The 116,888-nt window shown below is 51.3% G+C and overlaps 4 protein-coding genes across 19 annotated transcripts; 2 read left to right on the top strand and 2 right to left on the bottom strand.

Moving 5' to 3' along the window:
* The first annotated feature begins 4,732 nt into the window (after positions 1-4,732).
* TMEM161A (transmembrane protein 161A) lies at positions 4,733-17,447 on the top strand. Of its 2 annotated transcripts, XR_010942407.1 has the most exons (13): positions 4,733-4,900; positions 7,751-7,854; positions 8,287-8,367; positions 8,755-8,852; positions 8,965-9,121; positions 9,969-10,120; positions 12,248-12,308; positions 12,405-12,548; positions 12,652-12,765; positions 12,907-13,081; positions 13,200-13,296; positions 13,675-16,513; positions 16,655-17,447. XR_010942407.1 is itself a non-coding variant. In XM_067733340.1 (12 exons), the coding sequence occupies exons 1-12, from the start codon at positions 4,733-4,735 to the stop codon at positions 13,926-13,928; spliced, it is 1,605 nt and encodes a 534-aa protein (XP_067589441.1). In that variant the 3' UTR covers positions 13,929-17,447. The 2 variants fall into 2 exon arrangements, 1 of the variants encoding a protein (XP_067589441.1); XM_067733340.1 differs by having other exon boundaries at positions 13,675-17,447.
* SLC25A42 (solute carrier family 25 member 42) lies at positions 17,412-40,970 on the bottom strand. Of its 2 annotated transcripts, none has more exons than XM_067733341.1 (8): positions 40,755-40,927; positions 29,622-29,736; positions 25,241-25,346; positions 23,572-23,597; positions 22,710-22,876; positions 22,195-22,311; positions 21,559-21,710; positions 17,412-19,751 (listed from the first exon to the last, which is right to left on the bottom strand). In XM_067733341.1, the coding sequence occupies exons 2-8, from the start codon at positions 29,700-29,702 to the stop codon at positions 19,444-19,446; spliced, it is 957 nt and encodes a 318-aa protein (XP_067589442.1). In that variant the 5' UTR covers positions 29,703-29,736; positions 40,755-40,927; the 3' UTR covers positions 17,412-19,443. The 2 variants fall into 2 exon arrangements, with proteins under 2 accessions (XP_067589442.1, XP_067589444.1); XM_067733343.1 differs by having other exon boundaries at positions 19,612-20,467; positions 40,755-40,970.
* A 5,108-nt stretch (positions 40,971-46,078) lies between these two features.
* On the bottom strand, positions 46,079-60,607 carry ARMC6 (armadillo repeat containing 6). 6 transcript variants are annotated; one of them, XM_067733335.1, is made up of 9 exons: positions 60,469-60,606; positions 56,348-56,390; positions 56,057-56,226; positions 54,817-54,899; positions 51,233-51,806; positions 49,363-49,508; positions 48,553-48,684; positions 48,041-48,178; positions 46,079-46,854 (listed from the first exon to the last, which is right to left on the bottom strand). In XM_067733335.1, the coding sequence occupies exons 3-9, from the start codon at positions 56,181-56,183 to the stop codon at positions 46,642-46,644; spliced, it is 1,413 nt and encodes a 470-aa protein (XP_067589436.1). In that variant the 5' UTR covers positions 56,184-56,226; positions 56,348-56,390; positions 60,469-60,606; the 3' UTR covers positions 46,079-46,641. The 6 variants fall into 6 exon arrangements, with proteins under 6 accessions (XP_067589436.1, XP_067589435.1, XP_067589440.1 ...); XM_067733334.1 differs by lacking the exon at positions 56,348-56,390 and having other exon boundaries at positions 60,469-60,607; XM_067733339.1 differs by lacking the exon at positions 56,348-56,390 and having other exon boundaries at positions 51,233-51,614; positions 60,469-60,607.
* SUGP2 (SURP and G-patch domain containing 2) lies at positions 60,391-91,855 on the top strand. Of its 9 annotated transcripts, XR_010942406.1 has the most exons (12): positions 60,737-60,913; positions 62,373-62,504; positions 66,497-68,104; positions 71,080-71,200; positions 77,066-77,553; positions 78,597-78,708; positions 82,790-83,307; positions 85,150-85,211; positions 88,164-88,300; positions 88,938-89,058; positions 89,579-89,672; positions 91,597-91,855. XR_010942406.1 is itself a non-coding variant. In XM_067733332.1 (11 exons), the coding sequence occupies exons 2-10, from the start codon at positions 62,384-62,386 to the stop codon at positions 89,056-89,058; spliced, it is 3,288 nt and encodes a 1,095-aa protein (XP_067589433.1). In that variant the 5' UTR covers positions 60,391-60,496; positions 62,373-62,383; the 3' UTR covers positions 91,597-91,855. The 9 variants fall into 9 exon arrangements, 8 of the variants coding, with proteins under 8 accessions (XP_067589433.1, XP_067589431.1, XP_067589426.1 ...); XM_067733332.1 differs by lacking the exons at positions 60,737-60,913; positions 89,579-89,672 and adding an exon at positions 60,391-60,496; XM_067733330.1 differs by lacking the exons at positions 60,737-60,913; positions 89,579-89,672 and adding an exon at positions 60,510-60,642.
* Positions 91,856-116,888: the final 25,033 nt, after the last annotated feature.

Raw genomic sequence — 116,888 nt, 5'->3', positions numbered from 1 at the left:
TCCCTTCAATAAGTGGTGCTGGGAAAACTGGACAGCTACATGTAAAAGAATGAAATTAGAACACTCCCTAACACCATACACAAAAAAAAACTCAAAATGGATTAAAGACCTGAATGTAAGACCAGACACCATAAAACTCTTAGAGGAAAACATAGGAAGAACACTCTTCTTTTTTTTTTTTTTTTTTTTTTTTGCGGTACGCGGGCCTCTCACTGTTGTGGCCACTCCCGTTGCAGAGCACAGGCTCCAGACACGCAGGCTCAGCGGTCATGGCTCATGGGCCCAGCCGCTCCACGGCATGTGGGATCTTCCCGGACTGGGACACGAACCCGTATCCCCTGCATCGGCAGGCGGACTCTCAACCACTGCGTCACCAGGGAAACCTGGAAGAACACTTTTTTTTTTTTTTTTATAAATACAGTTGTTTTTTTTAATAGTTTTTTTTTTTTAGATGTTGGGGGTAGGAGTTTATTAATTAATTAATTTATTTTTGCTGTGTTGGGTCTTCATTTCTGCGCGAAGGCTTTCTCCAGTTGTGGCAGGCGGGGGCCACTCCTCATCGCGGTGCGCGGGCCTCTCACTACAGCGGCCTCTCTTGTTGAGGAGCACAGGCTCCAGACACGCAGGCTCAGTAGTTGTGGCTCACGGGCCCAGTCGCTCCGCGGCATATGGGATCCTCCCAGACCAGGGCTCGAACCCGCGTCCCCTGCATTAGCAGGCAGACTCTCAACCACTGCGCCACCAGGGAAGCCCCCGGAAGAACACTCTTTGACATAAATCACAGCAAGATCTTTTTTGACCCACCTCCTAGAGTAATGGAAATAAAAACAAAAATAAATGGGACCTAATTAAACTTAAAAACTTTTGCACAGCAAAGGAAACTATAAACAAGATGAAAAGACAACCCTCAGAATAGGAGAAAATATTTGCAAATGAATCAACAGACAAAGGATTAATCTCCAAAATATATAAACAGTTCATGCAGCTCAATATTAAAAAAACAAACAACCCAAAAAATGGGCAAAAGACCTAAATAGACATTTCTCCAAAGAAGACATACAGATGGCCAAGAGGCACATGAAAAGCTGCTCAGCATCACAGATTATTAGAGAAATGAAAATCAAAACTACAATGAGAAAAAAAAAAAAACTACAGTGAGGTATCACCTCACACCAGTTAGAATGGGCATCATCAGAAAATCTACAAACAACAAATGCTGGAGAGGGTGTGGAGAAAAGGGAACCCTCTTGCACTGTTGGTGGAAATGTAAATTGTTACAGCCACTGTGGAGAACAGCATGGAGGTTCCTTAAAAAACTAAAAATAGAATTACCATATGACCCAGCAATCCCACTACTGGGCATATACCCAGATAAAACCATAATGCAAAAGGACACATGCACCCCAATGGTTCATTGCAGCACTATTTCCAATAGCTAGGTTATGGAAGCAACCTAAATGCCCATCAACAGATGAATGGATAAAGAAGATGTGGTACATATATACAGTGGAATATTACTCAGCCATAAAAAGGAACGAAATTGGGTCACTTGTAGAGATATGGATGGACCTAGAGACTGTCATACAGAGTGAAGTAAGTCAGAAAGAGAAAAACAAATATCGTATATTAACGCATATATGTGGAATCTAGAAAAATGGTACAGATGAACCAGTTTGCAAGGCAGAAATAGAGACACAGATGTAGAGAGCAAACGTATGGACACCAAGGGGGGAAAGCGGGGGGATGGGACGGTGGTGGTGGTGGGATGAATTGGGAGATTGGGATTGACATATATACACTAATATGTATAAGATAGATAACTAATAAGAATCTGCTGGGCTTCCCTGGTGGCGCAGTGGTTGAGAGTCCGCCTGCCGATGTAGGGCACGCGGGTTCATGCCCCAGTCCGGGAAGATCCCACATGCCGCGGAGCGGCTGGGCCCGTGAGCCATGGCCGCTGAGCCTGCGCGTCCGGAGCCTGTGCTCCGCAACGGGAGAGGCCACAACAGTGAGATGCCTGCGTACCGCAAAAAAAAAAAAAAAGAATCTGCTGTATAAAAAATATTAAAATAAAATTTTTTTAAAAGTGGAAAATTACCATTAAGCAAACACACAGGAATAATTGTTGCAATCAAGAATCATCAATGGGGGCTTCCCTGGTGGCGCAGTGGTTGAGAGTCCGCCTTCCAATGCAGGGGACACGGGTTCATGCCCGGGTCTGGGAAGATCCCACATGCCGCGGAGCGGCTAGGCCCGTGAGCCATGGCCGCTGAGCCTGCACGTCCGGAGCCTGCGCTCCGCAACGGGAGAGGCCACAACAGTGAGAGGCCTGCGTACTGCAAAAAAAAAAAAATAATAATAATCAATGGGCTTCCCTGGTGGTGCAGTGGTTAAGAATCCGCCTACCATTGCAGAGGACATGGGTTCGAGCCCTGGTCCGGGAAGATCCCACATGCTGCGAAGCAACTAAGCCTGTGTGCCACAACTACTGAGCCTGCGCTCTAGACCCCGCAAGCCACACTAGAGAAAATCTGCGTGCAGTAACGAAGACCCAACACAGCCAAAAATAAATAAAAATTAAAAAAAAATCATCAATAGATGCTAAAATTAGAGGTTTATGGTATGATGAGAAACAAGATATTTGGTCAAGAAGTACCTGTCCACAAGATACCTATTCATTACAAAGGGAAAACTAGTAAATTTACCATGGGGATGTCTGTCAGATAAATGATCAAAGATGACAGCAGTAATGAGACATAGTCCCCAAAATACAATTTATTCACTGTGAAGTCCCCTGCTTTCATTTTCCTTGTTGTACTTGAAAGTTGCTAAGACAGTAGTATTAAATGTTCTCACCACACACAAAGAAAAGATAATTAGGTGATGGAGGTGGTAACCAATCCTATGGTGGTAATCATTTTGTAATATGTGTGTAGCACACCATCACTTTTAAACTTACACAATGCTATATGCCAACTGTATCTCAATAACGCTGGAGAAAAATATACACAATCTAGGCTTTTGTTTAAATAAACTGTTTAATTTAGAACAATTTTAGATTTACAGAAAAACTGTGAACATAGTACAGAGAGTTCCCATATACCCCACACCCAGTTTCCCATATTATTAACACCTTGCATTAATATGGTACACTTGTGACAATTAATGAACCAATATTAAAAATTGTTATTCCTTAAAAAAAGACACAACTGGGCTTCCCCGGTGGCGCAGTGGTTAAGCGTCCGCCTGCCGATGCAGGGGACACGGGTTCGTGCCCTGGTCCGGGAAGACCCCACATGCCGCAGAGCGGCTGGGCCTGTGAGCCATGGCCGCTGAGCCTGCACGTCCGGAGCCTGTGCTCTGCAACGGGAGAGGCCACAACAGTGAGAGGCCCGCGTACCGAAAAATAAAACAAAACAAAACAAAAAACAACTAAACATGATCCACTCACAGGCCTCATAAAGACCCTCAGACAGTCACACCCACGTAATACGTCCACACTCAGGCAAACACACTTATCCACAGAAACAGAGCTGAAAAACTTGGGCTCGAAGCCCTTTCCTCTAAGCCTTGAAACAGAAAACATCAGATTCCTGAGGCTGACATTTAGTCCTTGATCTAGCCACGCCTGAAGCTGACAATGCTTTTGGAGTTTTCTGTTACGTTAGCTAAATTTTTCCCTTTTTTGCTGGAGCCCATTTAAGTTGGACTTTTTTTTTTTTTTGGCTTGCAACCAGGGTTCTGGCTGATAGAGATAAATAAGGCTTTTGCCAGGTGAAAAAAAAGGGGGGAGCGGGGGAGGAAGGAGGCACCCCAAGATGGAAGATGGCATTTACAGAGGCCTGGAGATATAAGAAAGCGTGGCCTGTGGCTAGCTGTATTATAGCGCGTACAATAGTGTTGGTGGCAGATTGAAGTCAGGCAGAGGGGTCTGAATTCTGTCTGAGCAACTGGAATCTAGTCATTGAGGGCCACCGAATGTTCTTTTTTAATTTATTTTTTATTTATTTATTTTTGGCTGCCTTGGGTCTTCCTTGCTGCGCATGGGCTTTCTCTAGTTGTAGCGAGCGGGAACTACTCTTTGTTGCAGTGCGCGGGCTTCTCATTGTGGTGTCTTCTCTCGTGGACCACGGGCTCTAGGCCCGCGGGCTTCAGTAGTTGTGGCTCGGGGACTCTAGAGCGTAGGCTCAATAGCTGTGGCACTCGGGCTCAGTTGCTCTGCCGCTTGCGGGATCTTCCTGGACCAGGCCTCGAACCCATGTATGCAGGCAGATTCTTAACCAGTGCGTCACGAGGGAAGCCCCCACAAAATATTCTTCTTTTTTTGTGTGTGTGTGATACGCGGGCCTCTCACTGTTGTGGCCTCTCCCGTTGTGGAGCACAGGCTCCGGACGCACAGGCTCAGCGGCCATGGCCCACGGGCCCAGCCGCTCTGCGGCATGTGGGATCCTCCCGGACCGGGGCACGAACCTGTGTTCCCCGCATCGGCAGGCGGACTCTCAACCACTGCACCACCAGGGAAGCCACCACCAAATATTCTTGATCAAGGGAGTTCCACGCTCAGAAATCCCCAGCGGCAGACAGTGATTGGTTGAATAAGTGTATTCCACTCAAACGTGAGAAATACGTGCAGGTGAGGAGACTGAGTCTCAGAGACCCCGGTCACCCTGGGGTCCCAGAGACCCCGGTAGGAGCTCATTGAGCAACTTTGAACTACAACTTCCGGCATGCAATGCGAGAGACTCCTTGTCCTCCTGATTTGCCCCCCGGCTCCAAGCCTGACGATTGGTTAGGTGGGCTGCTTGTCAGACCAAAGTCTGGTTTTGATTGGTCGAGTTCCGAGCGGGGCTCCGAGCTCCAGGCCCATGGGTCCCGGCACAGCGCTCCAGCAGGCAACATGGTAAGCCGGCGACTCTTAGCATGGGGGGCCCTGAGGGGCTAGGGGTTCCGCCGAGGGGGGTCCAGGGAGACACCGAGGAGACCGGGATCCCTTTGTGGGCACTGAGGTCTCTGAGGGATTTGGGATCGCGCTGAGGGCCGTGTTTCCCTGTTTGGGGTCAGGGTCTCACTGCGGGACCTATGAGGGGGTCGGAGGCTGTACAAGGGAACTGGAAGGCCTTGAGTGTTCTGGGCTTCTGACAAGTCTCTGGGGGGCCCTCTAGGGGCCTGGGGTCCTGCTGAGGGTGTCGTCCCGTGGAGGGTACTGGGGATCTGAACAACTTCGGAGCCCCGTGAGGGAGATCTGGGGTCCCCCGGGGCCCACTCTGGGGATGGTGTCCTGCGGGAGCGTGGGGGCCACGCCGACAGGGTCCATCGGGGCTCCCTACGGGTGTGGGGTGTGCCGAAGGACCAGGGAGAATCCTGAGAGGAGGGGGCCATGCGGAGGGGATCTGGGTGGGCTCAGGGCGGGGGAGGGTCCCAGAATTGGAGACAGCACAGTTGGAACCCTCAGGTCTCACGTAGTTCTGGGTCCAACCCATTGAGTTTATTCTTCAAGCTTAGCCTGGCCCCTGTGGGTCAGGCTGGTGCTGGGCGAGGGCGGAGATCCCCCAGCCCCTAGGACTGGACAGAGGGAGAGACAGTATGGAGGGGCCAGGAAGGCGGCCTGAACTTGCCTGGGGTGGGGGGTGACCCCGAGGAGGGGCGCTGGAGGTGGGTCTGAAGTAAGAGCATTGATGGAAGGGGCTGATAAAGTGGATGTCGTTCCAGGGTGCGGGATGTTGTGGGAGGTGAGGGGAGGGGCTCTCGGAAACGGGATGGAGGAAAGTCGCATTGATGTTACTTAGCAGGATTCTGGGATCACAGATCCAGGGAAGAGCTTTGAGCAGAGGAGGGACATGGGCTGATGGGATGCTTCAGAGATCTTTGGAGATCTGCAGAGCGTGGACCCTAAGACTGGAGGCTTCTGGGGGTGGGCGGTGAGAAACATCCCTGGACAGACCTCGGGAGCCTTAGGTGGAGGGATGCATGTCTTCCCTCCTTCCCTTCTCTTCCTTCTTCATCCTTCCTCCCTCTTCTTCTCCCTTCCTCTCTCTCCCTCTCCTTCCTTTCTAACGTCCTTCCTCTCCAAGTGCTGGGGTCGCAGTTTGAACCATGGGTCTCCTCCCTGGGAGGTGTCCAAGGGTAATGGGGTCAGCGATGGAGAGCCCGGGGGTCTGGGAGGGTCTCTGAGACCCGAATGGTTGGGCGCAGAGGACGCCGGGGGAGAGAGCCAGGCAGTGAGGCGGGTTGGTCCTGAGCTGGGTCTGCCTGGCCTTGTGGGCTGAGGAGCAGAGTTGGACGTTTACTATGAGACTGGGAAGGGCCTGGGCTGCCTGGAGGAGCCGAGAGCAGTGTCCATGGGAGTGATGGGTGGGTGCTGGGGCCTCCAGGGAAGGGCCTGGAGGAGGCATGGTCTGGAGCTCGGCAGAGAGGTTCTGCCAGGGGATGATGGGTCACAAGGGAGAGGTGTCTGGAGAGCCAGGGAGACTGGGGAGCAGCTGCTGGGAGGTGCTGGGTTTCCAGGGAGGAGTGGAGGAGGGGTCCTGGGAGGAAGGGTGGGGCCGCTTTGAGGGGCCCAACTGTGCTCTGGGTCATTAATGCCTGCTAGCCAGTCTGCACTTGGGTGGGGGGAGGGTGAGCAGTGAGACCAGAAAGATGACGCCCCACCTCATTACTGAAAAAACGTTCCTGGCCTCAGTTTACAAGTCACAGCATAAAGAAAATATCTTATTAGTCTTTTATTTTAATGATGGATTTCTCAGCAGTCATTCTGAATTACAGTGCTAGCCATCACATTAGAGCTTTCCCTATTAAATTTAGCTTATTTTTGCCTGATTAAAGGATAATTTTAACAATTAGTTTTAATATTAATGTAATCTTTATTTCATTTTAGTTGTTAATACCATAATACTAGCAGACAGCCCTCCTGAGCACTTAATTTTACATAATTACGAAAGCAAATTGGTATTTACTGCATTGAAGCAGGAAAACCCAGCTTCAGACTGATTACCAAAAACATTTTTTCTAAAATGTTTTAAAATAAGTATATGAAAATGTGTTATGAATTGTTGTTTAAAAGTTTGTTAGTAGAACTTGGTAAGAAAATTCCTAATTAAAAAAAGTCATCCCACTCAAACGTGTAAGTCTTTATCCTGAAACAGGTAGTGGGCCAGAAATAGATCGCTTTCCTCCTTGGCTGATTACAAAGGGAGGGAGAGGGAGAGAGGGTGACTTCAATTATCAGGGATAATTTAAGATGGGAAAGACTTGGGGGACAGAGCCACCTGGGTGAACGTTGAAACTACAAGCTCACCTGAGACGCAGTTACAAAAACTGCATCCGTGGGACCGTGGGAGAAGAGCGCTTCCACTGGGTGTGCCCGGCTCGTTGTAGGTCCAGAAGGTGGTCGTGAGAGTACACGAAACAAAATAGGAAGCACCCCATTTCCAGATGAGGAAAACTGAGGCTTGGGGAGATTTAAATCCTTAAATCCTTAGCACAAGGAGGAAAGCGGGCCCCAGTGTCGGCTCCAGCACGTGCTCTCCGCCGCCCCACACCCCAGCCAGGTGGTGGGGAGGGACGTGCGTTTTGCTGGGGCTCCCAGGGTTGGGTCTGAGCCCACCCCAGGACCTTTCCCCAAGAAGCAGCTTGAGCCAGGGTGGCCCTGCCTCCACAACCTGGCCCCAGAGTCTCTATAAATAGCCGGGCTTCCGAAGCGTGAGCTTGTGATCCTCTGGCTGGCACTGCCCTTCATGTTTCCTCCCCGCAGGCTGTCCTTGGAGTGCAGCTGGTGGTGACGTTGCTCACCGCCACCCTCATGCATAGGCTTGCGCCTCACTGCTCCTTCGCGCGCTGGCTGCTCTGCAATGGCAGGTGAGCCACACCCCCTCCCCGGGCGGTGGGCGGAGCCCCTAAGGCCCCGCCCTCCCTGGTTTTTCTCCTAGCCCCGCCTCAAACCCTGAAAGGTGAGGGTTTTTTTGTTTTGTTTTGTTTTGTTTAAAACAAACCAACAACTTTGTTGAGATGTAATTGACGTACGATAATCTGCAAATATTTGAAGTACACAGTTGGATCAATTTTGACAGATTGTACACATCGCTGAGACCATCTAAATACTCAGACGAGCAGCTGCTTCCCCCACTCCTGCTCTCCTTCATCCCTACTCTAGCTGTAGATCTGTTTCCTGAAACTCTTTTTGTCCCGGTTTGGGTTTCGGACCCTTTCTGAGAATCTGGTGGAAATTGTGAACTCTCTAGGGCAATTCACATGGCAGTTCCTTTCCTGACTGCCTGTCTCTGCCCTTAGTCTCTTCCGATACAAGCACCCTTCCGAGGAAGAGCTTCGGGCCCTGGCGGGGAAGCAGAGGCCCAGAGGCAGGAAGGAGCGGTGAGTGAACCCCCAGTCTTAGGTAAGTGGCTCCCTTCCAGGGGAGGCCATGAGGGCACAGGGCCTTACCTGCCCACTTCCAGGCACTGCTCTGGGCACAGGAGAATTGGGGACACCCCAGGCTGAGGAGATGGTCACTGTCATTCACTGGTTGCCTCCAGTTGGCGTCTAATGCTTATTGGAAGTTTGCTCTGGGCCAGCCCTCTGGGTGGGTGGTGGCCACCACCCTGGCATTCAGAGGACATCCAGGCTGGGGGAGAAGGTACCTCCTAGGCCTCCTGTGCTCTGAGGGTGACATGGTAGAGCCTCCCAGGCTGGGGTGGGGTGGACTGCCAGGGGAGGGGAGGATGGAGGATGCTGTTCTGACACATTCCCCCCTCCTCCCAGGTGGGCCAATGGCTATAGTGAGGAGAAGCCGTTATCCGTGCCCCGTGACACCCCTTTCCAGCTAGAGACCTGTCCCCTCACAGCCGTTGATGCCCTCGGTAACAGCTGGGTCCCCAGCTCCCCTGGCCCTTGGCTCACACCCTGGTGGGGTTGGTGGGGGGAGCATCTTGGGCGGGCTAAGCTGGGGACTCAGTTGCATCCTCCCCGCAGTCCTGCGCTTCTTCCTGGAGTACCAGTGGTTTGTGGACTTCGCGGTGTACTCGGGTGGCGTGTACCTCTTCACAGAGGCCTACTACTATGTGCTGGGCCCGGCCAAGGAGACCAACATCGCTGTGTTCTGGTGCCTGCTCACCATCGCCTTCTCTATGTATCCTTCCTCTTAGCTCCCCAGGTGGGGAAGGTGGAGGCCTGTGGAAGCTGGACCCCAGGCTCCTTGTTGCCCCAGAAACTCAGTGGTGTAAAGCAGTCACTATTTTATGTTTGCCTGGGCCGGGGCTCAGCTGGGTTGCCTCATATCCGCTCCAAGTGGGCTTGCCTTTCAGCGGTCTAGAGCAAGCTTCCTCACCACAGCGGCCAGGAAGGAAAAGGGGGCCCTGCAGGCCTCCTGAGGCTTTGCCTGAAGTCGGTCCACCCAACCCCTGTCCATTCTCTGGGTCAAAGCAACTCAGCAGTCCAGAACAGATGCAGGGGCTGGCAAAGAGACGTCCCTTCCGTCATTTTTTTAGGAAGCTGCATAGAGAGCAGAGGCAAAACTGTGACTTTGAGGACCCAAGTCGGAGACAATGTCCTTGTGGAATAGGCTTGCAAAGCAGGGCAGATTGGAGATAGAGACTGGTGTCTCTATTAGCCTGTCAGAGGAACGGGAAACTCAGGAGCTGTGAATTCAGCCAGGCGGCTGAGTGAGTCAGGGAGACTTGACCTCCTGACAGACAGACAGACAGAGACAGAGTTGGCCATTTCTAAGTGACCACAGGCAGTGTGATGAGGCCAAGCTGGAGGCCTGGCTCAGGACCTCCTGCTCGCTGATGACACAGGCCTGAACAGCAGTAAGCCTTGTGTCCTGGGCTTGCCCGGCAGCTCACTCCTCTGCTCCCCAGGACTCTAAGCCTGAACTTCCATGTTAGTGCTCTGGAGTTGGGGGGTCACTGGTTGGGGGTGGTGGATGGGGGAGGGGTCACTACAGGCACTGGAGGCCTCCTTAGCCCTGCCCCCAGCAAGGTGTTCCTGACCGTGACCCGGCTGTACTTCAGTGCAGAGGAGGGGGGCGAGCGCTCAGTCTGCCTCACCTTCGCGTTCCTCTTCCTCCTCCTGGCCATGTTGGTGCAGGTGGTGCCGGAGGAGACCCTTGAGCTGGGCCTGGAGCCAGGTATGTGCAGTCTGGGGCCTGGGGTTTTTGCTGCAGTTTGGGGCCTGGGGTTTAAGCCTCTGGGTTATTGCTGTTAGTGTTTTCTTTACGTATTTTGAGGCTAATTGACGAGGTGTTTACAAGTTTAAAATTGCTACGTCTTCCTGGCAAATCAGCCATTTTTTTCATGATGTATGGACCCATTTTGATTCTAATAATACTTCCATCTTAGTCTAGTTTGTCTGGTATTAATACAGCCTTTCCAGCTTTCTTCCTTCCTTTCTTCCTCCCTCCCTTCCTTATTTCCTTCTTCCTTCTTTTCTTTTCTTTTTTTTTTTTTTTGCGGTACTTGGTCCTCTCACTGTTGTGGCCTCTCCCGTTGTGGAGCACAGGCTCTGGACGCGCAGGCTCAGCGGCCATGGCTCACGGGCCTAGCCGCTCCGCGGCATGTGGGATCTTCCCGGACCGCGGCATGAACCCGTGTCCCCTGCATCAGCAGGCGGACTCTCAACCACTGCGCCACCAGGGAAGCCCTTCTTTTCTTTTTAAATTGATATATACTTGACATATTATATTAGTTTCAGGTGTACAACATAACGATTCAATATTTGTGTATACTGCAAAATGAGCACCACAATAAGTCTAGTTAACATCCATCACTGCACAGTTACAATTTTCTTTTCTTGTGATGAGAACTTTTAAGATCTACTTGCTTAGCAACTTTCAAATATACAATACTACCTTTCTTTTGATTAGTATTTGTTATATCTTTTTGACATCCCTTTACTTTCAACCTTCCAGTGACCTCATGTTGAGGTATGTCTACTTTGAAAAATAATAATAATAAATATATAGATATAGATATTTTCTTTCTTTATTTTCTTTCTTTATTTTTTAATTTGGCCGTGCTGCATGGCTTGTGGGATCTTGGCTCCGTGACCAGGGATTGAACCTGTGCCCTCAGCAGTGAAAGCTCAGAGTCCTAACCACTGGACTGCCAGGGAATTCCCTTATCTGGATATTTTCCATCAAGTCTGATAGTCTGTATCATTTAACTTCAAAATTTAATCCACTTACATTTATTGTGTTTTCTGACATATTTGGCCTTGTCTCTACCATCTTACATTTTCACTTTCTATTTGTTCCTTTTCTTTTGTGCTGTTGACAGTGGCTGCCAGCTTAATTGTCCTTCCTTTTAGGTGATCTGTCATAACTTCTGACTGCTTTGTGAGCTCTTTGTTTTTGGTGTTCTGCAGTTTTGCCACAGTGTGTCTAGGTATGGATTTCTTTGTATTTATCTGGTTTTATATACTTTGTATGTATCATCCATTCTGCAGACTTCTCAATAATTACCTTTCAATATCTCTTCTCCTTCATTCTCTCTCTTCTCTCCCTTTGGGGTTCAGACTTGACTTATATTGAACTTCCTATTCTGTCCTCATCTCTTAATCTTCCATCACATTTCCCACCTTCCTGTCTTTCTTAGTCGGAATCTGAGTGATTTCTTCAGATCCAATTCGTCATTTCCTCCTTTGGCTCCTTCTAAGATGCTGTTTAACAACTTATCGCTTCAATAATTATATTTTCCTTTTGGAAGAGCTTAACTGATTCCTTTGCAAATCTACCTGGTCCTCTGAGGTAGTCTCATGTCACCTGTTCTGCAATTCCAACTTTTATTTTCCTCAGGCATTTCACACAGAAGCCTTGGGGTCTAAATTTGTCCTTTGTTTTTTTTCTCCTGACTCACCTTTATGGTAATTTATTGTCTTGTGTGTTTGGTGATTTTGGTTGTGAGCTCACATTATTTGCTTTTACTCCGTGGAAAATGTGGGGGCCTGAACTGAGAAATCTTTCCAGGACTTTGATTTCCTCCTGTGGAGCCCTTCATGACCCTCCAGCCTCGGGGAAGCTCAGACTCAGTGCCCTCCGCCCCCATGTCCCTCGGTCCAGTCAAGGGTGTCTGTCTAGCACATTCTCCTGAGCTTCACATAACTGGAGAACAAAATTGTCCTCATGCTTGTCACAGGGCCTGGCTGCCACTAGTGTGTTCCTACCTGGAAAACAAAAGGATGTCTGGGAGGGGGGCAGAGTAGGCTCTGAGGCCCCAGGGGTCTATTTTGGACACCACCCTCTCTTTGTCTTCCCCAGGCCTGGCCAGTATGACCCAGAACTTGGAGCCACTTCTGAAGACACAGGGCTGGGACTGGGCGTGAGTCCTGGGAAGGGAGGGGGAACAGCGGCATGCTGCGACCTGCAGGCAGGGTGCTGACCTGCCGCGGGGCCCTGACCCTTCTCTTTTTCCCAGTCTTCCTTTGGTCAAGCTGGCCATCCGCGTGGGGCTGGCAGCAGTGGGCTCCATGCTGGGTGCCTTCCTCACCTTCCCAGGCCTGCGGCTGGCCCAGACCCACCATGATGCACTGACCATGTCGGAAGACCGGCCCATGCTGCAGTTACGTGGGGGACCGGGTGGATGGAGCGTTAGGGCGCCTAGGGAAGGGGCCGGTGGGGATGGTGGGTGCCCAAGCCTACCCGCTCTGCGCCCTTGCCCCCAGGTTCCTTCTGCACACCAGCTTCCTGTCCCCCCTGTTTGTCCTGTGGCTCTGGACCAAGCCCATGGCGCGGGACTTCCTGCACCAGGCTCCCTTTGGGAGCACGTCCTCTTCTCTGTGCGTATGGAAGTGGGAGGCAGGGCAGCTGGGGCCCCCTCTGGCTACTCCAGACTCTGAGACTAAGGGAGGAGTGCGTCCTGGGGGAGGATCCTGGGGCAGAGGGCAGCCTCACTAGCCCCCTCGCCCCTCTCGGCGTAGGCTGTCCGACTCGGCCTTCGACTCGCTGCGTCTCTGGATGCTGGTGGCACTGTGCCTGCTGCGGCTGGCGGTGACTCGGCCCCACCTGCAGGCCTACCTGTGCCTGGCCAAGGCTCGAGTGGAGCAGCTGCGGCGGGAGGCCGGCCGCATCGAGGCCCGAGAGATCCAACGGCGGGTACCGGCGCGGGCGGGGAGGGAACCTGGGCCTCAGGGCGGGGTTCCCTGTCCCTCAGGCGTGGGGTTACCCGGAGCCCGAAGGTCCCCTGCTGCAGCCACTGCTACCTGTCCACTAGGTGGTGCGGGTGTACTGCTACGTGACAGTTGTGAGCCTGCAGTACCTGACTCCTCTCATCCTCACACTCAACTGCACGCTGCTGCTCAAGACGCTGGGTGAGAACCCGCCTGGGCGACGGCGGGGGCGGGGTCTGGAGTTGGAGCGGGGCGGGGCTGAGCCTGGAGCGAGGGGCTGGAGTTGTAGTTGCGTGGGGGAGGGGAGGGGAGGGCCGGCGATTGAGCGAGGCGGGGGCGGGGCCTGGCTATAGAGGGGGCGGGGCGGAGGCTGGAGGGCCCTGAGATGGGGCGAGGTCAGAGGCGGAGCCTGGGGTGGGGCCCGAAGATGAGGTGCAGGCAGAGCCTGGGGTAGCCGAGGTGGTGGAAGGAGGCAGAGCCTGGGGCGGGGCGGGTGAGTGTCAGCATGGGTGGGGGTCCTGGAGGCCAACTCCGCCTGCGTCTCCACCCATCCCTCCCTCCACCCTGTTTCTCTCGCAGGCGGCTACTCCTGGGGCCTGGGTCCCGTCCCCCCGCTGTCCCCCACCCCGTCCTCAGCCCTCGATGGCCCGGTCGGCCCCGAGGAGGACGAGGCCCGGCAGACCGTGGCCCTGATCGCCGGGGTCCTGGGCAGCCTGCTCACGCCACTCTTCCTCCGCGGCGTCCTCGCCTTCCTCATCTGGTGGATCGCCACCTGCCAACTGCTCTCCAGCCTCTTCGGCCTGTACTTCCACCAGCATCTGGCGGGCTCCTAGCCCGCCTGCAGACACTCCTGCAGCCCCAAGGTCTGGTCCTGGGCCAGCGGGGCGCGGGCCACCCCCTCAGTGTCCCCAGGTGCAATGTGGTCCTGGGAGTCCCAGATGCGTCCGCTGTGCCAGTCCCCTTCACTGCATGCCTGAGCCGTGGCCACGCCTTGGACCCTCAGCTTCTGCCTAGAAACTGATTCCCCAGGCCCAGCGGCAGAGGGTCCCACGGCCAGCCATTGTTCCCAGATTGCATGTGCCCAGTTTGACTGCAGTGGAGGTGGGCGTGGGGGTGGGAGGGGGCACTCTTCTGAACAAATAAAGGAGCAAGCCAATTTTTTAAAAAATTAATTTATTTATTTTGGGCTGCTTTCGTTCTTTGTTACTGCGCACGGGCTTTCTCCAGTTGTGGCGAGAGGGGGCTACTCTTGGTTGTGGTGTGTGGGCTTCTCATTGTGGTGGTTTCTCTTGTTGCAGAGCATGGGCTCTAGGCACGCGGGCTTCAGTAGTTGTGGCTCACGGGCTCTAGAGTGCAGGCTCAATAGTTGTGTCACACGGACTTAGTTGCTCTGCGGCATGTGGGATCTTCTGGGACCAGGGCTCGAACCGGTGTCCCCTGTATTGGCAGGCGGATTCTTCATCACTGCGCCACCAGGAAAGCCCGAGCAAGCTGCTTTTTACAAAAAGGATCCAGACGGTTTGGGAAGGGGCTTTCTGCATGCTGTCAGGTTAAGTGGTGCAGGCTGGGTGGGGAGTCTGGGGCTTCAGTGCTGAAAGAAGGGAATGATGGAGGGACAGCATAGCAAAGGCCTGGGAGGAAGAAACAAAGAGAGAATGAAAGGGGGTGAGAAGAAATGGACCAAGTGTGAGAAATGGGGGGAGAGGGAGGTGGGTGAGCCCATGGTACTGGGCAGGGGGCCATGGGGGATACCGCCCTCCTCCACAAGTACAGGGGGACTGCCTTCTTATCAAGGTCACACACAGCAAATGGGCACATTGTTGAGGCCGTGGTGACCCAGGAGAAGGAGGACGAGGGTCCATCACCAACTGGCATTTTCCTGTAGCTGTGGCCATGCAGTGGGAAACCCATGTGCGTGCACGTGTGTATTCTAATGTACGTGTTGTTAAAATCCAACAGTACATTTTAAAGATCTTATTGGCTTTATATAACAATTCATGAATCGGGCTGCATCCAATCCAGCAGATAGAAAGGAGTTCCGAGGAGCTGTATAAAAGACTTTTGTAAGGCAGAAGGGAGTGGGAACAAGGAAGTTATATTAGCGAAAAGTGGACTTGTGGCAAGGTCCCTTTCCTTTAGGGGATGGCAGCTGTCTATCAGGTAGATCACCTCACTCGTGCTGATCAGGCAATTTCTGATTGACTGGTTTCAGAGTCCATTTCTGGACGAGCTGAAACTGTAAGTCTCGGTTTGGTGACATAAGCCTTAGCGTAAGTGACTCCATTTTGAGCCCGTCTTGTTTTTTTCACGATGTAAGCTATGTAATCTTTTAGCACATGTAAAATGTACATTAAGAATAAAAATGACAAGGTGGGACTAACCTGGTGGTCCAGTGGTAAAGAATCTGCCTACCAATGCAGGGGACGTGAGTTCAATCCCCGGTCGGGGGAACTAAGACCCCGCATGCTGCGGGGCAACTAAATCTGCACGCCACAGCTACTGAGCTCACGCGCCTCAACTAGAGAGCGGGCGTGCTGCAAACAACAGAGCCCACGTGCCCTGGAGCCTGCAGGCCACAACTAGAGAGAAGCCCACGCACCGCAACGAAGAGCCCACGTGCTGCAGTGAAAGATCCTGCATGCCTCAACAAGATACAGAGTGCTGCAACTAGGACCCGATGCAGCCAAACAAATAAATTAATAAATAAATATTAAAAAAAAAAAAGACTAAAGAAGACAAAGCAAAGCCATTTCCCTCACCAGGGTGGAAGCCAAGGGCCTAAGTGATGGTGTGGGACCCAGCATAGCTGCCCAGCCAACGTGGCGAGCGTGACCCACCTCGGGGCCTTGCACTTTGCTGCAGGCTCCCTCACCTGTGTGTGTCACCTGAGGGGAGAAGCGCCCTCACCAACCTCTCCTCCCAAGCCCAGCTGCCCCACTGATTTGCTACACATCTCGTACAAGAACAAGCAACAGGGAGCATGATTTCACTTAGGGAAGTGAGGTTATAACCAGACACCCGAAGAAAGTGCTGACATGTGGGGCGGGGGGAGCTGGGAATGCTGTTGTCCTGGCCCCTAGACGGGTGTTTGACTTTTGAAACTCTGTGCTTCTGTTGCATGGATAAAAATGAAAAGTGTGTTAAACACAAGGCTTAAAGCGAACTAAATGCATCCTCTCATGTTGATCCTTCTCAAAACGCTAGTAAAAGTATAGAGGCTACAGAACATTCCGAAGGTGGGAATTAAGAGAGGAGCCACAATTGACTGCCTGGTCCATGGAAGGCAAACACAAAGCCCAGCCAGATTTACCTGTAGAACCTTCCATAGGCACTGAGTGCACCAGGTCCCACTGGGCTGGGCTGAAGATGGCAGTGGATTATGGAGGCCTCTGGTGTGGAAGCTGTTTGGGAAGTTCAGGTACTTGTGTCCCTCCCACAGTACCACTGGGCAGCCAGAAGGAGGGAAGCCAGGCTTGGTAGGGGGTGTGGTGGCAAATGGGGTTAAGTGAGTACACATAAAGCTAAATGGAGAGAGCCACTATCCTTACCCTGTGTGCAGATTACAGAATCTTCCAGGCATGAGACTGAAGACTCCTGGGGAATCCAAATGGCCAAAGAAGAAAGAGCTAAAGACACTGGCACATGGAGTTCTCATCAGCCGCCAGTTGAGCTGTGTCCCCCAACCCAGTGCTTCCTGAGTACCACATGGTCCATCCCGACTGACGTCCCCAAAGGGACAAGTGTGTCCCTTTGTGCACAGGATCTCTCTGGAAGGAGACACAAGAAGCTGGTAATGGGAGACATCCCGCAAAGGGAACTGGGAGGTAGACCTACTTTTCATGGTAAACTCTGTGCAGTTTGCACTTTCTAGCCAATCATTTAACAGTCCAAACAGCAATTACATTAAAAAAAAAGTTTATTCAAAAATCTGTCGATGGGGCTTCCCTGGTAGTGCAGTGGTTAAGAATCCGCCTGCCAACACAGGGGACACGGGTTTGAGCCCTGGTCCGGGAAGATCCCACATGCCACGGAGCAACTAAGCCTGTGTGCCACAACTACTGAGCCTGCGTGCTGCAACTACTGAAGCCCACGTGCCGCAACTACTGAAGCCCACGTGCCTAGAGCCCGCGCACCGCAACGAAGAGTAGCCCCCACTTGCTGCAACTAGGGAAAGCCCACGCGAAGCAACGAAGACCCAACACAGCCAAAAATAAATAAATTAAATAAATTAATTTAAAAAAAAATCTGTCGAAATAACTTCAACCCTGTTTTTGGTTCATGGGGGGTGAGGGCCAGAGCCGAAGAAGAGACATGGGCAGGAGAAAAAGTCATTTTAATTTTTATTAAATATACTCTCTTGTCACAAATCTTTAAAATATATAAACATTATATATAAACAAAGTGTCTTCATGGCGTCAAAATGTAACTCCAAATCAGGCCAGGCAATCAGTGAGAGGGGTGACTGCCGAGGGTGCAGGTCCGACTGTGTGCAGGGCTGGGGGGGTCGGGGGCGATGCTGCCGAGGCTCGCTTGGCTGGGAGCCACCTTGGGGAGGCAAACTGGGGCCAGCAACCCTGGGGCACCCTCCCCTCTCCTGCCCAGCCTGCAGCTCAGAGGAGGGCGCTGCCTAACCATCTATTTGGTCTCACCCACCTGGGGTGGACCGCCAGTCCCTGCTGTTCTCGCCTGGGGGCCCTCACATTCCCATCCTGTCTCCCTGTGAGGGACGCCCCTGCCTCTCCTGAGCACTGGGCAAGGCTGGGGGAGAAGGTGGGTCGGATGCTTACCCAACAGGACAGCCATCACAGGCTGCTTGGGCCCCCGGGAATGAGAGTCTGGGGACAAGACTGGGGCTGGCTGGTGGAAACATGCAGGAAGGACAGAAAGAGGGGTCTTCACACCCACGGGACTAAGGCAAGAAAAACAGAAACAGGACAGAACAAAGGGAGGAAATGAAAATCACAACTGGAAATGCATGTGTGGCAACAAAGATACCCTCTCAGACCCTTTCACACATCATGGCTACTGAGCCCACTGTGAAAACCGACCCTCTGGTGGTCCTGGTCCTGGAACCAGATTGGACTGGTCAGGGTTTACTGTGTCTAGACCCAGGGCCAGCCAAATTGCAAAACCAAACCAAAAAAAACCAAACTCCAAATGTCATTAGGAAACAGGTGTTTCCAAGTCCCTGTGATTCCCAGTGGGCCCTGGGGGGCCTCCTCTGTGAGACCAGATCTCTGCGGTACCCTGACTCTTCCAAGCTTCCTGCCCCCAGGCCAGATGCTGTCTCGGGCTCTCACTTTGGGAGAATCAAGGCGGCCAGCTGCCTCCATGTGCTCCGTTCACGGGAAATCAGACAACCCCACGGGCCTTAAATTGCCCCATGTCCCAGCCAAATAACTGCTCAGGTGGGGAGCCAGGGATGTGCCAGATGCCATGGGTCCCCCCCACGAGCCCCCATGCCTATGGGCAGAGGGTCAGGGCCTGAGGCCCAGCCTCCATTAGTGCAGCCAGTGGGGCGGGGATGAGAGCTTCCTGGCAACCCAGGCAGATGCTTCAGGCTGGGGCTCAGACCCAAAATCCATGGCAATTCCTCAAACCCTGTTGTCCGGAGGAGGCGTGACCCTCCGGAGAACATTACAAACTGGGGCGTGGGGGCGCGCAACAGAGGGGAAGACCCAATCCCAGGGGCCCGGGATAGAGTCTGGGATCGGGGTAACACTCTTAGGAGAAGGCTGTGCCCAAGCTGTAGACTGGGACAGACAAGGAGTTGTGTTACGGGGGAAGTGGTGAAGGCAGGAAAGGCGGGTCAGGCAGGGCGGGGCGAGAGGCTGCATTTGTAGCCACAGCTGAGCAGGAGGCTGGTCTCATGGGGACAGGGCAGGAGGCCAGGCCTCAGCCCCACACTCTCTGGGGCTGCCCCCACTACGGACATAGACTCGGAACAACAAGGGGCAGGCAGGGTCTGGCTCTGAGCCCAGGGGGGACCAGGTCACTAGAACCAGGGGCCTGTCCAAGGACACAGAGCGCACCAGGAAGCAGTGCTGGCCCCTCATCACTCAGGGCGTTCACGGTAATACCTCCCGGGGCAGCCCCGGCCCTGCTGAGGCGGGAAGAGGAGAGCACGGGAGCTCCGGCCCCCCGGTCCCAACAATGCACTTCGAGGGCCACTGGCTTTCCCCTCAGACCTGTGCGCACTGAGCCCAGGCCCCCCAGCTTGTTCCACAAGGCGCATCCGCGCACCTCCTGGGTGGAACCCAGCGCACCCTTGCTCGCTGGGCTCAGAAACAGAAGGGGTCAGCGGTCCACTGCGAACTGAAGCTCGAGAGCAGCCGACCCCACTGGCCCCTAGCTCTGCAGGTGCCGCAGCAGGATCTGCATGAGGTCAAAGGTGGTGAAGCTGATGCCCACAGCGATGGGACCCTTGAGCCAGTTCATGCTCAGGCCTTTGTAGAGGCCGCGCACCACGCCCTCCTCCCGCATGATGGTGTGCATCGTGCGCGCGATGGAGGTGCGCTGGTGGCCCGTGACGCCGGCCGTCTGCATGCGCCGCCGCACCACGTCCAGCGGGTAGGAGGCCGACTGCCCGATGAGGCCCGCGCAGGCCCCGAAGATCATGCGCTCAAAGGGGTAGGGCTGCAGGCGGCCACTGTACTCTGCAGGGGAGGGGGGGAGGGGCTGTGAGGGCGATGGGAGGGGGCGCACACCCGTGCACCCCTGCGCCCCGCGCTCACATGCGCCGGCAGTGTCACAGCTGCATTTCAGGACCTGACCGGCTCTCCTGGGCCTTCCCACCCAGGCCATAGCTTCCCTACTTCCTCACCTACTGGTCCCTCGTTTTCAATCAAATTTGAGAGATAAAAGATTTTTACAAGACAGAAAAGCACAAAGAATCATATAACCAAGTCCTAAGACCAGGAACGAGCTCACACCCAGTCACTCTTGTTTCTCATCTAGTAAAGAAAAAACATCACTCAGTGGGAAGCAGCCGCATAGCACAGGGAGATCAGCTCAGTGCTGTGTGTCCACCTAGAGGGGTGGGATAGGGAGGGTGGGAGGGAGACGCGAGAGGGAGGGGATATGGGGATGTGTGTATACTTATCGCTGATTCACTTTGTTATACAGCAGAAACTAACACACCATTGTAAAGCAATTATACTCCAATAAAGATGTTAAAAAAAAAAAAGGCTTCCCTGGTGGTGCAGTGGTCGAGCGTCCGCCTGCCGATGCAGGGGACGCGGGTTCGTGCCCCGGTCCAGGAAGATCCCACATGCCTTGGAGCGGCTGGGCCCCTGAGCCATGGCCGCTGAGCCTGTGCGTCCGGAGCCTGTGCTCCGCAACAGGAGAAGCACAACAGTGAGAGGCCCGCGTACTGCAAAAAAAAAAAAAAAAAACTGGAAAAAAAGAAAACATCACTCATGTCTGGAACCCTCTCCACAGCCCAGCCTGCCTGACAGGCACCCTCCCCTGGGTGCTGTGAGGGCAGGTGGGCTGGAGGGAGGAAGGGGCAGCAAGGGATCACAGGGGTTCTTTAAAAATGTGTTGTAAATTGGAAACTAGGAATTAAAAACAGGGAGATGTCCTACTCACTCAGCAGATTGGCAAAACATTAAAGAACCTGCCAGCACCACCAGGGGTGAGAAGGGGGCAGGGCGCCAGGGCAAGAGCAGTTACTGGAAGAGCAGAGGATGGAGAGTAAAACCAAAAAAACGGGGTCTCACACCCACACAAGGAGAGGAGCTGTTGATGTCAGCTGATCACAGAAAACCCACAAATGGCCTCACGGTGCCCCAATGGGGGACTTCCCCCCTCCACTGCTAAAAGGATGGGTCAGAGCTGCACTACCCAGAAGTGTATGAGGTGACTGCTCACTTGCTTCCCATAACCAGGAAACAGCACAAGGCTTGTTCCCGCTACACAGAAGCGCAGGTAGAAGGGTTTCCAACAGAGTTGAGGGGTGGAGCCCCACCCCTAATAAGGAGGCTCAGGGGAGTGGGGCTGGGGGTTCTGGACAAGGGATCTCAGCTTTACCTGGACCGTTTTCCTTCTTTAACAAAAAACATCCTGGAGCAAATAAGGCAGTTTGTTAATGACGGATCGGACCAGGAGGGGGGAAGTTATGGGTGTGGTTACAATGTTCTTTGTACTTTTCTAGTTTCTCAAAATTACCAAAACACACGAGGGCACTTCCCCTCCGTCTAGGTTTCACCCGTAGGCTTGTGTGCGCACCAGGGGCCTCCAGCCCTCTGGGTGACACTCTGGACTTCACAAGGTTGCTCTCAAAATGAGGCATTAAAGGTCAGGAGTCCAGCTTCCCCGGGGCTGGCCTGATATGTGTCTTCTCATCCAGACCCTGGACCCCCGGCCTGCCCCTCCCAGGGGACTCTTAGTGCCCCTCTGCCTCCACCCGCCTCCAGCTCTGTGTGACCCGCGGAGGTGCTGCCCGGGCTCCACACTCCTGACCTCTGTGCAGGCTCTTGAGTGTCTCGTAGGTGAAGAAGCTCAGGCCGGCGTAGGGAATGACCCCCAGCACGGTGGGAATGAATCCGTGGTAGAGGGTCTTCAGCCCCTCTTCTCGGGAGATACGGATGAAGACGTGAAAGATGTTGCTATACCTGCAGGACAGAGCGGGGGGCGGGGGGAGGCCTCAATTCGCTAATTCTCGCCTCTTCCCACGTCAGCGGGGACAGGCCTGGATGCTGACCGACAGAACCTCACAGAAGTTCTGGCATTCGAGGGGGCCATGCACGCCCAAGGCCATAGCCACCTTCACCACTGGGATCACGCCGCCGTGCTCAGCGCTTGGCTGGGTCTGCCTCCACATGAACACTGCGGGTTGGATGGGAGCAGAAACTGATCCCCAAGCTAAGAGACCCAATTACGGCCTTTCTGGAACAGCTGTGGAGCCGCACACCTGGCCCGCCCTGCGGTACCGGGGGAGGGGGAGGTAGCAGAGCCTCAGCCCAGCTCTGTCTGCAGCTGGATGTGGAGGCCCAGACCCAAACCCCAGGGGCCCAAGGGAGGGAGCCCACCCGGGGACCCCACTAGACACAGAGCCCCCGCTGCTGGTGAAAACGTCGCTGTGCGTGTAGGACTCACATTTCCTTTGGGGTCACGGCCATCCGTGCCCTGACCAGGTCCAGGGGGTAGGTCAGCGAAGCGGCTGTCGTTCCAGCCAGTGCACCAGCGAGGAGGCGGGGCCAAGGGGGCAGGGCTCTGAAAGAGGGTCGGGGAGAAGGTCAGAGGCCAACGCCCCGGGTGCCTACAGGTCTGGGGGCGGGGAGGGATGGAGGAACGGCACTGGCTGCAAGGAAGCCAGCCGAGTTGAAGCGGGCGGCGCGGGGGAGAGTCTCTGGGTGGATGCCATTTTGAAGTTGCCCTGGCTGCCTCGCCTTTCCCCCTCCTCGTACGAATGAATGAACAACGAGCACCTTCCCTACCCGCTCTGGGGCACAGGTAGGATCAGTGGCCGTCCTGGGACTTAGGTTCTGAGGGGAGACCGGATAAACAAGAGAAGTTCTGAAACGCTGAGCAGGTGGAAGACAGGATAACAGGGTGATGTAATCGCGCTGAGAGGGTTTTTTTTTGGGGGGGGGGCGGGAGGGAGGGCTCACTCTCCGCGGAAGCCGTAGTAGCTGCCCAATAGGCGCTTGTACTCCTCGTGCGCGCTGAACTGGATGGCGGCGTAGGGCACCACGCGCACCATGGTGGCCGAGTTTCCGCGCCACAGGCTGAGGAAGCCTTCGTTGAGGTAGGTGAAGTAGAGGACCCGGAAGGCCTCCTGGGGGGAGGGCAGGGGAAAGGGGAAATGTCAGTGCCCTCCGGCTCTGCCTGAGCAGTGCCTTTGCTGGTAGAGCGCTGGACCTCCCTGCCCACCTTACGTGGCCCAGCCCTGCGCCTGGGGGGAGCCATCGTCCCCCTCCCCCGCATTCTCTGGGCTCTGCGCTAGGACCCCCGCACGCCCAGCCCCAGTCCTCCGGCCCTGGGAACTGGAAAGCGAGCCAGAGGGACCCAGGCTTGCAGAGCAGGCTCAGAGCCCCACAGAGGGTGTTTGTTGGCGTCTGGTAGTCTAGCTTTTTAAAATATTCTTCTTTTCCTTTATTAAGAAGGTAGCACCTGCTCCGTGTTTAAAAATAAATCAAATATGACAACTGTGACTTTAGACTGTCAAGTCCTCTCACCACTACCCCAAGGATGCCGGGGGGGGGGGTCTCCCGTCAATTCCCAGGGTGGGCTGTGTCCAGGCAGAGCTCAGGGTGCAGATGGGTGGCCTTGGCCCTGGTGCCTGGCAAGGGAGGCCTTGGTCACCCGGCGGCCCTGGAGCTGGCCTGGGGCGGGGGTGGGGGAGAACCAATGGGAAAAAGCACCTTGAAAAACGCTTCCCCAACCTCTACCGCCCTCCTCCTCTGCCGCTGCCAGCCCAGCAGGGTGGAGCTGAAGGGCCTAGAGCAGGGGCTCCTTGACCTAGTGGCTCACCTTGGCAGAAAATCTTTTCGAGGACACTGGAAAAAAACAAAACAAAACACAACAGAGAGTGTGAGATATGAAGGATGGGACCCTCCCCCCAGTCTGCATGACCCCCTCCGCAGGGGTCTGGTCTGAGCATGGGGAGTGAGAGCCTCCCCTGGGAATGCCTCCCCCCCAACCCCTACAAGGGCTGAGGTGGGGGCCTCCACAGCAGAGTCAGCCTCCTCCCAGGAGCCTCGTCACTGCCCCTGGCCCACGTCCAGGTCCCTCTGCACACCGGCTTCTCCCCAGGAAGGGGAGCCCAGCTGCCACCTGACCCCCAGGACAGTGAGGATCTCTGTAGGGGCCTGTGGGAGGACGCACCCCTCCGGGGTTGACACCCAGCAGTCCCTACCCCTGCTGGACCCCACTTCTGCCAGACCCCTTTGGGGGAGGCATCCCAGCCACCAGCCATGTGGGGGTCAGCCAAGGAGCTCTGGCTCCTGCAGGACAAGGCCACGGGGGTGTCTGACATCTGCGGCCTGCCCTCTCTTCTCCACAGCCTGGCCCAGGCAGCCCTAGTGCCCACTCTCCTGCTCTCCAGGGCTGCCTGGCTCACGCCCCCCCCCCATCCTCCGCTTCCCAAGCGTCGGCTGTGTTCCCAGGGTAGCCTTGCGCTCCCGTCTGTGTGGACGTATGCACACCACCTGCCTTCGGAGTTACACCCAAGCTCCCTGTAGGGCGCTACGCTGAGCATCTGTTCCAGGAACAACACAGCTGCCTGGGTATGCGCGCGCGCGCGCGCGTGTGTGTGTGTGTGTGTGTGTGTGTGTGTGTGTGTGTGTGTGTGTGTGTGTGTATGTGTGTGTGTGTGGTGGGGAAGGGACGTGTGCTCAGCTGCATGCCCGTCCTTTCCCACGTCAGCTCACTCCTCCACCCCCTCCTCCTCAGGGAGGAGGTTGATATCAATGCTCCTGTTATATGGATGAGGAAACTGAGGCCCAGCAGTCCTCTCCTCCCAAACAGCTGAGGGGTGGGGGTCCCAGGTTGTGACCGTCCTCCTTCCCAGCACCCCTCAGGCACTGGCCACCATTTGCAGGACAGAAAGGCCTCATCTTCAGGGGACCCTGTGCCTGCTCAACCCTAAGAAGGGAGGGAGATGGATTCTTGAACTGTGTCCTCCCCAGCGATATAGCCATGTCCTCACCCCCCGCACCTGTGAACACGACCTTAACTGGAAACAGTCTTTGCAGATATAATTAAACTGAGGTCACACTAGAGGAGGGTGGGCCCTAATCCAGTGACATGGGTCCTTATAAGAGGAGAGGACCCAGGCACAGAGGGGAAGGCAGAGACTGGGGGGAAGCGGCCACAAGCCAAGGATGCCTGGAGCCACCAGAAGCTGGAAGAGGCAAGGAAAGGTCCACCCTCAGGGCCCCAGCAGGAACCAATCCTAGAGACACCTTGAATTTGGACTTTTGGCCTCCAGAAAGTGGGAGAATAAATTCCTGTTCTTCTAAGCTGCCTGGTTTGTGGTACTTTGTGACGTCAGTCCTAAACACTAACAGACTTTCTAAGTGGATTCTACAGAGGCGTTTTAAAAACCGCTTTGCAGAGCGGTCTGGGGGGCCGTGGAGGGGGAGGAGGGTTGCTTGGCAGCTTCTCTATCGCAGGGGATAGATGGACAGGCAGCGTTTACCTTGGAAGATTATTTTGGTTCGGTCCAGGGGAGCTACCGCCGTTTTGGCAAGAGCGCCAGCCAGGGCCCCTGACAGGAGGGAGCTAAGAACTTGCCTGTGATCACTCTGCAAGAAAACACACGAACACGCAGTCTGTCATCAGAGAGGGAGAGGAGGCGTCTGTTCTGCTCGGGAAAGTTTCCTGAGCGTCTACCTTCTCCCCCTGGTCCAGGGCTGACAGACACACAGTGGCCAGAGTGACACAGCCCTGCTAGGCCCTAAGCATGCTGGGCACGGGCTGAGCCATGGTGGGTCCAGCAGCCACAAAGCCTGGTGGGACACAGTGAAAACCTCCTGGGCCACAGGGACCAACCACATGAGAGGTCATGCACTGGCTGGGCTGTCCCGTGAGGTTCCAAGTTCTCGGAGATGGCCTACGACGGGACGAACTCCAAACATAAGCGTCACCCCTGACCTGTCCTACCTTCAAGCCTTGGTTCCACCCACCACCTGTGTGTGAGGGATTCTCCCACTGCAGTGTTTCAGGGGAAAGGTTCCTGGTGGTCTGGGGAGTGGGTGGGGCATATTAGGCAAGCAGACCCTGACTGTTCAGCGTGTCTCCTTTCCACAACTTTCTATCAGGACTTCAGGGGCTGGCTGGCATCTGTGGCTCTTCATCCAGCCAAGGCAAGGGCGATGGTGACAGATGTGGCTGACCAGCACTGTGCACTCCTGTGGCCAGCCTCAGAGCCAGTGCTTTCCCAAGTCTTCCTGTGGCTCCCCGAGCCCCGGCTCCAACAGCCCTCCTTCCCTAGAGGCCCAGGGAGACCTGAGTTGTCACACAGGAAGCCACCTGCTCATCGGGTTGGAGTCTCCATCCCCGCTGCTGACTCAGCCACAGAACTTTCTGGAAGTGCTCTTCTGGACACGCCCCACATGTCCTCACTCTGCAGCGCGCAAGGCTGGTGAGGAGCAGGTAGCTCAGTGATCCCGGGAATCTGTGAAGTCCGCTCGGACCAGGCGCCCTCAGGGGACTAGAGACACGTGGAGCGGGGCTGGGGCATGTACAAGCCTTCCCCACTCCCCTCACGGGGCTGCCAGTCCACGGGGGGAGCCAGACATGAACTAACTCTTCAGACAAATGTGTGAACAATCACCAATCTGGGAGGGGCTATGAGGAGGGGGCTCGGGGCTCCAGGAGAATGCGGGGTGAGGGGTAAGGAACCGAGGTGGAAGGATGAGGTACACCTAACTGCAGGGCTTGTGTGTATGTGTGTGTGCGCATGTGTGTGTGACACTCTTAGAGGGGGAGGAACGCAACACTCAGAGGCCCCAGTGAGAAGGAGTGCGGGGCCCTGGGGGACCACAAGGAGGGTAGGGTGGCTGACACAGGGAAAGGGACGGGCACAGGGAAGAGAGAAGAGACGAAAGGTGGGTGGGGCTGGACCCCACAGAGTGTGGAGGCCTGACAAGGAGGCTGGTCTTTGCCTAAAGAGAAATGGAGAAGTGTGGAAGGTGAACAGGCTATTTTAACTGGAACCAGAGAAGAGGCAGCTCCTGTGAAACCCAGGATGGAGATGGCAGAGGATGGGACCAGGGGAGGCTGCGAGAGGGGCGGATGAAGGGGCATTTGGGGGTACAACTGGTAGCCTGGGTCCGAGTGGGCATGGTGGAGTCCAGGGCTACGCCCCAAGTTTGCTCAGCTCAGCGGGTGGCTCAGGGGGAAGGGCTGGGTCTGTCCACACTCCTGGCCTGAGTCTGGGCTCGGTGCTCCCTTCACCAGCCCAGCTGACCTCTCCCTAAAAGAACAGAGTCCCGCAGCAGTGTTTTCCCCTCTCAGTTTCTGAGGCCAAGCTTCACCAGGGGGTTCCATCTTCTTGCTTCACAGAGGCCTGTCACGGGGGACCCCTGCCTTTTCTGGGTCACACAGCAAGGTTCTCGTCCTTTGGTCCTATTGGCTTTGAGGGTTGTGGACATCTGATGCCAGAAGGCTCAGCGGTGTTCCTGGCACCAGCTCCGAGGCCCTGTGCCTCAGTTTCCTCTCTGTGAATCAATGTGGTGACAGCTGACCTCGAGCCACCGTGAGCAAAGGGAATGCCCTAAGGGGAGTCTACGTGCTTTGTGGGCACCAGAAGTGGAGCCGATGTGTACCTTCCATCTCCTTCACCAGGTTACTTCCTGCGCAACCTGTGGTGCTTACAATCACAAAGCGAGCTCTGCACATGGGGAACACACATCCTTAAACCCTAGCTCTCAGTGTGGCGCTCCAGGGACATGCTGTGAGCCCACTTCACATGCTTAGTGGAGGAGGCTGCTGCTGCCTTTGGCAGACGCTCCCACTGACTTCTTTTTTTTTTTAAAGAGGCATCGGGGCAGCACATAGCTTATTTATTTATTTATTTATGGCTGCGTTGGGTCTTCACTGCTGTGCGCGGGCATTCTCTAGTTGATGACAGTGGGGGCTACTTGTCATTGTGGTGTGCGTGCTTCTCACTGTGGTGGCTTCTCTTGTTGCGGAGCACGGGCCCCAGAGCGCGCAGGCTTCAGTAGCTGTGGCACGTGGGCTCAGTAGTTGTGGAGCACGGGCTTAGTTGCTCTGCAACATGTGGGATCTTCCCGGATCAGGGCTCGAACCCGTGTCCCCTGCATTGGCAGGTGGATCCTTAACCACTGCGCCACCGGGGAAGTTCCCACTGACCTTTTTTTTTAAAAAAAAAATTTTATTTTTTTGGCTATGTTGGGTCTTTGTTGCTGCACATGGGCTTTCTCTCATTGCAGCGAGTGGGGGCTACTCTTCATTGCAGTGCACGGGCTTCTCACTGCGGTGGCTTCTCTTGTTGCAGAGCACGGGCTCTAGGTATGTGGGCTCAGCAGTTGTGGCACACAGGCTTAGTTGATCTGCGGCATGTGAGATCTTCCTGGCCCAGGGCTCGAACCCGTGTCGCCTGCGCTGGCAGGCGGATTCTTAACCACTGCGCCACCAGGGAAGCCCCCCCAACTGATTCTTAAATGACCACAGCTGGCTTATTCTTTAAAGAGCTTGGCCGGCATAGGCATCACTGAATGGTCAAAGTCTCCATACCCGTCATATGGAGAGATCCTGCAAATGAAAAAGGAGGCAGGCAGCCCGACGGAGAGGAAACAGGTGATCCACAGATGGGATCCACACCAGTGGTGAACATCACAAGAAGATGCCTGGCTCCTTAACTAAAGAAATGGGACTTTGCAGAGGGAGCTCCCTGCACTGGGCTGGCCAAGCAGGCCAAGACTGACGTGGGTTGTGCCAGCCAGCGCAGAGGAAAACCGGCGCTGTGCGTGTCCCAGTGCACGTCAGGCACGGGGGCCTTTGCTGGGCGTGTCCGCTTGGCGGGATCCATCGGGCCAGTGGAGGGAAAGCCACATCTCCCTCACACTCTGACGCGAAGTTCACTCAACTGTGAGGGATGGGTGCCTGCTCTGGGGCTTGCCCCCGCCCCCGCCCCCAGCATGGTGACGGTGGCCCCGAGAACCAGTCCTCCTGCCCACCTGGCGTTCCACAGGGAGACCTGGAATTTGGGGAAAGGTCAGGAGGGCCAGAGGATGATGCTGCTTCAGGCTTTGAGCCCATGGACTTTGAGAACTGCCTGCGGGTGCCTGAGCCAGCCTGGCAGTGAAGGTGGGTTGCTTAGTCCATGTTCTAGGTTCAGCTGGGAGAACTTCTACTGGCTTCTATGGTGAACAAGCACAGGGCTGATCCAATTTCTTCTCTTTTTTCTTTTTCTTAAATATTTACTTATTTATTTATTTGGTCACGCCGGGTCTTAGTTGCAGCGGGTAGGCTCCTGCAGGTGCAGCTTACGGGCTACTTAGTTGCAGCACATGGGCTCCTTAGTTGTGGCATGTGAACTCTTAGTTGCAGCATGCATGTGGGACCTAGTCCCCTGAACAGAGATCGAACCTGGGTCCCCTGCATTGGGAGCGCACGGAGTCTTCACCACCATGCCACCAGGGAAGTCCCTGATCCAATTTCTTTATGAGGGAATAAGGCTTTTGTCTTCAGTTGAAGGGCGTAATCGGAGATGAATTTCAGAGCTGAGGGTAAACTCCTCCCTGGAGCGAGGAGTTCCCCTGCAGCCCACCCCACCTTTGGCTAATTCTTCTGCGTTGGCAAATCTGAGTGAGAAAAGGGGCTCAAGGACACCTTCGACATCCTAGCCAAATTTGAGCGAGGTTTTGGCTTCTTGCCAAGTGGTAGGGCAGCTGGATCCACAGCACAAATGGGGCTATAAAAATGGAATAGGAGGCGGCCTGCATCACTCCCCGGCCTCGCCCTCAGCGTGTTCAGGGGTGACTTGTAATGGGGTGCGAGTACAGGAGAGGGACTGGGTGAGAATGCCCAATGGGGGGGGCCAGGGTACTTGCCTTTGAAGACACATGAGCGGGCAGGATGGGCTCAGCATCCTCACGCAAACGCACCACGCCTTCCTTCACACCATTACCCATTCCAGGCCTGCTCAGGACGGCGGGAGACTCAGTCCTGGGGAGCAAGAAGGGACGAGGTGAGAATCTGGCCTCCTCCACCAGCCTGGGGCCTCTGATTCATCCTCAAGTGGCCCGATGCCAGCATTGCCCCAGTGGCACGCTTCTCCTAACCTGGCTTCTGTCTCTCTGCAGGATAAAGACACCCGAACCTACATCTGGATGTCAGTCCCCTGACCTGACTGCTTAATCATTTACAAAAGCTCTTCTCATCAGCTCTTTTATTTCATCCTCACAAATGGGCCTCTGAGTCCTCTGTTTTTTTTACCCTAGTACCAACTGCCCAGATTGGCTCAGAGAGGTTAAGCTGGCAGCAAGGTCACACAGCAGGAGGCAGGGGCGTGGCAGGGTGTAGGGTGTGGAGGCTGGAGGGCTCCACCTGCCCTGGAGCCCAATGCCCTCTGGGCTTATGCCAGCTTGGACCTGAGACTCCGTCCACAGAAATACTTTTAGAAAATTAATCTTTGTCCTACTGTGTGGCTGCCTGCCCTTTGCGGGCAAGTTATAGTAAAGTGTCCTAATACTTGAGGATTCCTCCCTGGAAACCTGTAAGCAGATAAGTTAGGGGGTCCCCGGAGAAAGAGAACCAGGAATGGCTCTCTTGACATAAGAGAAGCCATTTTGGCCCAAGCCATTTTGTGAGCTAAGCCTGGCAGCAATGCTTGCCTTTGAACAGGTCTCGGTAATTAATGATCTAAAGCGAACAAAGGAATGCAGGAACAGAGAAAAGGCAGTTAGACAGTAGTGCAGAGTCCTAGTTCCTCCTCAAGGGATAGACATAATAATAAACATATCTTTGAGTTCTCTGGGAACTAAGGCCCCCACCCAGGTGGAGGGTGGAATGATGTTGACCCTCTTGACTTCAATCAACTAAAGCTTGGACTCTGTGGACCTTTGCCCCAATTCTATGCTGAATTCTCCTCTGTTCAAGCCCCTTCATGAATATGCATGTACCCTGAGCTTAAAACTTCCCCAATTTTGCTGTTCGGGGAGACACTGCTTTGGGAAAGGTCCCCGGTGTTCCCCTTACTTGATGAAAGTCATAATAAATCCTTCCTTTTCCCCTCCCCATCTTTGGCTTGGTTGTCTCTATTGGCTTGACACCACCAAGAGATGAACCCAGTTTTCAGGTAACACAGGCTCGTGTCCAAATTTCCTCTTATGAAAGAATGTCTTTTCCTCTTGTAAGGACACCAGTCCTATTGGATCGGGGTCCACCCTAACAACCTCAAGTAATACATCCTTCCTTCTCCCCATCTTTGACTTAGTTGTGTCTATTTGCTTGACACCCACCACGACGTGAACCCAGTTTTCGGATAACAAACCTACCTTTAACCTCCTAGTGCAGGCACACTCAAAGCTCAGCCAACCACACGGAGGGGACCAGGAGGAAAAAAGGATGAAGGACTGGTGTCACGGAGATGCCACTGGGCACCGGTATGCTTAGAGGTATCCCTTGCTTTAAAATCACCCAATGAATCAACATGCTTTCCTGTAAAATGATGCAAACGAGGCAGATGCCCCCCTGAGCCAGCTCTGGAAGCCCCTCCTGCCCTCCAGGTCCTCCCAGGCACCCGCTGGTACGAAACATCCTAGGAAGCACAAGCAGGATTCTGTTCCAGGTGGCCTCTGCCGCTGTTTCCTACCTAAAATGGTCCCTGGCTCGGGGATGAACAGCTGCTTCTAAGACGGGGCCAGAAACTCAACGATGAGCCTGGACCACCCTGAGGTGTCAGGCAGGAACCAAAGTCAATGGGACTGTGAAAATGGGACACAAAGGCAAATCAAAGAGCTCCTCGTGGCCAAAGCAGGAATGCTGAGCAACAAAATCAATAAAGCAGTGTTGGGTTTTTTTTGTTTGTTTTTTTGTTTTTGGCTGCACCAAGGCATGAGGGATCTCAGTTCCCCAACCAGGGATCGAACCCGTGCCCCCTGCAGTGGAAGCACGTAGTCTTAACCACTGGACCACCAGGGAAGTCCCAGAAGTGTTGGATTATAACCCAAAGTGTAAGATAAATAGCCGAGAGTCCACATGGATATAAATAAATGATTGAATAAATAAATAAATGAGGGAGAAGAGACAAATCTCCCAGGCAGAAGAATCCCAAATAAATTACGCAGATGCTCAGTGCTGGAGGAAGGGAAGCGTAAGCACGACCCCTTAGGTGTGGGCCACGTGGCACCTTCCTTCCAAAGGGCACAGCACAGAAAGGGGGGAAGGGAGTAACCTTACAGTGAGGACACCTGACAGACACCACCTCAGCCACGTGATCAAGGTCAACACCACAGTGATAAGTCACACTGATGGCACGTGCCCAGGACAACACCACAGTGATAAGTCACACTGATGGCGCGTGCCCAGGACACGTGTGTGTGTGTGTGTGTGTGTGTGTGTGTGTGTGTGTGTGTGTGACGAGAAAGGCACTTCCCCTCTGTGGTCCTCTGCTCCAAAGCCCAGTCCAACCATGAGAAAAACACCAGACAAATCCCAACCAAGGGCCAAGGGCCATAGAACACCTGACCAGTTCTCATCAAAACCGTCAAGGTCGTCGAAACCAAGAAAGTCTGAGAAACTATCTTAGCCCAAAGAAGCCTAAAGAGATGTGACGACTAAAGGTAATGTGAGGATCCTGGGACAGAAAAAGCACATTAGGGAAACACTAAGGAAATGTGAATAAACAATGGACTTCAGTTAATAATAATGGATCAGTATTTGTACATCAGTTGTGACAAATGTACCATACCAAAGGAAGATGTTATTAATACGGGAAACTGGGTGTGTGCGGTGGAGGGGAACTCTGTATTACTTTTGCAATTTTTCTATAAACCTAAAACTGCTCACAGACAAACAAACAAACAAAGAGAAACTAGGCCTTAGGGATCTTTTCCAGCCAGTGGCTGGGGTGTCAGTCTGTGGAGGACACCGTGACTCTATCACCCTCCATGCGTCCGGCTGCTGCTCAGTGGCACCCCCCAACACTCTGGACCCCGGGGGACTGTCCTCACACCTGGGCACCCGGATGCAGATGGTGCAGTCTTTGTTTCTTCTGGCTGCGCTTCGCAACATGTGGGATCTTAGTTCCCCGACCAGGGACCGAACCCGTGCCCCCTGCAGTGGAAGTGCAGAGTCCTAACCACTGGACCGCTGGGGAATTCCCAGTGCGGCCTTTCTTAGGGCTGGGTCAGGCGTGGTGAATGTGGACCCGTTCTGCAAAACTGCCCTCCTGAGAAAGGATTCAGCCCTTTAGTCCCGGCCTCATACAGTCTAGAGTCTGAGCACTTGCCTCCCTCCCTCCCCTGGCCCTGGCCCAGGGCCTGCCCTGGGAGCTCTGTAGAGGGCTCAGACAGCCTCGGTGTGGTGGATGCAAACAGAAACAAAGGCACCATACAAACCAGTGCAGACCTACAAAAGCGTGTCACTGCAGGTGACAGAGCGCCAAGGCTGAGTCCCGGGAAGGCACCTGCAGGGGGCTGAATGGTGGCCCCCCCCACCCCCGCCCCAAGACATGTCTCCCTGGAATCTGTGAATGTGGCATTATTTGAAAAAAGCCTTCACAGATGTAATTAAGGTAAAGATCTAGAGATCCTTACCCTGGATGAGGGTAGGTCCTAACAACATGACAAGTGATCTGATAAGAGACAGGAGAACAGATACAGGCAGGGAGGCCGTGTTTAGACAGTGGCAGAAATTGGAATGATACACACAAGCCACAAGCCAAGGAACACACAAAGCATAAAAGCTGGAAGAGACAAGGAGGAATCTTCCCCTAGAGCCCTAGAAGTGGCTCTACAGGAGGATTAATTTGGGATTTCTGACCTCCACAACTGTGAGAGAATAAACTTCTGTTGTCTCAAGACAGTTGGTGGCGAAAGGAATCTAAGATCCTTTCTGGAGGAGAAGCTGGGGTGCCTCAGGCCCCCCAACCCCAAGCAGAAGGGGCAGCCAGAGTCTGCAAGCTGCTTCCCTTGGGGCCCGGTGCCTCCAGGAAGCTCTCCAGGATTGCAGGGCGGAGAGAAGGAGATTCCTGTCCTGGGGCAGTGGTGGGGTTGGGGGTGGGGGAGGTCTCAAGTTTTTGCCTCTTAGGCCAAAGGCTATTTTCCTAGGAAGTAAAGAGCTCTTTGCCCTTTCATAAACAAAAACAAAAAAACTCAAGACAAAGGCAAAGAAACAGCCGGGTCACTGGGAAGGAAAAAAAATAACTTAAAAACATGACAGGTACCAGACTGCACTCATAATGAGAAAAGTGCGTTTAACCTTTGGTGGGGGGCTGTTGGCATGTGTGGGGACAGTAATGCAACTGGTAGATGAGACTGAGGCAGATTGCGGGGAGCATCTCTCTGCAGGTGATTTAGCAGACGCCTTGGAACGTGTGCTGTGCCCCCAGACAGGTGAGCATGAAGCCTCATGGGCCAGTAAGGCCACAGCCAGGTGCTGGTCCCAGTGAAGGTATGAAGGTCTGGATGGGAAGCTATGGGGGAGCGAGGAGAGGGGGACAGGGAGAGTGTGTGACCTAAGCCCTCACAGGAGGATGCCACCCAGCCTGTCACTAATGAGTGAACCTACCTGAACCCAGGTGGGAGGCTGTCCCGATGCAAAGACTGGAAGCAGACCAGGTGTTTATAGAGTGCTGTCAACAGTGATGGGGGGCTTCCCTGGTGGCTCAGTGGATAAGAATCTGCCTGCCAGTGCAGGGGACACGGGTTCGAGCCCTGGTCCGGGAAGATCCCACATGCCGCAGAGCAACTAAGCCCGTGCGCCACAACTACTGAGCCTGCACTCTAGAGCCCATGAGCCACAACTACTGAGCCCGTGAGCCACAACTAATGAGCCCGTGAGCTGCAACTACTGAAGCCCGTGTGCCTAGAGCCCGTGATCCGCAACAAAGAGAAACCACCGCAATGAGAAGCCCGCGCACCGCAACGAAGAGTAGCCCTCGCTCGCCGCAACTAGAGAAAGCCCGCAAGCAGCAATGAAGACCCAACGCAGCCCAAAAATAAATAAATAAATAAATTTATTAAAAAAAACCCCAAAAAACAGTGATGGGGACTCTCCATACAGGGGAGGAGATAAGGGCACGGAGGGAGCCTGACTGTGGATGTACGTACTTTCCAGCAGTTGGCATTTTGCCTCCCGCCACTCACCTCTTCAAGAATAACAGAGGACACAACGCACGTGTGGCTGACCCAACCCCCGCTGTGCCCTTCCCAGGTCAGAGCCCCTCCCCCTGCACTCAGGCACCCCTGCCATGCCCCCTACTGGCTTCCTTCCCCCAAACTGCCACAAGGTTCTGAATTTACCCCCCAACCTGCCCCGAGGCCTCCCTCACTGAAATGGGGTTCCCACTGCCCACACAGCAGTGGACACAACTGTCCATACTCAGGACAGTTGCCAGGCTCCCTCTGCCACCAGCGTGGGGTCACTGTGCCTGGGACTTCTCCGCGCCCAGCCCCCCAGGTCGGGCCCCCTTATCTGTGCCCAAGAACATGGGCTCTTTTGAGTGTTGTCTGGAGTCCATCATTGGTCAGATGGTGACCAACAGCCCACGTGGCTGAGGGTGAGGCCCAGAGTATATGGAGGGTGGCCTCAGCTGGCGCTTGAAACTCTGAGGCCGGAGCCCCCTCCCTCCCGACTTCCTCCAGCCCCTGCGGCCCCTGCTGCCTCCCTCTCTCCAGGGCAAGAGGCCTGGGCTCTGCACCAAGGCAGGCAACTGGGCCAGATGGTTTCTCCACATTCTTTTGTTTCTATTGTACCTTGTCCCTTCTGTTGTTGCCAGTAATACCGAAATTTTTTTTTAATTATATTTATTTATTTATTTATTATTATTATTTTTTGGCTGCGTTGGGTCTTCGTTGCGGCGTGGGCTTTCTCTAGTTGAGGTGAGCGGGGGCTGCTTTTCGCTGCAGTGCGCAGGCTTCTCATTGCGGTGACTTCTCTTGTTGCAAAGCACAGGCTCTAGGCGTGTGGGCTTCAGTAGTTGTGGCACGAGGGCTCAGTAGTTGTGGCTCGCGGGCTGTAGCGCACAGGCTCAGTAGTTGTGGTGCACGGGCTTGGTTGCTCCGCGGCATGTGGGATCTTTCTGGACCGGAGCTCGAACCTGTGTCCCCTGCATTGGCAGGCGGATTCTTAACCACTGCGCCACTGGGGAAGTCCCTCTTGTTCTGTTTTTGTTTTTTTACCCGGCTCTGCCCCGACCCTGCTGGCCTTGTCTTGTCTGAAATAGCAGAGGCTGCTGGATAAGCACCTTCTTCAATAACGCCCTGCCAAGAATTCTGGCTTCACAGCTGTAGGGGTTACGTGAGGTCTTCCGAAGTCCATGTCCACCCAGGACCTCAGGAAGTGACTTTATTTGGAATAGGGTCTTTCAGGTATTATTAGTTAAGGATATCAAGATGAGATCACCTTGGGGACTTCCCTAGTGGTCCAGTGGCTAAGACTCCATGCTCCCAATGCAGGAGGCCTGCGTTCGATCCCTGGTCAGGGAATTAGATCCCACAACTAATCCCACAATTAGCCACAACTAAAAGACCCTGCATGCTTCAACAAAGATCCCATGTGCTGCAACTAAGACCCTGTGCAGCCAAAATAAACAAACAAACAAACAAACAAATTAATTAATTAAAAAGATGAGATCAGGGCTTCCCTAGTGGCGCAGTGGCCGATGCAGGGGACGTGGGTTCATGCCCTGGTCCAGGAAGATCCCACATGCCACGGAGCAGCTAGGCCTGTAAGCCATGGCCGCTGAGCCTGCGCGTCCGGAGCCTGTGCTCTGCAACGGGAGAGGCCACAACAGTGAGAGGCCCGTGTACCGCAAAATAAATAAATAAATAAAAAAAGATGAGATCATCTTGGATTTGGTGGACCCTAAATCCAATGATGGGTGTCCTTATAAGAGGTCTCACACACACACACACACAGGGAAGAAGTCCATGTGAAGATGGAGGTGGAGATGAGGGTGATGTGGCCAACAAGCCAAGGAACTCAAGGACTGCCTCTGTCAGCCACCAGAGATGGGGAAAGATTCCCAGTAGGAACCAACCCTGCTGTCTTAGTCAGTTCTGGCTGCTGTGACAAAACACCACAGGCTGGGTGGCTTATAAACAACAGAAATGTATTTCTCACGGTTCCAGAGGCTGGGAAGTCTAAGGTCAAGGTGCCAGCAGCTTTGGTGTCTGTTCAGAATGCTCTTCCTGATTCACAGATGGTGGCCTCTCTGTGTCCTCACATAGCACAAGGAGCAAGGGGGTTCTCTTGGGCCTCCTTTATAAAGCCATTAATCCCATTCATGAGGGCTACACCCTCATAACCGAATCATCTCCCAAAACCCCACCTCCTAATACCATCACACTGGGGATTAAGTTTCAACATATGAATTTTAGGGGAGACGCAAGCATTGAGTCTATAGCACCGGCCGACACCTTGATTTTGGACTTCTGAACTCCACAACAGGGACAGAATAAACTTCTGCTGTTTTAAGCCACCAGCCTGAGGTTATTTGTTATGGAAGCCCCAGGAAACTAATACAGCAAGAGTCTGAGACCAAGGCCCCCCAAGTGTGTACTGTCCCTCGGCTAGTGACCTGCCCATGACCCCGAGGTCACTGCACCTCTCTATGGACCTCACAGGTTGCCCAGCTGGCAGAACTTCAACAGAAAACCTGGCTTCTCCTGATCTTTGTTGAGACCCTGGAACCCAAGCACTCAGCTGCAGCAAAAGGTATTCAGTGAAGAAAACAAATGTTGACAAGCATATTTTAAAAATAGCACAGGGACCAGGGAGGGGCCCCTGGGGGAACATTCTACTTCTTAAACTGGGTGGTGGTTTCATTATTCTTTCTACCGTCTTTCTTTTCATGAACACATTACATACTTGTATTATTAAGAAGTATTTCACACTTAAAATAAAAAATACAATGCATTTTTAAAAGAGCTGGCTTGCAAAACCCAAACAAGCTAATAGCTCTGATCATCTCAATATTCCTCTAATGTCTAATTGTCAAAATAGAAGAACCAAAAAACGGGATGACACATGGGAAAAGGCCTGCCCTCAGTCTGATGACGCCCTCCACCTGGCACCAATAGTGGGAAATCACTGACAACTCAAGAAAATCTCAAGACAACTTCTCAAATAGATTTAACATCTGACTTGTCTCAATCTCATCTGACACCTTCCTTCTTTTGCCGGATCCCGGTGCTTTAAAAAAAAACAAAAAACAGAGCAACAGCCAACTTCTCAGACCTCCCCTACTGGGACTCCAGGTGACACCTGCATCTCCTTCTCTAGAAGGACCGCCTTCCCTCCACCCCAACCCCCAAGGTTTCCTTCAGAGCTCTGCAGAGGAGGGACTCAAATATTTCTTGGACTGAGCTTTAGACTCTGGAAGAGAAACAGAAATCTAATGTTTAATCACCACTCCCATGGGCCAGAACACCTCAGAGACAAGATAAGAAGACTGGAGAGAGCAGAACACTTGATAATAACCGTCCTGGCTGCTGGGGGAGGAAACAGGCATTCCAACTTCACAGCTGAGAGAATACTGATGACAGCACAGCCTCCACAGAGGAACATTAACCATTTAAATGGACATGCGCTTTGGCCTGGCCACTCCTAGGAAGTTGCTGCAGTTGGATGTCAAACTCCATGAAGACAGAGAGGTTTCCACGCGTCTGTGCACTGCTGGAGCCCCACACACGTTTACTACATATTTGCTCATGCAAAATTCTATCTATCCACTGCAGCTCGGTTTGTAAAAGCGAAACACCAGCAACAACTTAAACAGCCATCAGTAAGGGACTTGTTTTAAAATCACTTACCCTTTTGGTAAAATTTGATAGAAATTTACCAGTGGTTTAAAAGGGGTGGTGAGGGGGAATATGCACATCTTCCCCACAACCATAGACTATCTCTGGAAGGGAACATTATCATACAGGAGAAACTATTAACAATGAGGGCCTCCAGAGGGGGATGGGGAACCAGCATGGGGAGACCTGCCTGTTTTTTACTGTTATGCCCTTTTGTACTGTTTGATTTTATTTATTTTTTTACCATGTACATCAATGACCTTGTCAAGGTTTATTCATATATTCGCACGTGTGTGTGTATATATATAATATATGCACGTACATACGTATATATAAAATGTGTGCATGTGTATATATGTACATATATATATGCATATACCTACACATACACACACATTTTAAACGACTCCTTTTGAATTTGGACAGAAAACCCCAATGGCTTCAGTTTCCACTGAAGCCGAAGGTGACAAGACCCTCCAGAACATTCCAGCACCATCTTTGCAGGGAGAGACAGGAGAGGGATAAGAAGTACTATGCAAGCGTTACAGGAAACGGCATGTTATTGCTTTTTTAACAGTAAAGCCACCAGCCTCTTTCCATACTGCACACTTGCAAATCACCCTCCAGGGAACTTGAAAAGTTCCAGAAAAATCTTTATCCCCAGCACCATGCCAGGCTCCAGTTTTGCAGTTTGTGTCTAAGCAGCTGAAACATTAGCTCTCTCACTCTGAAGAGTGTTGCCTTACTCTCTCGGTTTATCAGCTTTAAGTCCCCAGGAGCTCTCCCGGGTCAGTGAGGGGCCTCAGTCTGTAAGAGCTGGGCCAGAGGGTGGAAGCCCAGCAAACCCCACCACCCCAGGCGACCCTACCAGCTGGGCCTGCGGCACCCTAGGTGTTGAAGCCCAGCTGCCACAGGGCCCCCGTCTCCACCAGCCCCAGGGCTCTGAGACACGTGTTCAGAAAGCGACCAGGGGCCGCCCCTTCCAGCTCAGCCTTTCCCGACCCAGTCAAAGACAGGACTTCTGAGGAACAGCTGCAGGGAGGGGTCCCCTCCCCTCCCCTCCTCTCCCCTGCCAACCCCTCAGAGATAAACACAACAGATGGGCAAAAGTGGAGGAGGTCCGCAGAGAAGGGTCAGCAGCAATGCTCAGGAAGGGGTGGGCAATGCCACCCCAATTCAAATCGCTTTAGGTTTATTGCTGGTAAAATGGAGATAATTCCGGTTTTGTCTGGCCCATGGGATTATTCTAAGCCCGGAAATCACTTTAGAGACTGTGATAAGTGAAAAGATAACATCTGGGTGCGCTTTTCCTTGGGGGTGGGGGTGGAGGTTGTAATGATTCTGAGATAGCAAGGCTTGGGTGAATGTTGGAAAACCTGGATTACGGAGGGGGCACAAACACAGGTGAATGTGGAAAAAAGTACGGGTGGGTGCACAGACTGGGGATGTTTGAGTCAGAGGGGGTTGCCAGGGGTACTGGGCAGGCATGTGCATGTGTGGAGGGAGTACCTGAGGGCACTGACCCAGATTACTTAAGGTGGGGGGCAGTGAGAGGGGCCCAGACTTGGCTGTGAGAAAAGCCAGCGAGGGGATAGGAACAAGCACAGATGTGAGTGGGGGACGGTGAGTCTGGGGTCACAGGCTCAGGTGTTGGGTGTGGAGGTGCAGGCCCAGGTGTGGTGGCGCGGGGACCGGGTGTGTGTGTGTGAGGATGCCCTGTGGTGGGGGGCTGTCATCATGGGGAAGTCTCAAGCGACGTGTCGGTGGGTGTTCATGAGCGGGGGCGCGGTGTCAGGTGTGTGAAGGGGAATGTAAGTGCGGGCACAGAGTCAGATGCGTGTAGGGGTGCAGAGTTAACTGTGCGAGGCGCCTGGGGGCGCGGCCCCAGGGGTGTGGGGGATGTCAGCGAGGCGGACAGTCTCAGGTGTATGAGGGGAGATGTCAAAGAGAAAGGATGTGGTGTCAGGTATGTGTGGGCTGACGGAGAGAGGCTCCGATCCGGCTGTGGGAGCCCCAAGGGGGCACCAGACTAGCGGTGTTGGGGGCGGGGGGGGGGAGGCTTTAACCTCTCCCAGTCCCCGCGATGCTGCTGTCACGCCCCGCCTCGTCCGCCCCCGCCCCGGGCCCATGACAGCAATGGGCCTCGCCCTAGGTCGGCCCGAGGGGCGCGGGCCCCCTCGACGCCTGCGCCGCCCCGCGCCCCGCGTGCCCCCTCACCGACTGGGACGTGTCGCTGCCGCCGCCGCCGCCGCCGCCGCCGCCGCCGCCGCCGCCGCCTCCAGCCGCCACAGCCCCGCCTCGCGCACCCTCCGCGCGCGCCGCGGGAGGGGTCCACGCCGTACTCCGATTGGCTGCGTGCTGGCCAACCATCTCTGGAGACAGCTGAGATTGGTAGACATGAAGCGGACGGGCAGCTCCTGAAGCCAATCATTGAGGAGAAGAGGCGGGGCTATCGGGAGACACAGTGGGCCCCCAGGGTGGTCCTGCTGGGCGCGAGGTGCTGGGAGGCTAGGGCCTGGAGGCGGGCGAAGATTGGAGCTTTGGAAGAAGACGGGCATCCCTGGTGACCAATCGCTGCGGAGTAAGGGCGGGGCTCCGAAGAAGCTGGCGCTACTGGCGCAAGAGGAACGGAGGGCGTAGCCCGGAGAGCGACGGAGATTGGCTACGATGCGAAAGACGGGCAGGGCCGGCGGCCAATCGTAGGGGCCGTGCGCCCTGGCCAAGACTTGGAGCAAACGAGGTGCAGAGTTTGGCCGTGAGCGCGGTGGCCGGAGGTGGCCTCGGGGGTCACGTGCAGGGTCCCCTGAGGCTGTGGCGAAGTCAGACCCTCGGGCCACCCAACGCAGAAGCAGGACCTCCAACTTGGGCCCTGAGCTTGGCCATCACGGCTGAAGGACTCGTGGATAATTCTTCATCTCCTCACTACCCGCTGTTCCCCTGCAAATGATACGGAGAGGGCAGAGACTCGCTGGAGGTCACTCAGCTGCAGCTCCGGGTAGTGCGAAGACGTGGAAATAGGTGGAATCCTACTCACGCACTTTGTGATTTTCTGGAAATGTTTGACTTCTCCGAGTTCAAGCTTTCTCCTCCACAGGATCAAATGACCTCCCTGTCGGAACCACCTCCCTGCTAAGCCTTTGGTGCATTAACCGAATCCTAACCACAAGCCCATGAGGTCAAAGAGACCACTGGCCCCACTTCACAGAAATCAGAGCACAGAGAGGTCAAGTTCCTTGCCCCTTGTCACACTGCAGTTCAGCAGGCCCAAAGTAGCCTGCTTTTTGGAAAAGGGGTAAGGCAGTGTCAGACCACAGCCACTGGGGCCCTGAGTGACTACGGTTTGAATTCTTGTCCAGCCACTGTCTGACTGCATAACCTTGAGCAAGGCATTTATGAGCCTCAGTTTCCTCACAGGACAATGATTCCTACACCTTCATCTTTCCTTTCTGGGGCTTCACCCCTGGGAGAATTTATATTCCAGCCCTCACCTTGACCTTCTGGTGAAAGCCTTTGACCCTCTGCAGGTCACATCTGGCCTGTGAGCCCCAGCTTTTCTGTGAGGTGCGGGGTCATGGGATTCTTTGCAGATAGGGAGGCAGCTGCTGTCCAGTGCTAGGCTGTGTCATTGGCACCTCCCCCAAGCCTACCCTCTTCTCTGACTCACCAAGTGCTAGGGCAGAGAGGATTACATATGTTCCCAGATACTGGCTCTTATTTCCTCTAGGTGTGGGCTGGGGTTGGTGGAGATCAAGTTCAGAACCAGGGAATCCTGAGAGGGAGCAAGGCTGAGCTAGGCCCTAATAATGGCTCACATTTCAAGGCTGTGCAAGCCCCCTGCTAAGTGCATAATCTATAACTTCTCAAAGGGCCCCTGTGAGGAAACAATGGGGGGCTCACAAGTGGGAGTCACTAGCCTGGGGCTACCATCTGCCTCCTGATATTCCCAGGATATTCCCACCTGAGCCTCCTCTCAAATATCTCCCAACTTGGTTGGCTTCCCTGCGACTTCCAGGCCCTGGTCTCCATTCTGCCCTCTGGAGAAGAGGAGGAGCTGACTGCTGAACACCTACTGGGTGTCAGGTTTTTGCTGAGCCAGGCACTTCTCAAATACCATCTCATGACCTGACTTCCAGATAGGGGTGATGGTGCCCACTTTGCAGATGGGAAAACTGAGCTTCATGCAACCACTGTTTCTTGCTGGAAGGGCCTGGGGCTGGGTTTGAATCCCTGCTCTTCCTGACTAAGCTGGCCACAGGACCTTCAGCAAGTGACTCAAACTCCCTGCCTCAGTTTCTCCAAATAGCTCCCAGGGTTGATGGGAGCATTAACGAAATGAGTGGAAGCAAACCACAAACATGTTGGTCTACAGCAAGCGCTTGCTGAGTGTTGGTTGGATAAACTGTTCTTTTCGGGGCCTCTGTTTCCCTCTCTAAATAGCACTTGATGGAATGTAGACACAGACCAACTATGGGCGTGGTTTGCCACCCAAAGAGGGAGATACTTATACTGGAGGAGTCCCCACCTACAGCACCCACCTGCCAGGTCCTGTGAGGGAGGCAGTAAGCTCCTGGAAGGTCTCACAGTACCCCCAGGGACAGTGCCAACTGAGGCCAAGTGTCAGGCAGTGGCCCAGCATGGGCTGCCTCTCCTGATGGTGCCAGTGGCGCTGGCTGGGCTCTGGCTTCTGTTCACTCATCAGCAAGCTGGTGCTGGCCAACCTCCCTGCCACCTCCCAACAATGGCAGGCAGTGCCTCTTGGCATCAGCAACTGACACCCCCCACCATGGGCACCTCGGCTGTACCTGGCGAGGGTGCCCAGGGGATTCCAGCTTTTCCCTGGGCAGGACACTGACTCTCTGCACCGCCAGTTCCCGCTACTTCTCAGGAATCCCAGGAATCATCTGACACGACGGCCGTGAGCCAGGCCTGGGCACGGTGACAGGGCTTAATCAACCGAGGCTGGAGAGCCATTTGCCCAAGGTCATGTTAGCAACGCTGGCAACAGAGGAGGGGCATGGAGGCAGGCTGAGCCAGGTTCTCATCCCATATCGGCGCCTTGAATGCCGACGAGTCTGTTTCTCATCTGGAAAATGGGGTTCACAGGCCCTGCCTCTCAAATGTGTTCACAGTGAAAAAGCAACAGTGTTCCTTTCCCAGGATGCTGGGCCCTTCCCTGGCTGGAGGGACACATCCTTGACAGAGACGACAGTCAAGACTAACTGGTTCAAAGGCAGCCTCACTTAGCCTCCCAGAGGCTCAGAGAGGTCAGGCCCCTCCTTGAAAAGCACACAACAGTAGAGGCAGAACTGAATGTGCTGACCCCTCTCTTGTAGCCGTTTCCCCCTTAGCCCATGTTTCCGTGTCAAAAACAAGGACAGGACGGCAAGCACTCGAGTGCTCTGTGCCAGGCACCCCCTGAACCAGGCCTTGCTGTGGCCCTGTGCAGTGACACACTTAGCTCATTTCCAGGTGAGGAGGCAGAGGCTCACCTGAGGTGGCAGAGGAGGGCCTGGAACACAGGCCTGGCAGACCTCAGTGAAATGTGGGGTCTTCAGCTGGAGGCGGGGCCTCACCCAGCCCAGGGATGTCCAAACAGGCCCTGACCCACACCCGCTGAAGACACCCTCAGGCAAGGTGGGGAGGACTGATAAGCAGGAGCCACCCCTCCTGGAAGAAGCCTGCAGCTGTAGGAAGGCTGGTTGAAAGCCCAGGGGAGGGGACTGCGGCTGCAGGGGCAGAGGTCTTCCCTCCAACCACCCTGCGTACCTATTACTTTATTCAGGTGTACATTCAAAAACATTTATGGGAAACTGGAGCAGAACGGGGACCCAGGAGCCTGCCCATATGGAGCTCATGGACGGGGGCGAGGGCGGGCAGACAAAGGAGAAAAGCCCACAAGTGAGGTGACCTTAGATGGGGTCAGAGGTCAAGGACACAGTACAAGTGGTGATTGGCTGGGGGAGTGGGGGGTGGTGGTGTGCCAGGGCAGGGGAACAATAGGGGATCTCTGCGAAGGCAATGTGTGATCTGGAACCTGGTGCCAGAGAGGAACTGGCCACGGGGAGGGCTGGGGAAGGATGCTCCATGCAGCGTACATGTGCAAAGGCCCTGAGGTGGGGAGGTTGGAGTGACTGGAACTGTGATTAAATGGGAGCATGGGGAAGATGCGGGTGGGAGGTGGGTAGGGCCTGGAGGACAGTTTGGTTTTACGGAGAGGGCAATGGGGAGCCACAGGCAGGTTGAGAGCAGAGCTAAGGCAGGAATTACAGGGCTGGCACCTCAGACTTCCCCAGAAATGGACTAGTAGCACCCCCCCCCCCACCACCACGAGGCAGATGAAGAAACATGATGCTCACGGGGCCCGAGGACTGCTCCCAGGTCACAGGAATGACCTAAGGTCACATGGGCGGCCAACCTAGAAGTCAAATTGGGGCAGCCTGGAGCAGGTGTGGCTGAGTCCCCAGTGAGGAAGGTCAGGGCCGGGTGACGGGGTCAGAGGTTCTCATCAGCCCCACTGAGCTGGCAGCGCCCCCCTACCCCCGATCCAGGGGTGGAGGAGGTCTGGACACCACAGGAAGGCGGGACCAGGGTGATGCTCTCCCCATAGCTATTCGCATGGGCCAATTTCCATAGAAACCAGAAGCCTTCTGAGCAAGGGCCTGAGTTGATGTCAAGGACTGAACTCAAGACATTCTTCAGCCTAGAGGAGGTGAATGACCAGTAGTGGGGTGGGGACTCCGAAAGGTGAGAGGAGCTCCTAATGTATGAGCTGGAGGTGTCAGGCATGGCGCCTGGAGCCCACCAGGGGGCCTGAGGCTGCCCTGACCCTGACTGAGCCACGCAGGATGCATGAGCTGCCAGGTGACCACAACATGACCCCAAGGGTGAATGCAGAGAAGGAGAGCTGGGGTCTGCCAGGCACCGCTGCCTGGTGACCCCTCCAAGACACGTGGGGAGGGTGGGCACTGGGGGCAGCGACAGTGATGCCCACTTTACAGATGGGGAAACTGAGGCTCAGAGAGGAAAGCCAGGCTGCCCAAGCCAACCAGTGAGCGAGGACCTCAACGTGGCCAGGCGGGAGAGTGCAGGACGGTTCTCCTAGGGTGACTCGGGTGCTAAAGCTAGACGATCGGGTGTCTCCCATGTGCCCAGCTCTGCTCAAACACCCTTCGGAGGGGGCTCTATCCCCTCCCCTGTCCCTGCTTTACGGAGGAGCAAATCAAGGCTCAGAGAGGTTAGGTCACCAGCTCAAGGCCTCAGAGCTGGGTGGGGGCTAGACACTGAGCGCTCCAGCCCCCGAAAGTCAATGCACAGTGAGGAACAGCAACCTTGGCACCCCTGGACCCCAAGTCTGACAATGACCCCAGCAGCCCACCCCTCTGAGGGTGACAGTGAATCATACATCCCAGGCTGCTCTCAAAACCCCTTCACTTTCCTCAGTGAACCCATGACCTCCCCAAACATGCACCCCTCTCCCCTGTTCTTTGAGGCCACTGGCTGTGGCTCCCATGCTGCATGGTGCTACGGAAGAGACCCTTCCATTGATCAACCAACAGTCTTTTATTACCAGGCATCACTGGCTGGCCTGGGACACCAGGAGACAAACGAGCCTTGGTCCCTGCCCTCTGTTCAGCACAGCAAGGCATCTGTGATCCATTTTACAGGTGAGAGAAGCAGTAGCAGGGATGAGAACGGACTTGTAGGAACAGAAGTGGGATCCCTGCCCTGCTATGAGATTGGCCAGTATGGTTTCCAAGTTTCAGACAGACCTCTGGCCCTAAGCAATGCTGAGGGGGCGCTTCTACTAGCAAAGGGCAGTGGGGTTGGGTGGCACAGGACAGATGAAGCCGATGCTGTCAGCCAGTGAGCGGAACAGCATGCAGGGAGGCCGGGACCCAGGGGCTGCCTTCTGCTGTGTAGGCACCTCACTAATGCTCCCTTCCCACCCCCTGGCCAATGCTTGGTACCCATCAGAAAACACCTCCTGTTAATGGGGGAGGAATCTGGAGGCAGAGTAGCAGGACATGCTTCCTGCCCTCACCCTCTCCCCAGCTGTTCCTGAGTCACACGACTCACCCAGTCACAGCTCACACTGAGCCTGGGGTCATGGTGCCAGGTTACCCTTCTGGCCAGTCCACAGCTCTTGGAGCTCGACGTGGCAGCCCAGGTCCCTCAGGGCGGCCTTGGCCACGTCCTCACAGTCGCGATGGGTGGCACGGGCCCGCGAGATGAGTGCCTCAGCCCCCAGGTCCAGAATGGGCTGTGAGAAGGTCTGGCTTCGGGCCACCAGGTTTCGGATCAGCATGCAGGCCTGTTTCTAGAAGGGAAAGCAGAAGGCGAGTGGCTGTGAGCCAGCAGGTGGGAGCCGGGGGTGGGGTCCACTCTGACCTCGGAGTCCTCATCATAAGACAACATGGCTGTAGCCAACATTCAGCAGGTGCCTACGCTATGATTCATCAGGCTAGACTCATGCCTCCACTTCATCCTCTTGGCAGCCCTGGAGGCAAGGCTAATCACCCCAGCTCCCAGGTGAGGAGACTAAAGCTCAGGGTAGCCAAGTGCTTGGCAGGTGGGGCTGGTCCCTGAGGTGTGAGACCCAAAGTCTCAGAGCAACATCCCCTGATGCTGGCAAGAGCCTGGCCGGGCGGCAGGGGAGGAGGGCAGGGAAACAGTGGGAAAAGTGGGGTTGTGTACAGGGTCCATCTGTCAATTATATTGTTATTCATTCAGTCGGCATTTGTACTCTGTGTCTCTGCCGGGGGTGGGTGCTGAGAAGCACCCCAACATGGCATCCACCACCAGTGGGAGAGCAGGTGAGAAGCAGGTGAGGTGTGAGGGCCCGCCCAGCCGGGGTGGTCAGGAGCGGACAAGGTGATGGGCCAGCCAAGGGCACAGCATCCTGGAGGAGGGAGCAAAGGTCCCCAGTGGGACCAAGCCCGGTGTGTCTCAGGACCAACATGGAGGCCCCTGTGCTGGGAGGGTATGAAAGGTAGGAGGCAGGGAGCGCCCTGGGGGCTGCTGCAGGGAGGAGTGTGGGTTTCTGGCAGGGCTGTGCATTGCCTTGTCTACACTTCACCTCTGCTGACTCCCCAGCAAGGCGTGGACAGTGGCCCCACATGCAAAAACACAAAGCAGCAGCCTAAGGTGGGGCAGGGAACCTTTCCCAAACCCCAGCAGATCCCCAGCTGCTGGTTCCCCCAACTCCTCCTCCTCCTCAGATTCCTCTAAAGAGGCTGTTAGGAAAGGAAAAGAGCAAATGCAAGAAGAGCAAAGAAGACAGCAGCGGGCAGAATTCAGCACATTTCTGGAGGGTGATTAAGTAGATGCAGGACATCAGGGGCTGAGAAGGAAGGAGACCCTGAAGTCTTGGGTCATGATGGGGATGGGACAGGGACAAAGAGGACCTGCACCCTCCCCCTCCCGCCCCCAGCAATGTGCATGCTGGCCCCTTGCCCCACCTGCCCACCAGGCTCCCGTCCCCTCCTCCTGTCCCCCACGCCTACCTGCACGCCAACCTCCTGCGGGTGTGCCTTCATGGCCTGCAGTGCAGCCAGGGCCCCGCCGCCCTCCACAATGACCCGGCTGTTCTCTGGCTTGCGCAGTGCCAGGACACACAGGGCCGCGCAGCTCTGCTCACACACCTGCGGGGTGGGTCACGGGGATGGCTGAGAGGAGGCAGACAGACCCCCACTGTCACCAGCTCCCCAGGTGAGTGCCCTGCAACCTCACCTGGACAGACCGCTGTCAGTCCACGTGTGTACTGGACCAGAAGTAACAGAAACGACAGCAGGTGCATCAACCAAGCTCTTAGGGGTGACGGTCTCACCCCAGGCCCCTTGCTCGCCCCACCCTGGCCCTCACTCACGCTGCCCCCAGCCTCTTGCTCGCTGACCTCACCCTAGGCCTGGCCCTGCTTCGGGAGATGGGAAAGACCATTATGTAGATACAGATACTGATCTGGGACTCCAGCCATGCAACCCCACCTTGTGTGTCCCCCCTGCCCTGGGGTGGGTACCTGGGGACTGGCCAGGTGCCGGGTCATGGCAGACACAATGGTCTCTGTCCCGCCAGCACGGACAATGGCATCCTTCACATCATCGTTGCCTGCGATAGCCCTCAGGGCGCTCAGCACTTGCTTCACAAGGTCCTGAAGAGAGGGCAATGCATGGGTCACATCCGGCCACACCCCTCTCCTGAGAGGCACCCAGGCATTAACTGCTTGGTTGCTGGATTGTGGGAGGGGGTCTCGAGGGAGTGTCTGGGGCTGTTTCAATGTCTGCTGTCTGAACACAGGTGGGGCCACCCCGGGGTGTGCAGCTGGCATGGAAGAGCAGGGTTATTCATCACTTGCTGTATAGAGAAGGCAGGGGAGGCTCGGGGAAGCGGACCCTGTGGTTCAGGCCACCTGCATCCAGGTGAGGCGTCTGGATGATTTCAACCCCCCCCAAAACACACACAGAGGGGCGTGTGGCTGGCTCAGGCCAGCGAGCAGAGCACGGGTGGCCTCACTGCAGCATCACACACCGGAGTTGGGGTCTGGACCAGCCCCCCCACCACTAAAGGACAGTGAGAGAGAGTGGGTGGGTTTGTTTTCCCCCTAAATTTGAGGTCCTTCTCATGGGTCATGAGAAGTGAAAACTGATCTTTGGATCTGGGCTCAGCAGACAGGGCCAGAGTGTTCTGACTCAAGCCTGGCTGGCTGATCGGGGCCTAGAGGGGCAGAGTTCACTGGGAGGCCCGGAGCATTCCCCAGGTGTCGGGAGAAATGACAGAGTGAAACTCAGGCAAGAGGACTTCACACCCTAAGACAGCTCTGGACGCCCACCTGGTGGTCATTGCAGTTGGCCAACAGGGCCACCAGGACGTTGAGGCCCCCGAGGTCGACGACCTCCTGGCAGAACTCATTGCGGACAGCCAGGCGGGACAGGGTGCTGCAGAGATCACTCAGGATGCTGGGGTTGTCGGGGAATGCTGCAGACGGAGGAGGAGGAAACGCTGGGGTGAGGAGAGAGAAAACCAGCCCACGCTCCGAGCCAGTAGTCCTGGGAGGAATCCCGAATCCCGCTCCACCAGCGAAGCCTGGCCCCTCTGCCTGGCCGGGCGGCCGCCAGTACCAGGAGGGCCCCAGGGACCACAAGGTGCGGGGGTGGGGGCGGGGTGCTGCCTGGGCCTGCAGTGCCCCCTGCTGGCTTCCAGGGAAGACACAGGACTGTGCCCCAGATAAATTCCAGACCAACTGATGATCTCGGCTAAAAAAAGAAAACCATAATAGTGCTATAATAAGACATCCGAGACTATTTTTATGATCTTGGGTAGGGAGCGACCTTTCTAACTGCAACAGGACACCTAGAAGCTGCAGAGGGACATATGGATAGAGTTGACCTGAGCAAAATTAAACACAGATGCTGAAGACAAAGCTCAGAGGCACCAGGGAGGAGAGGCATGACTGAGAATGATGGGGGGAGGAGAGTTAGGGAGTTAGCAGGGGGGCACAGAGGGCCATAATGACACAGAGCTCAGTGATGGTCATTTACAGGGCCCCCTGGCCAGGACACAGTCCCCAGTGACTCCATGAATACTAATCCAGGTGTGCCGTGGAGGCATTCTCTAGATGTGGTACAACCACGGCCAACTGACTTCAAGGAAATGACCCTTGACGGTCTGCGTGGGCCTCATCTAATCACCCAAAGACCTTAAGAGGGAAACTGAGGTCTCCCTGAAGAGGAAGAAGCTCACTGGCAGAGTACAGTGTTGGTTCCTGCCCAAGCCTCCGGCCCGCCTCACAAATTTCAGATTCAAAAGCCCCACGACCACATGAACCAATTCCCCGCAACAAATCTCTCTCTCTCTCTCTCTCTATATATATATATACACGTATATATGTATACATATATATACAAAAATACACACACACACACACCCTACTGGTTCTGTCTCTGTGGTAGCACTCTCACTGATAGGAGCTCCTGCAAATAAACAAGGAAGATGCAAAGTACCCCTTGGAAAAGCAGCCCAACTTTGCAGCTGGTTTTCACCCTCTCTGGAGGTGTGAAGGGGAGAATGAGGCAGGCCCCAGTCCCCCACAGACAGGGCCAGAGTCGCACACACAGGCCTAGTGAGACAGCCAGAGCCACAGGACAGGCTGGAAAGGGGAACTCATTCTTCTAGCACCTTCTGTGCACCAGACCCCAGTCAGGCCTTTTCCAGTGGGTGCAGTGGACAGAGGTCAGGGGCTTTGGTGCCCAAACGTCAGTGTTGTGACCTCCCTTGGCTGCCTCATCAGGGTCACCCCAGAGTCAGGCACATGGACATGCACAAGAATGGGCGGCCAAGTATGGACCAAAGTGTAAACCTCCGCCTGGGAGCGGCCACAGTGAGTGCCAGCAACACTCCCCCATCTTCGGGAAACAGCACCCTTATTTTTCCCTTTGAGGAGCCCTCTTTTCCACTCTCAGTCTGTGTTGCTGGACAGAGCCAAGCCCCCTCCCCAAATGGTTTAGGGATGAGCATGGGATGTGGTGTGGGCCAATGAGTGCTGGCTTGGAACTCTCCTGGAGCAACTAGGAGTAAGGACACTGTTATGCTAGGGCTGCCATGCAGGTGGGACCAAGCTGACAAATACAAGAGTTGCCCAGAGCCAGCCAGACCTGAAGCAGTCCTAAACCCTCACTCACTCTTGCCACACCTGCTCCTACCTTTGGCGGCCTCAATGAGCACCTTCAAGCCTCCATTCTCCTGCACGATCATCTTGGCATGGTCATGGGCACGGCCGAAGGGCACACGAATGTCATCATCAAAGGTCATGATGCGTAGGGCCCAGCAGGCCTCCCTGACCACGTCGGCGCAGCGGCTGTGCCGGGCAATGGCACCAGTCAGCAGGGGTAGCACACCGGCCTTTACCAGGCTCTGCCGGTTCTGCTCGTGCTTCAGGCAGGCGTGGCGCACACAGCGGATCCCCGAGCAGGTCACGTTGGCCGAGTCAGCATTCCGGGCCAGTGTGGCCACCAGGAGCTGCAGGCCCTGCGTGTCCAAGAGGTCGGGCTGGCCATCAGTCAGGGCTGACAGGGCATTGAGGGCCTGGAGCAGGAGACCCTGGTCACCTGCTGCGGCCAACTTCCAGGTGGCGAGGAGGATGGGGTAGGCCCCCTTCTCGGCTGCCAAGAAGCGGCAGGCCTTTTGCTGCTTGCACTGCTCGCAAAAGCGGGCGAGGTGCGCTGACACCTCCTGGGGGTGAGAGCGGGCCATGGACTCCTGCAGGTCATCCAGGGCCTAAGGGACATGGGAGAAACCTCAGTGTCAGCTCAGTCCAAAGACGGTCACAGCGACAGTGCTGCACCCCTGTGGGATTCCCTCGTGTGGGATCTGGGCCTTGGTGGAAGTTCTGTGGGGCTAGTTCCAGCTGTGTGGGGCAGCTTCCACACCTGTGCTTTTATTTATTTATTTTTTTTAATATTTATTTATTTGGCTGTGCTGGGTCTTAGTTGCGGCATGCAGGATCTTATAGTTGCAGCATGTGGGATCTTTAGTTCCGGCATGCGAACTCTTAGTTGTGGCATGTGAGATCTAGTTCCCTGACCAGGGGTTGAACCCGGGCCCCCCCGCATTGGGAGCATGGAGTCTTAGCCCCTGGACCACCAGGGAAGTTCCCACTGAGCTTGAGAGGCCATGGAGGGAGGGAGGGAGAGGGAGAGAGAAAGAGAGAGGCCCTGCCATCTCAGTGTCCCTGACAAGGAGCCACACACACGAGTACAGACATTAAACATTCTAGCTCTAGCTGCCATTGCATGAGAGGCCCCCAAGTGAGACCAGCGGAAGAAACATCCAACTGAGATCAGTCAACCCAGCAAAATCATCAAAAACAATAAAATGGCTATTGTTTTGGGTTGTTTGTTGTTTTTCGGCCATGCCACGTGGCTTGCAGAATCCTAGTTCCCCGACCAGAGATCGAACCCGGGCCCACAGAAGTGAAAGCACGGAGTCCTAACCACTGGACTGCCAGGGAATTCCCCTTGGGTTGTTCGTTATACAGTCATAACTAACTGACATACCCACCAATGGTTAGCTCTCTAAGGAAGGTAAAAGCCACCCTTACCAGTCCTGCCCATATCATATACCTCCTGTTCATCTCTCTCATTCACTCCACAAATATTTACTGAGTACCTGCCAAATGAAACCATGCTGTACACACGGTTGGTTTACCCATGTTCAACTCTAAGCCCTTGGGGAAAAAGCTTATAATGAGAGAAGACAATTTGAATAGGGCACACAAGTCTAGTGGCCACTCAATGCCATGACCTGAGGACCTGTCTCAGCTTGAGCCCAAGATGAACCCATGCCCCTGGAGCTTATGACATCATTTGCATCCAGCCCTGGTGAGGGTGGGTCTACAGATACCATCAGCCCGAAGTGCTTTGATTTGGCCTCGACTGCCATGAAAGTCAAGAATGCCTGTCAGCCAACCCTCGCTGAGCTCTGATTTGTGGACTTAACTAAACATATGTTATGATGAAACAGAATATTAAGAAATAGATTAGGGCTTCCTTAGTGGCGCAGTGGTTGAGAGTCCGCCTGCCGATGCAGGGGACACGGGTTCACGCCCCAGTCCGGGAAGATCCCACATGCTGCGGAGTGGCTGGGCCCGTGAGCCACGGCCGCTGAGCCTGCGCGTCCGGAGCCTGTGCTCCGCAACGGGAGAGGCCACAACAGTGAGAGGCCCGCATACCGCAAAAAAAAAAAAAGAAATAGGTTAATTGGCCCAACATTGTAAATCAAATCTACTTCAATAAAAACGAAAATTTTTTAAAAGGTGAAAGAAATAGGTTAAAACCTATTTGTGTGTGTGACTTGAATAGACATTTCTTCAGAGAAGATACACAAATGGCCACTAAGCACATGAAAAGATGTTCAACATCACATCATTAGGGAAATGCAAATCAAAACCACAATGAGACACCATCACGCCCATTAAGGTGGCTACTATGAAAAGAAAAACAAACAGAAAATAACAAGTGTTGGTGAGGATGTGGAGAAACTGGAACCCTGTGCACTATTGGTGGGAATATAAAATGGTGCAGCTGCTGTGGAAAGCAGTATGGTGGTTCCTCAAAAAATTAAACCAAGAGATCCAGCAATTCCACTTCTGGGTATATACCTAAAAGAATTGAAAGACAGAAAGGCAAAAGGCAGAAACAACTCCAGTGTCCATCAATGGACGAATGGATAAACAAAATGTGGTGTAGCCATACAATGGAATATTATTCAACCATACAAAGGAACACTATTCAACCACAAATACTACAACACAGATGAACGTTGAGGACATCATGCTAAGTGAAATAAGCCAGTTCCAAAAGGACAGATACTGTATGATTTCCCTTAGGTTCACATCCACGGCTGTCTCCCCCTCCTGCTTTTTTTTTGGGGTGGGGGGAGGTGGTCCATGCTGTGTGGCTTGTGGGATCATTTCTTCTCTTTGGATCTCAATTTTCCCATCCTTTAAATGAGGATGATAACCCTACCCTCACAGATGTCTTTGGATGAATAACTGAAATGGCATGAGGAAAGCACTTGGCACAGAACTGAGTCCACAGCCGGTTCTCAATGAACACTAGAACCTTCTGCTGTTTTACCAACAGTTTACCGGTTTGATGGATGACCTTAAATAAAGGACTTAACCTCTGTGAGCTGTACTTTCCTTGTTTGGGTCACTGGAGAGCAAGGGCAGGCTCTGGGCCTCCGTTTCCCCAACAGGAAGCCAGAGATGACACCACCTACCTTGCAGGCCAGTTTGAGTGCTAAGGGGATGGGCTGTAATGTGCCAGTAAAGAGTCGGTGCTCAGTAAGTGACAGCCTTACTATGATTGCACTCTCTTTTCCTGGGATTCCTGTCCAATTTTCTGAGCAAATTCAGTGGTTGGGAGGCAGAGAGAGGCTCCTCCAGGGGGCCGTCTACCCGAAGGCTCCCAATACCAAGACAAACATGAATGCTGTCTGCCCCTTATGTCTGGAGTGCTACCCACTCCCCGTCCACTCTAACAGCTCCAATCCCAGAATGTGGCACGTGGGTGGGTGGACAGATCACAGTGGTCCCTGAGAGGCCCTCTGACGTGGACTCAAGGAGCCCTGGCTGCACACTCAGGCTTGCCTGTGCTTGCTGAGTAGGCTCTGACCTTCTGAATCTGTGTCTGCCATCTGGGAACCAGGGAAAGGGTGCCCCGACAGAGTTATGAGGTGATGCAGGACCATGCGTGTAAGGCCCACGTGGGCTGCCCTCTCCTACCTGCAGGATGTCATGTGTGGGCTCCTGGGGTCCATCCGCAGAGACTTTCGGCGTCGTCTTTACAATGTTGCCCAGATCAACCCCTGAGGGGGATGGGGAAGTCAGGAAACAAGTGACAGCCATCATCCCCATGGGCCTGCTGGAGTCACACCTCATGTCCCTTTAGCTGGGACCACCTACTCTGGAGGCCTTCAGGGATCTGCCCAGCTCCCCACCCCACTCCCTCCCTGCCTGGGCAGGGTCCAGCAGCCACGCCCACACGGGGGTGTGGGGTGTGGGGGTCTTTGTACCTTGGCCCCAGCCAATGGGAGCAGAGGAGTAGTGAAGCTACACACCAGCACCACAGTGAGGGACACACTCTGTCTGGTGGGCTGAGAAGGGAGGGTAACCCATGGCCTTCTCCCTTGGGGCTCCCATTGTTCTTCACCCTGGCTGCATCCCCAGCCTCATTTGCCCCCCCAAAGGAAGCCCCCACTGTGCAGAACCTGTCTAGGTGCCCCACCAGCCCCTGTCCAGTGTCTATACACTACTCTGTGCCCGGGACACCAGCTTCTGACGTCGAACGCTGGATCCCCAGTCTCCCTTGCCCTCTGGCGTCTGACTGGGTTTGGCCAATGGGAAGCCGGACTCAAGATCAGGGGCAGGAGGAGTGGGAGGGCAGGGTGTTCATCCCCAGCTTCCTGCCTCTGCCTCTATCAGACGACTCTCATCCCTTGCCTTGGCCTGTCATGGGAAGGGGGAGGTCCCTGCTGTGGCTAGCAGGGTCTAACCCTGCCCACATTATTGCAAAGAGCTCCCTCTTAACCACTCTCTTCCACGGCCTGGCTGGAGCATGTCACCTGTTTCCAGAGGCTGGTGACCAACACCCCTTCTGCCTCCATGAACTCAAGCTGGGGTGCAGGTGGGGCAGGGAGACAGGTGGCCCTTTTTCTCGGGAGGTGGTCAAGAAAAGTCTCTTCAAGGAAGCGACAGTTAAAATGAGACCCACCTTGAAGGACCCAGCCCTGCAGATGTCAGGGTAAGGTCCAGGCAAGTAGAGGGTGGGCTCCAGCGAGGTGGGAGAGGGTGGCCAGCATGCCTGGGGCAGAGTGTAGACAGAAGACAGTGCCCAGGGCTGTCATTGCCAGGAGGCATGTGGTCATGGCAGGATACCACTCTTTTCACATTAAGAGCCATGGACTGGAGGCGACTCTTGGGCAAACAGCCAGACCAGCGCTGAGACCGAGCCACACCACCCTACCTTGTGATTCAAACTGCTCCACGGCCTCTTTCACTGCCTCCTCTGGCCCCAGCTCAAACTCCTCGATGTTCTCGCGAACGGCTGCATCAAAGGTCTCCTGGGTGATGTGCTTGGAGGCCATCTTCATCTCCTCTGTGTGGGGTCAAGGGCACCCAGTAGTTGCTCCCAAGCTGAGAAGGTGAGACGTAAGCATCATCAAGGGTCAGAGGGCAAATGAGAACCTGGCTACCACTTAGGGAGCATCTACCAAGAGGCCAGAGCCTATAACCACCCTGGAAAAATTCTTACAACCTGAGTCACAGGAAAGGGTGATCTCCCAACATCCACAGAATATCTAAAAGTACAGACAAGGGCAGGTAGTTCAGTATATTTTATCTAAAAAATGGGAAATGTTAACATAATGTATGTCCTTATAGTAAAAAGTAGTAACAGTAAAATAAATATAAAATATCTTAATAATATTATATTGTATGTTGTATGATTATAATATACTATAATATTACAATATAAACAATATTATTCACATATTACTCTATTATATAGTTATGTACTTCAAATGTACTTATCTAATGAAATATGTTATGATAGCATACCATTGCACTAATAAAATATAAAATAAAAAATGATATTAAATACTTATTTAATTAAATAATAACAATAAGGGCAGTCCACCTGCTGATGCAGGGGACACGGGTTTGTGCCCCGGTCCGGGAGGATCCCACACGCCGCGGAGCGGCTGGGCCTGTGAGCCATGGCGGCTGAGCCTGCGCGTCCGGAGCCTGTGCTCCGCAACGGGAGAGGCCACAGCGGTGAGAGGCCCGCATACCGCAAAAAAAAAAAAAAAAAAAAAATAACAATAAGTAATGTTTATTACTGTTACTATAAATATTTATTATTACTAAATAATAATAAATAAAAAGAAAAGTAAATCAAAAGCTAATAGAAATAGTTACCTGTAAGGGGAGGTAAAGAAAAGGATGGTGAGAGCAGGAATAGAAGCTGCATTATTCTCTCTTAACATACCTTGTTTTACAGGTTTGAATTTGGAACTCAACTAAATGCTTTATGTGATTAGGAAAAGAAATACGCCAAAATAACCAAAATAAAAATAAAAGCAATCCCTAAAAATCAAGAGCAAAATGAAAGTCATGAACCTAACAGTATTTCTACGTGGATCAGATCATTTCATGCAATTTTTTTTTTTTTTTTTTTGCGGTACGCGGGCCTCTCACTGCTGTGGCCTCTCCCATTGCGGAGCACAGGCTCCGGACGTGCAGACTCAGAGGCCATGGCTCACGGGCCCAGCCGCTCCGCGGCATGTGGGATCTTCCCGGACTGGGGCACGAACCCATGTCCCCTGCATTGGCAGGCGGACCCTCAACCACTGCGCCACCAGGGAAGCCCATTTCATGCAATTTTAAAACACAGTGATATGACTGTATATTCTTACTGGGATCTACCCTAAGGATAAAACTGCAAAAGAAAATCTTCAACAGTTTTCAGTAATCATATTATTGGAAACCACATTAGAAATATTATTCAGAAACAGTTATAGATGTAGCAAATAAGTAATAATGTTTATATCATTAGGAATGAGCATAAAAGAAAAAAGATTCTAACATAAAATCAAAGAAGTAAAAACTGAGAACTCCTAAATTTTAACTGGAAATATGATATGAACTCATGATGCATTTACTCTTGAGCAAATAACCAATTTTCTATTAATATGAACTGAAAATGCCTGGAGGAAATGACACCACAGCAGCAATGAGCAGCACCCTGAATACCAACTGTGGTCTCTAAACACCATTTCCCACCAAAGAAGCCAGGGCTCTTGGAGTAAGAGTTGATTCCAGGTCTGGGCAGGAAATGGGCCAGAGAAGCCAGGAGCATCAAGTGAGACCAGAAAGCAAAGAAGCTTCTGAAGACCACTGTGGTCATACCGCGTGGTATGGCCAAAAATTAAAAAAATGAGAAATACATCACTTTTCAAACTTATAGTAAAGTTGCAAGAATAGTACAAGGAGCACTGTATAAGCGGAAGGATCTCCTAGCTTCACCAATTGTTAACATTTTGCCGTGTTAACCTATGTGAGTGAGTGTGTGCCTACGAGTGTGTGACACGTACATCATTTGAGAATGCGTTCCAGTCATGGGACCCCTTCCTCCTACAGATGTCAACATGAAAAGGACACTCTTATACATTCACACAAAACTGAAATTTAACACAAGAAATTTAACACTGATACAATGCTATTTTCTAACATATAGCACACGATGGACTTTCTTGATTGTTGTAATATCGTCTTTTAAAACAGTTTTGTTTTTTTCTGGTCCCGAGTCCATTCCAGAATCATGCACCGTAGAAAGCACAGAAAGTGCATTAGGGGGACAAAGGCACATGGGGGCACTAGGATCGTGGCATGGGAATGTGCAAATTTGGGCTGTGAGGGAAACAAGCCACCCATGCCCTCACTTCTCTTTGTGGAGGCAGCATAGAATGTGACTATTCTATCTGTGTTTGTGCATATGCTTGGGCTGGGGGTCATGGGGAGGACAGGCTCCAGGGCCAACCAGGGGGGCTCAAATCCCCAGCCTTACACTTAACCTCACTGTTGGTCAATTCTCACGCGTGACACAGGGACAAACACAGAATCTACCTAGAGGGCTGCAGTGAAAATTCAACCCATCAATCTCTACAAAGCACTTAGAACAGGATTTGGCACAGAGCTCAATAAACATCACCTAGTTGTTCTTTTCCTTTGTTGCTTAAGAGGTAATTCAGCCAGTTTACTGGGGGGTGGCAGACATAAGGCATCAAACACCTCACCTCACTCCCTTGCAGATATCCCCCTCTTTGCTCTCCAGAACAGGGAGCCTGTTTAGGGATTGCTAAGGATTTCCAAATCAAAGGTGGAGGAAAAGAATAAGGATTTTCTGTTTCAAGATAAAGAATTTCTCACTGGGGAGCCCAGGCTGGTGGTGGTGGGGTGCTCCTGGCCAGCTCTGAGGGGCTGGATGCTGCTGGAGGGACTCTGCTTTCTGGCTCTGCCACCAGACGTTGCTTCTGCTACTCTGGCCACGCTTCAGACCCAAGTGGGCCATTGATGAGTGGCCACTCGGTCATAGAAGCACAGTCCTAAAGGGGAATGTCATTGTGCCTACTTTAAGGATGAGGAATCTGAAGGCCAGGATCCTATCCTGTCTCATTAACACTTCACCTCCACCTACGTCCTCTGCGGAGCTTCCACCAGCCCTTCCAGGCCGCCTCCTCACGGGAGCCTTCCCTAGCTACTCAGACAGAGTCTGTGTACTCTCAGTACCCCCACACCCTCCCCACCCCAAGAATCTCCCTCTGCTCAGCCCTGAGATCCCTGAGCTGGGGAGGTCAGTGTCTGGCTCTGGAACCACCACTTAGGACAGTCCTTCAGGGTCCCCTGGATCCAGCACAGACCTGTGGAGGGCAGGGACAGGGATGAAAGTACAGCTCATGAGAAAGATGGTGTTTGGGAATGGTCATCTGGGAGCCACCTGGCGAACAGGCCAGGCCAGGAGAGGAAACAGCATTACCGACCCCCACGCTGCGTCCAAGGCATGCTGAGGGGAAGGGAATTATCAAGGCTCTCAACTGACAGCCTGCTTCCCTCTCTAAGCCATGGTTCTGCTTATCAAGAAAACGGTGCCCTGACAAACTGGGGACCCTGAATGATTCATCTTTCTCCACCTGCCACACCCACCCTGGTTCAGGTGGCCTCACCTGTTTCCTCCCTGCCATACCCTGTGCCTCTGTGCTCTACAAGGCAGCCAGAGGGAGACTTGAAAGCACAGAGACCGCCTCATTCACCTATTCAAAATCCTGCAGTGGCTTCCCAACCCTCTCAGAACAAAACCCAGTTCCCTTACCAACACTTTCCCTACCTACACCTTCTCACCTGGGCTTCCCCGCTTCTTTCTCATTCTTCCCAGCTACCCAAGGGACATCCTTCATAACCACTTTGTTTAAAGCAGCCCCGCTCTCCTACCGCATCGCTTTTAGTATTTTAATACTATCTCAACATGGAACAAAATGATTCATCTATTTATTTGCTTTTACTGTCTAGTCTCCTCCCCAATGATATTTAACCTGCATGAGAGCTGGCGCCCGTTTTGTTAAACACCTTCCCCCCCAATGCCTAGGATGGGGCCGGACATGCAGCAGGCAGTCAGTACATACATAAGTGTTGAAAGAATGAATAAATGAAAAAAAGCGAAGAGCAGGGAAGTGGGTGATTTTGTCCCTGGGCGGCTTCCGTAACGATCTTTCATCACCCAAAACCAAGTCCCAGAAAGGCGCGCCACAATCACTAGTCCGACCCCGCGGCGTCCACTCCCTGCCTCGCGCACGAGGGGGCTCGGCGGCCACCGCTCCTCACCCGGTCTCCGCGGCCACGTGGGGAAACGGTGAGGTTCGCGGCTGTCACCGGCTGCGGCGCCTCTGGTCCCTTTCGGCCGCCGTACGTGCGCAGGCGCTTTGGCGCCGCCTCGCCTCGGCCTCCCTCAGCCCTGTGAACTGCTCCCGGGGTGACCAAGGGTGACCGTGAGTGCAGGTAAAGCCGAGGGAGCCAACAGGTGTGCGGCGGCGGCGTCTTTGTCTCCTTTTTCGGGCGGTTCCCGTTGCCGCCACTCCAGGCAGCGAAATTTTTTACCTCAGGAGTGTCCGCCCTGAAGACGGGGCAGTGCGCCTGCGCAAAAGGGTTTGGCGGCGGCTGCCTGCGCCTGTGCATCAAGGCTCGGCGGCGGCCTGCGCCTGCGCGGCGCGGCGCTGCGGAGACCGTTGGCTCATTTGCATGTCCCCGCCTCGCGCGGTGGCGGCGGCGGGTGAGGAACCTGAGGCGGCGGTGGGGGCGGCTCCGCACGCGGTGGGCTCTGGGTGAGGTCCGGGCCAGGGCGTTGTCGACGGATGGGCCCCGGGGTGAGGGCTTTGGGCTGGACCCCGGGAATCCCGGGTCTCCACGATGGCGCAGCGGGCTCAGCCCTTGGCTGCGCGGCGGCCGCGTCGCGTCCGGGTCGGCCTGGGGGGCTGTCTGCGGCCTGCCGGGCCCGACGCCCCCTTTTCTTAGTCCTCGGAGGCCGGTAGGAGGCAGGCCGCGCCCGAAGGGGTTCATTCGTTCGGTCGTTCATTCATTCAACCTGAGCCGGGAGCGACCCCTCTGGTGGGGCGATAACGGCGGCGGGGCGCTGAATCCGGCTCTTTGCCATTTTTAACTGGTTCCGTCCCCACAGCGACCCCCATCATGAGCTGCCCATTCCATAGATGGGGAAGCGGAGGCACGGAAAGGTTAGGTCACTTGAATTGATCTCGGGCCACCTGGCCAGGAGACCCTGCCCTTCGGTAGTAGAGAACAAGGGAGCCCCGGGAAAAGGGCTGAAGGATAGTAAAAGGGGGTGATGGTTATAAGAAATGACTATAAGGCAGGGGAAGACTTGGGTTTTGAGGCTGGAGGTTTCAAGATGGAAGGGAAACCTTGGTGGGTAAGGACACTGCCACTGGATTGCTCAGTGTTGCTTCTCAGTCTTTTTCTACTCAGTCTTCAGGGCTTTGTCCCCACTTCCAGTGCCCTGTTTTTGCCAGGTTTCAGTCTGGGCTGGCTGACCTTGGATGGGTCACTTAGCCTGAATCTCCCTTTTGCATTTTTGTGTAATTTCATTCATAATAGGACCCACTTCTTTATTGGGTTCTTGCAAGAAGTAAACGGCATTGTGGGAGTCCCTCCCCTGCAACAGGACCTGGCACAGAATAAGTAAGCTCTGTCAGTAGGTCATCATCACTGGTCAGGGATTTCTCCACTCACTCGTTGAGACACCTCTCTCAGAGGGGAAGTTAGCACTCAGAGCCTCTTCACCATGTCTGTGAAAATAGGAAAATGGAAATGGGAAAGATCACATCTTTCCTAACCACCATTTGCAAGGGTTATGCTCCTACTGCCCTACATTGTTGTGTTTAGTTATGTGTGTTGCTTCATGTAGTCCTTCAGCAACCCCGGAGATAAGACTGCTTTTATAGAGCTTCTTTTAAGGGACTCTGGGAAAATGGGCTCAGAGATGCAAAATAAATTATCCAAGATCAACATGCTTGTCTTACTCCTTCTCAGCCAATACACACCTGTGAGGTTCATGAGGGCAGAGCCCCCCTTAAAATAATCTGGCCTCCCCCTGAAGTACCATGCCAGATTATGGATTACTGCCTCGTTACTTTGAGGATTAGGTGAAACAGATCAGACTCTGTGAGAATTAGTTGTCATTCTTAGTGTCTTTCGTTTCCCACTTCTCCCTACAGGTCAGAGAAACATGGCAGCAAGGAGAATTGCCCAGGAGACTTTTGATGCTGTATTGCAGGAAAAGGCTAACCGATATCATATGGACCCCAGTGGTGAGGCTGTAGGCGAAGCTCTTCAGTTTAAAGCTCAAGGTAAATTAAAGTGCCTGTTTTTTTGAGGGGGATGGAGCGTGTGTTTAGGGTTGGGACCAGACCCCAATCTGCAACTCCTCAGATCCTACCTTCTTATTTGTTAAGGGGAGAGAAAATTTTCTCTTGGTCCACCTGTCATGTCACATCATTATGTAGAAGGAGGTATTGTCATTATCTCGAGGTTCTTCTCCCCGGGCACCTTCCGCCACCTAAAGACGAGTTCTTAAATAAACCTCCTGGCTCCATCCCCACCATTGCTACCCAGGTTTGAGCTCTTATCAGTTCTCACCTGGATTATTGCAATAATCTCCTCCTGAAAGGTCTTTCAGCTTCTGGCTTCATTTCCTCAAATCTGCTTTCCCCACAGATCTCTTTTTTTTTTTTTAATTTATTTATTTATTTATTTATTTTTGGCTGTGTTGGGTCTTCGTTTCTGTGCGAGGGCTTTCTCTAGTTGCGGCAAGCGGGGCCCACTCTTCATCGCGGTGCGCGGGCCTCTCACTGTTGCGGCCTCTCTTGTTGTGGAGCACAGGCTCCAGATGCGCAGGCTCAGTAGTTATGGCTCATGGGCCCAGTTGCTCTGTGGCATGTGGGATCTTCCCAGACCAGGTCTCGAACCCGTGTCCCTTGCTTTGGTAGGCAGAATCTCAACCACTGCGCCACCAGGGAAGTCCCCCCACAGATCTCTTAATGCCAACCTTGCTGGGCCAAGTCCCTGCTTGGACCCTTGGGGCTCCCCATTTTGGGTTTATATCCTCAGACAAGTGCAGGAGCAGCCGGGTAACTGGTATGTGCAAGACAGGAAGGTCTGGGGGGCCTGTGGAGCTGCTGAACGTAGGCCCTGCCTGAAAACATTCCTTTTGCAAAGTTTTGAAACATAATGCCAGCAGAATTAAAAATGGTGCCCATGGTGCTTCTCTGGTGACACAGTGGTTGAGAGTCCGCCTGCCGATGCAGGGGACACAGTTTCATGCCCCGGTCCGGGAAGATCACACATGCCGCGGAGCGGCTAGGCCCGTGAGCCATGGCCGCTGAGCCTGTGCGTCCGGAGCCTGTGCTCCTCAACGGAAGAGGCCACAGCAGTGAGAGGCCCGCGTACCGCAAAAAAAAAAAATGGTGCCCACACAGATTGCGGACAACTTGGAAGTCCTTCACAGCACACAAGGCTCCTAGCCCTCATCCCCTGCTTTGGGCCTGTTGTTTCAGTTATACTGTGTGCCTCTCTGTGTTTTGAATCCCTCATCCCAGCTCTGCATGGTTAATTCCCTCAGGCACTAAGACTCAGCTCACAGGTACCTTCCCCCAGGAGGCTCTAGTAGGCCTGGAGATTGATTTTGCACTGTGTACTTGCTCCTCTGCCATGGGCTGGCCTCCTCCAGGCCTCCTTCGGGCCTGTGCCGTTTGCTGCTGCACCAGCCCTAGAGCCAGCTGAGGTGTAGAGGAGGCTTTCTCAGTGTTGGCTGGATGAGCCTGAGTGCTTGGGGTAGGGATAACTGTTATTATGTGCTTTGGACCTGGAGAAACTGAGGCTTAGAGGCTGTCTCCAGATTCTGAGTTTTCAAAAATGAGTAGCAGACAAAACCATTCCTATTACAAAAGATGGGAAGAATTAAGTAGTTAAGAATAAGATGTAAAAAGCCTCTTTGCTGTTTCCTTATCCTTCAGAAGTAACCATATCTGTGGTGTTTTGTGCATCCTTTAATTCTTTTAGCCATATGTGAATCCTGAATACTTAATGTGTTTTTATATATATATATGTATACGGGGGTATATGTACGTGCATATATATGTGTATGTACATAAACCTGTGTGTATATATATGGGTATTTGAATCTTGGTTTATCTTTATCTAGAGACTCGAACACTAATACATATCTTAAGTTACCTCAGGAAGGGTTGGGGGCAGGGGAGACTGTGAACCCAGTAGGGTGCTAGATGGTTCTCGAACCATTTCTTTGTCACAGAGCTGTATGGTCCATCGGTCAGCCTTTCTCTGTGCGTGTGCTCTACTCTGCACTTTTCCAGTGCCTTGTAAACCAAGTCATTGGAAGATCCTGTTGTGTAGAATGCAACCACTGCTCTACCTCTAGTGCTACCACCCTCACCAGGCCATCAGTAACCATACTGTCTGGATTATCTTGGTGGACTCCTTGCTGGAACATCCACATCCACTCTTGTCCCTTGTGGTCTGTTCCCCACAGAGCAGCCAGTGAGGTCGTCCCTCTGCTCCAACCCTCCCTCACCCTCCACCCCCATTGCTTTCTGTCTCATTCATAGTAAACCCCAGAGTCCTGTCAAGGGCCTGGCTTGATCTGGTACCCACCCTGTTCTGTTTGCATCTTCTGTCATAATAGTCCCCTAATTTTGGTGCACATTAGAATCATTTGGGGGCTTTTTTAAAACCCTAATGCCCAGGTCACACCTCATTCTAGTTAATTAAGTCAGGATGCCCCAGGGACTTCAGTGTGCAGCAGAGTTTAGGTTCTGCCTTCTTACCACTTTGCCCCTCTTTCCCTCTGTTCCATTCTGGCCACATTTGTCCCCTCCTCGTCTTACCTCAGGGCTTTGTCCTCACACTCCCTCTGCCTGGTAGGCTTTCCCCACAACTGCCCATTCTGACCCCCACAGCAGGTCTCTGCTACTCAGATACAGTGTTTCAGAGTTGGCCACCTTGACCAGCCTGTCTAAAAATGTCCTTTCCTCCTCACATTCCCGCCTGTTTATTTCTTATTGGCACTTTCTTACGCCTCAAGGACTTTTTATGTTTGGCTCCCTCAACTGACAGGTCCAGGAAAGTGGGGTCTTTGCTATCTCCTTTCCCTGTTGTAACTTCAGGGCCTATAACAGTGCTCACATGCAGTAGGTGCTTAGAAAGTACTGGTTGGACAAATAAACTTGGATTTATACAAAGCCCTGGCTTCCTGTGGCCTCTTGGCCCATCATTACTTCCTGGCATCTCTCTCTCCCTTTTCTTACATTTGACTTTTTGACTAGGTAATAGATTCTGATTCAAAAGCTAGAAAGTAAGAAAGGCACTCTGTGCAAAGTCTCCCTGAGGCCCACTGTTCTCATATGCCCATAGTTCACTTCTGTTGCTGGCTTCTTACAGTTTCTTTCTTTTTCCTTGGCCGTACCATGCTTCTTATGGGATATTAGTTCCCCACCAGGGATTAAACCCAGGTCCTCAGCAGTGAAAGCGTGGAATCCTAACCACTACACCGCCAGGGAATTTCCCTTATAGTTTCTTTATGCACAAATGAGCAAATGCAAACATAGTTTCCTATTTTTCTCATTTCTCCACAGGGTAGGACAAAAGTACACAGTGTTTAGTTTCCATTGTGGCCTCTGTTGTTGTGGCTTGTTTAGCTTCTGTCTTCCCTCCTATCTGCTTCAGTCTCTGTTTTTCCAGGAATTGGTTGGCCTAATGGACCTTGCTGAGGGAGCCTATCAGCCAGCTTTGGGTCAGATGCTCAGCCAAGGCCCAGCCAGCTGTGGTGGGTGCAGTGTCAGATATGGCTCCTGCCTCAGTGGCACTGTGGGCCAAGAGTTCCTCATAGGAAGCAGGGGAAGCAGACATCCTCTAGAAAACCCATCTGCTGTGTGATAGAAGTAGAAACACACAGGTGTTCTGGTCGCAGTAAAGAAGCCCAGGTTATTTGGGGACCAGATACCCTTCCCTGAGTCTAAAAGAGGGCTTGTAAAACAGAGCCAGGGCAGGAGATCTGAATGAGTGAGAGTCACTGCTGCCCAGCCTTGATGGACTGTCGTCAGGGCAAATGCAGGCCCAGTACTTGTAGGTCTTCTGTTTTTCTAAGTAGTAAATCTATTTTTAAGTGAAACCACACACGTTTTAAATGTTGGCAACGAATATGAGCTTCTAAAATGCACTCTGACTGATAAAGCACCCCTGCTGGCTGGTGGTCTGTGGATCATCCGTTTGCAGCCTGTGGTCTGAAGTACCTTTGTGTTTCTTTCTGGATTGTTTATTTCAGATCTTCTAAGGACAGTCCCAAGAGCCAGAGCAGATATGTATGATGACATTCATAGCAACAGCAGATACACTCTGGGCGGATCTGTAGCTCATCCTCAAGACACTGGGAGAGAAGGCCTGAGAGGTGATATATTTCCAGGACCTTCCTTCAGATCAAGCAACCCTTCTGTAAGTGACGACAGCTACTTTCGCAAAGAATGTGGTCGGGACCTGGAATTTTCCCACCCTGACTCCCGAGACCAGGTCTTCGGCCACCGGAAATTGGGACATTTCCGTTCTCAGGACTGGAAATTTGCACTCCGTGGCTCTTGGGAACAAGACTTTGGCCATTCAGTTTCTCAAGAATCCTCCTGGTCACAGGAGTATAGTTTTGGTCCTTCTGCATTACTGGGGGACTTTGGCTCCTCCAGGCTGATTGAGAAAGAGTGTTTGGAGAAAGAGAGTCGGGATTACGACGTGGACCGTCCGGGAGAGGCAGACACTGTGCTCCGGGGCAGCAGCCAAGTCCAGGGCAGAGGCCGAGGTCTAAACATCGTTGACCAGGAGGGTGCCCTCCTAGGAAAGGGGGAGACTCAAGGCCTGCTCACGCCTAAAGGAGGGGTCGGGAAACTTGTCATGCTGAGAAACATGAGCACAAAACAGGTGCCCACTGTAAGTTGTATCACTCCCAAAACTCAGGGCACTGACCAAATTCAGAAGACCACCCCAAGTCCTGATCTGACGCTGGGGACAAACCCAGGGACGGAAGATGTCCAATTCCCCACTCAGAAAATCCCTTTGGGGCTTAATCTGAAGGATATTCGGCTCCCCAGAAGAAAGATGAGCTTCGATCTGATAGATAAGTCTGATGTTTTTTCGAGGTTTGGGATAGAAATAATCAAATGGGCAGGATTCCACACCATAAAAGATGATGTTAAATTTTCCCAGCTTTTCCAGACTCTCTTTGAACTTGAAACCGAAACCTGTGCTAAAATGCTCGCCTCATTCAAATGCTCCTTAAAACCAGAGCACAGAGATTTTTGCTTTTTTACTATCAAATTTTTAAAGCACTCTGCTTTGAAAACACCCAGAGTTGATAACGAGTTTTTAAACATGCTTTTAGACAAAGGTGCTGTGAAGACCAAAAATTGCTTTTTTGAAATCATAAAGCCCTTTGATAAATACATAATGAGGCTACAAGACCGGCTGCTGAAGAGTGTCACACCCCTGCTCATGGCCTGCAATGCCTATGAGCTGAGTGTCAAGATGAAGACCCTCAGTAACCCCCTGGACTTGGCTATTGCCCTGGAGACCACCAATTCTCTCTGCCGGAAGTCTTTAGCTCTTTTGGGACAGACGTTCTCCTTGGCCTCTTCTTTCCGGCAAGAGAAAATCTTAGAAGCCGTCGGCCTCCAAGATATAGCTCCCTCTCCTGCCGCATTTCCAAACTTTGAGGACTCTACTCTGTTTGGGAGAGAGTACATCGATCACCTGAAGGCCTGGCTGGTCAGCAGTGGGTGTCCACTCCAGGTCAAGAAAGCCGAACCCGAGCCAACCCGAGATCAGGAGAAAACGGTTCCTCCTACCAAACCTGAAATTCAGGCTAAGGCTCTGAGTGGTCTGAGTGATGGTAAGGAAAGCAGCAAAAGTTTCTGTTTGTTGCGATTTGCTTGCTTTTCATGTTTTCTTGTAATGTCTCTCATTCTCTTTGATATTTGTACATAAAACTCCTTTAGCCAGTTGGAAACAAATCAGAATTTTAGTAGTAAACTCACAATGACCAGTATACATGCCTGCCATTCATTCTGTAAGCATGTAAGCATGCGTTAGGAATCTTTTGTCTGTTACAGAAGTCCTTAGACTTTCTGGGTCAAGACTCCTTTGGGAATCTGATGAAAAGCTGTGGTCCTTGCCAGGGAAAATACATATATGTTTGTACACAATGTTGCACGTTCTGGGGTGTTTGTGTCATCCTGCAGCCAAGTTTTAAGAAGCCTTGTTCCAACAGCACCCCTTCTCTACCCCCGCCAAGTTATTACTAGAAGGGAGAGTAAATGCTGGGCACAGTCTCTTAAGAATTCTCCAGGCTTCTAAGGGAAAGAAGTCACAAAACCCAGCCCCTCCTTTGCTGGGATTAAGAGGACTATAGGAGAGGCCCCAGCTCAGCTCAGCATGGGGAGTCAGGAAGGCTATGTTTGAGCTGTTTTGAGGGATGCGTGGTGGAGGCACCTTTTCACCTGGTCGCTTTTCTAGACTGGCTAAAGGTTGAGAGATCACTTAGGTATACCTGGTAACCTGCAGTTAACGAGTTGGCTTACTGGGGAGGGGAAAGACCTAGAAGAAGGTAATAGAAATAGAAATGACTGGCTGGTGTCCCTTGTCCCTCCCCCTTTGCTCTCAGGATGGACGTTCTCACAACCCAGACATCCCAGAGGTCATGAGCACACATAGTGGCCATGTGGCCATTTAGGAAGTCCCCTTTCCCTCTGATAGAGTTTTCAGCTTCCATTGCCCCAGCCAATTTGGGAAGTCTCATTTGTCCCTGAGTCTCTTCAATCCTCTCCACCCTCGTGGAGCCCTGACTGCGACAGGCACTGGGTAGGTCGCTCCACGGATGGGCGGCCACACCTACTCCCAGAGAGAGAGCCTTCCAGTAGTGGGCTCAGGGCTGAAGCAGGACCTCTCCTCCCCACATCCCCAAAAGTAGTGGGGTGGAAAGTCAGTATAACAACGATACTGAAGAACTGTAAGAAGGACAAAAAAGTCCCCCATAACCTAAAGTTGCCTGCCACCATCCCCTGGTTGTGCTGCTATGCAGGCATGCCTGTAGCTGCAGTCTTGCTGTACTGAAAACACTACAGTCTGCTCTTTTACAGGATTATCAAAGGCTCTTTTCTGTGTTTCTGCGGCATTTGCAGCATCATGACTAAATGTGAATTTACCTCACCTCTCCCTTGATGTTGGACTCATAGTGCCTTTTACTAGAGGCTTCTGAGGCTGAGCAGAGCTCAGTTCCCATGAGATTGGCATCTGCAAAGCATTAGCTCCTTTTCTGGTCAGCAGGTAGACAGTACCAGCGCCCACGTCTTATGGGGCGCTGCCCTGCCATTACTTCAGTACTGTTAGAAATGCTGAGATGACATCTTTGGTTGTATTTATTATTGCTATTACTTTCGTTAAAAATGTTTTTGAATCCTCCCTTAAAGGAGATAGTCACAGAATGATTGCTGGGCCAAAAGTAGGACCCACTTTCTGGCCCTTACTATGGTCATCTTCTCTAGAGATGTTTGCAATGATGCACAAATTTCATTGTCTTTGAAAGCTTCTGACTTTGAATCTCTTATTCTTTTGTAAAATCATATAAAACTAGCAGTTCTATAGAATAAGAGCTGACAACAAAAAAAGGGAAAGTAATTTCAGAGGGGAAATGACATGACAATTGAAGGATTGACTCATCCTATGTTAAGAACTCACATTGATGTTTAAAATACCATTCCACAGAACAAACTGGAAAACTTCTCCAGTTCAGGGGTGATTTTTATTGAATGAATGAACAAATAGACCATCTATGCTATTAAAACTAGCAAATATCAGAAAACTAAACAATCTTAGTGTTTAAGGACATAATGCTCTTCTGTGTTGCTGGTGGCATTGTAAATTACAAGTCATTGGAGGAAATTCACACTTTAAGAAATGTTTTCTTTTCATACATTCAGCAGATATTTTCTGTGAACACCTACCTTGGAACTACTGACTTTTTTTTTTTGCGGTACGCAGCCCTCTCACTGTTGTGGCCTCTCCCGTTGCGGAGCACAGGCTCCAGACGCGCAGGCTCAGCGGCCATGGCTCACGGGCCCAGCTGCTCCGCGGCATGTGGGATCTTCCCGGACCGGGGCACGAACCCGCATCCCCTGCGTCGGCAGGCGGACTCTCAACCACTGCGCCACCAGGGAAGCCCTACTGACTTTTTTAATTGGGAAATTTTTCTTTGTAAATTTATGTATATGTTTTATGATTACAAAACACATGTGTGTTTAACTTTTATAGATAAAGCAAACACAAAAATGAAATCCCTGATAAATCTACCACCCATAGATAATCTCTGTTAACTTTCTGGTATATTTCCTTCTAATTTTTTTCTGTGTGTCTGTATTTATGTATCTCTTTTCCTTTTTTTCGTATTGCAACTCACAATTTAGATATACTTTTTACATATTTTATACCTAGATACATTTTATGTCTTTTGTTCTCCCCTTAATATTGTGAACATTCAAGTTAAGATGTGTGCAAAAAGTGGTTAGGAGTTGCTGCACACCATTTTCTCCTATAGAATATGTATATATATTGCTCTGTACAGTCATCGTAAGTTTGTGACTGTTTCTCTCCTAGCGATTATGCTGTTATAGCTTTTGAGAGGATATTTTGCATATTGGTTTTGAGAATAACAGGCCCCTTTCCTCTTTTCAATGCTGGTCTGTCATCTACGAGGATTTCAGTTCCTGGTGCCTGCTTAGGCCCCATCCTAAGCCTTCAGTTCTGTCCTGGTCTTCCCAGGCCCCATGTGGTCCAGTGTGTTTCTCAGAAAAGCCCTTCTGTGTGTTCCAGAGGTCCCCCAGCGAGCAGACCACAAGGTGGTGGACACCATTGACCAGCTGGTCACACGTGTTGTTGGAGGCAGCCTGTCTCCCAAAGAAAGAGCTCTTCTCAAGGAGGACCCTGCTTACTGGTAGGTCTTTAAATGTTGCTCTTCAGAATTCCTCCCATAAAGTACATGGCAATGTTTTTGTTGCTCTGATGATGTCCAGAGAAGAGGGTGAGATGCTTATTTTGTGTTGTGGTGTAGTCAGTGGAAGAGCATGAGGGTGGGTCAGGTTCATGTGGGTTCAAGCTCCAGTCTGCTGCTTACCTGCCATGTGGCCTTCTCTCATCTGGACATGGAGCACTTTGTCCCTGCTGTGCTGGTTTGAGGATGAGGTGAGAAGTGTATGCAAAGAATGAGTGTAAGATAAGGAATATATCACAGCAGTTGTTTGTGATTTATTGCTACTGTTTGTTAAACTGTCTTTTCCTTTTGCCTTATTGCCTCTTCACTTGAATAGAACTTTTTAAAATTAAAGTTTTCACCATAAATATAGTATTTGATCATTAGAGAAGGTAAAGAAGAACAGAAAATTGGGCAAAGCCACCTGTGTGCTTACTGGCATTCACTGACATTTTTGGGTATTTGCTTCCAGTCTTTCTGCTCATTGCGAGCTGTGTGGTTTTTAACACAGTTGTGATTATGCTGTGATATATGCTACTCCTTTTAGATAACAAAGGAAAATGCTCATATTCCCTACTTTTTGTAAACATTTCAGATGGCTGTGTTTACCGGTTCGCAGAGTAGGTGATCAGTTTATCTAGCCATTCCTCTCTTGTTGGATTTTTAGAATATTTTTGATTGTACACTATTTTTAATTTTTTCTGTGAATAGCTTAATGTGTCACATTTCTGTGTGTGTTTAGGATTATCTCTAGATTAGATTGCTGGAAGTGGAAAGGTTTTATACTTCGTTAACTTTTTAGAAAATGATCAGAGTGGCATATGCCCTTTGTAAAAATAGAGAAAAGTAAAAAGGCAAAGATGGAGTTACTCAGAGCTCTCCCACTTTTCCCCCACAGTGTGTGCTCTGTAGTTGTGTCCTGTGTTTTAAACTTAACATAATTGTCCTTATTATCAATGAACGCATACTATTCCTTCTTACACAGTATACTACACTCAACCATTGCCCATTGGTGGATTCTTAGATTCTAATAACGTTATGATGAATGTTGTCTTGCTTTTATTTATGTCTACATTTCTGGCAGTTTATTACGGTAGTATCTGGGAGTAAAATTGCTAGTTTAAAAAGAAAGCTCATGTTAGAGGCTTTTGATCTGTGTCAGTGTTTCTCAACTGCAGCATTATTATTATTATTATTATTTTTAAAGAAGATGTTGGGGGTAGGAGTTTATTAATTAATTTATTTATTTTTGCTGTGTTGGGTCTTTGTTTCTGTGCTTTGTTTCTGTGTTTCTCTAGTTGTGGCAAGCGGGGGCCACTCTTCATCGCAGCGCGCGGGCCTCTCACTATCACGGCCTCTCTTGTTGCAGAGCACAGGCTCCAGACGCGCAGGCTCAGTAGTTGTGGCTCACGGGCCTAGTTGCTCCGTGGCATGTGGGGTCCTCCCAGACCAGGGCTCGAACCCGTGTCCCCTGCATTAGCAGGCAGATTCTCAACCACTGCACCACTAGGGAAGCCCAACTGCAGCATTATTGATGTTTGAGGCTGGATAATTCTCTGCAGGGGGACTGTCCTGGGCATCCTTGGCCTCCACTCACTGGTGCCAGTAGAAGCCTCCATCCCAGCCAAAAATACCTTCAGACATTGCTCAGTGTCCCCTGGGGGACAGAGTTGTCCCTGGTGGAGACCACTGATCTTTATCATCAGGTTATTTTCCGTGATTGACACCCTCACTGCCACTCCGTACATGTGCCATGCCCTCACATGAGTGTTTTTGACTTAAAGATAATTTCATAGGGTGATGTTTTACCTTATATGCTTTTGTTTTATGTGTTTGCTCATAGGATTTCTAGTTGTAGTTCCTCTTTTTTGAGTGATCTGTTCAGGTCTGGTATAGTCAATGTTGTATCCATACCAAGCTCTCTATTCTTGCTGTTGTAATTTCTAAAGATGCTTGAAAGGTGTAAATTTCTGTGTAATGGCACCAGGGCTTTGGTCCTAACCAGCATGATTTTTCAGGAGAAGAGTTGGAACTTGTTATGGTTTTATTTTTACAGAATTTTTTTTTTTTTCTGGCTGCACTGGGTCTGTGTTGCTGCACTCGGTCTTTCTCTAGTTGTGGTGAGCGGGGCTACTCTTTGTTGTGGTGCGTGGTCTTCTCATTGCGGTGGCTTCTCTTGTAGAGCACGGGCTCTAGGTGCGTGGGCTTCAGTAGTTGCAGCATGCAGGCCCTAAAGCGCGCAGGCTTCAGTAGTTGCAGCGCTTGGGCTCAGAAGTTGGGACTCATGGGCTCTAGCGCGCATGCTCAGTAGTCGTGGCGCACGGGCTTAGATGCTCCACGGCATGTGGGATCTTCCCAGACCAGGGCTCGAACCCATGTTCCCTGCATTGGCAGGTGGATTCTTAACCACTGAGCCACCAGGGAAATCCTTTACAGAATTCTTGAATTCATCAAGATTATGTTCCTGTGTTGAATAAGATAGGCATGTAACTTAAAAGGTAAAAAAAAAAAAAAGAAAAGAAAAGAAACCCAGTAACCTAATTGCCCCAGTATCATTTATTGAATACTTTTTATTTAGCAAATACTTTTGCTTTCTGTGCACTTGGTACCGTTCTAAGCACTTTACTGCTTTAAGCATTAGCTGGCCGAACCCTCATAAACAACCTTTTGAGGTAGGTATGTTGTCATCCTGATTTTACAGACAGAAAAGTTGAGGCTCAAAAGAGACCTCTTGCCTCAAGGAGGCACAGCTAGGAAAACACAGAGCTGAGGTTCACATTCTGGCTCTGTGGTCTCAACCAACGCTCATACTGAAGGAAGGAGGCTAGATCCTCTGGGTAAGATCCTCTGGGTAAGATGTCATCTAGACTTGGAAGACCCAGGGGCAATTTCCAGGTGATTGCCGAGGTGATTGGGCTGGAGGGAAGGGGGACCCTGAGAGGACTAGGAGCATGCCTCTCTGCTGCATGACCGCTCCGCACTACCCATCAGGTTCATGATCTCTGACAGTCAGGGGTGGCGGACGGAAGCATAGCCAGAGCTGGGTGTATGTGTGGCGGTGGGAGGGGGTTCCAAATCAGAAATGAGCATTGAGCTCTAAACCAAGTATTTGAGGGAAACTGGCAGCATGAAGGAGGGCCACCCAACCCAGCAGATCTGGCACCTAAGAAGTTACTATAAGGAAAAGAAGATTGTCTACAAGTACATGTGTGTAATTAATAGTCTTGGGTGGATAATAGCATATTGTATCCATGAAATAGGAACTGCTTGTTATGGAAAAGAACCAATTAAGGATCTTGGAATTGACAAATGTGATTGTTGAAATGATCTCAGTGGTCGGCTGATAGAATTGACCTGGATGAAGAACAGATTAGGGAGCTGGACTCAGAGACGTGATCACCTGTGACTTCCTTCAGAAAGAATCATCCAGAGACTGTAAGAAGAAAGAGTGTGCAAAAAACAGTGTTAAAGAACTAGTAAACTTAGGTTTTTGGTGTGTATATTTGAATTCTTAAGTTAAAGTAGTACTTTACCAAATGTGATTTACCAAAAAAATGAAGTAAACACAAACGGCAAAATGTTTCTGCCATGATATCGATGGCAGAAACCATGGCTGTGTCTATGTGGCATGCAGGATCTTAGTTCCCTGACCAGGGATTGAACCCATGCCCCCTACAGTGGAAGTGCAGAGTCTTAACCACTGGGCGGCCAGGGAAGTTCCCAGTTCCACTCCTTGGAGACAGTCGCTTTTAGTTCATTAAACTACTTTTAACAGTTACTTCTGTATCTCTAGAGATGATAAGCCTATGTTGCTCTTTTTTTTGTTTGTTTGTTTTTTATGACCACACTGCAGGTCTCGTGGGATCTTAGTTCCCCAACCAGGGATCGAACCCAGGCCCCGAAAGTGAAAGCACCGAGTCCTAACCACTGGACCACCAGGGAATTCCCCAAAGCATTTTCCTTATAATGAAAAGTGTATATATAATTCAAGCCTCACAGCAACATGATGAAGTAGCTTATTATTATCATCCGTCTCATCTTACAGATGGAGAAACTGAGGCACAGAAAGATTCAGTAAATCTCACAGCTAATAAGTGTTTACACTGGGATTTGAACCGTGCAGGCTAGCTTAGGAGTATTCTATGCTCTTGATGTTACACTCCACTAGAACTAAGGGAGATGGGTTTGTGACATGTCCTCACGCTGCATGCACTTGGCATTAGAACCGACCAAGGGAAAGGGACTTACATCTTGGGGATCCAGGTCACCTGGGCACTGACTCCACTTTCTGCCCTGGATGAGGGGCTGCGTTTGACTTGAGAACTGGAGCTTCTGTTTTGGTCAACCTTCCCTTATGTGGCAGCCCTTGCTTGTTAGGATGCAATCTTGCAGGATGCTGCTGTTGGCCCAGCAGAGTGTCCAGGGCAGCAGAGGAACAAGCACACAGGCTCTTTCCTCAAATCCAGCCAGACCTTGACTGTGCAGTGAGCATCAACAGGATCTTCATATGGAGCTGCCCACCAGGGACATGCCACATCACACGGTGCTGCCAGCATCCTGCTGTGCACTGCCACCTCACAGCCAATCAGCTTCTGTTATTGGTAATTGGGAACCTCATCTAATATATGATCTCAACTTCAGGCGTCCAAAAGCCGCATGAAATATTGCTATACTCACCAAACAGTACTCGTTCTTTAACACAAACTGAGATTGAACGTTCACAAAAAACTTGTTATGAATGAGGTCGTGTAGAAAATTACAGAATATCCCAGGAAAGGGAAGTCACGTGGGCCACATTGTGCAATGCATAGAAGTTGAAACCAGCAACAGCCAAAATAAAACAGGCTTCTGAATAACTTTTATATGAAAGAGAATTAGAATTGGAATTAGAAACTCTTCAGAAGGGAGTAGCGGGGAGAGCATTGCATATAGAATGCATCCGTAACAGCGGTTGGGAGAAAGGTGCGACCTTGTGTGTGTATCAGAAATAGAGTGAAGGTAAGCATTCAATTCATGAAGCAAGAAGGAAATGGTGCAAAAAGCCCAGAGACTACAAGGAAAGGGTTAATAGAGATGAAAGAAAGTGCTAATGAAATGGTCAACAAAGTAAATAATGTGACCTTCCCCTTCTAATCCAGTCATTCCTCTTTCTAACCCGTTCCTTGAGCAAATCCTTAAGTTTGCTTTATATTCTTTCAACCTATGTGAAAAAAACAAATATATGTGGATTTCATGTACACAAAGCAGTTTCATATGGTATGTATCAATGTTGGTCTTCTCTAGTTTGCTCTCCGTGGGCTGTATTACGGATCTCTTTCTATGTTAGTACATGTAACTCAAACTCCTCTTTTCTGTACTGTTCTCATTATGACTCTGGCACGTGATTTCACAGCGGTGGCACACTCAGTGCCTTAATGATGTAGTTAAAAGGTCGCTGAGTGCTCACCATTTGAAGGGCGTCATCTCCTGAAAGTGATGTCCAGGAGCAACACCTGCCACTTCCTGACAGCAGAGAGCTTCCATGGTTTCAGGGTAACTGGTTTGTATTGTGAGGCCACCAGGAGCTGGGAGCTCCTTCATGGCTGCTGATGATAGAAATTGAGGAGGAATCGACCAGTGTTCGGTCAGAGCTCCTGGTCACCCTGTGGTCACTCTGAGCAGGACAGATGGCCAGGGCCCAGCACTGGGTTCTTGGTGGAGCTGGGCGGAGCCTCTCCAACAGCAGGGAGGCCACTAAGTAGAAAGGGTTTGCAGAAGTGTATTTACAGCGACAATTTGGTCATGCTGGTGTATTCACAAATGTCCTGCTATTCCTGTTTTGTTATACAGGTTTTTATCTGATGACAGTAGCCTGGAGTATAAATATTATAAGCTGAAGCTGGCAGAAATGCAGCGGATGAGCCAGAACTTGCCAGGAGCAGATCAGAAGCCGATGGCGGCAGAGTGTGCAGTCCGGGCCATGCTATATTCCCGGGCGGTCCGGAGCCTCAAGAAGAGGCTCCTACCAGGGCGGCGGCGGGGGATGCTTCGAGCTCAAGGACCCCGGGGCTGTAAAGTGAGGAGAGCGACCACCGGGACCCAGACCCTCCTCTCCTCAGGCACCAGGCTGAAACACCATGGCCGGCAGGCTCCAGGCTCCTTGCAGGGAAAGCCGCCTCAACCAGATGGCAATGATGTTGCCAAGGACTGCCCGCCAGACCCAGCCGGACCCTCTCCTCGGGACCCCAGCCCAGAAGCCTCAGGCCCATCCTCCAAGCCAGCAGGAGTGGATGTCTCCGAAGCCCCTCAGACCTCTTCTCCCTGCCTGTCTACTGATGGTGAGTGCTCACTTCTGTCCCCCTCCTCTGGGCCCCAATGCTCATCTATCCCCAGGGCTCTCTGCAGAGACAGGTGGCTTCAGTGGGCTGGGCTGGGCAGCAGGCAGCAGCGAAAGGGACCTGGCCAGGATGGCACACACACAGGCACTGTCTCTCCTCTTGCTTCCTCAAGGGGCTGGCCCTAGACTCCTGCTGCACCCTTCCTCTTATCCTGAGTGTGGAGCTGACACGAGGTGCTGCCTGGTGACTCTGTGCTTCCCTGCAAGGTCCTCCTGCTGGCCAGCAGGGTGTGCCACGTGCCCGTGCTTAGGGCTTTGAGCTCCTTGATCCATTTCTCTCTATTCTTGCCCGTTATATGTTCCATAAGGCTGCCCGTGTTCTCATTCTGCTTCCTCTTCCCTGCTAAGGTCTCTGTGTTTCCTTCCTTAGAGTTAGTTGACCAGCAGTTTCTTTTGTTTCTCCCAGCCATTACCTTCTCCTACTGCAACAGGCCTGCCCTCTGGCCAGTGCTTCCCACTCAGCACTAGGTGGGAATGGAGAGGGAAAAAATCTACACAACTGCTACATTTCTCTAGCTGTTGCTACATAACAAGCCAGTCCAAACTGTGGCTTCAAACAGGAGGCATCCAGTGTTGCTTCAAGTCAGCTGGGCTGGGCCTGCAAACTGTCTGCAGGCAGCGGCCAGTTGTCTGGAACTGTCAGCTGAGATGATAGGGGTAGTGGGCTACATGCCTGTCACCCACCAGCAGTTCACCTGACAGTCGGGTTTGGCCATCCAGGAGAGGCAGAGGAGGTGCTTGAGCCCTCTGAGGCCTGGACTCCACATTTCTGTCACATTCGTAGCCAGCAAGAGTTCCAGGGCCAGCCCCAATTCAAGGGGAAAAAAGAGAGTCCACCTCTGCTGGACAGAGCTGCAGAGTCACATGGCAAAGGGCAAGGGTACAGTGAGGGGCCGTCTTTGTAATCAGTCTCCACAACCCCACGATGTTCACATGGGAATTGGCATCTCAGAACCAATACATGACAGTTGCTTTATTTTGTAGTTGATACGAAGACAATGGAGACTGCAGAGAAACTGGCCAAATTTGTTGCTCAGGTGGGACCAGAGATTGAACAATTCAGCATAGAAAACAGCATTGACAACCCTGACCTTTGGTATGTACCCATCACACCCCTTTAATCTGAGGCCATGAGTGTCCTGAGAGCCCACAGGAGTTCACCCCATGAGTGTCCTGAGAGCCCACAGGGGATCGCCCCGGGATAAATCACGACTTCACTTCTGCTGAGCTCAGGGCTGTTAGGGAGCATCTGTTTTGGGTTGTTGGGAGACCTGCCCTCATCTGGGGCATCAGGAAAAGCCTCCCCCGGAGGGAAGTTTAAGCTGGATCTGAAGGTTCAATGGGCGTTGGCCAGGGGAAGGGGGAGGGAATGCCCTGGCCGAGGGACTTATAGTTTCCCCGGGACCTTTGCAGAGGCAAAGAGGAGAGTGTGTCCTCGCCCATGAGTCTGAGGAGGAGGAGGGCACTGTCCCTGGCCATGCTGGCTACTCTGGGCAGGATGAGAATGTGCTGCTCATGTAGCATGTTGGTGGGTTTTGGTCCAGATGTAAGCAGCAAGCACTTCCACTCAGTGATGGCGTGGCACCCTTGTGCCAGGAGGGGGCACCATTTTCCTCCCCATTCTTCAGATGGCGTAATCATTCAACACTACACAGCCCAGAGGCCACAGAACCAGAGCCCCACTCTGCCTGCGGGGTGCGGGTTCTCCTTCAGGGAGAGGCTGCCTGAGGGCCATGTGTTCCCAGTACCGAGCCGTAACCCGGCTGGGCTCCCCTTGGAGTGTGGGGTTCCTACGCTGTGTGGATTGTGTCCTATTGCCAGCTAGGGGTTCTGGGCGCTCACCCTGCTCCCAACATGCTAGAGAGTCGTGCCTCAGCTTAGTTAAGAATACAGTTAAAAACTTTACATTTCCTGGAGCATTTCTGGGACCCAGTAGTGGCTAAGCGCATACTTCTAGTTTGGCCTTACACACAATCTCTTTGTGTTTGTGGTGAGAATTTTTGGGTATCTTCCAGAAGGGGATTGTTGAATCATAGTTCAATGCAAACTAAGTTTTGTTAGTGCGAATTCCCCTCCCTGAGGGCCACTCTCCTAGGAGTGTCATGAGTGCCTGTCCCCACCCCCCACCTTTTGGCATGCCTTTGAGCCAGTGGGATTGGTGAGGAATTTCTAATTTTCTCAGTGAAGTTTTAGTTTGCATTTTTCTTATGAGTGAAATTGAACCTCTTTTCATAAACTTGTGTCCTTTGAATATCTTTCTGTAAACTGTTCATATCATTTGCCCTTTTTTTTTTTTTTAAATGATTGCAACAAGTTTATTAATTAATTTATTTATTTTTAGCTATGTTGGGTCTTCGTTTCTGTGCGAGGGCTTTCTCTGTGGCAAGCGGGGACCACTCTTCATCGCGGTGCGCGGGTCTCTCAGTATCGCGGCCTCTCTTGTTGCGGAGCACAGGCTGCAGACGCGCAGGCTCAGTAGTTGTGGCTCACGGGCTTAGTTGCTCCGCGGCATGTGGGATCTTCCCAGACCAGGGCTCGAACCCATGTCCCCTGCATTGGCAGGTGGATTCTTAACCACAGCGCCACCAGGGAAGCCCCATTTGCCCTTTTTTTTAAAAAAAGTTTTGTTGAGGTATAATTGACATGCCATAAACTGCACATATTTGTCTAATAAGTTTTTTTATTAATTAATTTATTTTTGACTGCATTGGGTCTTTGTTGCTGCGCACGGGCTTTCTCTAGTTGCAGTGAGCAGGGGCTACTCTTCCTTGCGGAGCGCGGATTTCTCATTGTGGTGGCTTCTCTTGTTGCAGAGCATGGGCTCTAGGTGCGCAGGCTGCAGTAGTTGTGGCACATGGGCTCAGTAGTTGTGGCACACGGGCTTGGTTGCTCTGCAGCATGTGGGATCTTCCTGGACCAGGGCTCAAACCCTGAATTGGCAGGAGGATTCTTAACCACTGTGCCACCAGGGAAGTCCCTGTCTAATAAGTTTTAATGCGTGTTTACACTCATGCAGCCATCACCAACATCAAGATGATGAACACATCCATGACTCAAAAGTTTCCTTGCGCCCTTTGTCATCCCTTCCTGCAGGCAGCTGCTGATCAGGGTTCTCTCACTGTAAATAGTTTGCATTTTCTATAATTTTGTGTAAATGCAGTTTGTTTTCTCCTTTTGTCTGGCTTCTTACTCCACATAGTTATTAGGGTTCATCCATGTTGTGTGTATCCATAGTTCATTCCTGTTTATTGCTGAGTGTATCCCATTGTATGGCTGGACCACAGTTATTTACCCATTCAGCTGTTGATAGCATTGAGATGTTTCCATTCAGGGACAATTTCAGATAAACCTTCTGTGAGCAGTCATGTACAAGGTCTGCTTTTATTTCTCTCCAGTAAAATACTGAGGCAGAGAAAGACTGGCTCACATGGTGGGTCTGTGTTTAACTTTTGAAGAAACTTCCAGACAGTCTTTCTAAGTGGTGGCACAGTTTTGCATTTCCAGCAGCTTGGGTGAGAGTTCTGGTTCCTCCCCATCTTCACCAGCACTTGATAGTGTCAGTCTTCTTCATGTTAGCCCTCTTGGTGCGGGGGAGGGGTGGTTTTCATTTGTGTTTCTCTGAGGACTAACAGTGCTGAGCATCTTTGCATGTGCTTATGTATTTTTTTAGTGCTTATGTATTTTTTAGCTCGGATCTTTGGCCTATTGTTTTATTGGGTCGTTTATTTACTTATTAATGAATTTTGAGAGTTTGTTATGTGTTCTTGATACAAGTTATTTGTCAAGTGTGTGGTTTGCAGATAATTTCTCCCAGTCTGTGACTTGTTTTCTCATTCTAGCAGTCTCTTTTGGAGGGCAGAAGTTCTTAATCTTTGCCCTTTTCTCAATTGGGATTTTTGGATTTATTCTTTCTAGTTTCTCTGACCTTTTACCTGTAATGTAATTGTATCTATTTCCTTCATAGTTGGATATTTTTCACTTTACTTATGGTATGTTCTGCAGTGCAGAAACGTTTGATCTAGTAAAATTTCTGTTTTATCTCGTTGCACCTGGATACAGAGTTACAGTTAGAAAGAATCTCCCTACACTCAGATTATAAAGACATTTATGTATTTTCTTCTACAACTTGTATGGCTTGGTTTTTACATTTAGATCTCTGATCGGTGTGGGGTTATTCAGGAGCAGAGAGTACAGCATAGATCCAATCTAAATATTTTTGTAAAAAGCCGCCCAGTTGTCCCAACACCATTCGTTGAAAAGACTGTTCTTTTTCACAGTGATTTGAGAGGCCACCTTCATCAGATACTGTGTTTCTGGCCTTCCTCTTGGTCTGTCTGTCCATAGACAAGTACCACACTGTTTTAACTATAGAGGCTTAACACACCTTGTAATACCTGGTGGAACTGAGCCCCTTGTTGATCTTGTTCAGGGGTTTCCTAGATAGTCTTACATACTCATGTTTCTATATGAACTTAAGAATCAGATCCAGAAAAAAATGATGCTTTTACTTTTATACGTTAATATTTAATTAAGGGAGAATTGACTTCATTATGAGCCTGAGTTGTCCTGTCCAAGAACAAGGGCTGTCTTTCCTTTGGCCCAAGTAAATTTTGTGTGTTTTCGGTTTCTCACACCAGCCGCAGCTCCAAGCTGTGGCTAGGGCCATTGGACTCGGAGGCTCAGAGAGGCCTTTTTGCCAGCATGTTCACACAGCTTTGCTGCAGGACATGAGGCAGGAGGTGACACACCTCTCTCCATCTCATGGCTGGAGTATGGGAGGAACCAGAGAGTCACAGTGAGCACACCCAGGCCCAGAGTGGCCGGTGACGTAATCAGAAAGAGATGAGGTAAGGCCCAGTTTGGATCTCCTGGCTGTAGTGTTAGAGCTCGTTCTAGCACGTTCTCTGGTCGTCCCTGCATACCTTGTTCCTCCAGCTCCCTCCCCGAGAAAGCAATAAGGCCTCTTATGTTCTGGCTACTTCGTTAAATTACTAGTACTCTACAAGCTTTCTATCTCATTGTAAAGCTGCCCATCAACCACAGCTGGTGGAAAGAGGTCATGTGTTCGCTTCTTTGTCCCACCCCCAGCTTTGTCAAGTCCATTTGGACAGTTGCAGAAAATACGAATGTTTATAGAGAACCCTCTGGTTAACCAATGTATTTCATCTTTATCCCAGGTTTCTACATGACCAAAACAGTTCAGCTTTCAAATTCTATCGAAAGAAAGTATTTGAACTGTGCCCATCGATTTGCTTTACGTCATCTCCTCTGAACCTTCCTGCCAGCAAGAGCACCGATTCTCAGGAGAGCCCCCTGGAGCCCATGGAGGGGGAAGGAGAGTTTGAGGATGAGCCCTCTCAGCACAAGGCTGAGCTGGAGAGCCCAGAGGTGATGCCTGAGGAAGACGAGGACGAGGAGGAGGATGAGGAGGACGAGGAAGGGAGTGAGGAGGCCCCCACTCCTGGAGGGGCCTCCAGGCCGGCAGGAGGGTCGACCAAGTCTGAGGGCTCGGAGGGCAGCCCCCCAGCTGATGGCCTCCTGAGTGGGGTGACCGAGGATGGCCCGGCTGGTGCGCCTGCCCTGTCACAGTCCTCCTCAGGGGCCTGCTTCCCCCGGAAGAGAGTCAGCAGCAAGTCGCTGAAGGTCGGCATGATTCCGGCTCCCAAGAGGCTGTGTCTCATCCAGGAGCCCAAAGGTAAGTGCCTGGCTCTTGACACAGTGCCCCCAGCACGGTCTTCTGTTTAACACCTGAGGAGGAGTCATGGTGCTCGGTTGTGGGCCATGAAAAATTGTGGAGATGTTGTCTGACTGTTTTGAAGAATTTACCTGGCCCTCAGCCCAAGTTCAGGTGCAAGATGACCAGCTGGCCCCCGTCACCCTTTCCGCCTCTGATTACTCCAGCTAACCTGGACATTACCTTCCAGAACACTCCCAGGGCCAACACAACATGGGGTTCTTCGGTCTTATGTTTTTAACCTAAAATAGTCCTATTGGTTTTGCACGCAGTCCAAAATGTTCATGAGAAACTGACGTTTCCAGTTGGTCTGAGGTTGGCACTCTAAGGAGATGCTGCGTTTGGCTTCTAGCACCCCACATGCTGCTTGTTATTTTCCATTATTGCTCAGCTTCCAACAGGGGAGTCCTGGCTGTGGAAGGAATGGGCCTGGGTCATCTTGGCTGTTTCCTGCCTGTGATCTTGAGGCGTGCCCAGCTTTCTGAGTGCCTCCATCTCCCCAAAGACCCCAGAACTGTGATGACTGCTTGGTGACGATGAGGCAGGAGGACACGGACAGGGATCAGTCTTGGGCAGCAGTTAGTGGGAGCTGTGCAATCCATGCTCTGCCAGCCTTGGCCATGGAAGGCCATCTCCTTCCTGCCTGTGGGGAGGGTCAAGTTTCTTGAGGTACAATTTACCAGCAGTAAAGTTGCACCCTTTTCAAGTGGACAGTTCACGGAGTTTTGGCAAAGGTGTATAGGCATGAGCCCCCCAGTACAGCCGAGCTGGAGCTCGTCCCAGAAGTGTCTCTGTGTCCCTCTGCAGTTTTCTCCTCTACCCAGCCCAGGCAACCACAGACCATCTTCTGGCCTTGTGGTTTTGCCTTTTCTAGGCTGTCAGTAGGCGAATCACATCATGTCCCGCCTTTTGTTGGGCTGCTCACTGCCCACCCAGGTTTCCACACAGCCGGGCCTGTGTGGGGCTGATGCTGCGATGCTTGTGTGGCAGGTGGTTTTGGTGAACAGGCCTCCATTGTGTGCGGAGAGCCTGTGTGTTCTACATTATTGAGACCATCATATTCACACCCAGCAGTGTCAGTATAGTTTCTCCTGCTAAAGGAACAGTTCTCGTGGTTTGTGTTTGGAAACCTTGGTGTTGCAATGGATTTCTAACTGTTCTACTAAACTCTTATGTCCTTCAGAACTTATCAGAGTATGGTAGCACATCAGAATGCTTGTTAAGATGGCTTTTATGGGGGGAAAGTGGAATTCTTTCTACTTTAGAAGCTCTCAGTTATTTTGATAGGGTGGTTGATGAGATAGTACCAGACCTGCTGATCTCTCCTTTGTCAAATATAATAATAACAATAATAATAACGTGATGTGGTGCTGTGTATGAGAAGCATGGTTGTTTTTACTAGAAAGTTCTGAGTGGACTTTACTTCTCTATCTATGGAACAGTCACAGGGACATGAGGAGGGCACAGTGTTGCAAATAGCTCATTTGTTGAAGCAAAATGTATTCCTACGGTCATGGAAAATGACCCACGTGTCAAGTCCTTCGTCATAAACGTGGGACTCATGCTTAGGTAGACTCTCCCATAGCAAGGCAGCCCTCAGTTGAGCCTCTGTTCTGCCTCTGCACTCCGTGGGTCACAAGATTCCTGAGAGGAGTCAGGGCCAAATGGCTGGCCCTGTGGTGCAGCTCCTAGCCACCTTCTGTCTGCAGAGGGGCTATAAGCCAAAACTGCAGCACCCTCATCCTCTAAATAATTTGGGGAAAGTACATATATGTGTATATATACATTTCTTTTGTCTTCCAGTTCACGAACCAGTTCGAATTGCCTATGACAGGCCTCGGGGTCGTCCCGTGACCAAGAAGAAGGTGAGTGTGGCTGTGAGTCCTCACGTGTGACGTAGTCAGAGTTTGCCAGAGTTCCAAAGGGCACTGGCGTGACTAAGCTATACTCATACTTCAGGCCAGGTGTCAGCATACAAAGCACAACACACAGCCTTTTCTCTCCCGGGACTTCTTAAAAGTGTTTTGCATTGCCCAAAACCACAAGAGGGAGTAATTAGTCTACTTAACGGATGTATGAGGCCTGATATGTGCAATGGATTGGAGAGATGAACAAGATAATGTCTCAGCCAATGAGAAGTTCAGATTTAGTAGACTATAATTGTGGTTAAAAGTGTGCTACTTTGCTAGTAAGCCGAGCGCATGTGCGTACGCATGTGTGTTTATTAACTGGTCAGCACCTCTTGTGCTCCCAGCTCCATCTGCCCACCTAGAGGCAGCCATGAGCGGGGCTGGCAGCAATAGAAATGTGCAGGACCGGGAATGGTGGGTGCTCTGGGTGCAGAGAAGCAGGTCAAAGGGAGGCAAGCAATAAGGTGGGTTGGGGGTACCCTTTAAGCAGGGAGGCCTAGGAGAAGCCCCAAATCAGTCACAGGTCAGCAGGGAGCCCTTTGTGCCTAGAATGGAGTGATGGGGTGAGGAAGTAGAGGTGGCAAGCACCCAGGTCACATAGGGCTTGTCGATGGATGTCAGCACTGTGGCCCTTTCTCTGGGAGAGGCATTGGAGAACCACGGTGGGGATTTGGGTGGAAGACATGGCCACTATGGCAGCTGTGTTGAGAGCAGCCTGTGGGGTGGGGGGCGAGGCAGAGCCGGGGGTCCAGGAGAGGCGAAGGTGGAGTTGGTGGGACTTGCTCATGGATTGGATGTGGAACAGAGAAAGCCAAGAGCCCAGGGTGACTCCAGGGTTGTCAGCCTGGACAGTTAAGAGAATGGAGCTGCCATTGACTGAAATGGGGAGCCCCTGTGGGAGCGGGTCATTGGAAGAAGACGGGGGCACACTCCAGACAGCTGGGCTGACACATGTCAGGGCAGGTGAGGCTACACAAGCTCACCTGGGATACATGTGGGGACATCACAGGTCTCTAGAGGTCAGGGAGGTGAGTGGGGAACCAGGCGAGGTCTCTGCTGGTGTCAGGGGATGAGCAAAGCCCAAGTTGTGGCTCAGACCTGTTCTGAGTGCATTGCATCAATATCAATGGCCAAATGAAGCATCAGTGTGACCCCAGTTACAGCTGAGAGCAGGGACCTTCCTGTACCCGAAGCTTATGGTCTTAACAGCTGTGTTGGGTTTTAAGCTGACCCAGCACCCGGGTACCCATCTGGTGGCCTGGGTGAGGCACAGCCTGGTGAGAAGGCAGCCTTTTCAGGCTCAACCTGGCCATCTAATCTTGGCATGTGATTCCTGAGGTTTTGTACATCTGTAAAGTGGGGCAGTTGCACCTATCCTGCAGGTAGGAGATACCTTGAGGATTAAATGAAATGTATGTTAACCCGGTGTGCAGCCAGCTGGTGTCCTGCAAACATGGGTCTCTCTTTGGGGTGACTGCAGGCAGGGAGGAGGTCTCCCCTACAGCTCTCTGTGCACACCTCAGCCTGGCCTATGGTGCATGGCTTTGCTCCAGCCCCAGGAAACCAGGCAGGGTGATTCTTAGACACAGTTGAACACTCACAAAGATCTGTCCAGCTGAGTGGACCCCTGTTCCTCCTGTTGCTCCCACCTGAACAGCTTTCCCGAAGGGGGATGCAAGCCTGCCATTTGGGGACCAGTGGCCAGCCTTCCCTCTGCCTTCCCCATCCTCTTCCCCTCCCCACTTGTCCCCTGCTCAGACCCTCTCCACTACTCCCAGCTGCCTTGATCAGGATAGAGGAACCTTCTCCCTGGGAGCATGTGAGGCCCTGGGGACAGGCTGTGTTCAGTGTTTAGTAAATGGATTAAAGAAATTGGCTCAGGCGGCAGGGACTCTGAGCCCCCAGCTGCCCAGCGGTTCCAGCACACTGTGGGTGCTAATGAATATTCATGAGTGAATGGAAATCCCCTTTGCTCACACTGGGCAGGCTTCTCCTCCAAAGGCCTCTAGGCTTTTTAATTTGTCTTCCCACAGTCAGCTCTGGAGCCCAGACTTCCTCTAGGGCTTCTTACCTTTCCACCCACAAGGTCTTTCCCAGGCCCCATCCTTCTTCCCAGCTGCACTGGCTCTCAGTGAGGTCTGCTCTGTGCTAGACATGGACCCCAGAGTCCAAGTGAAACCTGGTCCCTGCCCTTGGGGAGCTCTCAGAGCTCCAGACCTGGGAAGGACCAGAAAGACACATAGGTCAGTCAGGTTTGCTGAGTAATGCCTGAGGGCAGCCAGGGAAGCTTCCAGGATAGGGTCACTGCTCAGAGTTTTGGAAGCCCATGGGAATTAATGAAGCAGTGGGAGAGGAGTGGGGGCCAAATAGGGAGGACCCTTTGAGCCGATTTTTCTGTACAGCCTCTCTCCACTGCCTTTCTGGATCCCTCCTGCCTTAGCCCTGCTGCCCCTCTGACTCCTGCACTCCAGGGGCCTTCCTGCCTCAAGTCCTGTGCCCTGTGTCCCTCAGGCTGGGGTATGCCCTTTGGTCATCACAGGGCCACTCTCTTTATCCAGGTCTTCACTCTGGGCTCTTCCTACTCACCCTTTGGCCCCAGGACCCACCATCCCCTCACGAAGTTTAATTCACAGTCTCAACACTGCAACAAGAGTGGTCATGGTGAAGCCTGAGAGGCTGGTCTGGTGTGGTTCTGTGGGGATACCTCAGGCTGGTGACCTCCAACCTTTAGAGGTCTGAACCCACCCAGGGAATATTGCCAGGACCATGGCTTGATCTTGAGCATCTGTGGAGTCAGGGAGGCATTAGGGGTGTTAGTACTGGACCATGTCCAGGTGTAACGCAGGGCAGACCCTTGCTCCAGGGGCTTTGCTGCACCTCACGTGCCACACTCTTCTCTCTCCTCAGAAACCCCAGGACTTTGATTTCGCCCAGCAGAAACTGACCGACAAGAACCTGGGGTTCCAGATGCTACAGAAGATGGGCTGGAAGGAGGGTCACGGCCTGGGCTCCTGTGGGAAGGGCATCAGGGAGCCTGTCAGTGTGTACGCAGTGGGCGCTGGGGGCCAGGGGTGGGGATGGGCAACTGTGCCTGGGGAGATGAGGCTTTCTGTGGGATTCTGGTCCTAAGTCCTTTGACCTGCAGTCTGATCCTTGGTTTCCTTCATGTCGAACATGGGTTATAGCAGATCATTTACATATGCAGGTGTTCATACAGCTCCTTGCTGCACTTGCATAGACTTGGTCCCTGGCATTTGGCCACATTCATTATTATCATAAAAGCTTGAGTGGTAATGCTGGGTAGTTACGCTAAGAGCCGCTTCCCTTTTCCAGGAGCCCACATGCAGACTAGCCAGGGTAGAGCACGGCCCAGAGTTTATTAAGCCCCATTAGCAGCCAGCAAGCATTTCAGTTAAAATTGAGCTTAGCACCTGCTGGGGAGGCTTTCTGCCGTAATCAGGGGCTGGTTCTGAGCACACTTCTCAGAAAGTTCGCATGCCTGCACGGGTGAGTATCCCTTGTTCCCCACTGTGAATTGTGTCTCTATTTTCCCCCTCCCTTGCTGTCACTGTTGTGTGTCCCTCATACCTCTGTCCCACTCAGATGACTCAGGCTGTTTTCCATCTCCTGGTGGCCGGGCTCTGGGCTCAGGTGTGGCTAACTCTCCATTTTGCTCCTTAGGGGAACTGCCTCGGAAGGGGAGGGGTTGGGTGCCGACGGGCAGGAGCACAAAGAAGACACGTTTGACGTGTTCCGTCAGAGGATGATGCAGATGTACAGACACAAACGGGCCAACAAATAGGTACGTATGTGAGCTAGTGTGGGGGGCATTCTGCCTAAGCTGATGTTCTGGTACACAGAGAAGCTTCCTCCAGGAAAGTTAGTGTGCCCCACTCCTCAAAACCCAAACATCAAGATATCACTCCCCCTAAAAGATCATAAAATTTTGTGAGGGAAACAAAAGGAGTGTTTGGATGTGGATGTGTCCCACCTCTCACCTTCCAGGCTGAAGGAACGAGCCCAATGCTCGCCAAGCGCCACTGCACGCAGCCCATGGTGCGGCCTCTGCACTGGGCTCCCAGGTGCGACTGTACGTGGCCATCTTGTGGAAACAAGCCACCACGGGAGTGGCCTGGTGTCTTACGAGTGTAAGGGTGACCTGGAAGCTGGTGCTGCAGAGGACGCCACTCTGCCTCATCCCTTTCTGAGGGTCTTCAAATCCTTTTCCTTCTGAGGGGCCTTTGGCCTATAAATATCCTATCTTTCTCCTATCTTTCTCCTCTCCTCTCAGTTTTGAACAAAATCGTTCTCTCCCTGAATAGATGAAAACCATTGGTGAGAAAGATAAGGCTTGAAGCAGCAATTACTTTTAAAACGCCACCTCTGTCCCGGATCTGCCCTGGAACCAGTGCCCAAGTAGGTTTGGTGTGTACACAAAAAACAAACATCGCTGCAGTTTCTGGTGCGGAGGTTCCACCCGCTGGCTTTTCTTTTTCTTAAAAAAAGAACGCACCATTTCCAATCCGCTTTTGCCTTTCACCCTCTTCCAAATGCTTTTGGCAGCAAGTCTTCTCCAAGTCTCCCCTGGTTCCGCTCAGAAGGTGGGGCTGCCCTTGAAAGCACCAGCACCCTTTAAGTGCTCAGGAACCAGCTCCTGTCGGTTTTTCTGTCCTGGGACACATTGCTCTCTAAAAGTGATCTGCTTGCAAACTTGATACCGAAACAGTCACAGATCATATCTTCTCAAATTTAAATAGGGAATATAAATCAGTAATAATGAGGTCTGTGCTTTGGTACCACAGCTGTCGGTTGGAGTGCTGAAGCTCTTTAAACAAGTGGAGGTACTGGATTCGATGAACGTGTTATTTATGGAGTCTCATCTCTTAAATGCATCCCAAGAGACTTGATGAAATTTCAGCAATGTATTCAGCAGCTGTATTCAGGGGGGAGTAATCATTACACCGATGAAACTTTCCCCAAATTTACGTGTCTCTTAGAATCCACAAAGCAAACTAGTTTTTTTTTCTTAAACCACATATGGAGTCTCTCCTACAAAGGGGTGGGAGGTGTAAACTCTTCAAGACTCTTCAGTTTTTGCATGTGTGGCAGTGTAAAGAATTGTTTTATTAGGGCCTTTGTACAGAGCAGAAAGGATCCTCTTGGGGTGGGCTGTGCAGCTGTTTGCTATTTCAAGGCGTATGATTGCCGCCCCTTCCAGCTTCTCGCACTCTGCCTCTTGCAACTACATGCGAAATTCTCAGGCTGTGGGAATCTCTCAGCCCTTCCTCACAAAGCAGCAGTGTTGAAGTTTTAAATACATGCTAAAATCTGGAAAACAGGATCCTGCTGATACTATAAGCTTGGGGGACACAGCAGTGAGTTACCCTGTCAGCCACTTGTATTGGCTGTTATGAAATCCTTGCTTTCTCAAAGCTCGAGACCTCCTGGGCTGTAGTCCCAGGCTCCTCTGGATCTGTCTTGTCTGTCTGGCCCACGCTCACCAGCACAGTGTCACGGGCCTGTGCCAGCATCTCACGTGCCCGCCTGATGTTGCCCTTCTTCATGCCACGGGTAGTCCCCAGGGCCCTGCTTGCTTCTGGTCACTTTTGTTGCTTTGGCAACTGGCAGATCTTTATGGCCACGGACATGCTGGAGGTTCTTCAGCAGAGTTGAAATAGCCTGCAGGGGTGGTGTGGTTTTGGAGAACCACAGCTATGGGGTTTTTTTTCTAATCTTTCCAACAGCCTTCCATGTTGGCTGGGGATCAGGTAAAGGGATAGAACTCTGAGAACAGGGCCTTGATCCCGCATGGCCTTTCACAGAGCACCCTTTGGTGCTGAGTGAGGTGTGCACCCCCCAGCATGGGTCCTGGCTCTTTTTTCAAGCATCGTATTCGCTTTGTCCTAGTATACTCATTCTTGGCTTTCCTCTGCTTTTATTTATAAGTAAAATACTTTAGGAATTCCCAGGGTTTGAGCCCTGTTCCCACAGCCTCCTGCCACTCCTCCTCCTGGGGGTGTCCTGCTTTGAGCTGACACTGTGAGCCTTTGGCAGTCGTCAAAGGGAGCACCTACTTCTTGAGCCTGGAAAGTCCTGTAAGCACTCAGGTGGCGCTTCTGTGGAGTTGGCATTGAGGCAGTGAAGGTGTTGCGTGGGCCGGGGAGGAGCGTGGTGGTGCGTCCCTGTGCCAGCTGTCGACTGGGGACCAGCGTGCTGGCCCTCTGTGCCCGCCCTTGCCCTCTCCAGCAGAGGCCACTCTGCGGAGAGCACGTGTGAGAGCAAGTGCGATGTGCAGTTGCATAGCCTTGTCAAAGTCACAGTGTCTTTTCTGTCATTCTAGTTCCAGGGTCTCTTCCATGAGGACGACAGGCATCCGGAAAGTGCTAACTCACCACTTTGGGTGCTTACTGTCTCTGCCTTGTTTCCATCACTGGAAATCATATAGAGAAATTTAGCGTTTTTGGTCCTTGGTAAAACCTAGAAGACATTTGTGATGTTACAAAATGGAAGCTTTGGGTTTTGTTTCTTTTTTTTTAATCTAAGAAGTTGTGGATGTTGTTAATCATTTAGCAGTTGAAATAAATGTAGAGGAAACCTAATTTTCCATGGTCTCCGTTGATGTGTTTTTAAATCAGACTGGTTGGGGAACACATGGTAGATGTTGTAGGGCCTACGTGGAGCCAGATCGTAAACACTCCTGCCTCCCAGGCATGCCCTCTGCCTGCGGGGGCCTTTCTGACTGGCTTGCTGCAGCTGGGGAAGCCTAGAGGGTGCCAGAAAGCAGGTAGTGATCAGGGCCAAACATAGTGGGTGGGTCCACTCTGTTTTCTGTAGAGAGGGGGGTTTATTGCTGGGTACAGAAATCTGCCTTTGAGAGGGTGTCGGGACATGGGAGCTTTACCTGAGCTGCCCACAATTCACCTGCCCACCTCAAGGCCTTCCCTGATCTCAGAGTCGGGGTTACAGCTGCCAGAGTTAGACCAAGGCCCACCTGGGCTTCCCCCTGAGTTAGGAGCTGGCCTGTGGGACATCTTCAAAGCTCCCTGCTGTTCCCATATTCTGCCCAGCCTGTGTATGATTCCTCCATCAGCAGCCCCTTGGCCCTTCTGGTGAGGAGGGAGGGTAAAGAGCACATAGGTGGGCAAGCCTGGCACCTACAGGACCTGCAGGGACCTCCACCTGAACACAGTGTAATGGGCAGGAGCCTGGGATATGGTTGTGCCCGGGGTAGCAGGGAGCCCAGGAAGGGTTTGGGGGGGCCTTTGTCAGCAAGAAAGGGAGGGAAGGAGGAGACAGGGCCCCTTAGGAAGCTGGTGTGAGACCCCTGAACCTCTCCTCTCACTGTGTCCCAGAGGACACTCAGGAGTGATGAGGATCCATATGATCATGATGGGAGCTCTTGTCATCCAAGAACCTCCCACACATTTGCTGTCATCTTCACCAGAGCCCTGGAGGTTGGTGTCTGACCATGAGCTTTAGTGCCGCTCCCTGAGAAAGTTGCTCAGAACCTATAAGGACCCCACCCATTCTCCTCCTCCCTCTTGGGAGCCCCCCTTCCCAGCTCTCCTTTATCACTGTGCAGGGCTGGGGAAGGTCACTTAGACAAAGGCACACAGAATGAGGTTCTCCAGCCCAGGACACTGTTCAGGCTTTGACCTCCGGCAGGTCTCTCCACCTCAGGCCTCAGTTTCCCCTCTGCGATTTGGGAAGGATTTCTTCCTCTGCTACCTTGTCATTTAGGGCTAACTGGAACCTGAACATACCATTCTCAGCCTGGAGGGCCCCTCGCCTCCACGTCCTCCCCCCACAGCCTCTCCTCTCCCTGGAAGCCTTCTGGACCAGGACCGTGAGAGGCAGAGGGTGCTGCCAGAGGAGCTCCAGTCTCCAGTGTTAAAGCAGGCCTTTGCTATGCCTGCACACGGACCTACATAACATGCACACGTAATACATGCAAACGTGCCCATTCAAGCAACATGAGTACATTTTCTTTTGTAAAAGATTTTTGAAAATGCAAGACCCAGATACACGTGGAACAAAGCACAGAGGTTTCCCCTCTTTCCCACTCCCATGTAAAAATAACAAAAAATAAATTTAATAATTTAAGGCTTACGATGCATGCCGCCTAGAGACTTGCTTCCTCGTCGTCTCAACAGTCTTTCCACATGAGTTTGATTTCAAGTACTGTTTGTGAATAAGTAATGCCTGGCTGAAGTCAGGAGGTACAGAAGTGTGTTCTGTGGGAAGATAATTTTCCACGACCCACAGCACTCAGGTATCAGGTTCCTATGTGTAGATTATTTTATTTTCTTTATTTATTTTTGGCCACGCAGCATGTGGGCTCTTAGTTTCCCAGGGATCAAACCTGTGCCCCCTGCAGTGGAAGCATGGAGCCTTAGCCACTGGACCACCGGGTAAGTCCCTAGATGATTTTATATATGGGCATATTTTAGATACAGACCTTCTTAAAAATGAAAATTATACTTCACATTCTGTTTTGCCTTTTGCTTTTTTCCACTTAACTTTCCAAAAAACATTTATGTATAACAATGTCTTGGACTGTCATTTATCTCACAAGTTCCCCATCCATAGCCATATGGGTTATCCCGAAACTTTGGCCCCAGTTAGAACACCTTTGTGGATAAAGCCCTTCAAATGGCATTTCTGGGGTCTCCCCACCTCACTGCCTGCCTCCAGTGTCCCTGTGTCATCCGACTTTGGGGGCAACCCTGGGGGTTCCCCTGTTTCCCCAGCCATGCCTGCCTCGCCAGGGCGTAGTGGAGCTGTGGACTCTGGGAAGCGCTCCACTGCAAACCAGAGCCTGCAGCCCTGACCCCTCCGGACCATGTCCTTGCACTATATTCAGGACACAGGTCCAGCTGCCACCCCTCTCTTCTACCCCCAGATCCCTCTAACCCTGTCACCCCCTCCCTCCAATTTTGACCGTCCTGGAGCCAGCACAGCTGCAGCAGGTGACCTTGATTTCCCAGGAGGCCCATCAGCCTGGGCAGGGGACCCTGCCTCTCCAGGCCTTGACTTCCCCCTCTATCCAGTAATTGGCCAACACCCACCCAAGGGGCATCATGAGGGCTGGATATGCACCAGCTGGGAGTTGCGGGGAGGGGAAGGGGAGCCTGCCACAGCAGGTGGTGGGACAATGTGCCTGGTTTCCTCCAGTGAAAGGTACAGCCGATTTGCAGGGTAATCCAGGACCACTCCTAGAGAGGGTTTAGAGGGACTGGTTTTGTTACTGATCCTTCCATATCCTGTCCTCTTGGGCCTCAGTTTCCCCACCTGTGAAGTAGGCGTTGTCCTTGAAGATCCGTAACCCCCTTCACTGTGTGCCCTCCTCACCCCTCCCTGGCCAGCCCGAGGGTGGGGTCACACCCCCAAACTGCCCCCCTCCCACTGAGGAGGGGCTGAGGCCTAGGGTCCAGCCCCTAGGACAGGGGTAACTTGTCAAAATCCCATGTGTTTGGGGCATGGGGACAGTCGGAGGGGAGGAGCAGTGGTGACAGTTATTGTTGGGGCTGGAGGCAAACTCCTGCCCGGCTACATGACTGCCAGCTGTCCTGTCCTATTGTACAGATGGGGAAACTGAGACCCAGAAAGGGGAAGAGCCCAGTCCCAGGCTGCACAATGAGTTCTCCAAAGTCTCAGTGCCTGCTTGAGCCTCAGTTTCCCCATCTGGGTAGGGCTGGCACTGTGCTGCAGCAGGCAGCAAACATTTTTTTTTTTTTTTCGGTACATGGGCTTCTCACTGCTGCGGCCTCTCCCATTGCGCAGCACAGGCTCCGGACGTGCAGGCCCAGCGGCCATGGCTCACAGGCTTAGCTGCTCCGCGGCATGTGGGATCTTCCCGGACCGGGGCACGAACCTGCGTCCCCTGCATCGGCAGGTGGACCCCCAACCACTGCGCCACCAGGGAAGCCCAGGCAGCAAACTTTTGAGCCTGTTGTTGGGACTTACGGTTGAGGCCTGGGGCCAAGTATTGGCTCCTACTCCTGGATGTCAAGTATTAGGGAAACTCCTAAGCTGTGCAGCTGGCCATCAGTGGGGGTGACTCTCCACCCTGCCCCCAGGCTCCACTATGCCTGCCGGACCTCCATTCAACCTTCAAGGCCCACTTCCCATGTCTCCTCCTCCAGGCAGCCTGCCCTGCTCTCCCTGACAGAGGCCCTGCGGCCCCTCTGGCTTCCCCAGGTCTGTCCCTTATACCCCTGTCTTGGGGCGTCCAAGTCTGGCCCTGTCTCACCTGGGTTGAGAGCTCCTTCACCTGGGCCTTCTTGTCTTTAAACCCCCAGCATTGAATGAGTGTTTCATGAAAGGACAATGAACAAGTGTATTTTTTTTTTTTTTTTTTTTTTGCGATACACGGGCCTCTCACCGCTGTGGCCTCTCCCATTGCGGAGCACAGCCTCCGGACACGCAGGCTCAGCGGACATGGCTCACGGGTCCAGCTGCTCCGCGGCATGTGGGATCCTCCCGGACCAGGGCACGAACCCGTGTCCCCTGCATCAGCAGGCGGACTCTCAACCACTGCGCCACCAGGGAAGCCCGAACAAGTGTATTTTGTACAGTGTCTGAAGGGGACCCGCTTTGGGGTGGGACAGGCAGACCCAAGTCAAGTCCTAGACTGGGGGCACGACAGTGGGTGACATTTAGCAAGCCCCATGACCTCTGAGACTCCATCTCCTTCATCCATAACATCCGATGATGATGTATGAGCTCGGGGAGTCCAAAATGTACCATTAATTGAAAAGCCACTTTTCTCCAGTATTTACATTGCCGTTTTTTTGTTTGAATTTTTGGCCGTGCTGCACGGCTTGTGGGATCTTAGTTCCCCACCCAGAGATTGAACCCAGGTCTGTGGCGGTGAAAGTGCTGAGTCCTAACCACTGGACCGACAGGGAATTCCCATACATCGCTGTTTTAATACACTGTATTGAACTATATGGAAATAGAGATACAAACTCAAAATATATACCTGCACCATGCACCGTCACAGACAAAATCTGGAAAACTCCACACCCACCTATCAACAGGGGTTCCTTGGGAAGTGGGCTGAGCTGCGGGTGGAATCTTCCCTGTTTACCTCATACATTTCTGTGTGGTTTGAAATCTTTGCTTGCATGATTTTAGAGTGACGAAAATTCATTGTCTATGAAAACGTGGATGATAAACTGAGCCTTGGGTTTGCTTTGAGAATCAAAGGAGATCACAGGTGTCAACTTCGCAGCCTGTAGCTCAGACTGTATACTGTGACAAATCTTCTGATAGACAGTGGTCTCTCTGGACTCTAATCTTCACATCCAGCAGAAACTGGCCCATTTCCCAGTGGAGAAACTGAGGTCTGGGAGCCTGACTGCAGACTCACACTAAATACGAGGATTTCCAGTTGATCTCATCTGTTTTTTTGTTTTTTTGTGGTTCGCGAGCCTCTCACTGTTGTGGCCTCTCCCGTTGCGGAGCACAGGCTCCGGACGCGCAGGCTCAGCGGCCATGGCTCACGGGCCCAGCCGCTCCGTGGCACGTGGGATCTTCCCGGACTGGGGCACGAACCCGTGTCCCCTGCATCGGCAGGCGGACTCTCAGCCACTGCGCCACCAGGGAAGCCCTCTCATCTGGTTTTGAAGCTCCCCATATATACACACATGTGTGCATATACATGCATACGTACACACATAAAGACACATGTGTGCACGTGCAGGCTCAAAAACACATGTATATATACAGACACAGATGCGCGCACACACACACACATGCATGCATACGCACCATTCCTATTTCCCACCAAGCCCATGCTCACCGCCCTGAGAACTTTGACACTGAGGAATTGCAGCTCCACGATGAATCTGACACCAGCTGCTTGCTTCAGGACCCAAGGAGGGGGACCTCATGAGCTGAGCTTTTCTTTGCTTGATTTTTCTCCAGAGATTCCTCTGTTTGCACTTGTGGGAGCACCACCTCCCAGTTCCTGGAATTCCTGGTCCAGGTGTGAGATTTGAGGTTTCAGCTTCAGGATTTCAGTGTCCACATCTTGATCATTTACTTTGCCCAGAGGCAGCTCAGAGCAAAGCAGAACTTGAGGGTTTGAGTCCTCAGTCCAAATATGTCCTCCCTGTGCTGTGTCACCTGGGGTGAGTGATCCACCTATCTGAGCCTTATTTTCCTCATTTATAAAATGGGAGAATGGTAGTATCTGATGCCAGGCTTCTGCGAATCAGCACCAGCATGCTTCGAAGCTCACAAACGTTCACTGCACTGTTTCCATCGTTCTGTGACACTGGGAGTCTGTCATTGAGGTTTCCTGTTGGCCTGCTCCTCCTAAAAATAAAGTCCCAAGTTCGTGATGTGATGGGAGGACCACACGAGTGATCTTACAATATTCACTCCACCCCTTGGAACCTCAGTTTCCTCATTTGTAGAATGAGGAGATTAGGTACCTGAGAAGGGGCGTCTTTGCTGACCACACGCCCAGACAAATGTTAGAATTGCTAATGCCCAGTGGTTGCCTGTATTGGCAGGGACAGCACCTCCCTCCTTGCTGGCTGCCATGAGGATCACCCCAATTTTTTGGTTTCTTATTGATGTAAAGTTCACATGACATAAAATTCACCATTTTAAAGTGAACAATTCAGTGACATTTAATACATTCACAGCGTTGTTCAAGGACCATCTCTATCTAGTTCCAGAACATACCCATCACCCCAAAAGGAAACCCAATGCTCATTAGCCGTCACTCCCCAGTTCCCCCTCCCCCAGCCCTAATAATGTCTACTCTGCTTTCCGTCTCTATGGGTTTGCCTGTTCTGGACATTTCATAGAAATTGAAATTTCATATACTATGTGGACTTTTGTGTCTGGTTCCTTTCACTCAGCATGATGTTTTCACGGTTCATCCATATTGTAGCATGTGTCAGTGCTTCATTCCTTTTTATGGCTGAGTAATATTTCGTTGTGCGGCTGGACCATATTTTCCTCATCCATTCATGAGGACATCCATTCAATGGACATTTGGATTGTTTACTCCTTTTGGCGATTGTGAATAGTGCTGCTGAAAACACTCGTGTATAAGTTCTGGCTTGAATACCTGCTTTCAATTCTTTGGGGTCTATACATAAAAGAGTGGAATTACGGGATCCTATAACAACTCTACGTTTAATCTTTTGAGGAACTGCCAAGCTGTTTTCCTCGGGGTTGCTCCATATTCCAGCCTTTTTTGCCAACTGATCTGGGCGTCTTTAAAAGCCATGATCCTCTCCCTCATGGGGCAAACCCACTGAGGTCAACCCAGGGCATGACTCTCAATGTCCACAGATATGAGGCGGAATCCTGGGAACAAAGCAAATAGAGGGAAGGTAGGGAGAAGTTAAAGGGTCTTTGGATATAAAATATGATGACGTTTTTCACAGAACAGACCCTGGAGGACAGAATCCGAAGCGTGATGTGATTTTTGTAGGATCCAAAAGGATGAAATTGCAAAGTGTGATGTGATTTTTGTAGAAAATATATAAAATGTAGACAGATTCCCCCACGCAGAGAGTGAGAGGGGTCTGCTCCAAACTGTCTGAGTCACGGGGAGTGTTGGGGGGGCCGAGGGAGAAGCTCTTCCCATCCCTTCCCCAGCCATGCGCCTGGGCACACCAAGAGTGCATGCTTAGGCAGTTTGAAAAGAAAACCCATTGAAGAACATTCAAAGGAAGTAAAAATGATGAAGCATGTGCTGGCGGCAATTGTCGGTCTTTGTTTCAGAGGCAGCTGTGGTCTTAGGAGAAAAAAGCACCAGATGTGAATCTAGACAGTCTCTTCCTGTGTCAAATGGGTGACTAAACATTGCTTCCTCCAGGACCGCTGTTTGTAGGCTGCCATGAAAGTCCCTCCAGCATCTCCCTGACAGTCTCTCAGTAGCCTCCGTCCATCTATCTGTTGGTTCACTCATTCACTCACTCATTCATTCACTCACTCATTCATTCGCCCACTCATTCATTCACTACATATTTGAGAAACACCTAACTGCTCCTTCCGGGTGGAACCTTCTTTCAAGATCTAAAAGCAGTATGCAATTATTGGGTGGGCCAAAAATTCGTGTTTTTTCCGTAAGATGGCTCTAGTAGCACTTAGTTGTCTTTAACTTCATTCAAAACAATTTTGTTAGATTGTATGTGACAGCTGTCATATCGGCGTGCATTTAAAAAAAAGACATCAAAATTTGTGTAGCCATTTTAATATTGAAGATGGAAGAAAAAAAGCAGCATTTTCGGCATATTATGCGTTATTATTTCAAGAAAGGTAAAAATGCAGCTGAGGGCTTCCCTCAGGTGGTGCAGTGGTTGAGAGTCCGCCTGCCGATGCAGGGGACACGGGTTCGTGCCCTGGTCCCGGAGGATCCCACATGCCGCGGAGCGGCTGGGCCCGTGAGCCATGGCCGCTGAGCCTGCGCGTCCGGAGCCTGTGCTCCGCAACGGGAGAGGCCACAACAGCGAGAGGCCCGCGTACCGCAAAAAAAAAAAAAAAAAAAAAAAGCAACTGAAACACACAAAAAGATTTGTGCAGTGTAGGGAAAGGTGCTGTTGACTGATCAGATGTGTCAGAAGTGGTTTGTGAAGTTTCGTGCCGGAGATTTCTCGCTGGATGATGCTCCACGGTCGGGTAGACTGGTTGAAATTGATAGCGATCGAATCGAAACACTAATTGAGAACAATCAATGTTATACTACACGGGAGATAGCCAACATACTCAAAATACCCAAATCAAGCGATGCAAATCATTTGCACCAGCTTGGTTATGTGACTTGCTTTGATGTTTGGGTTCCACATAAGTGAAAAAAACCTTCTGACCATATTTCCGCATGCAATCCTCTACTGAAAGGTAATGAAAACGTTCTGTTTTTAAAACAAATTGTAATGGGCGATGAAAAATGGATACTGTATAACAATGTGGAACAGAAGAGATCGTGGGGCAAGCAAAATGAACCACCACCAACCACACCAAAGGCCAGTCTTCATCCAAAGAAGGTGATGTTGCATATATGGTGGGATTGGAAGGGAGTTCTCTATTATGAGCTCTTTCCAGAAAACCAAACAATTAATTCCAACAAGTACTGCTCCCAATTAGACCAACTGATGAATCTGGTCTAATTGGACGCATTTGATGAAAAGCGTCCAGAATTAGTCAACGGAAAACACATAATCTGGGACTTGCCTGGTGGTCCAGTGGTAAAGAATCCACCCTACAATGCAGGGGATGCAGGTTCGATCCCTGGTCAGGGAACTAAGATCCCACATGCCACAGGGCAACTAAGCCCGCGTGCCACAACTACTGAGCTCACGTACCACAACTACAGAGCTCGCGTGCCTCAACTAGAGCCCGCGTGCTGCAAACTACAGAGCCCACATGCCCTGGAGCCCGCGCGTCACAACTAGAGAGAAGCCCTCACACCACAACGAAGATCCCGCGTGCCGCAACTAAGACCCGACACGGCCAAAAATAAATAAAATATAAATCTTTAAAACAACAAAAAAGAAAACACATAATCTTCCACCAGGGGGCTTCCCTGGTGGCGCAGTGGTTGTGAGTCCACCTGTCAGTGCGGGGGACGCGGGTTTGAGCCCTGGTCCGGGAGGATCCCACGTGCTGCGGAGCAACTGGGCCCGTGTGCCGCGGCCGCTGAGCCTGCGCTCTGGAGCCCGCGTGCCACAGCTGCTGAGGCCCACGCGCCTGGATCCCGTGCTCTGCAGCGGGGGAGGCCACCACAATGAGAAGCCCACGCACAGCAGCGAAGACCCAACACAGCCAAAAATAAAAATAAAGAAAGAATTAAAAAAAAAATCTTCCAGCAGGATAACGCAAGACCACATGTTTCTTTGATGACCAGGCAAAAACTGTTACAGCTTGGCTGGGAAGTTCTGATTCATCCACTGTATTCACTAGACATTGTACATTCGGATTTCCATTTATTTCGGTCTTTACAAAATTCTATTAATGAAAAAAATTTCATTTTCCTAGAAGACTGTAAAAGGCACCTGGAACAGTTCTTTGCTCAAAAAGATAAAAAGTTTTGGGAAGATGGAATTATGAAGTTACCTGAAAAATGGCAGAAGGTAGTGGAACAAAACGGTGAATATGTTGCTCAATAAAGTTCTTGGTGAAAATGAAAAATGTGTCTTTTGTTTTTACTTAAAAAACCAAAGCGGGACTTCCCTGGTGGCTCAGTGGATAAGAATCCGCCTGCCAATGCAGGGGACACAGGTTTGATCCCTGGTCTGGGAAGATGCCACATGCCGTGGAGCAACTAAGCCCATGCGCCACAACTACTGAGTCTGCACTCTAGAGCCCGTGGACCACAACTACTGAGCCCACGTGCCACAACTACTGATGCCTGCGTGCCCTAGAGCCCATGCTCCGCAACAAGAGAAGCCATCGCGATGAGAAGCCCACACATCACAACAAAGAGTAGCCCCCGTTCGCCACAACTAGAGAAAGCCCGCGCAAAGCAACGAAGACCGAACACAGCCAACAAACAAACAAACAAAAAAACCGAAGGCACTTTTTGGCGCACCCAATACAAACTGCAGTCAGTGATTTGAAGGAAACATCCAAGGTACAAAGAAAGGCCCATAATGGAGCCTCGTCTGGGAGATAACATTTCACTGGAGAACTGAAGGATGAATACGGGCATGCCAGGCAGAAGGAGTGCAAAGGCCCTGAGGTGCAAATGATCTCAGCTGTGGGAAGAGGAATGAGATGAAGAGAGGAGGGAGGGAGACAAGGGTGAGGGGTTTCTGGGGTGGGAGACAAGTATAGATTTTGTCCTAAGGCAATGGGGAATCACGGAAGGCTTCAGAGCACAGAAGGGGCATGGCCCAATTTATGCTTTTTAAAAATTGTGGTAAAAGTTACATAACATAGTTACCATTTTAAAGTGTTTAATGCCATGGCAGTTAGCACATTCCCAATGTGGTATAACCATCACCTCTATGTAGTTCCAGAATACTTTCATCATCCCAAAAGGAAACCCTGTCCCCGTTAGCAGTCGCTCCCCATTCCCTGTCCCCCAGCCCCTGGCAACCACCAGTCTGCTTTCTGTCTCTACGGATTTGCCTGTTCTGGACATTTCATATAAATGGGATCATACAACATGTGGCCTTTTACATCTGACTTCTCCAATGTATAGTTTTAAAAGAGCAACTTAGAAGGACAAGAATGCAAATAGGCACCGTGCTGCTCCATCCACACTCCTCCATCCCACTCCCTGTTTAACAACAGGCACCTGTGTGATTGCCTGTGATTGCCAGGGGCTCCCCTGGGCTGCTGGAGCACCCGTTGCCTGCATGACCAACAGAAGGCCAGAAGTGCCTTGAGTTGACATCCCCCAGGGCAGCCCTGATCAATAGCATAAGGTGTTTCCAGATCTCCCAGCAGGATAGAGCCAAAGTCACCCTCCAGGGACTCTGCTGGATGCACGCCCCTCACCACTGAATCCTAGTCTCTGCTCTCTCCCCTTTTCTGAGCCTCAGTTTCCTCCTCTGTAAAATGGGTCATAGGGAGGGAGCAAATTGCACTCAGTGAACAGTCAAAAGTCACACTGGGTTTACAAAAAGTAAGATCCACATTAAGAGTGCGAGGAAAGGACTTTTCTGAGTGTTGATGGGGTCCACTTTGGGAGAGGTGTCAGGCTCAGGAGTCAAGACCCAGCAGGGAAGGCGTCAGGTGGTTGGGAGCAGCTGGAGGCACAGCAGAGGCTCAGCATGTGGCTGCCAGCCTAGCCCTGGGAGGCCAGCCTCTGAAGGCTGCATTCATCCTCCCAGGAAAATCGCAATTCTCTCTTTCCCCTCAGCCCCTCCCCAGCCCCCTTCTCCGCCCTAGTTTATTATTTACCCATTCAGGGCCACGATTTATTTTTGGACGAGGACGTCGCCCCTCCTCACTCTCGTGGCCACCCGCCAGAGCCCCGCGCTGGCCACGCTGGGAGAAGGAAGGCCAGAGAGAATCCAGCCTAGCTGAGAGAAGGTGGGTCCTCGGGGGAGGGTCTTGGTCACGCCTGGCTCTTGATCTTTTGTTTATCCTCATAGACAGCAACTAGGGGTGCGGGCGGCCGAATTTTCGGATTTCTCCACATTCCTGATGAACGAAGAGACTGACATGCCAGTTTACAGCACTGTGTTTGCTGTAGACACAAACAACGTCACTTCGAAATTGACATGGGTGAGCCAGGCATGGTTTGGGGTGGGTTGTGAAGTGTCCAAATATACACTCCTTTAGTTCATGCAGACAAATAAGAATGCATTCATTTTCATTTTTTAAATTATGTTTATTTTATTTTGTTTATTAAATTTTACAAAGTTGAATTCACCCTTAGTCCCCAACTTCAACTTGGCAAACTCCTATTCATCCGTCAAAACCCAATACACAGACTCCTTCCTCCATCCTTTACATGTCCACACAAATGCTACATCTTTCTCCTCTCTGTGGTGTAAGAAAGGAATCCTCCAGTACTATGGTCACCTGTTTATGACTCTGTGTCCCTCTCTGGACTCTGTTCTAGCACCCAGCACAGTGCCTGACATATAGTGGGTGCTCAGTAAATGTGGAGGTTTGGGGGAACATTTTTAAAAACAGCTTTATTGAGATATAATCCACATATCATTCAATTCGCCCATTTAAAATGTATAGTTCAATGGTTTTTAGGATATTCACAGATGTGTGCAGCCGCCACCAAGATCAATTTTAGAACACTTTCACCACCCCCAAAATAAACCCTGTGCCCATTTCAGTCACTGCCACTCCTCCTCCCCCCAACCCCTGGCAACCACTAATCTACTTTCTTTTTTTTTTTTTAGCTTTTTCTGTGTGTGTGGTTTGAGAGATGGAAATTATTTATTTATTTGTTTGTTTATTTATTTATTGGCTGTGTTGGGTCTTTGTTGCTTTGCATGGGCTTTCTCTAATTGTGGCGAGTGGGGGCTACTCTTCGTTGTGGTGCGCGGGCTTCTCATTGTGGTGGCTTCTCTTGTGGCTGAGCATGGGCTCTAGGCACGTGGGCTTCAGTAGTTGTGGCATGAGGGCTCAGTAGCTGTGACTCGCAGGCTCTAGAGCGCAGGCTCAGTAGTTGTGGCGCACAGACTTAGTTGCTCCGCGGCATGTGGGATCTTCCCAGACCAGGAATCAAACCCATGTTCCCTGCATTGGCAGGCGGATTCTTAACCACTGTGCCACCAGGGAAGTCCCACTAATCTACTTTCTGTCTCTATGGATTTGCTTGTTCTGGACATTTCATATAAGTAGGATCATATAAATGGGATCATACTACATGTGGGCTTTTGTGTCTGGCTTCTCTCACTTAGCATGTCTTCAAGGTTCCTCCATATTGTAGCATGTATCAGTGCTTCATTCTTTTTGATGGCTGAATAATATTCCATCGTGTAGTTAGACCACATTTTGTTTGTCCATTCTTCTGTTGATGGACACTTGAGTTGTTTCCACCTTTTGCCTACTGTGAATAGTGCTGCTGTGAACATGTACGTGGATGTATGTTTTCACTTCTCTTGGGTATGTCCTGAGGACTCACAGTAAATGTTCATGGTTATATTGAACCCTGTTAAACTGCAAAGAGTCACCTGGGTTGGGTAAATGAATGCTCCAACCTCACAGGCTTTGAAATCAGGAATGTGGGCTGGAATCTGCCCCCACTGGCTCATCTGTGAAGGGGACCACAGAGACTTCTGGATTCCTCGGATTGCCTTGTAAGGACCTCAGGGCCCCGTGAGTAGAAAATACCCTTTCATCGTCAGCTGGTGTAATCACTTCCTCTCTCCTGGGTCTCTCCAAAATGAAATTTTTGTTCTTTGAGGCCAACTGGTCCACCCCTCAAGGCTTTTGGGACCAAAGACAGCCCTGCCCATGGGACTGGAAACACCTAGATCTGTGATCTGGATCAGACCTTGGGGTTTTGGTGGGGGCTGATCTAGAGGCACCCTACCCTGGGTTGATTTTGATTGAGGGTGGTAGGCTGGGTCAGCACGTTGGGGGTAGCCTGTGCCCAGGACTGTGAAACCTGAGGCCTCGAATGCATGTCCTTGGCCGGCAGGTGTCTTGGGTGGCATCTGAGGCTGAGGGCCTGGCCTGTGTCCAGTCAGGAAAGGCCGAGGTAGGCTGTTTTTGCCTCTGAACACTCTCACTTTGTCAAGGAAATCTCATCTCTAAAAAACAAGCCCTGGGGCTTCCCTGGCGGTGCAGTGGTTAAGAATCCGCCTGCTGGGGCTTCCCTGGTGGCGCAGTGGTTGAGAATCCGCCTGCCGATGCAGGGGACATGGGTTCGTGCCCCGGTCCGGGAAGATCCCACATGCCGCGGAGTGGCTGCGCCCGTGAGCCATGGCCGCTGAGCTTGCGCGTCCGGAGCCTGTGCTCCGCAACGGGAGAGGCCACAACAGTGAGAGGCCCGCATAACGCAAAACAAAAAATAAACAAACAAAAAGGAATCTGCCTGCTAATGCAGGAGACACAGGTTCGAGCCCTGGTTCATCCCACATGCCGCGGAGCAACTAAGCTCGTGCGCCACAACTACTGAGCCTGCGCTCTAGAGCTTGCGTGCCACAACTACTGAGCCTGCATGCTACAACTACTGAAGCCCGTGCTCCTAGAGCCTGTGCTCTGCAACAAGAGAAGCCACCGCAGTGAGAAGCCCGCTCACTGCAATGAAGAGTAGCCCCCACTCGCCGCAACTAGAGAAAGCCCATGTGCAGGAACGAAGACCCAACGCAGCCAAAAATAAATACACAAAATAAGTAAAATTTTTTTAAAAAGAAAGAAAAAAAAGAAATGTCACTGAGCTGTGCATTACTGTGCCAAAATTTCACAGCCGCTTCTCGAGGAATGAGAGGGCAGGGGCATTTGAGAGTCCTTGATATCCATCGCCATCTGGCCTTCCCTCCAGAAGTCCCCAGTGATCAATGTCACAGGGTTCCTGCATGCTGATTTCCCTTCAAATCTTCCACTTCTTTTATTTTTTGGCTGCACTACACGGCTTGTAGGGTCTTAGTTCCCTGACCAGTCACTGAACCCGGGTCCTTGGCAGTGAAAGTGCGAAGTCCTAACCATTGGACCGCCAAGGAGTTCCCCAAACCTTCCACTTCTGACTACAAAATTACTAGCTGCCAGTGCTCTGAACTGATCCCAAAATGAATGAATATTCTGAACTTCTCCTGAAAGAGAAGGGAGTTCCAGGAAGCTGAGGCCACTATGTTCCTGTCCACATCATTTGTTTACAAATATTATGTTGCCACACTGTGCATGGCCCCACACCAAGTGATGTGTGGACTCACGAAACCTCAATCCTCAAGATCCCCCCAGTCTGGGGAGCAAAGGCAAACACAGATTCCTCCAGTCCCATGGGGTCAGGGCTGGGTTGGAGGGAGGAATTGGAGCTGGAGGACCCTAGAACAGGGAGCTGGGCCCTGCCGGGGGGTTTAAAGAAGACTTCCTGGAGGAGGGGGCAATGACGCTGGGTGTTGAAGTATGAATAGGAGTTCAGTGGGTGAGGAAGAGATGGCAGTGACCCTGACAGAGGGAATTTGCAAGAGCATGAATCCGAGGACATTGAGCGAACATGGGGAACTGTGAGCAGGTGGGCACACGGAGGCAGGGGGGACATTGCTTAAGGATCCCCATCTGTAGAGTGACCTCAGAGGGAAGCAGCTCCTGCAGAAGCAGTGGACAGTCTTCCTCAAGGTCAACCTCATATGCTCCATCCCGAGACTAACTTCCACGTCAACATCCTGCAAGACTAAAGACTAGAGAGAAACTTTCTCTTACGGGAAACTTACACCGCAGTGTAAGTGGGCATCATCTCTGTGCCTCTGGGAGCAATAATAGGACATCCACTGCATGCTAACTCCTCATGGCCGGAGGCAAAAACAGCAGCTCAGGAAGGTTCAGGGCTTTGGATTCGAACACTCGGCTGCAGGCCTGGGCCAGACGGGGCCATCTCTTCCTTGAGTCACTTCATTTCATCTTCACGCCCAACACTTGGGAGGAGAGAGTCTGATCTCCATTTATTGAACCTCCAAGAGAGGATTTCTGCTTGAGGGTTCATAGTGCTGGTGTCTCCAAGGAAATGCAGAGCCTGAGAGCCCCACCAGCACCCATCTCCCCCTACCCCGAGTTCAAAATGGCAGGAGGCTGAGGCCCACTTTCAAGGCCAGTCCCTTCCAGAGGGAGCACCTGGAGTCACCCCAGGGTTTTACATGATCATTTTCCCCTAATTATAAAAATGTTAAGCAATTTCCTGATGGAGAACCAAAGAAACAGAAAAGAAAACAAACAAACAAAAAAAGACACAACCTGTCCCACAGTCGCTCAGCTCAGAGATAATCTCCCCTGCCATTTCATGTACTGCCTCCCAGCATTTAAAAAATGGCCTTATTATATTTTATTATCCAAGTAATGTGACTCTCCTGGAGAATAAGCAACTGACAAGATAAGGAGAAAGAAAACATAAGCAGAAATTACCTATCATTTCCAAAACAAGAACTCTTACTATTTTTTTTGAATTTTTGAATGTTATTTTATTTATTTTTTATACAGCAGGTTCTTATTAGTTACCTATTTTATACATATTAGTGTATATATGTCAATCTCCCAATTCATCCCACCACCACCAGCCCCCAGCCGCTTTCCCCCAAGAACTCTTTCTATTTTAAAGTATTTATTTTTCTTAGTATGCAACACCTCACGTCTACTGCAAATGATTTAGAAAATACAGCTAAACCAAAGGCAGAAGAGTTTCTTTTTATTCCTTCACCCATAGATGAGCCTCGTTAACTCCAGTTCTATGGTTTCTTCACACTATGAATACTCATGAGATGAAGAACAGCAAATGCTTATGAGCAAAGACTCTGGACCCAGACAGCTCAGGTTCAAATCCTAGCTCTGCCAGCTGGCTGTGTGACTTTGGACAAGTAGCTTCACCTCTCTGGGCCTCAGTTTTCTTATCTATACAACAGGAAGGATGATCATCATGCTTCCAAGGCACAGTGAAGATTGAGATAATGCACTTGCTGTGCTCAGAACATTTTTTACAACTTGATTTTTATACTTCTTTCCTCTGTTTACAAAGTTAAGATGTGCATACCATATACACAAAAATACACACACACACACACACACACACACACACACACACACACACAGCAACAGCTAATAGGAAGGGAAAGGTTGGCAACCCCACCCAGCAAAGCCCAACCTAAAGCAAGTTAGGGCAAGAGACAAGCTGACGTCCAGCCTCAGCCTGATCCCACGGGGAGCCCTGGAGCATGAAGAGCACCCCAGAGCCTGTCTCGCTCAGAGGTGAGGGGGCTGGGCTAATATATCCAAATCCACCCTCGCAGGGGCTATTATTTCTCTCCATTTTACAGAAGAGGAAGCTGGGACCCAGAAAGGGGTAGGTGACTTGTCCAGGGTCCAGACTTGATTCATGACGTGGATGAAAGAGTCAAGTGATTAGGAAAAAAGCTAATTCTTAAATTTTTTTCCTTTTGCTGTTTTATTTTATTTGTTTATTTATTTATTGGATGAAACCATTTTATAGATTAAAAAATGAAACTCCTAAAAAAATGAAACTCCTGCAATTAGTGAAAGTATATATTGATCCATCCTTTTCGAAGTAAAATTTGACATTATATCCCAAAAACCTTATAAATATGCATGCCCTTTTGCTTAGCAATTCTGCATTTAGAAATTTATCTTGAGGAAATAATCACATAAGTGCTCAGAAAATGTTGTTAATAATAATACAAAACTAGAAACAAAACATTCAGAAATACAGTATTGCTTACAAAACTTATGGTACACTTGTACAATGAAATGTATTTCAGAAATGAAATATGATTATGTCTGCCTATATTTATTGTTATGGAAAGACATTTATGATATGTTATAATATGAAAATCCAGGTTACCAAATAGAGTATGCTCCTTTTAAGATATGTATAATATGTTATTTTATTTTAAATACAAAAATATTATATGCTCAGTGTGAAAAATTCAAATTTAGAGTCCTGTTGAATAAAGAGAGAAGCCCGACTTTGCCCTTTTTTTTTTTTTTTTGCCGTATGCGGGCCTCTCACTGTTGAGACCTCTCCCGTTGCGGAGCACAGGCTCCGGACGCGCAGGCTCAGCGGCCACGGCTCAACGGGCCCAGCCGCTCCGTGGCATGTGGGATCTTCCCAGATCGGGGCACGAACCCGCGTCCTCTGCATCGGCAGGCGGACTCTCAACCACTGCACCATCAGGGAAGCCCCACTTTGCCCTTTTGAGAGCAATTTGACATGCATCCTTCCAGGTGGTTTACACCTGCCAGGTATAAATATACAGATGCAGACATTATATACGATTTTTTTTCCTTATTTTTACAGAAATGTGATTCTACTCTACATATTAATCTGCAAATTGTTTTGTTTACATACTGTTCTGTGAATATACATGCACATCTATACGCATAGATCTACCTCATTTTTTTTCCTTAAATGGACTACTTTAATCCCCCACTGACATTTTTTGTAATGTTTTTTAAAATTTTTGGTAAATGTAAATTTATCTTTTTTATTTTTTCTTTATTATTGCAGTATGGCTTACACCCAGGAACATACATAAAGTGCATTAATTTTAGGTGTAGATTTTGGTTAATTTTTGAAATTTTTTTTCTTTAAAATGTATTTATTTATGGCTGCGTTGGATCTTCATTGCTGTGCACGGGCTTTCTCTAGTTGTGGTGAGCGGGGGCTACTCTTCGTTGAGGTGTGTGGACTTCTCATTGCGGTGGCTTCTCTTATTGCGGAGCACGGGCTCTAGGCGCTCAGGCTTCAGTAGTTGCGGCTCGTGGGCTCTAGAGCGCAGGCTCAGTAGTTGTGGTGCACGGGCTTAGTTGCTCCACGGCACGTGGGATCTTCCCGGACCAGGGCTCGAACCCGCGTCCCCTGCATTGGCAGGTAGATTCTTAACCACTGTGCCACTAGGGAAGTCCCTGGTTAATTTTTGATATGGGCACACCCAGGTAACCACCACCCAAGTAAACCTGGCAGGTCCCCTGGTGCCCTTCCCAGTACATCATGTTTCAAATAGCTGTATGCATCTCACTTTCTTCATAGAGGTTGTCCCCCACTTTAAAAAATAATTTTATTGTCTTCCATTATTTTCAGTATCTGATCTTAATGTCTCAGCATTGCAAGTCTTTTTCTCCCTTTCATTAAACCTTGGTTTTTGTTTTTGCTTTCAAGTTCTTTTTTTTTAAATTGAAGTATAGTTGATTTACAATGTTGTGTTAGTTTCAGGTGTACAACATAGTGATTCAGTTATATATCTATGTATATGATTCAGTTATATATTCTGTTACAGATTCTTTTCCCTTATAGGTTATTACAAAATATTGAGTATAGTTCCCTGTGCTATACAGTAGGTCCTTGTTGGTTATCTTCATTAAACTTTTTATTTTTAAATAATTATAGATTCACGTGCAGTTGTAAAAATAAGACAGAGACTTGGAAGCATATGTTCCTACTAGAACTTGCATGTGAATACTCGTGGCAGCATTATTCATAATAGTCAAAAGTAGGAACAATACAAATGTCTACCAACTGATGAATGGGTAAATTAAAAGAGACATCTATACCGTGGGAAATCATTCATCCACAAAAAGAAGTGAAAATACTGATACATGCCACAGCATGGATGACTCTTGAAAACATTATGCTAAGTGAAAGAAGCCAGACATAAAATAAAAGGTCACATATTATATGATTCTATTTATATAAAATGTTTAGAATAGGCAAATCTATATGTAGAGACAGAAAGTAGATTAGCGGCTGACAGGAGCTGGGGGAGGGGAAAATGAGAAGTGATTGCTAATGGGAACAGAGTTTCTTTATCGAGGTGATGAAAATACTCTGGAATTAGATAGTGGTGATGATTGTACAACTTTGTGAATATACTAAAACCCACTGAGTTGAACACTTTCAAAGGGTGAATTGTATGACATGTGAATTATATCTCAATAAAACTGTTGAAAACAAAGAAAACATACAGAGAGAATTAGGGTACCCTGCATCCCACTTCAACCAGTGGGAACATCCTGTGTGACTACAGTACATTATCACAGCCAGGAAATTGACATGGATACAATCGACAGATTTTATTCAGATTTCTCCAGTTTTACATGCATTCATGTGTGCGCCTCATAGAATTTTAAAGAAATAATAATGGCAGTAGCTTGAGAGCCAGCTGCACAGCAGGCCTACTGGGACCCAATCCCACCACAGCTCTGCAAGGTGGGGACCATCTCCCAGAAGAGGCTCAGAGTTTAAAAAGGTGAACTTTTGTGTATGGCATGAGGTAGGAATCAAGGTTTGTTTTGTCCCACATGGATATTCAGTTGCTACAGAAAAATTTCTTAAAAAGTCCATGCATACCCAAGCTCACACAGGTAACCAGGGATAGGGCAGGGACTCCAACCCAGAAATATTCGACTTAACCCAGAACAGTCTCCAGGTCTCCTGTGGGCCTGTCCTACCGGCTAGCCAGCCAAGCGAGCTTTGCCCTGTCAGCAAAATGGAATGACTTTTTTAGAGCGTTTGCCGGAGGAAGCAGGGTGGGGAAGCACAGGCCAGCTCTAACTCGCTTCCTTCCTGCAGGGATGTCGAAACATCTCACTCTGTCTCCTTCCCACCCTGACCTCACCTTTAATTTTTTTCCCCCTTTTTCTGCCTTCTTCTGAGGGGGAAGGTAGTTGTCTGGACTGTGTGTGCAGTCCCAGTGCGGAAGGTCCAGCGTGTCTTTGCCAAGGGGACGTTCAAGTGCATGCCTACATATAGCACTTTTGTCCACTGGGAGAGGTGAACATGAGGCTCCCAGGACACCCTCAAACTGGCCCAGTTCCCCCCTAGTCTCCCCAAGTCAGGGAGAGGCTCCATCAAGCACCCAAATATCCAGGAGTCTCCCTAGATTTCTTGCCTCCCTCAGCCTCTAGAACATTCCTCCACTGGCCAAATTCTCCCCCTGTTCAGGCAGGCCATCCCTCCCTCAGAAGGTTTGGGGATGGTCAGGAAGCCAGGAGGCCTAGGGGCCACAGTTGGTGCCTAACAAATGTTGAATGGAGCCATAGTTATACTCCATGCCTCCTGACACCACTGTCCCTGAGTCCTTTCTCCCTACAGCAGCCACTGGGGGCTTTCCAGAGCTTAAAAACCATATCAGGTTACTCCCCAGCTTACTCACGTCTCCCATCATCCTAGAATCCTACTCCCTGCAGCCTCCCAAGGAGGCCCAGTCCCTGCCCATCTCCTTGGCCTCCTCTTTCTCCCTCCCCACCCTTGCTCACCCTGCTCCAGCCTCACCACCCTCCTCAATGTTCCTCAAACACTCCCAGCTCCTTTCTACCTCAGGGCTTTTGCATGTGCTGTGCCCTCCCCCTGGGATGACTTTCCTCCTGATCTCAGTGTGCCTGACACCTTCTACCCTTTCTGCTCTCGGTTCAAATGTCACCTCTCCAAATGCACTCCCGCCCCATGCTCTCCCAGCCATCTCCCCTTTCCTGTTCGATTTCCTTCTCAGTACCTATTGTCATGTGACCTCTCCTTATTTAGATATTTGCCTTCTATGCTTTTTGTGCGCCCCCACACCCAGCCCAGGGCCCATGACATGGTTAGATCTCAACATATCTTTATGGAATGAATGAATGGATGGATGAATTAATGCATAAATGAAGGGACGGAAGTGGTTAAGGGACCAGAAGTGACAAGAACCTCTTCTGAGGTCTAGCTATGGGGTAGACTGTTTACACTTTCCCCAATTTGAAAAGGACCCCAGCCATGGCCACTGGGCATCTCTGGAAGGGGCCAGGACTGGGGTGGGATGTGAGGATGCAGCCCAGACCTGCACTCACCTGGCTTGGTGCCCTGGGGCAACCCCAGCCCTCTGAGCCTCAGTTTCCTTCTCTGGAAAACAGGCATAATAATTTTGACTTCCTCTGCTCTCCTCTACCTGGTTTGGACCAGGGCAGAGTCCAGGAGTATCAGCTGCTGCCATTGCTGGGATGGTTGAGGAGCTGGGAGGCCTGGGTGTCATGGTTACACTCCATGCCCCTTTGGGTTCATAGTTGGCAGAGCTCCAAGTTCTTCTCTCTGCCTCCCCTTACCCCTGCTCCAGGGGCATATGTCATCTCTGCCCTAATTGAACCCCTGGAATGGGGAATAGGTGGGGAATTTGGTCCTTGGGGTTCCCACCCCCACCTCACCCCAGTGAGGGAACATCCACGGGACCCTGAGCTTCAGGGCAACCCAGAAGGGGAGACTGAGACCCAGAGAGGCTTCCCTACTTGCCCAACCCTGAGAAGGGAACTAAGGCGGGGCTCTTCCAAGCGATGCCTCTCTGGACCTCTCCAGTACAGGCTGAGGATGGTACCAGGGGGCCGAAGTTCAGGGAGGTTACCTTGTGCACCCAGAGGTAGAGTGGGGAGGGGCAAAGCCGGGGTTCTCCTGAGACAACAGGGGCCCAGGCTGGCTCTGTGCCCTGCAGCACAATTGCAAAATCAGCCCAAACACTCCTGCTTGTGAATGCTGACAAGTGTCAGGTGTATGAGAGTCCAGCTTGTAGAAAAATGAGATGATTCTGAGCACATTTCAATTGAGACCCAGGAAATTCCCCCTTCCTTCCTCCCTCCCCCCTTCCTCCCCCTCCTTCCTTCCTTCCTTCCTTCCTTCTTTCCTTTCCTTCCTCCTTCCCTCCTTTCCTCCTTCTCTCCCTTCTTCCCTCCTTCCCTCCTTCTCTCTAATATGACCCCGAAGGTCTTTAGAAACATCCTTGCTTTCTGGCCTCACAAGATGCTCCTGGATCCTCTGGCCTATTTCCTGCCCAGACCTGGAATCAGCCATTCCTCCAGGAGCCCTGGCTTCTTTCGTGGGAAATGGTATTTAGAGACCACAGTTGACATCAGGGGTGCTCATTGCTGCACATCTGGTCACTGTTTCTAGGCCTTTTCAGTGGGCAGAGTGAGAGCATACTTCTTCTGTTTGAGAGACAATACATGCTGTATTCTTACTGATTTTCCAATTCAACTATTTAGGATTGCAGAATTTTACTTAACTTCTTTGCTTTATTGGTACATCTTTCCTCTAACCCTGAAAATCTTGGTTTCTAACATTAACAAAATGACTTAGTTGCTTTATCCAAAAAAAAAAAAAAATTATATATATATATATAGTAGTTACAGAATAGCAACACCAATATTATTACTAATGCTATGATTCCCCACCAGGGAATATGATTTATGTACTGTATACTGTGTTCAAATGACTGTGTTCTAAAGTCTTCTGAAATAATTCCTGTTTGTGGGGTTAAGCCAACAGCTCAGAACCACAATTAGATTCATTTGTCTCTCTCTCTCTCTCTCTCTCTTGTTTTTTCTTTTTCTGGCCACTCCACGCAGTTATTTTCCCAACCACGTATTGAACCCGGGCCCTCCGCAGGGAAAGCATGGAGTCCTAACAACTGGACGGCCAGGGAATTCCCCATTTGTCTCATTTTTATTTCAAGTTTTTGTTTCTCTCTCTCTCTCTTTCATTTAATTTTGTTTTGTAACCGTGCAAAACATTCACATGATCCCAAAGTCACATTTACAAAACAAGATAAACTCAGATAAATCAGCTTTTAGCCTGTCCCTTTCATCCTGTTTCTTCCTTTTAAATGTTGAGGTTTATTCTTCCATTTTAAATATAAGTAAATATACATTCATAATCCCCCTTAGATAAATGATAGCCTATTACATGCACTTTTCTCCATCTTGCCCTTTGCACTTTATAACATACCTTGGAGATGACTCTGGTAATATAGAGCTTTTACTCATTGCTTTTTAAAAATATATATATTTTTTGGCTGCATCAGGTCTTAGTTGCGGCACGCGGGATCTTTTCGTTGGGGCGTGTGGGCTCCTCGTTGCAGCGCGTGGGTCTGTCTCTAGTTGTGGCGCACACGCTCACCAGTTGCAGCATGAGAGCTCTCTAGTTGTGGTGTGTAGGTTCAGTAGCCCCACAGCATGTGGGATCCCAGTTCCCTGACCAGGGATCGAACCGGCATTGCAAGATGGATTCCCAACCACTGGACCACCAGGGAAGTCCCATTACTCATTTCTTTTTACAGTGGTGTATTCCATTGGGTGGATGTATGGATAGTTCATCCCATCATCCCCTCTAGGTCATTTCCAGTCTCTGTTATTATCATGCATTTCCCACACATCTCTCTTTGGACAAGATTCCTAGAAGTAGAGTTGCTGGTTCAAAGGGCAAATGAACATGCAGATTTGCTGCATACTTCCACCATGCCATTATACTGTTCTACATTCTCACCAGAGGTGAATAAGAGTGCCTGTTTCTTCACAGCCTCACCAAGAATGAAGGGTCATATTTCTATCTCCATGTATATTTTTCCCCAAACAAAATGGAAGTTTATTTTCTGTCTTGTAAAAGTCCAGAGGTAGGTGGTCCAGGGCAGGCATGATGACTGCTCCACAAAGTCCTCTGGAATTCAGCCTTGTTTTCCCTGGTGGCCTCCATGCCCAATGTCCCACGGTTCAAGATGGCTGCCTCAGCTCCAGCCATCACATCTGCATTCCAGGCATAAGAATGATGAAGGGATAGAGAAGGTAGCAAAGAGAGTGCCCTCCGTGTAGTTTTAATTTCCATTTCTCTTATTAGAGCAAGGCTGAGCATGTTTTCAGGGCCAGTGCACTTATTTAATGTGATCTCTTGTCCATTTTTAAATATAGGGTAGTTGATTTTCTTCTTTATTTTTGGGAACTCTATATTAGGTATATTAACCCTTTGTCTGTGATATATATTGCAAGTGTTTTGTGAGACTTGGAGACTGAGGCTTAGAGAGGCCTAGGGGAGTGGGGCTCAGACAGGGGGTGGGGATCGCGGCCTCATTTCTCTGCAGAGGAGCTTAGGCCGGCAGCCCCCTCCCTTCCACAGTGGACAACGTGGTCCTGCAGCTTCTCGCTGGAGCTGCCAGAGCAGACACCACAGTTCGAACACAACCATCGGTGGCTGGCCTGCCTAACCTTGCCCCCAGCATATTCTCAACCTCGTGGCACACTAATGCCCTTCCCCAGCCCCGCCCCCGCCTCTCCCACAAAATGGAACAATCCCACCCCCTCACTCCATGGTTCCACCCACCCGTTGTGAGTAGCCCCGCCCCACCAGCCCCGTTTAAGCCCATCCTCCCAGCTGCACACGACTTCTGCAGAGGTGCATTCCAGCTGGCCCCACCTGATGGGGTAGCCCCTCCCCAACCCCTCTGGCAGCCAGATTCAAGTCTTCTCCTCGACGCCCGCATCTATGTGTCCTCCAGCACCGTGCCAACCTCTCAGCCTCACCTTCCCCCTCTATACACTGAACGCAGGAATAGTGTCACCCCAAAACCTGCTCCGGCACGGCCTTGATGTGTGACCTTAGGCGTGTCACTTCAGCTCTGTGACTTCAGTTTTCCTCTCTGTACAGTGGGTACATTGAGCTCCCTCCTCAAAACCCAGCCCCTCATTTCCCAGCTATGTCAACTTGGGCAAGGACCTTAACTGCTCTCTGCCTAAGTT

Source organism: Pseudorca crassidens, chromosome 3 (genome assembly GCF_039906515.1).
Source record: "Pseudorca crassidens isolate mPseCra1 chromosome 3, mPseCra1.hap1, whole genome shotgun sequence".
NCBI classification, from domain to species: domain Eukaryota; kingdom Metazoa; phylum Chordata; class Mammalia; order Artiodactyla; family Delphinidae; genus Pseudorca; species Pseudorca crassidens.
This window is presented reverse-complemented; position numbering and strand designations above follow the sequence as displayed.

Bases quoted from the DNA above. Each gene is read 5' to 3' on its own strand.
- TMEM161A (XM_067733340.1), top strand. From the start codon at position 4,733: ATGCGAGAGACTCCTTGTCCTCCTGATTTGCCCCCCGGCTCCAAGCCT. The intron at 9,122-9,968 runs GTATCCTTCCTC...CCCTGCCCCCAG, and splicing joins CTCACCATCGCCTTCTCTAT to CAAGGTGTTCCTGACCGTGA. The intron at 13,297-13,674 runs GTGAGAACCCGC...TTTCTCTCGCAG, and splicing joins GCTGCTGCTCAAGACGCTGG to GCGGCTACTCCTGGGGCCTG.
- SLC25A42 (XM_067733343.1), bottom strand. From the start codon at position 40,936: ATGTCTACCAATCTCAGCTGTCTCCAGAGATGGTTGGCCAGCACGCAG. The intron at 25,347-29,621 runs GCAAGTACCCTG...GTTTTCTTGCAG, and splicing joins CCGCTCATGTGTCTTCAAAG to AGTGATCACAGGCAAGTTCT. The intron at 22,312-22,709 runs GTGAGCCCTCCC...ACCCTCTTTCAG, and splicing joins TACTACGGCTTCCGCGGAGA to AGCCCTGCCCCCTTGGCCCC.
- ARMC6 (XM_067733334.1), bottom strand. From the start codon at position 56,183: ATGAAGATGGCCTCCAAGCACATCACCCAGGAGACCTTTGATGCAGCC. The intron at 49,509-51,232 runs GTAGGAGCAGGT...CTCCGTCTGCAG, and splicing joins GCTCATTGAGGCCGCCAAAG to CATTCCCCGACAACCCCAGC. The intron at 46,855-48,040 runs GTAGGCGTGGGG...TTTCCCTTCTAG, and splicing joins CGCAGGAGGTTGGCGTGCAG to AAACAGGCCTGCATGCTGAT.
- SUGP2 (XM_067733325.1), top strand. From the start codon at position 60,883: ATGTCCCCGCCTCGCGCGGTGGCGGCGGCGG. The intron at 68,105-71,079 runs GTAAGGAAAGCA...TGTGTGTTCCAG, and splicing joins TCTGAGTGGTCTGAGTGATG to AGGTCCCCCAGCGAGCAGAC. The intron at 78,709-82,789 runs GTATGTACCCAT...TCTTTATCCCAG, and splicing joins ATTGACAACCCTGACCTTTG to GTTTCTACATGACCAAAACA.